The sequence below is a fragment of the Vidua macroura genome, chromosome 8, assembly GCF_024509145.1.
Source record: "Vidua macroura isolate BioBank_ID:100142 chromosome 8, ASM2450914v1, whole genome shotgun sequence".
Taxonomy (NCBI): Eukaryota; Metazoa; Chordata; class Aves; order Passeriformes; family Viduidae; genus Vidua; species Vidua macroura.
Window position 1 is genome coordinate 13,124,940 of NC_071578.1, and position 136,289 is coordinate 13,261,228.

The following is a 136,289-nucleotide window of genomic DNA, read 5'->3' on the forward strand; positions in this document are numbered from 1 at the left end:
TCCACTCGGGATGCCTTTTCTGGGGGAACTCCAGGCACAGACAGAACTTTGCGTAGCAGGCGGAGGACGGGCCAGGCACAGGGTTTAGTGGTGATTTTGAAGAAGTTACTCCCATTCCAACTTTTTAGCCTCCCCACCTTGTCTCGCGGCTCTGGAGATGGACGCGCAGCCTGGATCTCCTTCCCGACGCAGTGCCAGCCCGCAGCTCGCAGGACGCCTCCGCTCGGGGACGGGACCGGCCCGGCCCGCCCGGGGCACCGGGAGCGCCCCGCCAGCGCCGGGGGCGGGGCCTCGCGCGGGGGCGGGGCCCGCCGAGCGCACCAATCAGAGAGCGGCAGCGCGGGCGGGGGACCGGCACGAGACCAAGGCGCCAAAGAACCCTTCCTCCCTCGGACGCGGAACGGCGCTCCCGCCTTGCGCTCCCCAGCAGCCAATCACAGCCACGATCCGGCTGCCCGTCCCGCCCCCGGCGGAAAGGAACCAATGGGAGACGCAGCTGCTGCATCCGCTCAGCCAATCAGCGTCTGAACCCATTGGGGAAAAAAGGAAGAGCGGAGCCCGTTAGCTCCCGCCCGTGACCTGCGGCCGCGCTGGGCGTTCCGGCCGTGTTGGGCGTTCGAGCCGCGCTCCTGGCGATGCTGCCGGGGGCGGCCGCTCCCCTCCACCGCTCGGGCCCCGCTGTGCCGCCCGTGCCATGACCCGACCGCTCGGCGAGGGGCTGCCGTCTCCGGGCCCTCCCTTCGCCATGTCCCGCCGCCATGTTACGTCGGCGGCCGCGGGCAGAGAGGCGGCCCAGGACTGCAGGTACGGGCGGGGCGCGGGAGAGGAGCGGTCGCGGTCGTCGCCGGGCACCGAGCCCGCCTAGCGGGACGCCCCCGCTGCCGGCGTGCGCCGCGCTGCCCGGGGCGGGTGGCGGGGTCGGGTCGGCGGGCGTTGCCGGGAGCTGCCCGGGAGCCGAGGGGCCCGGCCGGGGCCTCCTCATCGGAAGCGGCACCGGGAGCCGCTGTGCGTTGGGACATCCGAGAGTCTGAAGGAGTGTCCGGCTAAGTTCTGGCCGGCACTTCCAGCACATCCTTCAGAATCCCGGGGTCGTCCCACGTGTGCCCTCCCAGCTCCTGCCCTGGCGTTTCCCAGCCCACCTGGAGAGCTGGGCGGCTTCAGCGGTTCGGCTCTAACCGGGAGCTTCGGCTGTCGGTTCAGCTCCCGAACCTGCTCTGGCCGGGACCTGCCTAACGGTGCTGGAGGACTCTGCCCGGGGCAAACACTGGCTCTCAGTGACAGTGGTTTTAGACTTGACAAACTTGTCTGCTAACTAGAAATTCAAATTCTGCCAGAGATTTGAGGTTTTTCAGAGGCTGCTGTGTTGTTTTTTTTTTGCAGAATGAGACAAGTCATAAATTTCTTATGCTATTAGGTGCACCTTACTTTGTTCAGATCCTCTGTTTTGATGGCACTGTCATTTAAATGAAGGGGACAGGGTGAAAATTCACTTTCTCAATCTTACTTTTCGCCCAAGAAAGTGAAACGAAACTGCAATTTCGGTTTTGTTGCAGTTGTCTGAAAGACTGAGGTTTTCCATGTGAGTTTCTGTTTTGGCTGCTTTTGTTGTGACTTTTTTTTTTTGGTCTTTTTACAGAGCTTTTCAAGGTGCTCTATGTCATCAAAGATGTAGTAGCTTTTTGTAGTTTATTCCTATGTTATGGGAATTTGCTATCTCGGAGCTATTGCTACTGTTTCCAATACAGCTTTTTAAAAGGATATTTTTTATCGAGCCAGGGATAACCACGAATGTGGCTGTAAACATTAATTGCTTTTACCAAATACTCAGGGGGTTGTTTTTTAAGACAAGCAAAAGTATTTCCTCCTTCCCTTTTCCATGCAGGCTGTGTCCTTAGTTTTGGAAGGTCTGTTAGGTTCATCACCTCGCTGCACAGCTTTTTTCTTTGGTCGGGTGTGATAATATATTAATGGGCTTTGCGTTTTCTTTTGGATTTTTAGTGGTCTCCTTGGTGTCTCAGTCGAGCAGATTTCACAAAATATGGTGTGATAATTTTTATTTGGGATAAAAGGTCTTGCTGAATTGAAATATATTGCTGAAAAGTGTTAACTGTATAGTGGTTCAGAAAGATACATTAAACAACTGTGATTTTCATGTTAGCAAAAGAGTGAAGCACAGTAACCTACTAAAGGGTGGAGATTCTCCTATAGAACGGTTTGTGAACAGTTATGGCCCCATTAACACAGAAAATCACATTTCTCTTTGTACTTTCATATGTGTGTGAAAAGCAAGTTGGATGGCCCAGTTCTTTTTTATGTTCTTCCTTGTACTGTATTGAATTATTTCTTTTTTTCTTTTCCTCACCCTTTGCTTTTGTCTGAAGTTTCTAGTACACTTCCTTGTCTGAGACACAATGCAGAACCTTGGCTGGACAGTTCCTAGCCCTTGCACTCCAAAAAGCAGACTTACAAATGCAAAGGAGAAAACATTGGTGGATAAGCACTTCCAAAGAAGCTGCCTAAGACAAATCACTTGCCATCTCTTCATTCAAATTAAACTTGAGGGAGAAGGGAAGTGCCTTCATTCCCTGTTGTTTTGTACAAGGCTTTGTATAATTATGGAATAAGCAGAAATTTTGTTGCAAAGCTCTTGGATTTATAATAAAAGACAGCAAAAAGAACAATATGGGAAGGACATAAGCAGTCATTTGGAATCAGTGGCTATGGAAACAAGGACAGAGATGACAGAAGGCCTTGGTTTTGGTTTTGTTACAAGCTGTCCATGAAGGCCAGAGTAACTGAGGTTCTTGTTAATCGGTCCCTTGGGGCAGGTTAGAGAGCAAGAATACTGAATACCTGGTGTTTATATATATGCACACATAGGGTTTATTTTAGGATAATTTGATTGCAATGGAAATGAGGTATGTAAGCATTTTGGTTATTATCTTTAGTAATGTGACAATATAAAAGTATAAAAATGCCACTTAAGGAAATATATAAGGAAAAGAAAGAAAAAGCAAGGATAGGAGTAGATTGCAGAGAAATATCACCAGCATGGATCCAGTGATAAGACTTGATTGTAGCAATTCCAATGTCTGCTGGTCAAAGTGATATTTGCGGTCTTGATCAGTCAGGGGTGTGGAAAGCCCCCAAAATGTAGAGTTCAGTGGGTTAATGGATGTTCTGGTGGGAATGCCCAGGTACCTCCCTTGGAGAGGGTGGATTTAACACTGTCTGTTGCAAGGCCCCAGAAATGAGTCTGGAGGCACTTTGGGGGTCTTTGATGGTTTATGACCCCATCTTAGACCGGTGTTTTGGTGTTTCTCACATCATGTTTTGTCACATTATGCCTTATCAGAGGGGATAAATAACTTCAGTCTAAGTGTGACTATCCCAGTACCTCCCCCTGGGTGGGGGGGTGTGTTCTTTTACACCTGAGCCAGTTGTGTAAGGGAGGACAATGGCGTGATAAAAAGCGATTTCCCACCTCTGCAGCAGCTGTGCCTTACCGGCCTTGTCCCTTATCTGGCTCAAGCCCCAGCTTGTTTTGTCGTGGTCATCCTCCAGTGGTGGGTGTACACACTCTCCTGTCTTAGGCAGATCAGAGGTTTCAACACCACACACAGAAACCCCCTTCTTCTCCCCTTCCATTGGGGGGTGCAAGCCTGGGCCTCAGCAATATTGCTTGTTTGAGTCAATGACCTTTAACATTTCTGTCCCTCACAGTTTGTCTTCGAGATTTAGGTGCAGAGAGGAATCTGGGTGGTAACTGAAGACAAGATGTGGCCTGCCAGCAGTGCTTCGTGTGCAGATGGGGTTTTAATGGGAAAGAAAGAAGTACAGTCGCTTAGTTAGGAAAATAGGAAGGGTTTGGAAGGATACACAGTGTGGAAAGCTCTGGCACCGGATGATTTCGCAGCTTGAGAGCAGTCCGAGCAAGCACCGGGTGTGTCCTGAGGAATGCGAGGTGGAGAGGGCTTTGCTGTGAGCAGGTGAGGTGGGGTGCATAGCACAGGGCAGACTCAGATATTCAGGTGTTCAAAAAACATTTTCTTATGTTGTCTTGTGCTTACATTTCTGTGTTACTGTTACTTCTGCTTTGCAGCCTTTCCCCAGGGCAGCCTAAGGTAGTGTGTGAGAAGTGGGGTGGATCACTCCTTTTCATTTGAGTCAGCTGTCTCCTGGTGTTTCTGAATCCAAGAAAAACATCAGGGAAACAGTGCCTTTGGTCATCTCCACTCTTAGGCAAAGTGCTAAACAAAAATCCCAATACATACGTATACGGAATATCTCCTATCTGTGCAGTGCCTGCTTTGAACTGCTAAAGCAGCTTTTTGATATTGCTAGTTTTTACAGACTAAATATGTGAATTTACACAGAATATTACACATAATATTATATACACAGAATATTACACTCCTTGAGGAGTGCAAGGAGGTCTAGGGCAGAAAAACAGATCAGTCAGCAGCAACAACAGTGAATGAACCTGCATTTAAATCTTTGGTTCTTCTGCTGAACTGAAATACGGGGATCCTGTGTGCTGAAATTTTTCTCTTATTTGGAAATAGCTGAGTGATATAAGTAAGAGTTGTTAGACCGTGAGTTGAACTTTACTTGAACTACAAGGTTCTGTTGAGTAAGTCAGAGATGGATTATAGCGAAACCTGGGGCTAACAACCTGAACATTAACAGTTGTTAGGCTAGACAATGTTAATGGCTTAAATATTACTTTAAAATTAATAGCTGGAATGGACAGCCCATAAATAGTGATACATTAACAGTAACAACTGTATTTGCAACATGGACCACAGAACCAACTGAAATTCCCCCTGAAACAGCCTAAGAGGGTGTGAATATGACCACAGAGCACCACTGGGTAGCAAAACAGTGAACCAATGAAGCCTGACAAAACCCCAGGCTCTAAAAATCACTATTGGTCTGGACTGCTGGGTAGTTCAGATTGCCCAGGGATTTCTGTTTGTGGTCCCTTTTTTGAGGCACCAGCTTAAGGTACCACCAGGTAATTGATTTGTGCCAATAAATTTGTCTAATGGAGTTGAGAGCCTGGTGTCAAAAATTTAACACTGTTGCTGTGGCACGTGGGAAGAACACACATATTTTGTCCTATGTCAGACTGAGCTGGGACAAGCTGGAGGCAGCCAGTCTCTCTGACAAGTAGTTCCTCTGCTTTCTTTGTTAAGCCAAACCCAGTTTTGTGCACTCACAGATTCTGATTACAGGTTACTTTTCACTGAGTTACAGTATCTTCAAATATCAGTGCTTGCCAGTATCCTGATTTAAGAAGCATCAGTGCATTATAAACAGCTTTTTGTATTTCTGTAGGTGCTAACAATGCAATATCTATGTCAGAAAATGCAGAAGTGATGGTTACAAGTTTAAAGAAAGATTCAAAATTAGATCCAAATTCATTTCATTTTGTACAAGTAAGCAGTGTGTTCTTCTGGCCTAAACTTCAAAAATGGTTACTGAGTCTTTGGAGACACAGTCATCTATGGATACTTGAATATGTTAGCGTAGTTTCCGGAGTAAGCAGGTTTTGCCTTGGTTATCACTGTTGCTCAGGCAATAATAATGTAACTTTGCCTTGGAAGGTACAGAAAGAGGACAAAACTTGTAACCAATCTCTGCTGTTCTTGCAACAATGTGAACATTTTTCTCATATCAGTACTTTGTTTGAACTTTGCGACACTTCCAAAGCCAGCACTCAGTATAGCCTTAAAGTCATTAGTGGAGAAAGAGGAGGATACCAAGCTCACAGATTCTGATGTAATTTGTTCAGCCAATCTGCCCATTTTTAGAAGCAATAATCTTCAGTGGAGAATGCCCTGGTGTTCTCATGTCCCACTTGTTCTTGCCAGAGGGAAAAAACCTCTGATTTAAAGCTAATAATTACTTTATAGGTAGCTGTAGGCTGCTGTCTCTGTTGGAAGCTGGGTGAGATGCTACCTTGAGTTAGCAGCTCAGAGTGATGGTGGACACGGGGAGGTTGTTAAATGACATAATATCATCACATAATGTGCTGGTGAGGTCTCACCTAGAATACTGGGTGCAGGTGAGGTCATTCCCATTCAGGAAAGTTTAATTTAAGGTGGAAGGGTGGTTAAGATTAACTGGGATTATAAAGGAAACAGTTTGAGTGAGGAAGCTGCCAGGTTTAACTTCATTAGCCAAGCAGAGTGAACACTAGAAGGTGAAAACTATGATGATGCTTTTTCTGATTTATCAGAAATAAGAGCTGCTGGCATTAAAGAAATTCTGTAGAAGTAATTTACAGTCTTTTAATTATATAACATTCACTGAATGGGCGTTTAGTTATTTCTCCTTTATAAAGTTATGTTTTCTCTTCAGAAACCAGTTGATTACGGAGTTCTTCAAGCCAGTTTTAAGTCCAGGTAAGTATGTTTTTTTTTTCTAAGTGGAAGACATTTATATCAATTTTAATTATGTAAGTGTGCAGAATGATAGTCCAATCTCATTCCATAGTGGAGCAGCGACATAATGAGTATATCTTACCAAATATGTTAAAATGAGCACATTTAATTTTCTTCTAATAAGGTAACTGAAAATATCAATTTCCTGTTTAAATTAATTTCTTTAAATAGTGATGGAATTATTATTTCAAGTTCTGTCTCATGCTTAAGCCAGATTGTTTATAACAACTGAAGCTGCATCATAGATTATGTGATTCTTTGCATGGCAGTAGCAAAACTGGATGGTTAAGTTAATTAATTTTGGATTACATGTGAGAGAGAGAGAAAATATCAAGTAATACACTATAATAACGTTTTTTGTTTTGCTTTTGTTTTTCTTTCCCCAATATAGTTTTTGTGAATAATTGGTCTTTTCTCTCCTAGAACATGTCCATAAAGACAGAACTGTGCTGTCCTCACCAGACAAAGGAAATGTAAAAGATGAAGGAATGGGATTGTCAGTCTTATGCACTGAAGGTTTTGAAAGGAATCCATCTTCTCCAAAGAAGGTCAGAAGAAAAAGATGCCAGACCAAACACCAAATAAGTCCTGTGGTAGGTGTCTTTTGGAAAAGAATTGAGGAAAAGGACAGTGCAAACATGTCAGAGAATGGCAGAGTGTGCAGGGTCCTGTGTTCCTTGTACCCAAAAGTTGTGATTGAGAAACTCCTCATTACTGCAGGGTCTCAGATGCATTCCTTGACCAAAAAGGAAAAGACTGCCCAGCCAGAGCAGGGAAAAAATGAGAAGCGTCTGGGTGTAAGGAGAGCACCATTGTCTTATGGAAATAGTTGGGAAGAGAAGAATGACTGGATGGAGCTCACAGACTCCAGCTCAGACTCTGACAAATGGGCTTCACCTCCAGAAGCTGATACTTGAAAAACCTGGGCTGGAAAAATGGCACTGTGAGCACCACATCTCTGATTCCCAGATTTCCCCACTCTCCTGCTCTCCTACTGACTCTGCATTTAGGTTGTCACTGGAAAATCTCTGCAGAGAAAGGGAATGGGAGAAGCAGAAATTGAAACAATCTAAGCCACATCCTGTTAAAGCCATTATAATGAATAAATGTTTTGTATCAGGTGTTTTTAAAAGAGTTATTAAAGGTGGAAATCACTGACTCATTGTGCATATGGATTTTAAAATTTTTAGATTTTTAAAATTTTACCAGATAGGATCAGATTCTTGGTGCTGCCTTTTTCAAATGTAACATAAGTTTATGTTCTTCTGCTATTCCTTTGTAGGTTTTAGGTCATGCTTGGGTAAGCTGGTTCTTAATCATTTTACAATCAGTGAAAAATCTTGTTTTAAAAGAAGGAGAGATAGTCTGGGCTAGATGCAAGCATGGAAATGCAATAGAAATTGTAAATTGAAATTGTATTTTGTAGAAAAAGATGCCTTTATCTTAACTGCCTTATCTTGTGTTTTCTTACAATGTAGCTTAGGGGGCAGAGTGGCAAATTTCTGCTATTTAGAATTTGCAGTTAAGAGCAGTTCAGATTTATGCATTTAAGCCACAGTATTTAGGTAGAGATGGGAGTGGTCCTATTACAAAAGTAGCATTTAATTACAGATCACTTTTAATCTGAAGTAAAAAATATATTATATGGGTTCTGGAGACATCTTTGCAGCTGTGTTTAAAATTTGTCTTGAAATGAGGTCCATAAATGTATTTCTGGGGGTGTGTGGAACTAAGTCTGTGCTAGGTTCAGCATTGGTTTTTAAAAGTATATGATTAATTTTTTTTCTCCCTCTGTCTTTATTTTTAGGGAAATGGATGCCCTGTAAGAAAAATAATGCATTTTGGTTCAAGGGAGATTGCTTCAGGTATGAGCATTGCTCATTATTAATTAATGAATTACCTTGCTCAGAATTAATTAATCAAATTCATCACTTCTTGTCTCTTTTTAATGGCTTTTTTTTTTCTTGAAATTATGTTTTCTATTTTCTTTTACTAAAACAATAATTGCTATTGAATAGTCAATATTATTTCTAATATATGGCGAGTTTGAAGAGTTTTTAAAGTAATTTAGGATTTTAGTGTAAAACACATTGATTGTAACTTAATTAGAATTAGTGATATTTCATTGTCTTAAAACCTTGATCCCAGATTTTTTTTTTAATGGTTTCCCTTGCGTTTTGGATAATCCACATTTTCTGTGGTGGCTAATAAATTGTGCCTTTCAGCTTAATCCAGAAAAAATATTCTTGTTGAACCAACCACTAAAGTTGAGCTGTTTTTTTTTTTTTTTTCTTTTTGACCTTTTAACCACATAATTTTGTTCTATGGGTGGTAGAATGGAATCTAAAAAGCTTGAGGTAGGTCAATAGGAAGATAAACTTTAAAAAGGAAAAAAAAAAAAAAGGGGGTCTATGGCTGTGGAAATTCATCAGACTCTTTTCTGCTCTAGTTCTTGTTGACTTAAAAACAGAAGTTAGTTTTTAAAATGGAAAGCTGTTACATGTTTGTTTTTTAAGACAATTATTGTTACTATTTTGATTTTTTTAAACATGATAATGGTGGTTTTTTTTTTTTCTCCAACATTTCATAGATGACCCATCTCAATCAAGGCTAACACAGATTTTAGAACATGGGGAGTCTTCTCCACATGCATTTAGAACATCATCTGAGATGGCCTCTGGTGCACCAAAGAGCCCAGCTGTTCCTTCACACTTCCTTAAGCTGTCCTTTGGGCTATCCAAACCAAGAGACTCTCCTGCGAAAAGAAAACGCGCTGCCATGAGTGTGGATGTAGATAGTTCAGATGAATCTGAAGTAAACGACCCTGCTTTTAGTAGATCACCAAAATGCAAAAATTGGAGGTGTGGCTTTGTAAAAAATATCTTTTTAAAGTCTCCTCATGATGATGTTCTGCAACTCAAGGATCCTGCTGTCCTGTCTAGACATGATTTGACTCTTTCAGAGGAATTCCTCGACTCGAGCAATGAAAAGGAGAAAAATAATTACTCCACTGTAGGTTTGTCATCTTCATATTCTGCACACAGTCCTGCTAAAAATAACCACATTTCTGTTGTGGATACCAAAGAGAATCAATTGCAGCTGGCTAACTCATGCTTTTTCTTGGAAAAGTCCCTTCCTTTTTCTCAGGAAAAAAGTACTGTGTCACCTTCTCCCCACCACTTAACACAAACAAAAGGCATGAAATCCCCTCTCCAGGTTGCTGGCTTATCTCAGGTGTTGGATGTTAGGAAAGAGCAAGATAAAAGACCAGAAAGAAATGAACGGAATAAAGGATACAGTATTCAACCCAGCAACAGTTTTTCAAATACAGTCCATGAGATTTCTGAAATTCCTCCTGATTCCTGTAGAATGGAGATCTCTGAGAAACTTGGTCTGTCCCCAGAGACTGGTAAAAGTGTTCCCCCTGCATTGCCTTTGAAAGAGTCTTTCGTGGACAGCAGCCATGAGTCTTCACAACCCTCAGGAGAACTGGAAGTTAAAAGGAACTTTACACACAAGTCAAAGATGAGCAGAAAATGGCAAAGCAGCTCTGAGAGTGAAGATGACCTGTTGGAATCCATTTTAGACGATGATGATGATGAAGAAGAAGTATTAATGCCACTGCAAAACATGCTTAGTTCAAGTCTCAAACCACAGGCAGGAACACTGGAAGACTCCTTTGACAGTCTTTCTCAGGACACTGTAACTCCATTACTGAAGCTTCATGTAAGTTGACTAAAAACCAGAAAAGCACATTCTTTCAAGTATCCTTTTACAGATGTTATTTGCAAGAAAAACAATATAGATTTTACCACAGTGCAAAGCCCAGTGGGTGCTAAGTTATTACCCCATATTTCAAATTTTAGGAGGATGAAATTTTATATTGTAGGTATATACCACCAAAACACAGACAGAGGCCCAGGTGAATGGAGACATTTTGTACTCAAAAATCAAATTGCCTCCAACCTCACCTGTTCCATCTGGCACATGCAGACAGCAACTTGTTCAGGTGTGCCACAGAACTAATTTCTGCTATTTAGTTCAGTTTTATAAATAAATGACAAGCTGCTCCAGCAGCTGAGATGTCCAATAGTCTTCTAGTACCTATTCAGTCAGGATGTGTGTGACTGATTGGTAGTAGTTACTTTACATTAATTTTAGTCAAAAATGTACCAACACTCAGCCACTTCTTGCTGATTCTCATTACACCCATTAAAGCTATAGCAGAGTATAATGAGATAGCATATAATCAGCTTCATGTTGTGTTTTTATATGATTTTCTCCCTTATTCATAATGCATGATAATTCAGAATTATTTTCCTGCAAAACTGCTTACTTTGCTTAAGGGTCCTGTGCTGCTGTACAGTTACAGTATAGGTGGAGCAGGGATTTGCTTGTTACTGTGCTTGTCCTGGGAATGGCTGAAAGATGGTTTGTGCAGCCAGATTGATTTGAGCTCTTTGCCTTCTGGTTGTTTTTAGGAGTTCTGTTTTTGCTTTTCCCCCCCCAAAGTTAGAAGGCTACGTTTAGAAAATGTGTGCAGTCCAATGTTTTTGTTTTCCTAGTCAGGTAAGATTTTTGAGCTGAAGCTAACTGGAGGAAATTGATGTAGACATTTAGAGATCTGTGTGCTGGACTCCAGTCATATATCCTTGACACAGTCTGTGATTGTCAGAGGTGTGAGTATGAGTAAGTGTGGTGTTTTCTTTGAGGTTGTATTTCATGGAAATTGAAGTATTTTAGGATTTCAAAAAGTTGAATGAATTCTGATCACAAGGGATAGATGATGTCTTTGAATCCCTGTGTACAGGATATTATGGTGATGAATTGGTCTTTGTTTTTAAAAATTAGCTCATTTGTTCAATAACAGCTTGTCAAATAGGTAGTGATTTTGAAGTTTTATTGTAAAATTATGTTTTAATAGGGAAGGTCCTGCAGTAGGTCTTAGTGTGGCGTTCCTGACAGTTGGTACAGGTTGGAAATGGCTGCATTTAAACAAAAAGATTTTGTACTGAGCCTGGCTGGGTTGGAATTAATTTTCTTTATAACAGCTGTATGGTGCTATGTGTTTCAGACAAAACCAGTGTTGATAACAGATCAACATATTCCATGCCACATGATGTCATGCTCAGCAATCAAAAAACCAAGTGAGGGGATTTGGTTTGGCATGTAGCCTTTACTCAGAGTGCCCATTGTTGGGCATCCTTCTGCTTGTCAGAGGTGCTGAGTGACTGCCTTTGAATAGCTTTTTCTTGTCTTGCTTATGCCTTTTCCCCTACTAAATTTATCTTAACCCATGAATTCTCTTGTCTTTGCTTTTCTTGCATTCTTTTCACTGCCCTGCACCACTGGCTGGGGAAATGACCAAGCTGTGTGGTGCTGGCTGGGGTCAGCCCATCACTAGTTTCTAGAGTGGAAAACAAACAGCAGAATGCCTGTATAAATTCTCTCTTCTGCCTTCCCCTCTTCTCATACTTTTCAGTCTCTGATAGGGTTTATTTGTTGACTGAGTTACCATCTCCACGGGCAGATGTTGAGCAGCCATGATTATTATAATCTGTTCTTATGATTCTGTAATCAAGAGTGTTACAGATCAGATTTGTGTGGTTTCATATGTATTTCACAATCTCAGCCAACATGACTACCTGATTAATGATTAAGCCTGATAAATGCATGCAGCAAATGCTTGTGGGACACGTGTGTGACCATAACATTTGGCTGGCCTGTTCCTGATATAATTAATGGCCAAGTAAGACAAAACAGTTAAGAACTGTCCCAACATTTCCATGACCATGGTTTTAGTGTATACCCACATTCTTCTCTTGTAAGAAAGGGCGTGTGTGTACATTGGAATAAAGTTTTGATTCCCTGTTTGTTCAACAGTTACTTGGCAGATATTAACCAAATATAAAATAAGCTAAGAAGTCTTGCAGATTTCCCACACAAAGACATGCTGCTTGTTACATTTAAGAGATGACTGAATACCAGGGTGGTGTCAGAAGAGCTATGCTTGTCCAAAGAATGGAATCATGGCCATAAAAGTTATCAAATCTGTTATCTGCTACAAGCTGAATAAGACTGGCTACTGAAAAACAAGCCACTAGCAAAATTTATTAAAACTTTTGTATGTTGTTCTGTTTATTAGCTCCTTAATTTGGTTTTGTACTGGGATTTTGATTGGAAGTTTTGTTTTGTTTGATTTATTTAGAGGTCATTTAGCAAATACTGGAATTTCGCCCTCTAGGGACTCTGAAAGTAAAAGAACTGAGTAATTTTTGGAGGTTCTTGTCTCATGCACAAGAATGGGAAGTCCCAGGGTCTCAGTGGATGATAATAATAGGAGAGTTGTGAGGTAAAAGGCTTCTGATGGTAGTGCTCTTTGTGAAGGTTAGCTGAAGGTCAGCCCCAGACATGCAGAGACTTGCTTCACTGCTCACATCCACTGTGAAGCAGTTATTTCTAAATTAGTCATTGAGAAAGATTTGACCATTATGTAAAATTGTCAAGGGACTGAGAAACCTAAACTGATAATCATCCTGTTTTGGAGGGTCTCCTTTAGGTTTATATCTGCATGCAAAATATCATTAGAATTGGAAGAACTTTCTGTTTTGATTATTGTCTAATAATGAATTGATGGCCTATGGTATTTTTATTTACTATTTATTACTATTTCATTTACAGCTTTCTAAAGCTCCTGTTATAAGCAAGGTGTCATATGTGAACAGCTTAGATCATCTCTTGAAGGAGAAAGAAGAATCTAGAAGGTTTGTTTCTTAAAGCTGGTTTGAAAAATGCGGGATGGTGTTGTAGGAGCTTGGATTTGCCTTGTCTCCCCAGAACTGATGGAGTTTGATTAGCAGCAAGCTAAGCTTTGCCTGCTGATGCCACCAACATACAACTGAACTGACAGGACCTACAAGTGTTGCTTAAATGGTAAAAGCTGAATGACAGGCTCCTTCCAGGCAACAAGGAATGATTTGTGATACATCTGTTTACCCCTGAAGAGCCAGGCTAAATTTACTGATGTCTTCGTTTTAGGTCACTAAGCCAGCTAGCAGCTGCTGGTCAGGCATGAAATAGAAATATTTATGTAGACTGACTGTACTAGTTTTTTCAAAGGCATTTGTAGCTCAGTATTGGTTGCCAAAATTTGCAGGCTATTGGTGTCTGAGTAGTTACACAGGTCAGTGGACAGAACTAATGAGTATTCTTACAAGAGATCTTTTGGGTAGGAAGTGAAATGTGGTTTATGTGTTAATGGCCAGTGGTGGTGATGAGTATGTGTGTTTAACTGCTTATGTGATTAACTGTTTTGATTAAAGAATTTGACCCTGGTAACTGTGGGCTGACTGCCCATGGAGTAGCAGATACTTCTGTAACTAACAGTGTTTAACAAATAAAATACTTGTTTGGTGCTTAGAAAAAAGTAAACATTCAGCCACAAGATTGAAAGTTTTGTGCAATTACAAAAACTTTATCAGAAGTCGGTTGAGTATTTGTGTCTGACAAACCAGTGCTGATTGTGCTGTTGGAAATTCATTAGGTTTTGGGAAACACTCACTTTGTGTCTTGGAATAGCACAATAGTGGGGTTTTACACAGATGCAATGTCTCACATGGTTTTGTCATGTGTAAATGGCTCCTGTCTCTAGGGTTCACATTCAGAGCTTGGATTTTGTTGATTTTGTTGTAAATATTAAATGGTGATGATATGCTCTGCTGCTGCTGTTGTTTCAGGTTAGAGGAAATAGTGAAACAGTTACAGGAAGACATAGAAAGAGAGGACAATGCTTCAGATGCAGAAAAAGAGGACAATGCCAGTGCAGATGATCTCTTGGAAGAACACAGGTCCTTGCAACTCCCAAACCAATGAAATCGTGATCTCTGCTTTTCTAGCCTTTTTTTTTCCCCTAACCTCTCTCCTTTTCCAGCAATTGTCAATATGTTTAATGAGAACCATATTAAAATCTTTTGGGGTTGGGTGGATTTCCTTGGGTGCAACTGTATTGTAACAATTCAGCATTCACATTTGTTACCTGCAAATAACTTTCTGAAGCAGCAAATAGCTTCTCAGTGTTTGAATTAATAAAAGAAATTTTGAATTTTACAGGGAGTTTATAAAGAGATTTTCAGTTGCAACTTATGTCATACCTGACAAACACCCTGGAGAAGATTTATTTGATTTATCAGCTGCTGGGAAAATCTTCACTCAACATAACCTTGACTTGAGGAATTTTCACTTAGTCCCTCAAAATCGTATAGAATATCTGCTTCTGAAGTAAGAATATACTCTTCACTTTACTGTGTTTACTTGAACAATTTTCTTGTTATTTTTAGCAGTTTTAAGGTACGGTTTAATCTTTGCATGCAAATGAGCTCTGTCTTAGTAACTAAGCAAAACTGGTTCCCTTTCCTTGGAATTTTCCTTTCTGGGTTAGCTTTACAGAACAGTAAATTGTAATTTGAAGCTTCCTTCTTTCCTCCTCTGGAATTCTTGAAAAACCTCTTAAATGAGACATGAGGAAAAACAGCTGTTCTGGACTCTTCCATATTTCTACCACACTGGGCTGTCGTTGATAACCTTACCAGTTTGTGGGAGACAAAAGCAGAAGTGAAATGTTATAATGAACACAAGCTTAATCATGTGCAGACTGAAAGACCTTTGTGGTTACCTATTTGTGACCTTCTAGTGTTACATTATGTCTGCTGAAAGACTTTTAGTGCTTCTGTCCTGGATGGGCCTGGCACTTGGGGCTCCATCTGATGAGGATTGCAGAGGATCAGGATCTCTGACATCTGTTAGATTCAGTCACTGAGCCCCCAGCGTGTCTGTGTGTACATAAACAACTGCTCTGTAACCCACAGGCATTTCTGCTCTGTATTTATGAAGCTGTCACACTACAAATAGCTGGACAAATACTTGCCTAATGCCACAAGTGTAAATCCTGAAAATTTCTGGTTGTTTAGTTTGGTATTTTATTCCAAACACGCATTGGAGGAACTGAGAGAATTCAGTTACTCTTAAAGGATTTTATACACATGTGTATGTGTGGTTGTGGGTGTGAAGAGGAGGAGAGTGACTTTTCATCTCTTGAGGATGTGGTATTTGTGATACACTCCTTTGGCTTCAGGCCTTTCTATTAATGTTTTGAAGATCACAAGGGTACGAGCTTCAAAAGCATCTTGTAAATCAGTGACTGGAGGAATGAGAATTAAACTGATCATCCCTTGCAGAATGCAATTATGATTTAATTGCTTATGCATTCAGCCCAGCTGGCACTGCTGTGGCATGGACTGGCTGCCCAGTTGGCACATGGAGGTCTTACCAGGCAGGCAGAGGGTATATGTAGGAGTTGGGACACAGATCTCTTGACAGAGTTACCTGATTTAGTAGACAGAGAGAACAGAGGAGACTAAAGAAGGGTATGTGGGAAATTGGATATCTTTAATTCAGCTGCTTATGACATCCCTAACTTTCTAAAGAAGAATCATAGAATATTCTGAGTTAGAAGGGACCCACAAGGATTATCAAGTCCAACTCTTAAGGGAGTGGCCCATGTGGGATTTGAACCCATGAAGTTGGTGTTACCAGCACCCTGCTCTGCCCAACTGAGCTCATCCTGGTGACTAAAGCTCCAATAATTCAGTAATAGCAACAGCACACTTTCTGTTACTCCAACAGCTACTGTTTGCACCCCACAAATTTGCACAGTGAGATTAGGCTGTGGGATTTTAGTTGCATTAATTTGCCCTCCAGAGCCTTTATTTAAAAGGGAAGTTTAAAAATTTTGAAAACAATATTTTTTCTCTCTTATTCTGAAAATGTTGGTAAAAGTCGTTGGACAGGTAAAAATCTTACTTAATAGTCTCATTGAGAATAGCAAGCTGTCTGTGTAGTGAGGCATAGTGGTTCATAGTACAATAGTGTAAATCAATACTTATTTGAAACTATTATTCCCTAATAATGCAGATGTTTCCAGACTGTATAGTATGGCTTTATAGAGAGAAAGATGTTTGTTCTAAAGGACATCTGTAAAGTTGATTGCTATTAAAAATCAAGGCTTGATTACTATGACATTTTATATAAGTAATAGCATAAGAATAACATCTGTTTTGCATATTCAGATCTTGCTTTGCTGTTGATCATCATATGAGGGGTGAGGAAGTTCTTATGTTTTTGTGAAAGTGACAATGCAACCACTAATCAATTTTCATTCTCTTTCCTTGCCCCCATTTTTCTCTTACAGTTCTAGTGTAACACAGCAGCTTTTCTTAGTTGTTAATGGCGTTCTAAGTTCTGCTTACTGTGATACATTGTGTCCCAAACCAATTCTGAAGTGGCTGTTCCAGGTAAGTCTGTGCTATTCATGCAGTTATCATAACTCTGTGCATGTGTAACATTTTTCTGGAAGCCGGTTGAAGAAGTTTGTGAATCTGTTCCATTACCAACTTTTAAATCGGATATTATTTTTTCCCCCTGGGTTCTGATTTGTTCTCCTGTCTGAAATACTTTGATTGTCACTAGGGGTAAAACAATTGAGAGCCTTTTCTCCACACTCTGAGTGAATGCAAGGCTGCATGACCATGTTCATATATGCTACTGCATTGAAAAAGGACACAGTAAGTAAGGAGAGGTGCTGTGGGCCAAATCATGAGCAAATGCTAATCTTATTTCCTTTCACTCTTAGAAAAACAATACATGCTGCATTATGTAAAAGTGCAAAAGTACCATTTTCTACACATATCATTGTCTAAATCATCAGTGATACCAGCATTATCAGATAATTTTCATTTGGAAAAGGTAGCTCATGGCTCAGGAAGAAGCCTGGAGTCATTCTCAAAGGAAGTGTGGTGACTCTCTCCTTTCAAGAGATCTGTCTCAGTGTCTGAATCACCAGGAATTTACACAGTGTTGTTACTCATAAAAATGCCTCCCTGCAGTCTCCATTCTGTTATTAATTGCCACATTCTAACTGTACCTGAAACAAAAAAGAAATGTGGACCACCTGGGAAATTGCAGCTTCAGTCTGTTGACTGGCTTTCTACATTTGCCAAAAGCAAAACATTTTACTCTTCCATGTCCTTCCCTCCAGCCAGTTAAAAAAGTGCGTTCCCCTTTTCTGTGAGCTCTGGTGTTCCACTAATAAGGAGGAAGTGTGAGCCAATTGAGATCACTTACAGGGCAGGAAACTGTCCAGCACTTGGGGGGAAAAAAAGAAGTTTGAGCCAGTAAAGTGCTCCAAGAAACCTGAACTGTACTTCATAGTCATGCTTTTGTAGTTAAGAGTTATGTGAAAAACTAAGAATTCATTGTTTGGGTTTAGTATTGTATATGTCCAACTTGTCTGTGACTGGAAAAGGGTGTAGTTAACTTTGTTGCCTTCACTCCTGCTCAGGGAGCTCAATTTGATCACAGATACAAATAGGTTCCAAAGGGGTATGTGATACTTTCTATTCTCTGAACCCTCAGAACTTGTTTATAATCCAACATGGGGTTACAGCATTCTGATACTGTAAATAATTAACTTTACAGTATTCATATCATTTTTGCACTGCTTGAAATAATCAATGTTCACAGTATTCTGTTCTTGTTGGTGTATCTTGCTTTAGAGGCTTTGGGGTTAGTTTTTTTTTTTTGTTTGTTTGTTTGTTTTTTAATCTGTTGCTGATTTTACTCTGGGAAATTTGGTGTTGGAAGCTTTGTGTTTGAAGTTTTGTTCTGGCTTGATGTGGGTTTTTTTTCTAATTAAAAGAAGACTGATGTTATTATGCAGCTTGGTTTTTGATGCATAGCTTCTTCTCTCTTCACAGATGATGTCTATTCATCCTGACTATTGTGTTTCCACCAAGATCTTAGACAGATTGATGAAGTTATCACTAAAAAGCTGTAAGTATTTGAAGGATGGAAAACTGACCACCTGAGTGAAAGCACTTCTCCTCTCTTCAGTTTAGAAAAGTGCTAGTGAGGAAGTAAAAGGCACTAGTTCTGTTGGGTGGTTTTGACTTGAATTTAGGCCCTGTTTTTACTAATGTAATGCAGAAATGCTGGGGGCTGACCTTCACCAAGTGTGTGCAGCCTGTATCACAGTATGTGATCCTGGCACATACCTCCAAAGTAGTGCATCCAGTACAGAGCCTTTTAAACTCACTCCTGGTATTTCACAAATAGATTTGTCCTGAGGAGAAGCTCAGTCTGCTCAAACGTTTGCCCTCCTTTCCATCTTTTACTTTGGATGATGCGGACATTTGTAGCTTAAGGATTATAAGATGTTTTTCACATTGTCATTCCCAGTATGTAGCACTTCATGATTTATTTTCCAGATAAAATGACAAAAACGAAGTGAATCATACACCTGCACAGAAACGCTTTGAAGGATCTGCTTCAGCCCACAGTGCTGCTAATGTCTTCTGTGTTTTGTCTTCTTCCTTTGTCTGTACTCAAATATTTCTCCACTACAAGTTCCTTTGTATGTTCCCCATGTCTTCATTCAGATCACAAGTGACATTCATTTAAGAACGTCAACAGTTAACATTGCTAAAGTAATGTGGTTCTATTGAAGTATTTGCTCAGGCCTGAGCATATTTTAATGCCCATATTTTAATTCTTGTTTGAAATCAGAGGGAATGTAGCCTCCTTTATTTTATGCCTTGATGGCATTAGGCTTGATTCTGAATGAGCAGTTCAAGATAATGAATGAGCATTTAAACAATTAAGGCTGGGAGTTCCTTGTTTACCACTTCTGTTCCAGAAACCTTGCCTGTTTTCAAATCTTACTTAGCTTCTCTTCTAGTGCCACTGTGATAATACCCTCTTACCTTTGCCTACACAGGCAGTAATTCAGGTGTTCTCTTGAACAAAAATATTGCCTTGTTGCTTGTTCTGCTGTTTGTGATGAAAGAGAACTATGACAGAAAATGGGTGGAACTTGAAAGTAATTGACCTGTTATGTAGGCAAGATGTTTCCCTAGTGTAAAATACTGTATTAGACATTTTTCCTCCCTCCTTGTTCTGAAAATAAGCTTACTGTTTAATGTACTGACTCCTCTGAGATGAGAGCTGGTAGAATTGATGCAAACCGCTAAGCTTGTTTCCTTTAAAAGGAATTAATGCTAAGAACTAAATTTAAACTAATCCATTCCATGTCTTTTATTTGTAGCTCCCATCAATGATGAACAATTTAAACCATGGATTCCTTCAATAGCTGATATATCAGTTGTTTTTGTCAATATGGGTGTTGGGTTCAGATCTCTCTTTCCATTGCAACATCTTCAACCCCCCTTCAATGAGCATGATATTTTGTAAGTGTTTTCCTTTTGATATTTTTTACCTAGATCCTGTGAAAGCAAGTTTTTTGCTTAGAATGTAGAATCAGAGGTTTTTTCTTTATTTCCTTTCCCATAATCTATAAGTTCTTGGCTCAGGTCTTAGTAAGAATAAATAAACCTGGGATTCAAACAATGCCTTCTAGGTAAGGATTCAGCAAATCAAAGCATTGTTCTTTGTCCTGCATCTTCCTAGTGAAGGTTTGCAGGAATCTTGGCAAAATAGCTGGGCAAAGTAATTGGCTACAAGTTGAGTTAGATGTGTGTGTTAGATGCTCTGGAACTGAGATTATTTTGATTTGAAGGCATTTTGATACATGCAGGATTTTTTTTCTTCAGTTTGATGTCAGTAAGCCTTTTTGGGCTTTTGAATTGTTCATTTTTTTCTCGGATTGTGTTTCTTCTATTAGAAGTCAGGTGCAAGAAACAGTGAGTCAACAACAGCCAAGAGGAGATGTAGCCATTGCCAGTCCAGCATTCCCCAGTCTACTTGAAAACAATTTAATTAATGTGATTAAGGTGAGAAAACCCCAAGGTTTTTGTGGGTTGGGTTTCTTTTTTTGTGAGTGTGTTTTCTTTTGGGAGGGAGGGGAGGGTTTGCAATCAAGTCCTGAGCATGTGTTTGAGTAGATGCTGTTCTGAGACTTCAGCTTCACATTGAGCAGAGTTTATTGCTTCCATTGGCTTCACTCACAACTGCAGAGTTTTTCTGCCTCCCTTTCACAGCTGTGGCACTTTATAGAACATCTTGGCTCCCTCACATAGAAGAAATTATCCACTGATTTCCATTTTCAGTATTACTGGAGTATTTATAAATATTTTATAAAATATTTTGGCCTTTCCTTTGGTTAAAGTAGGATTATCTATGTAGTAAAGAAAGGTCTTTCCTGCTCCAGTAGTGTCTGGGCAATATTGCCATTGCTCAAAAAAATGAGTCTCCAGCAGGTATTAAAATAAAAGTGTGGTGTTGCTGGGAGTTGGGGACATGTTAGTAGACAAGTGTTGCCAAAACAGTACATCATTTGAGGTAGATTTTAATGTGAGTATGGAAAACTTAAGTTCTCATCATGCTTCAAAATAAGCTAAAATAATTCTATATTTTAATGCTTTGTATTTCTTTTAAAGTTTCTAGTTTTCTGTACATCAGTAATTCACGATGGATATACTGACCAAGAAATATGGCTGCTGCTTATATTGCTATTTAAAATAAGCTTGGAGAAACAGTTAAAACCTTTTCTGATAGATTTTCAGTGCCTTTTTTTCAACCTTCTGATGAATATAAAAGACTGGGATACAAAGGTAATTTCATACACTTATTGTACTAGATTTGTGAAACTGCAACTTCTGTTTTGAAGTTTTCTTTTTTGGCCTACCAGAAAAGTACTGGCTGAAAATATAATGTAGAATATTCAATAATAGTACATATAATAATATGAAAAATTCAAAGCTTTGTGTTTGTGTGAGATTTAGAAAGTGGGTGGGTATACTGAGAGGGTTTTTGTAGCGTGACATTGAGTTGCCTGTCCTCTTCTACAAGAGTTTAACTTATGTGTGCTAAAATAGCTGTATGTTTAAAATGGCAATCTGAAAGAATGAAGAAATTATTGCACTATGCTGGTAAGCTGTCATTAAAAATATTCTGATCTCAACTACCCTACTTTAAATTGTATTTAGCAGACTCACCTCCTGGTGCAGCACAGAAATTTTTCATATACGTCATCTCTTCTTAGATCAGTTCCTTTTATCAATTATGCTGCCTGTGTTTCTAGGGAGTAGGTGTGTGCTCCTTTGCAAATAAAGCAAACAGCCCTTCTTCAGTTTCAGGATGTTTTGTTGTTCTTTTGAAGATGCCTGAGCTGTGCCTGTCAGTGAGTGAACTCTCCAGTAATCCCCACAACCTCCTGTGGCTCGTTCAGCTCGTGCCCAGCTGCATCGCGCGTGGACGGTAATGACGCTGTCATGTCAGAAACACATAGATCATTAACAGCTGGTTTATTTGTGTAAGCTCACAGTCTGAAAAAGGCAGTATTTGTTACATGACACTTAGAAAAAAGGGATTTGTTTTTCTCGTATGTTGCAGATGTATGTGCAATTCTTAGTGTGCATGTATAGCTTCCTGATCACCTCTGCTGTGAAAAAGGGTTGTTAAATCTTTTATGTAGTTTCTGGGCTGTGGATCCTTGGTGCCCTGTAGCAAAGGAAGGCTTAGCTTCAGGTTCTGACATCCATCACTCTAATTCTTGTCTGAGTGACCAACATTCAAATTTTCTTTGGCTGATTCATGTCTGCTTCTAAGCATTATTCTGAGTTCTGTATCATTTGAAAATAGTAAATTATGATGTAACTGAATGAGCAGAATTAGTTAGGGCATTAACATCAGGCTTGGAGACAAGTATCTAGCATTGTTTACTTGTGTAGAAGCTGAGCTGCAGTGAGATTAAGGATGCTTCTGTTTTACTAGCCTACTTAGTGGTATAGCACCTATATTCAGAAAATCCAGTTTAATAGTTGCAAGCAAGTTTATGTCTAGGGAAGATATGCATAGCCTCAAGTACTTTGTAGAAACTGTGGGTTTGAAAAATTCTAAGGGAAATAATTTTTTAATTGTTTTTCAGGGAAGTAAAAAGACGCCTTAGCCTAGTGATAATTGCAAAATTCCTTCATAAAAAGCATGTAGAAATACCTGATGACAGTGACAAGCAGGTACTGCTTACATGTGTTGTCTTTGTAGAATTTGGAAGTTTAGAAAACATAAATACTGTATGCTTGTGTTTTATGTTTTAATATTGTAAGCCTGTTTTCAAGAACCTTGCCAAATGACCAATTAATAATTTTCTGTTTAGATTAGTATTAAAGGTGTTTTTGCACATGTGTGTAATCTGCATGTTCTACAGCTTGTGCTTGTTTATATGCCTAAACATTAGTTTTGGACATTGGTAAGTGATCTTCACTTCTGTAAGTCTTCCTTATGTAATCATGTGGAGACACACTGTTTTCATTGATTTGATCTTTTATTGAGAAAGTGTACAAACACTGGAGTCTGTCAATAGTTAAAATTTACTCAAAGCATGAAAACTTCACTTTTAATTAAAAATCCCTTTTCTGTTCTTGTTCCAATGGATAAGTAATATTGTAGTGGCACTCAGTTTCCAATTTTCTGTTGTTAGTAAATCAGTCCAATTTGTTAATGCTCATTTCTGTAGATGGTTCTTCTGCATCACTTTCTGATGTGTATGAAACCTTCTTATCTACTGAAGAAGATGAGAGAGATGAGAAAAAGTCAGAAAGAGCACAAAGATGATGAAGCTCATGCAGAACTAGAACATGAGGTATATAACCAATAGTGCTTTTTTGCTTTTGTTTTTTATGCATATTTTTTATATTTTATATATAATACTATATATTTTATACAATTTGGGGAATGTTTCTTTTACTTTTTAACAGTTCTGTGTGTGGAACTGTAAATACACTGTTTTGTTACTGTTCATCTTTAAAATATTACTAGTTTTGCTTATAGTCATGGAGGAAAGAAAGGAGCATATTGTGGAGGAACCTGTATTGGGTTGTTTTACAAACAGGGAAGTGGTCAGATTTTCTGAAGCCACAGGGAAGTCTTGAGTCTCTACTTCTGTAATCAGAGGACAATCTTCCCTCCCTTCTGATGTAATCAGTGAAAACTGGTGGGTGCTGAGCCAAACCTTCACCTTCAGGCTTCAGAAAAAGATTTGTGAATCTTTTATCAATATTTTCTCTCAAACAAGTGTTAAAAAGATTTAGTATTTTCATCCATCCAAAAATTGAATATTGGTTTGGTTATTTGAGTGATTAACATGGAATTTCTCAGCAAGTGTTCTGACCTGGGGGTAGATGATGGGAAGATAAAGCCAACTGCTGAATTTAATTTTCAGTTAGTACAACCACATTTTTATGGATTATATAGTTTATTTAAACCAGTATGGTACTAGCTTAAAATGTTTCTAATATGTGAATATACTGTTTCAAATTAGTTACTTAGGCAGATATGTTGATATACTTGTCCATTGGCCTGACTGTTGGAGGATTCATTCCAGAAAGCAGAGATGGTTTCGTGTCTAGATGTGAAGAGCTGAAATCATGGTGCTTTCACTGCTAAAGCTCTTTTGATTTCTCTCCAGGTATACTACCTAATCTATGTCCTCCTTCATCTAGTCAGTGAAGCCAGTTGCCTTGATGTTGGAAATTCCAGTCAAAGGGTAAGTAACTTTAGCGGCTAGACCTGTAGATTTTAAAATGTTGTTTATCATGCACACTTAGTCTGTTTTGGTAAGAGCTATCATGTGATGGAGGATCACCAGTGCATAAGAGCACTGGGGGAAGCTTTTGTGCTGGGCAAGGTAAATGCAGAAGAACTTCTGTGTGTTTACTGCAGAGAAAACTCACTTCTGTGTTTCTGTGAACGGAGCTACCTCCAGACATAAGGCTGTGAAACACCAGGCATTTGTTGTGTTAATCTTTCTCAGAAAGTATCTGGAGATAAACTTAACATAGAAATTCTAAGTCAAATGATTTGCTCAACTTTGGAAGTAAGTTTGAAATTTTTCAGTCTGGGAGAAAACCACTTCAGAAATATCCAGTAAAATATTTTCAAGCATGTTTAAGTTTCCTGTGCTGGAGTGCAGCAAGTGAAAGCAGGACTGTAGCTCTTCTCTGTAGTGGCAGTTCCTTTTTGCCATATGATGTGAACATCTTGTAAGTAATTCTGTCTGCTTAGCCTTTCAGTATTTGTATTCAGATTTCTGTGATCATTTGCTGGGAGTTGCTTGCTGCAAGGTGTCTGTGTAAACCTTCTGCCCTGAGGAGTCATTCTTGGCTTTTAAGAAATCTGTCACAGGAACTGTTTGAGACACATAAACCAGTAATATTTGGATGCTTAGGTGTCTCAGTATATGACTTAAATTTGTGGAGAACTTGATATTTTCAATTGTTTTTTTAATGCCTCAATTTCTTAACTAAGAAAGATTTTATTATTCACTGACCTGTTAGCCAGTGGCAAGAGGGGTATGGCTGAATATTGTGTAGGCTAGACTTGTGCAAAATCAATCTTAGCTATTTCATTTCTGCCCCTCTTCCAGTTAGAGAGGATAAATTGTGGTGGCCTTGAGACACCAGCAGATGTTTATAAATAGAATTTCAGCATGTCTCACCTGTTCTGCAGAGCGGAGCCTCTTGGCAGCTGTTCAGTGAGAGATTGAAAACAGGAATTTTATGAAGAAATTAACAGAATATGAAAGAGCTTCGGAGTCATTATCGGGAGATCCTGAAGTGCAAAACTGCTTTATTAAAGTAATCAGAAATTTAGAGAAAATAAAAGATCAGTGCATTAAACCTTGGATATGTTTTACCTGCTCAGCCAATTCCTACAAAAGAAATTATGAGTCATCATTACTAAAAAAGGTTATTTTCAGCTATTGTAACTTCAGATTTTTTTTGCTGATAAAAGATGTGAATGGTACTGCACTGGGTTTGCTATTTTGGAGGCAGAAAGGATTTACAAATTAGTTAGTAGGAACTTTAGAATTTGTGTTGTATAGCTCTGCTATACTTTGAAGCTGCTTTTAAAAACACTTAGACCTGCTTTACCAGAAGCATGCCAGATAGAGGATCTTGCAATGTGATCTTTTCTTTCTTTTCCCTTTCTTAACCGTGGATTTCTGAGAGAAATTCTAACTGAAGCATGTAGTTTTTAAATTGATATAATATTTGAATAAAGCCTGTAGTTTTGACATAGAGGATTTAATAGCTGTACACTTCTGTCTTTATTTAGCAACACTTACTGAAGCTTTGTCGTGCCTTAGATAAGCACGTGAAAGGTGATATTAGGGAAGATGCAAGAATGTTTCATCAGTCTACGGTAAGATGCAAAACTTGATTTTTCTCTTTTGTTTTGGTTTTGGGGTGGTTTTTATTGTTTGTGATGCATGTTGTTCCCTCATCTCAGCCCTGGAAATTCTAGGAGCTCCTCATGGGCTTGGGGGTTTTTTCTTGTTTTTTTTTCTATCTGCATCATGTTTTTACATGGGGATAAATACATGCCCATTTTAATTCACTAAGAATACTCCTTATGCTAACAATGGGACTCTTAACAGCTCTGAAATGTGACTGATCATCCCTTTAGCCAGGCATCTCCACAGAGCTGCTCCGATTCTCTTTGTGGCAGTCACTGGTAGCTGACTCCAATTGTAAGAGCAGAGCCTACCTGCCAGGCATGATAGAGAGGACTGAAAAAGTTGCCTGTCTTGCACGAGTCTCCATTTTATTTTTCAAATTAATTAATTAATTAAAAATGCTTTGGATTTAAGCCAACTCTATGTGACTTAGCATCAAGCTTGGACAGCTGCCTTTTGTTTGCTTTGTTGCGTGAGCCTTACATCTGGTAGTCCTAATTCTGTGACCTTCATGCTTTGCATGCTGTTGTAACAAACCAAGTCAGCTCAGTGATAAAGTCATCAGCCCCAGCTTTGAAAAGCCTTGGCTTCTTCAGCTTCAAATCAGACATCTGCAGTTGTGCTTCCTTACCTCTCAAAAACATTGTTCTTTTCTTACTCAGATTAGTGGAAAATGGATCCTTTTAACAAGTTAATTGCTCTTGCCTTGATGTTGTATCTCTGGTTGCTTTCGCTTCTGTTTCTATTTGTCTTTGCACTGAGAGGGGAAAACTCTGGTTTCTCCATTGCTTCATTTGTGTAATACTGCAGTAACTTCTAGAGGATGCCACTGTACTGGGTTTTAACACAGCATATGAAGCAAATCTCAGTGTGAATGGCTTGGATTAAACACCTGCTTGTGGTTGGTTATGAAAAAGCACAGTTTTATGTACAAGGAATTTGTTTCAGAAGTAGCCACTGCTGCATTGTTGGCTTTTGTGGCCACAGTTGCCCCTGTTCTAGATACAATCAGACTTGTGTGACAAACCTCATTTCCCAGGGATGAGGTGGTGTTTGGAGGCCAGAGGTTTGCATGATAATTCCAGACATTCAACCTGAGGAGTCATGTGCCTCTAATGTTTGTGGAGTGCATGACTTTAAATTCAGTCATGAGTTACAGGGATCTGAAGTTGAGGTGATGATCCTTGGTGACAATAAAATTGTTCCTTTCCAGTAAACCTTGTATATTGGGTTATCTGTTTACTTTTGAGTTTGAAGCTATGAGGGGGAACACAGGGTATGGTTTTGTCTTTTTTAACAAAAATGGCTAAATTAATCAGTGTGAATTTGCAGGTAAAAGGCTTGGCTGCTAGGATATATGGGAAATGGCAGATCGTCATACAAACCACTCGGCTTACTCAGGTACTGTAATGAAACTTCTCTTTCCTCATTGTGGGGTGCATTTAACTCAGTTTTTAGCACTTGGAAAGGGCAAATTCTTTTCAAGAGATTTTGTATATAAATGGCATGTCTGTGGAATACATTAGCTGTATTAGAATGGATTTTAATTAAAATTCTTACTTTGCTGGCTTCAATAAAAGCAGCATCTCCTTTCCATCACTAAAAGCTCTGTTTTTGTAAAGGTGTGTATAATACACTGAAATCCCAGTCCTGAGTCGAATCACAGGGCCTGTCTTTGATTACAGCTATTAGCAGATGCTTCCAAAAGGAAATTGGGGCAGGAATGCAGTGAGGCACATCCTGCTGTGGTCTGGCACCATGTGGCTTTGAGACTTCTTGAGTCCAGGGCTTTATTCACATATGTTTAAGGGCTCTCAACAACTCCTCCCCCTTTGAATGTGTCAAATTTCATGCCATGATTAGGCAAAGCCTCTCATGTTTGTAAAAGTATGCAGTAGTAAATAATGCCATGATAAGTCTCAGAAATATTTGCCTTTGTGACACCTAGCTGGCCTTGGTAGGATAGGGGGATAATTTCTGCTGATACTCAAAGTTCAGAGCTCTTTGTTCCAGCCTTGGCTTGTAAGGTTTCTCTTGTAATGTAATCAGACCACCTGTGTGAGTCCTGTCTTGGAACATAAAGCTATCTCTCTTGGAAAAGCTTAGCTTTCCAGTAATGTAGGGTATTGTTCACATAAAATTTAAATTATACATTATGCCTAGTATTGATTGCAGTTAAAAACTGTGTTATTAACAATTTATAAAGACCATTAATTAATCCCAAAAAATGTGCAAAAAAAGCTGTGTGTATTGTGTGTGATATTTCATGTTCTAGAGCAAAGAGTGACACATGTAACACATGGCTACAGAATCTGCTTAGCAATTAATGAAAGTTGATAACAAGGTGGCTCTTTCAGTTTTTTTTTTTTTTTTTTTTTTTTTTTTGGAGATATTTGGAGTTGATTCACATATGGGAAAGTGGCAAGTGTTTCAGAATAAAATTCCAGGGATTTTTCTCCAGCACACTGTGGTACTCCCAAGCTAAGCACTTGCCTAGTCTACTCATTTCTTCTGACATTGGATTTCTGACTTGAATCCTAATTTGTTTTTACCCTTTAGGGAAAACTGCATGACTTCTGGGAGCCAGATTCATGAAATCTTGCCTAGGTGAGGGAAAACAGAAGAAACTGAAATCAAGAAGGATGTAGAATGAATGGAGCTTCACCTTGTTTGGAGCAGAAGAAATCAGTCACCTGAGTTAGAACTTGAGCTTGATTTGGACAAGCTCTAGACACATAAGAATCTGATTTGACTAACATTTGTTTTTTACTACAAGTGCTCTACTTCTGAAAAATTGAAGTGGATCAACTGAAAAAACCCAGCTGTTCCTATATCCCTATCAGAACTGGCTAGAAATATTTTATTGTATTGAAAGCTGAGGGAAGTTTTCTTGTTTCCCTTGTTAATCACAAGACATAACTGAAAACAGTAAGTATTTATTTTCTTGCCAGCACATACGTGCAAGCATTGTTTTATATTGGCTGGGAAAGAACTACCCTGTGATGTGAAATGTGAGTTCAGGAGGAGTGTTAGACCTCCCCTGTTGTGAGCAGGTGAGTAAGTGGTTCAGATGTGGGCTGAATCATGGTAATCTGCAAAGCAGAATTGGTATGAACATCCAGTGTCTCTTAAAATACAAAATACAGTTGCACCTTCTTTAATTGGAGAATAAATACCATCTCAGTGGAGATTAGAGAACAGCATTTGGCTCACCTTTGTAAAGACTGAAAGCCATATGATGACTGAATTCCTTGGTGTGAAGTCCTGCTGCACAGACAATATGTGCTCAAAGTTCCAGGAGCTGTCTGTGAAATAATCAGAGGAAGGTATGATCTCCTTTTGTGCTCTCTGTACAAATGCTATCACTTAAATCTTACACTGTGGTTTGTCTGTAGGATGGGTGTAATAGGAAGAAAAAGTTCAGTTATTGGGTAGAAGCACCAATGGGGATTCCCATAATAAGAGATTTTTAATAACATCAACGTGTGTGTTTTATAATACTATTTTGTTTTAATTCTTGTAGATTATCCTGTCTTGTATGAAATTCTCTATGATAAGAATGTAAAATAAGGCTTAAAAAACCTGCCAACTACAAAACCTTCAAATTTAATTATGTGTGTTACATATAAAAGAACTGCTATAGAATGGACACATCTTAGAGGAAATCTATTAGATTGCCAATTCATACTAAATGTTTTTTCTTTCAAGTGTTACATTGTTATGTCAGTGTCATCTTTTTCTCTTTGATAGCTGTCTGCCTTCCCACTCGTAACAGTTGCTTACTCTCTTGCATATATTGTATGTAATTTTATTAGTGTTTTTATTTTTTTTCACTAATATTGTATAAAGGTAAAAAATGTGGAATGTTTTCTGTATTTAATGTGTATATATTTTCTTACTGTGTAAAATTGACATTGCTGGCCTGTATATTTTGAAGAAGAAAAGGGGAGGAGTTTAGATGAACAGCTTTTATACTGCAGTTCAAAGCATGTTGGAACTGCTGAACGTTTTTCCACACAAAATAGCCACTTTAGTATTTACTTTCATTTAACAGAACAATGAAAAAATAAAACCAGACACTCCTTTCTAGTTAAATACCCCCAGACAAAATGGGCTCTATTTCACAAAAAACAAATGGCCACAGGTCCTATTTTATTCTTATGGCACATGTTACAATTCTTGGGTTCACAGCTGATTAGCTTACTATAGATGGAGACAGTCTTGAATTCATTCTCAGCTCAGCCAGTCCTGTGTTTTCATGCTTAATGCCTGTTCCAGCACTTTCCCTCTTCCCCCACTCCTGCTTGGTTTAAACTTCTCTTCCATCTGTTCTGTAGCTGAGAAGTAATTCCTCAAGTGCTGAAGTCTAGGTGTGGGTTAAATTGGTGCTCATCAGAATCCTTACAGAGATGATTCCCAAGCATCACTACAGGGTCTTTACAAGAGGATCCTGGCAGTGAAATAGCAAACCTGCTGCCCTTGTGTTTTGCCAACTCATTTGCTGTCCCTCAGCCAGGACTTGCATACACTGGAAAAGGTTGTTTCCTTTTCCTGCAAAAGGTTGTTGCACACTAAAGGTCTTAACTGCTTTGGATGTCTTCAGAGAAGCATTCTGCACTTGAGGTCTAACTTCTGATACTATATTAAGTATCAGAATTAAGAGCCCAGTTATCACATTTCATGTGGAAGTACATGCACTTTATTGCAGTAATAACAAAAAAAAAATAAAGTCTGGTTATAAAATATATGTTTGTAGCTCCTTGCCTTTTTTTTTTTTTTTTAATTTTCTAGTAAGCCTCTCTATGGCTTAAAATAACCTAAACACTTCTGGTTTTAAAGTTGAAGAAACCTGGCAGTGAAACTATTTGTGCATCTCATATTCTCACTGTTCCTGTTGTGGAACTTGGTAATGGATGGGGATTTCAGAAGTGATTAATGATGTGCAGGTAGGTCTGGCTGAAGGTCAGTAGGACGTGTCATTGATGCAGCGGCTGCAGGAACTCTCTGAAGTCCCCAAGATAATGATTTAGTTGAGAATGTCTTTGGGAAAAGCAGGTGACTGGCATACCTGAAGTGTGTTGTTGTTATTGGTGGAGGATTTGGTTAGATTGCTGCAAAGGCATTTTAGAGGTAGGATTTCAGTGTGGAAAAAGACTTAATACTGAGGGTTGATTCACATATGGGGAAACTGGCAAGTGTTTCAGAATAAAATTTCTGTGCTGGTTTTCTCCATTAGAGGTGTCTGTGCTCAGCACTGTCCAGCACCAGTCCTGGGGGCCAACATTTGGGCACGGGGGCTGCAACAGACTGTGCTGCTGTGGAGATTCAGGCAAGTACTTCCTGGTATCTGGGTTCCTCTGCTCATCCTGTTACTAGAAGGAGTACTTAGAGCCTACAATACTAATGCTGGTTTTCTGTTTGTTTTCTTTCCCAGGAGAATTGGATGTATAGCACAGTATCCCTGGCTTGGGGTTTGTGTTTTGGTTTTTTGTTGGTTTGTCTTTGTGGTGGTTGTGTGACTTTCTGTTTTATTGAGAAGGGCAAATCAGAAATGTTTCTGCTGGAGATGACCCTCCTAATTTTTCTGGGGTCCTATTCCTTGGGTTTGTGAGCTTTTGGAGAACTACTCCTTGCCCAAAGTTCCCCAGTGGGAAACACCGTCCCTGCCGGAGGGGCAGCTGGCATATTAGTGCTTCTTTTTGCATCCAGAAAAAGAGAAAAGGCTTTTGGCACCGGCTGACTTAGAGCAGTGAAGAGGTTTGATGAGCTTGTAGGAGCCTAAGGAGCTGCAGAGGAGCTCCAAAGGAGCCGCCCAGAGAGGTCAGACAATTATCAGTGGATTTAGCTTATTCCTTGTGGTTTAACTTATCAGAATTCCTTTAATTGCCGTTTTCCCCATATTCCCTCAGGCTGTGAAATACCTTCATGTTTTGCCTTGTGGATATTTTGCCAGCTTTACTGGCAGGGCCCCTTCTTATCACGTGTTGAAAAGGGCTTTCAGTGCTAGGGAATGGCGTGGGCTGCTGGTGGGAAGGATCCTAGGAAAAGTAAATTCCTCGAAGGGCTTCTCTGCAGAGAGGCTTTTAGTTTTGCCTGACTGATGCTTTTTTCAGCCAGCGCTTCCTTGCCTTTGCAGTCAGGAATTTGAAAGGGAGTATTTTATCTGGTATCAAAAGCAAGGCTGGGTGGTGAGAGAAGAAAAACATTTGCATCTTCCATCTTGATATTTTGATCCGTTTGGAGAATGCCAGTCCTATACTTTACGGCTGCTTTTAAGCGGCATTCGAGTATGTTGTACTTTTTTGAATGCCTCCCTTGTCTCTGCGTGGTGAGATGCTGCTAATGTTTCACCTCCTTCAGCTTTCCTGCCACCTCCTATTTCCCTGTAGGGAGGTCACAGGGGAGGGGATGGAAACTCCACTGGAATTGTTCCCTTCATTGTCATCAAAGCGCCTTTGCCATCAGCCTGGGGGGAAACCTAAAGCTTTTCAAGGCAGGTTTGGCCCACATGGTGTGTAGGGGTGGATAAAGGGGCCATTTTCACACACCCTTGTTCCAGTGCTTCCCTTTGGGTTTGCATTTGCGGCTCAAGCTGCCTGAAGCCGGGCGAGCGATGCTCCTTCCCTCTCGCAGAGAGAAGCAGAAAGGGTAAACGTTATTTGTGCTGCTTTTGTGCTACAGGGCGAGTCCTTCACCCGAGCAGTGAGTGCTGTGAGCTGGGGCTTGGCACGCAGGCTCCGGGGCTTTGCTCTGGGTTTCAGGCTCTCTTCTCCCGAGGCTTGGTGAAACTCCTGGCTCTCTGAACAGATGGAGGAGCAGAGGGCCCCCTTCCTCTCTGGACTGACCACCAGGCTGCAGCTGAAATAAAAACAATAGCTTCGAGCTGCCAGGGGCAGTGGTGGGGAGAGGGGAGCAAGGCATTCAGTTCCATGCTTTATTCACACTGCAGGCTTTTATAAAGGCAGCGTAAATCATGCAGAGCAGCCATGGGCTCCGCAGACAGCATCGCTCAGACACATTGATCTGCATGCTGGAAGCCGAGCGGTCCCCTTTGCCCTAACCAGGCTGTGGGGAGAGGCCTGCCAGGTGAGGATGCTGAGCTGCTGCACTGCATATCAGCTCTCCTTCACCTTTGTGAAGCACTGCCTGCCTCCCCTGCGTACTAACCCATTTTTGTTCCCCCCAGTATTTTTCTGCTCCAGCATTGTTATGGTAAGGTTTGCACAACGCAACGTGTTTTTCCCTCCAGTTGATTTTCTCTGATTAGCCCATTTTTCCACTTGCCCTCATTCTGTTTTTTCCCGCAGTATGCGAATGCCGTTTGCTGAGAAACTGTGTCAGCCTTCCTCTAATTAAGAGTCTGGCAGGAGCCAGCGCAACAGTAATTTTGGAGATGACGCTTCCAGTTTGGAGCTGACAGTAAGCTGAGGTGCTGCGGCAGGGGCTCGTGCTGGGGATGCGGGAATGTTCTCCGGCTGAGCAGGACAGGGGGACCCACAAGGAGCCTGGTGCAGGAGCAGTGAGTACCCTGGGTGCTTGGGTGTTTAAACTATGTCCTCTTGAAAAGCAGCTGCAGGAATGGTTAAATCCGTGGTTATGTCACAGGTTTAGCCCTTTGTGAGGGAGTCTGTGTGTGTGTGTGTGTGTGTGTGTAAAGGACAGGAATAAATTGCAGTGGCCCTAAGTCAGCTGCATCTCTCTGAAATAGTTGTAATGTTGGAAAGTAAGATGGAGAGCTCAACAATCAAATGGCCTGAAAAAGGGCAAATAAGGAGAAAGCCATTCAATGGCGCTCTCTAATACAGCTTCAGACTCCATAGTTCTTTTATTAGCAGGAAAGCTCAAAGCAAACAAAAGGAGACAGGAGCTGGGGATCTGCTTGCCTCAGGATGTTGTGGATGCTAAAAGCTTAGAGGTTCAAAGAGTGTTTTATGGCAGAAAAATGCAGCAGGGGTCTGTGAAATGAAAGCGGTTCTCCCTGGCTGAGAAAGCTTCAGGCTGCTGATCCCTGAAGGGTGGAGCATGTGCTGGGGAGATATCCCAGATGTCTGTCCTGCTCCTTCACCCCCTGCAAGGTGCTAGGATTTGGTCCACTGTGCTGTTAATGCCTGTATGCTTTACATGAACAGCTGAGGGATTTCATGTCATCTCTCAGTTTCCAAGCAGTCCATCGTGTCCACCATTGTGTGTCTCCATCCACTCCTGAGACAGAAGTTGCTGTTGAAGGTGGTGCCAGCCCTTGCTCTGAAGGAGCCTAGTGAGGTGTATGGGATCAAATGTTTCATTTGGCTGAAGAAAACTCAGTGACATTTTTTGATCTTTCTAATGACCCTGTGAGTGAGACTAGGAAAACGAGTTGTGTGGTTCAGGAACTCTAGCAGAACACAGCCAACCACATGCCAGAGTTGACCTCCTTCCTCTCCCCTCCCACTTCATCCATAGATGTTTGCAGCTAGGGAGAAGTATAAATAAGAGCAGATGAGGAGGTTTTTTGTTTTTTTTTTTTTTTTTTTTTTTTTAATCCTTCCTATGTCGTACCTCTAGAGCGCAATTCAGCATTTTCCCTTTCTACTTGCTGTGTCAGATTTGCCTCTTGGGGGCAACCTCACCCCACTCCGGCTGAGACCAAAGGGAGTTCAAGTGCTTGGGGGGCGATGACTCACTGTGCCTCTCTCTGCTTTTGCATTATCTGATCATTTTTAGCAATCGAGGTCATCATTTGCTGAAAGGATTTTAGGATTTAAGCCGTCGAGGCTGACTGTTGGTGACTTTTCAGAAACGATGTGAATGGCTCTTGAAGGTCCCTTTCCAGGCTTGGAGTCCTTCAGAGTTTTTTCCTGCCTTGGTCCTTCAGAGAGAGGAGGGTAGTATGGAAGGACATGTATTTTGTGGTTCTGGTTTAATGGGTAGAACATAAATCTCTGCGAGGAAGATTTACAGTGTTCTCCTGGCACTTTTGCCTGGGTTGGCTTGGACTATCAGTAAGTCTATCAGTGCTGCGGACACTCTGACATGTCAGGGGAGAGAGCAAAATTACTGCTCCAGCTCCATTTCAGCCCTGAGTCCCTGAGCATACGTCTTGTACAAACCTTGTCCACAAAAAACCATTTGCATTTATTTAAAGGGCGTTGAGGTATATGATGGAATAAAGGAAGTATTATTCATGCTTCGTGCTGTGGTTCCTAATGGTACTTTACACGCTGATATGACCTACAAAGCTTGTTGTTTTGTGCCTGCAGTGCTCTGATGTTCTTCCTCCCCTGAGGGTCAGAAATGACAAGAATTAATGATTGTGACGACTGTCTTGTAAATTCCTGCTCCCTCTCCTTGGAAGTGTCCTTGCCAGGGCACAGCTCAGTGACCTTGCTGGCACAGGCAGTGGGGGGCAGCATCCTTGTCCGGCCCATGGGACTGAACAGAGTGCTGCTCCTGTGAGATGTGAGAGCAAGTCCATTTATCCATATTCATGTTTCATCTTCTCCCAAAAGCACAGGGATGCAGCTTGGGCTGGGCAGAGGGCTTGGCCCAAGCTGAACACGTGCAGGGCCCCTCCTCTGGAAAATACCAGAGAGGAGGCTGGAGTAAGTGAGGTTAACCACGGACCCCAAAGCATAGGGACTACTCCAAAAGGGGGTGCAGGGCCCTGCAGCCTGTGTCTGCCCAGTGAAGGACTGAGTCAGCCTTGCTGGGGCAGCAGCTCCTGGCTCCAGCCAGCCTGGGCACTTGGACAGCAGCAACCACACAACTCATTAACCGAGCCCTCCGGCACTTGCTCTGCTGGCCTTGACACTGTCCTTCTTAATAGCTCCTCTTCTTTCCTTTTTTTTTTTTTTTTTTTTTTTTTTTTCTTTTAATAAAGGTAAATTAGCTATATGGATATGCAGGAACATGAATCAAAGGAATTCAGCTGACTCTCGAATTAACCGTTCGTACAGAGATGTGCTAAAGTACCAGGATGTGATGGATGCAGCCCGCTCAGAAAACACCTAAGGACAAAAACTGCTCGTAAGGCATCTCACTGCAGCCTCCAAAAATCTGATTATGTAGGGGGAGGGAAAAAAAATCAGGTTTTGGAATACATTAACTCGGTTGAACAGCACAGAGAGAAGGTACCAGCAAGAAGTAAATCAATTCCTGAAGGCTGCTGGGAAATTTCACTGAATTCAAGCTTCAGAGTAAGGCTGGCTGCACTTAGAAGAGTTATGTTTCACCTGAAATATTTAACACTGGGCATTTGAAATGCTCTGTGTATCCAAAGAGCCCACCAAAAGTACGCTTACTTAGATTTTAGAGGAACCCTGGGCTCATGCCATGATGCCATGCTGTTGATGGGTGAACCCAGATATACGCGTTGATGGGTTTGGTTCGGCTTTTGTTGTTCTTTTTTTTTTTTTTTTTTCCCTGGCCTCCATCACAGGGAAGCAAAAATTACCATGTAATGAATACTGGTCTGATTTTGGGACATGTGCTGACAGATCTGTTGTTAGGAGGAAGATGTTTCCATAGCAAAACCGTCATCATAAATGGCACTGTAATGCAGCAGAGATGCTGTGGTGGCCCCGGGAACCATCTTCCCGGACCATTCTGAGCATCCTTCCAGGGAATATGAGAGACTGATGGCAGGGGGGATCAGAGCAGCTCATGGTGATGCTCCCCACAGCACTGCCACAGCACCAGGGCTCTGCTGGCAAGGCTGTCAGCTCAGCGTTTTTCAGTCCTTTCCGACTTCAACAGAAAACTACAACAAAAAGCAAGCTTGAAATAGCTCATTTTATCTCCGCAGACAAACAACTTGCTTTGAGCATCATTGTCACTCAGGCTAAATTACTTTTAGATGTTTTTAATGACTAGGTAACGTTTTTCAGCTGTTCATTCTGCAGCACCCTGCTGAGGGACAGTCCATCTGTAAAGACCAAGGACTCCAATATTGTGGTTGCTTTTCCTGACATTCATTTGGCTTTATTATTTGATACGTGATTCCCTGTGGCAGAGATGTTTTCAGCTAAATTTACAGCTACAAGCTCTTCTCTTTGCATAAAGGGGATCTATTTCCAAAAGGACTGGAAGGCTGGCTATGCATGTACCAGTGGAAGGTCAGGGATGTAGAGGAGAAACTCTGGGAGATTGAAGGTGACAGTCCAAATCCTGTCTGCATTGAGGGTGACATTACCACTTGGGCTGGAGGGATTTTAACCATAATTTGTTACCTCTACCTTTCACTTTACTTGTAATGCATGGCACGGAGAGCTGTGACTTGCAAAATGATCCCACCAGGGACATGGTTTGTGACATCAGCCATGCAGGTCTCTCGAGTCCCTCTTTCCAAGGCAGGCACAGCTTTTGCATTCATTTCTAAAGGCAACTTCTAAGCCACTCGCCTTCACCATCTCTGGGTTTTGCAGTGCTTCTAGGAGACTGTATTTTTAAATCCTAGCTCATAAATTTTGGAAGCTACTTTCCTTCCCCACCCCCTCGCCCCTATCAAAGTGTCAGAGCTGAAGAAAAACTGTGAGAATGATGGATGTGCCCGGCTCTGCCTGCCAGTGCTCTGCTGTGTGTGGGGGGGTTATTTACTGCACTGCTGGGGTTGTTTCTTCTTTGGTGGCAGAGACAGCAGTGTAGAGGTTTGGTGCCTGGGAAGGAGGGGTAGGATGCCCACGGGTCATCCAAGCATTTGGCTGAAGGAGGCAGGGCTGGGAGAGAGGCTGCTTGTGCACAGTGACGCAGAGAGCAAAAAGGTGAAACCATGGGGACATGGATCCTGTTTGGTGGCTTGGCCTAGAGGGTGGGTGCTGGGGGCCATAAGATCTTCCTGGCTTCAGCTCTGGGGGGTGCAGGTTGGCTCACCCAAAAGGGCAGCTTTTAATAGCCACCAGTCTTATCCCATCCCTAAGGCAACCCCAGGTATTTGTGGTACTGCTCTAGATAGTGTGTGGCAGGGACCTGACCTGCCATGCAGGGGAAAACACAGGGGTCTGTGCCCCCCTGCAGAAACAGAGAGATTCACCCCTGGACTCCCTGGCCAGGAACCTGCCTACTTTTACTGGATGATGGGCAGAGGGCTTGTCAACATCCAGCCCAGCAAGTCAGTTCTCCTGGAGCTATGCCTCTGTCTCTTCCCTGCCTGCAGCCACCTTTGTGCTGCTCCTGCCCCAGAGCTGGGACAAGACCCCACCATTTTCAAAAACTCCATTTTCTGATGGAACTCCCAATGCCTGCTGGTGTTTCCCCCCCATGCTGCAGGAGCATCCCAAAGTAGCTCTGCCTGGTTGAAAGGCAGGTCAGGACCCTGCCCTCCCGCAGTCTCACCAGCCCTTGCCTGAGGGCACGCTGCTGACAGATCCGGAGCCAGGGAGATGCTTTCCGCTGGCTTAGAGAGGTTTGCAGACAAGCAAACCAAACCTGCCAGCTCGCTGTGTGAGCGCCTGTCCTCCGTGAACTCCCGTGCGTCTCTTGCAGCCGGGCTTGTGGGAACGGATCGGAGGCTGCTGTGACTCAGCTGCTTCTCCCTTGAGAAAATCTGCCCTGGCACGGTGCTTGGCTCTGCGGCTGGGGCTGCTGGCACCTGGCAGCCTTCATCAACAAATGGCCTTGGGCTGAACATCCCAATTTCCACTGCCAAGCATTTATGGGAGGAGAAATGCAGCATGTGATCTTGCAGGAAGTGGAGGCAGCAACTCTGTGCTATGCTGAGCTGGGGGAAAGGTCCCATCCCTCCCTGAAGCTGAGCCTTGGGCTGGAGGGGCTGCAGCACAGGCTGGCTCTTCTGGTCTGGCCCTGCCTTTTTCCATCTCCTTATGACTTTCTCAGACAAATTCTTCTGCAATTGTAATTTTCCCTGCTGGCTCTCAGCCTGAAGAAACAGTGGTTTGGAAAGTTTGCTCAATGATTTGAAGGGAAGAGGTTCCCAAGCTTTTCATGCTCTGTGCCCACTGGAATATTTTTTTTCCCGGGGCTAATCTGTGGAGCATCACGCTTGGCTTGATGAGTTCGTGACGCTCTCAAGAAACAAAGCCAAGCCTGGTGAGTGTGTACTCAGCTGCTGGGAAGTCCCAAGTGCTGCCGTCGGAGTCCAGGCAACACCATGTGGTCTTTTCTGTTCCTCTGCTTCACAGAGCTCTCCCAGCCTGGATCTGGGCAGGCTGCTCCTGTGGGGGGCAAAGGAGACTGATGAGGTGGTGGGTGCTGGAGCAGTGAGACTCCCCTGTGGCGTGGGGCTGGTGTGCTCCCCACTGGGCTTTTTTTCCATGGAGGCAAGTAAAGCAGCAGTGCAGGTCTCACAGCGTACCTGAGGGATGGAGGGGCCTGGAGAAAGGCTGTTTTGCTTGTTACTTTCTCATGTCAAAAGGGGAAAGTACCCGTTTTTCCGCTGGTGGTTTTGACTTTGTAACAAGCCTCTCGCTGTGGTGTGGGCTGGCATGGCCTTAGCCTGAGTTTCACAACTCCTTTGTGGGTTTCATAAAGCCCCAGCGGCTGGAGCACCGTGATTTTGTAACTCCCAGCTGGCTTTTAAACCAGTCTGGAGAGGAGCTTGAAATGGTTGGATGCCTGCTGCCTCTTGGACTACAGAGGCTGGCAAGCCAAATCCCAGATCTGGAGTTTTATCTCAGTTTTCTTACCTGGGGCAAAGGAAAGACAGGCTGCAGGTACTGCTGAGCAGAAGCCAAGCCTGCCTTAGGAAGCAGTTTCCTACCAAAGGCTGGGGATCCTGGTCAACACCATGGGTTTGATAAGCACTAATGCCCTGTTAGTGCTGCAATCCAAAACGGAACCCTTTGTGACATGCTGCTCCCATGGTGTGCACCCTGCCAGTGTATTTCTAATTTAATCCTGGCTGCCATTTGATCCTGCTAAGTTGTTTGTATTTACACCTCTATGATCCATAATGAAATCCTCTGTCTGACCAAACCTGATTTCTAGTAGTGGGAGAGGGGACATAGAGCAGTGGGGAGTTTGGGGGTCTTCTGATAGTCACCCTGGACACCCCTGTGCATGGGACATCCACTAAGGCCTTGGCTGTGCAGGATAAGCCTGAGAGGGGGCAAAAGGGCTGGGGGCTGGCATCTTTTGGGACTGCAAGCAGGGTGAGGGTCCCTTGGGGCCCAAGGTGACTGTTGGTGCCGAGCTACAACCAAGCCAGACAATGGTTCATCCCCAGCAGGCCTTGAGGCACTTGAGGCAGAGCAGTGTTATGCATTAAGCACCCAAAATCACGTCATTGTGTGCTTTGAGGGGGTCTGCATGTCCCTCCAGGAAGGCTGAAGGCTGGCGGTGGCTGGGGAAGTGTCTCTGGCGGGGAGCACCACTCCAGGTGCTGAGCTGCAACCTGAGTGCATGCAGGTCGCCGCCTCCCAGGCTCAGGGCGAGCGCAGCATGTGTGCTGGGAGAGCTGATCCGCGCTAATCCCATCAATATTTCACGGTGTCGTGGCCCTGTTATAATTCCTCGCATCATTTGGGATGCTGGCTGGGATGGGGGTGTGATGCCAAGTGAAACATGAGAGCTGCCATAGCTTTGCCCTGGCTCCCTGGGCATCTGAGGGGTGAAAGGGGCTGTCTGTGAGATTTTCTACGGGCTGCCATGGGTAGAGTAGTGTGGCAGAAACAGGCGAACTCAAAAATGCCGGCTGTTGGCATCTGCCTGGCTTTGCCATGTGCCGGAGCGGTGGGGCTGTGCTGTGCTGGGCAGCTGGCCCATGTACGGGTGGGGCTGTGACATGGCAGAGCCTGCTCTACTCAGTCCTCTCTCTGTGGGACACAGTGTTTAAGTGACAACAAGAAGAAATTAAACAGTAACCAATCTCTGGGCTGGTGATGAGGGCACGAAAGCATTTCCTTTTCCTAAAGGCTATTTTGAGTAACAGGGAGAGAGCACTACAGATAAAATTTGGCATGGTTTTGAGGAGGGGGATTTCCCAAGGCACCATGTTATCACTCAAAGGGTCCCCTGCTTTGGGCTGGCCCCTGAGCTGGGATAGAAGTCGTACGGCTGTAAATCCAGTGAGGAGCAGATGATGGAGCTGGGGTTGTTTAACCTGGAGAAAAAGATGTTCTGGAGAGACCGTGTCACTCTCTATAATTGCCTGTAAGGAGGTTGTAGCAAGGTGAGGGTCAGTATCTTCTCCCAGGTAACAAGTGAAAGCACAAGTGGAAATGGCCTCAAGCTGCACCAGCAGAGGTTCTAGTTGGACATCATGAAGAATTTATTCTCTGTAAGTGTTGTTAAGGATTGGAATGGACTGCACAGGGAAGTGGTGTGGTCACAATCCCTGAAGATCTTCAAGAATCGACTGGACATGGCACTTAGTGCTGTGGTTTTGTTGACCAGGTGTTTTTTGGTCAAAGGTTGGACTCAATGATCTTGGAGATCACTTCCAACCATAATGATTCTACAGTTCTAGAGCTGCCCCAATAGGAAATTCCCCTTCCAGCACCTTCCTGGCTCTGAGCTAGGGTTGAAGCAGGAGCCAAGCCTCTCTGCTTGGCAGAATGAATCCATGGATATGAGGGATGCAAGTACAGGACAGGGTTGGGTCTGTTTGGGCTCCTGCTGCCTGGAACCCACTCTGCCTCTTGGGAAAGCCATGCAAGGAAGAGGAAGGCCCTGGCCTTCAACCTCTTGAAACCCTAAATTCCTTCAGTTAATCTCATGGGGGCAGCAGAGCAGGCAAAGCTCTGAAAATAGATCTGTTTCCAGCTGCCAATGACTCGTGTTAATTAATTAAAGCCTTGCAAGCTCGGGCCTGTAAAAGCCCAGTGCTGGTCGCACCAGGCTCGGCTTGCTCTGCACTCACGCACTAATTATCCTACTGCAAGGCCAGCATCTAACGAAGCTCCAATTTGTGCTGGGTTCAGCTTCCAGCCATGTGGGAGGCAGGGAGTGCTGTTGCAGGGTGGGATGTGTACAGTGCCCTGGATAAGGGGGAGCTTTGGGCAGTGCTGTCCCAGCCCTGGCACCCCCTTCCCCAGCGCCCATGGACCAGCTCTCCCCATAACTGGCCCCACAGCCACCAGCTGTGCCTCTGCTAAGGTAGAGAATGGGATTTGGAGAGGATGTGGAGGAGCAGCTGCCTTGCAGCACCTAAACACACCATACCTAGGTAAGACAGGCTGGCCAAGAACATCCCTGCCTGGCTCCTGGTGCGTGGGCCTCCCACTTCCGCAGGGTGGGCAGAGGGGCGAGGCAAAGCGAGGCGTGGAGGAGACGCTGGGGTTTTGCCCAAGGACAGGAGGAAATTCCTTGGAGGAAATGGTAATTAGCCTCTGGAGCACAGAGGAGGCGAGGGCGGGAAGGCAGGGAGTGCTCAAGGAGGTGGGTAGCATCTGCTCTGAGAGTGGGGACAAGGAATGGGTCTTGGGATATGCTGGGAGAGGGGGTGGTGGCTGCTTGGGGAGTGTGTGCAAGGGGAACCACCTGTCATCAAGAGCACTTGGATGAGTTCCTCCTCAGCTGAGACCCATTGGTGGGTGAGGGCTGGGGGGATTCAAACCTCTGTTACCCTCCCTCCCACCTACAGTGTTTGTAGGAGGTAGGATTCTGGCAGTCAGAGGCCCTGAGAATGGCATGTTAGTCAGGCTCCCCACAGGAGCACCCTGGCCCTGCTATCTTTACTGACCCTTAAGGTACAGAAGGTGGTGGAATCTCAAATAGGGCTGACCCTCATCCCCAGACAATGCTCAGCAACTGTAGCACAATCTGCTCAGCCCTATGCCCTGCTGTGGGTCTGGCTCCAGGTCTCCAGGGTGTGAGGTTGGGGTGGCCTTTGTCCTCTTCCTGGAGACCTCACCCCTGGGACGGGTTGGTGTGGAGTGGAGGGGATGAACTTGTATCCAGAGGTGATGGTGCTGGGGCTGGGCACCACATGGCTTTGTAACCATGGGCTGGCATCACCTGGCCACCCTGCCAGCTCTGAGAGAGCTGTAATTCAGTGTACACAGGTACAGCATTTCCCCACCTCCTACCTCAGCTGATTTCCAGCTGCCCTAGATCCAACCTGCTGATTACACACAATGTTGGCTCAGAGTTTTGCTTTCGGGAGGCCTGCTGCTGCTGTGAGGGTTGGCCAGGTGCTGGAAGCTTACGAAAGGAAAGCAAACACAGGCCTGGACCTGGCAGCTCCTCCACATGGGGAGGAGCTGCAGAAGCCACCCAGGATAAAAAGGCTCCAGGGCCCCAGAGAAACCATTACCTGTCTGTGTTTCCAAACAACCTTCCGCCATGCATGAATGGTGAGATGTGCTAGGAGCAGAGAGAAGATGGGGCACGGTGCCTGACTCAGGCGTGCAGTGCAGGATGCTGGGGTGACTTTGAGGAGCAAGACACCTTAGTGAGCACCATGGCATGGCAGGGGGCTGTGTTGTGCTGACACTGGTGGCTCTGACTGGGGACATTGGCATGATGGTACAGGTAGCATGTACTTGCTGTGCTGGCAGAGTAGGATGACACTTAACCCGTGTTCAGTAACGCTCTTTCATAATCCTAAATCCACAATACCAGCCCTTTGCCTCTCTGACTTTGCAAAGGGAATTCACACGGGCTTTTGGGGGCTGCATCACCCATACCACCTCTGCTGAGTGAGCCCCCGGCCCACCCTACGTGTTGGGGGCCGACCGGGGGCTGCACGGTGCACGGTAGCATCCCGTCCCTGCCTGCCGCGACCCTGCCGAGGGACATGCTGCCACCTGCTTCCACGCAACGCAGGCAGGGGCGGCCCTGCTCCGCTCCCCTCCTCCTCCTCCTCCTCCTCCTCCTCCTCGCGGCCCCACGGCGGCGGCCGCTGGCTGCGGGCTGGCGGCCCCCGCGCACGGCGCTGCCGGCAGGGGGCGGTGCGGGGCGCGGCTCGGTCCGGCGCGGCGGGGCCGCGCACAGCCGGGCTGCGCTGCCGAGCCGAGCCGAGCCGAGCCCTGCCGTGCCCTCGCCTGCCGTGCCGCCCGCGCTGCCCGCACCTGCTGCGCCACCGCACCAGGCAAGTACCGAGGGGGACGCGAGCAGCGCCGGCCGGGGCGGGTGCGGGTCCGCAGGCCAGGGGGGGTGCTGGGTTTGGGCGCCGCGTCCGCAGGCAGGATCCGGGAAGCTGGGTCGTGCGGCTGGGTGCGGGTACTGCGTGCACACGGCTGGGGCCGGGTGCTCAGCCCACGGGAAGGATCTGGAGTGCTGGGTGCGGGTGTTGAATCGCTTGGTGGGTCCTGGGGTGATGGCTCAGGGTCGGGTCTGGGTCTGCAGGTAGGGTTTGGGATGCTGGATCCCAGCTGCTGAGTCCGCAGGCAGGATTAGGGGTGCTGGGTCCGGGTGCTGAATCCACAGGCAGGGTTGGGTTCTCGGAGTGCCGGGTCTTGGTTCGGGTCCACAAGTGGGGCTTGAAATGCTGTTTCTGTCTGTTCGGGTGCTGGATCTGGGTGCTGAGTCCACAGGCAGGGTCTGGGGTGCTGGGCGTGGGTGCTGCTCACAGGAAGGGTCCAGAGAAAGAGGAGCAGGGCTCTGACCTGCTGTGGTTGAAATCCGGGGAACTTGTTTGGGGAAACAAGAGGGCAGAACCTTAGAAGCAGCAGGGAAAGGGGTTCAGGGTAGGTCTGATGCAGGTGAGGATTTGGGGATGATGAGCAAAAGGGGAGGTGGGATATGCAGTGGCAGTACAGGAACTTTCTTTGGGGACAGGTTTGGGGTGTGGGGTGAGGTGGGTCTGGGGGACCTGGGTAGGAGTGACGGGGGAACATGCTGGGGGTGTGAGGGAACATGATGCTAGGAGTTGCGGACAGACAGGGCACCAGCTCTGGCCAGGGAGGGCTGGATGCTGCTCTTTCCTTCCCCAGAAGGCTGGGGGGACCAGGGTTGTGTAGGGATGAGAACTGCTAGGGTGTTTGGGAAGGCTGAGCGTTACCTGGGGTCGGCTGGTGTTTCAGGTAGCTGGGATGAGGTACTAAACCGATAGAGGTGGTGCAGTGCAATCCCTGCCCCCCTCTCCTTCCCTTTGGAAACCAGGAGGTGGTCATGGAATGTGGCTTGTCTGAGCCTTGGCTCGTCGAGATTCATCTCCCTGGGATGCATTGCTGTGGGGGCTGCAGATGGCCCCCAGGCAAAGCAGACCAGCCTGCACTGGGGGCTTGTCTGCATCTTCTTGCCAATCCAAAGGTAGAAAGTACCTGCAGCACTGAAATTTGGGGCTCTCTTTGCTCTCTCGGTTTGTGCCTGGCCTTTAAACCAAGACCGTGAAGTGGGAGGGGGAACCATGAAAAGGTTCTTCGGTTGCCAAAAAATACCCAGTCTCCTAAGACAAAGAGGCTTCCCAAAATGGATGAGGAGTGCAGTTCTGCTCAGATGCAGGGAAATTATTAATAACAGCAGCGGCATTTTTGGTACTAGTTGGCCTCCAGTGCGGGCTCTGGCTGCTTTGCTTCCCTCTGCGGCAGGCGCTGGTTGGGGCCCTCCCACCTGAACCCCAAACCTGGGCAGGGTGACCATGGCAGCCGCAGATGCTGCGTGTGTGCCCTGCAGGACAGGTCTGTGCTTCATCTCGGTTTGGCCAGGCTTGCTCTGCCCAGAGGGATGAGGGGCAGGGAGCTGCCCCCCAGCAGGAGAGATCCCTATCAGGACTTTGTTTTTGTGTTGCAACCTGAGGGGAAAAAAAAAAAAACCAAACCAAATCCGAACCACCCTTTCAGCTCCTGCAGATGAGGCTTTGTTCTCCCCCCTCTGCCTTTTCCAACATCTATTTGAACATTTCACCACTTTACCCACCAGGAATGCAGCGGGTTTGCTGAAGCTGGGAGGTTTATTCAGCAAATCTGGCAGGTCATGTGCCGGGAAAAAGCATCCAGGTGTGCTTAGCAAGACTGGTGAGGGGGCCTCTGCCGGCCCCCCGTGCAGGAGGGCAGCGGTGCCAGCCTCTCGCCTGGCCGGCTATGGGGAATTTCCTGCTCTTGCCCGCCGGCTCTGCTTGGCATCTTGATGAGACTTGTTGGGAAGCAGTTCATGTGATGGGTGGTTTTGTGAGAGGGGGCCTGTCCTGGGGACCTGCTGCTTCTCAGAGGGGAGAGGTGATGCCCCCAGACATTTTTATGTACCCCCGCCCCCGACTGTGGTGCTGGGTGGATGCCTGTTCCTGTTCAAAGGTGAGAGCTCCCTGCCTGGCTGGTGCTTCAGGAAGAAATGCTGCCATCTCCATTCCTTCCTGGCAGGCTGTGCCACCAGCTCCTCGTGATTTACAAGCATGAGGGCTCTGCCATAGCAAGGTCACCACCAAAACCACCCCCTCCTTCCTCCTGGGGCCTGAGCTCTGCTTTTCAGAGACAAAGGAGTCCCAGGGTTTCAGGCACCAGGTAACTGACTGGTGTGGGGGCCGGGATGCAGCTTTGTGATTCAGGGTGTGCTCTGGGTTCTGCTTTTCTTGTTGCTTAAAAGATCTCTCCAGGTACAATCCCACCTCCGTTACCTGATGGAGGGCGACTGTTCGCCTGTTGCAAAGCCCAGCCCATGTAAATAATGCGGGGATCTGATTTTGGGGCAGCAAAGCTGTGGTATGCAAACAACTGTGGGAAAGGCCAGATGTTACTGCTTTGTGCTGTGCAGTTTTGAATGCGAAGTTCACTGCAGACAAGTTGGGTTTGACCCCGAATTGAAGCTTTGTTGGAGGGAAAGCAAAGGAAACAAGAAGATGTTGTTGAAACTGGGAGCCCTAAAACTGCTCCTGTCATCTGGTTTTGCTGAACTTTGGAAAAGAAAACAATTTATCTTTGGAATAAATAAAAGGGAGAACAGGCTTGCAGCAGAAAGCCCCATGTTCACTGCAGACAAGTTGGGTTGTGCTACACCTCTTGCCCCTGCCAAGGGGACCCCAGGTTGTGTGTGATTTCTGAGCCTCTGTTTCCCCTTGGGAAAGCCCCACAGCGTCCCGACGGCGGGAACCCCAGGCATTGCCAAGAAACATCTTTGAAACTCGAACCTGGCTTTGGAAAATAACTGGAAGACAAACCAGCTCTAAACAAACACCCAAGTTAATTCTGTGTCTTGCATTGTATGAACCCAGTGAAATGAAACACAGTGCAGCCACAGGGACGGGCAAATGGATTCAGATGCTTTAAAAAGCCCTGAAATCTGCTGGCTTTGAGATGTCCTTTTACATTTAGGATTGGGATGATTTTTTTTTTCTTGTTTTCTTTCTAATTGTTCCTGGGAATTTAATTCTACAATTATTTTGCTGCTTCTGCTGAGGAGACAATGTGCTTCAGCCACAAAGCTTTTGAAGGCTGAATTGCAGATTGCATCCAGTGCTGAGCCACTTGGATGCAGACGCCCCCTTGCTGGGAGAATTTGCTGTGATGTGGAGGGCTGTCTGTCTGTTCGTTTGTCCAGGCTGCCGAGGGGCTGCCGGCCAGCGGTGAAGCTTGTCATGCTGCAAATGAAAAAAGGATGGAGCATGTTGGGGTTTGGAGGTGATGTTGCTAGCACCAAGCATGCCTCTTCCTAATGATGGAGGTGGTGGGAGCCCCAGGGATCTGCATCCCATATCTGAGGGCTCTATGGCTGCACTCTGCCTCCCCCATGTCCTGGATTGGAGGCGTGAGAGTGAAGTCAGAGCGGGGCCACGAAGTCTCGGCACCATCCGGTTTCACTTCCCGGCTGTTGCACGACTCCCTGCTGTACTCTCAGGTGCTCCCAGGCTGTGGGGTCAACCCAGGGCTGCTGCTGTGGTGTTTACAAAGGGGAGAGATATGCTGTGTGAGAGGGAAGAGCTATAGGGACTGTGTCCTCTCTGCTGTCCTGCAAGAGCTAGTGGTCTCCAGCATGTGAGGAATTGTTCCTGTGAGGGGAGTTTTGCTGCTCTTTTGTCCAGGGATTCTGGGTCTGGGCTGGCTGTAGCATCCCTTGGTGCTCTTGGTCCAACCACTGAGCTGCAAAGGTTTGCCCTTCAGCCTCCCCTTCTTGCACCTTTCCAGGCCATCTCCTGGCAAGGCCTCTGGATCCAGGCAAGGAACTGTTTCAACTAACAGACAGTGTTGGTGAGTTTTCCATTGGGATGGGCAGTGGAGGAGTGATCTGTTCTGCTCTTGTGGGCACTGTGCTCTTGCTGTCTGCTTGTGTCGTGTCATGAGCAGCTGGAGCAGAGCTGTCCCTGTGCCTGGCAGCCATGACACGGGGCAGAGCAGCTTTCCTTATTTTCTCAGTGAGACTTTTTTGGGTGGGTTTGGATGGGAATGGCTGGTGAGCTCTCATGTGAACTTGGCACTGAGCTATGTTGCTGCCTGGCAGCCCCTTTGAATCTCCTGCTGCACATCAGACCCGACCTGATGGAGGAGAGGAACGAGTTCTTGTGAGATTAGTGAAAACAGGGAGCTTGGGAGAAGCTAACACACCCTGATCCCCGCAGCCCTGCAGGGAAGACACCATGTATCCCTGCCCCCTGTGGGGTGGGCAACATTCCCCGCAGGAATGCAGCAGGGGGATGGCGATAAAGGCGTGGTGCTGGGGTTGGGGGGTAAATCTGTGGGAAACTGGGCTGTTGTTAGTTTTATTGCTGACTGCTCAGCTTGTCTTTCCAGGGATGTTTGGCTCCCTCCAGCACTGGAGCCCCTTAAACTGGCCCACATCCCCGACTGTCCCTACTCTCTCTCCCATCCATCACTTTGCTACTTCACATGTCTCTTCCCTGCCGTGACATTTCTGGGATCAGAGCTGGGTGCTCTCTGCTGGTGGCTGGTGGGGACTGTGCTATGGGAATTCAGAGCCTGTTCCCATGGCCTGCAGGAGCCTCCCACTCGCCTCCCTGGCTCCATGATGGCTGTGCTCTGCGTGGGGGCTTTGCATCGGGAGCAGGGCAGGATACTCTGTGAGAGGAGCTGATGTTGCAGCTCTTCCTCCCCTTCTCTGTGCCCAAATCCCAAATTTGGGTAAAGGAGAAGTACATCTGCTTCCTGAATGGCGGAAGCTCTAGTGTGTGTCTGCTGAAGCACCTCAGGGTCAAGCATGGTTTTGTTTAAAGAAAGCAACTAAAATAAACCCAGGGAGGGGCTCCCAGGAGGTCACTGTGCTCCTTCTCTCCCTGACCCAGCACGGGTCCCCTCTTCCTGGAGGGCATTTGGCAAGTTTGCATTTTTTTTCTTGTGTTGTTGACAAAAATCCCATCTGGTTGAGAAATATCTGTGCAGCAGCGCCAACCCAGTCCCACGGGTCAAATCCTGCCCCTGCAAATCTGTGCCGGGAACAGTGGCTTGTTTTGGGCAGGCCTTTGGGGGTGCTGCCATGGGGGACCCATGTCCTTGCAGGGCAATCTGGGCATGAGGCCAGGAGCAAACTCCTCGAACAAACGGATGGACAGATGGACACTATGGGCTTGGGGTGGATCTGATGTTTTATCATTTGCTGGTTGGGCTCTGCAGCAGAAGCAAAGTGCTGGAAGTTCGTCAAGGGCTGAATTAAAGTTGCCTGGCAACCTCCATCCCGGCTCCTCTTCCCACATCTCGCAGGATTTCCCACCCAAGGTCTGCCGCCTCCAGGGAAGGGGGGCCCAAAATGCATTGCGCTCACATCCAGGCTGGGGCTAGGCTTGTCTCCCTTCCCGTAACTTACTGGCTGTTCCCACGCCTGGCAGCTGGGAGGTCTCCCCACCTCATCCCCTGGGGCAGGTGCCTTTTTCAGGAACAGGTCGGGCTGTTTCAGCTGAACCTGAGAGCAGCTTGAGCGGGTCTCCTGGAGGGTAGAACAGTTCAGTGACAGTGGGAATGCGAGTGGCTGCAGGGGGATGTGCCAGGCTTGGCCCCAGTGGGTAGAGTGGAATCGGCTGCATGGGGTTTGGAGTGCCATAAAAAAGCAAAGTGCAATTGGTGTCTTCTGGTGCAGTCCCTGACGGGGATTTTGTTAAGGCTGTTTTGCAGCTCCATAACCCAGAAAAGGCCCACTGGAAATCCCTGTCTCCCACTGGGAAACTGGCAGTGCTTGCTTCTAGTAGTCTGTGATGCCAAGGGGAACAGCCCATGAGAGTGAAGGAATGTCCATCAGCCACTCTGGGAGCCTGCTTGGGATTTACTAGATCTTGGTGGAACAACTACAAGCTGTCTAGGGAGAAGGGTGGGGTGGAAAAATGTCTTATCCCACTCTGCAAATCTGTCCTCCCATCCAGAATGGATGCTGACGGTAAGCTGGAGAAGTGCTGCTCCCATGCACCACTTCCATTCTTTCTTCTGAGTTCCTTTGAAATTAAAAAGCTAGCATAATTTTTAGCTGTGCTGATGAGGAAACATCTACGGGGGCCTGTAAGACCCTGTCTGTGGTCTCTCCATGTTTGGCAGCCCCACAGACAGCACAGTTTCCTTGCACTGCAGCTTGCAAAGACCTTGTGCTCCCAGGTTTTGCTTCCTTGTGACTTTGAGGACTATGGGGCAGTGGGAAGGGGCTCCTATGCCCACAGAATGTCCTGCTGCAGTGGCTGTTGAGGTGTGTGGCAGCTTTGGCTCGTTTCTTTGGCCAGTTTCTTTGGCCAGATCCAGGCTGGTGAGAATGTGAAATTCACTCATCAAAAGCATTTTGCTTCTCCAGAGACACTGGTCATGGGGATTTTAAGGAGGTGCCGACTGGGCCAGCCCGTTTAGGTGTGCTGTGCCACCTGGCAGCCGGTGGGAGGCTGAGGCTGGCACAGTCATGCTCACACAGCTTCCGTCATGACCCAGTAAACCCAGTCAGACCTGACCGGGGCCGCTCGCTCCCCTGCGCGCTCACTCACGCCTGCACGCCTCTGCCGCCCCACTGCTTTCCTGCATTCCCCAGGGACCAGCAAACACATCCCACTGGTGAGAGACGGTACCTGCGTCTGGCTCCATGCTGGGAGCTGTGGCTGAAGCCCGTAGGAGCACTGATAGCCAGTGGTAGGAGGGTGGGCTTTTGCCTCTGTGGATGTTACACATTGTGAGTAGAGCAGCTGGTTCCTGGTTTCGCCCCTCTCAGGGTGTCTGTCAGTCCTGTGGCTGGGTCCTGCATCCACCGTTCGCTTCTTCAGCGTCGCCAGCCAGTGACGTGAGTCTCAGTGGGAGCTGAGGCTGGACTATCACGTCCTATGTCGGACCCCCTGTGCTGGGAAGTAGGTGAGGTGCCCAGAGACTTGGGAGCTCATTCCTGGGGGTGGGGTGGACTTTTCTGGGCAATTTTTCTCTTAAACTCCTAGTTTCATTGGAGCTGCTGCTGCTTTTCAGCCTCTTAATCTCTCCTTTTTGTTTCCCTCCCCCAGAGAAAACTCTGTGGCATTTCCATTCCCAGCTTTTTTCTATTTCTCATTGAAGTGCTGGACTTGTGTAATCTATCTGTTCCCAGTCCTAGTGGTGGGTCCCACAGATCAAGACCTCTTCTGCTTCCTGCCTGAGCCCTCGGCTTCACCCTGAGCTTAGAACTTGCACCCTGACAAGAGGGAAGTGATGGGTTTGGGGGTGTTTGGTGTGGCTGCAGATCAGGGTATTGACCTGAGGGGAGCCAAGGATTGTTTCAGTTCCTTCTTGCTTTTTCTCCCCCACCCTAGGTATGAAAAATAAAAACTAGGAAAAAAAAAAAAAAAAAAGGCAATCTTGGAAGAGCCCTTCTCTTTGAGTAAAATATTAACTGGCTCTTACAACGTAACTGATTAAATGTTCTTTAGGACAAAGTTACATCTGATCTCGGTCAAAGGAGCCTTTGGAAATGGGTGTAACTGCTTCCCTCCAAAAAGCAGAAGAGCCCAGCCCTGACAGCATAGGAGGCTGCTCCCCCTTGCCCAGCCAGGAGCCCTGCACAACCTCCCAGTTTAATTTATTTTTGTTTTGCCCCTGTACTGGCTCGGTGTCTATGATGGTTAAATGTTAGCTGGGGCTGGCTCGCAGCACCAGGCCGGCTCTGTGATAAACACCATCCCTGCCACCCTGGCCGGCCGCACTCCCGGCTCCGGTCCCGGCACATTGGGAGCCAAGCAGCAGGCAAAGTTCAGGGATTGTTTGTGCAGGGGAGATAAGGTGAGGACGCCCAGCAGCATGCAGGGCTGTTACTCATTTATGAGAGATCATTGTTTGCCTTGTCGTAAGGAGGTTTCTCCTCCACTCTGCTTTCCCATCCCCAGTGGAGCAGCTCTTGTGGTTTGTGCATGATTCCACACTTGTGTCCCCATGTGGACGCTTGGGGAAGGGTCCCTGTAATTTCCAGAGTGGCCTCACTCCCACTGGTGGGATGGAGCTCTGTCAGCATAGGGCTGGCTGGGGTGCTTTGGTGCTCCAGGTGTGACCCCACCACTTGCTTTGCCCAAAGCTCGGTGGCTTTGGCTTGTGCTAGACATGGTGCCACCAAAGCAAATTGTTTCTTCTCGATGTCCATCTGCACTCACCTGCCTTGCATTGCTGTGCATCATTCATGGGCAGACCCTCTGTCTGTACAGGGCTTGTCCTGGAAACAGGAGTAACATGGAGTGAGCCTGCTCTGGGATCTGCTCCCCAAGGAGCTTAGCCCTGCTTGCAGCATGCTGCCTGCACCCAGGGTTGGATGCTCTTGGGTGCTCTGTGCTAGTCTGGAGCCTGGGGCCAGTGGGCAGCAGGGAGAAATATTTCCCCTCTGCCTCATTCCCGGAATGCTCTGGGGCAGCAGCCAGAGCAGATGTGAGGTTTGTCTGAAACCCCTTGAAGGAACCAGCACTTTGATGCAAGCTCCAGAACTATGCCTGAATCCACATCCGGCCCCTCACTTCTCCTTTGCAGCCCCAAAGCCCTTTTTACCTTGGTTTTACCTCCCTTCTTCTTGGGACTCAGCAAAGTATTTGCTTCAGGGAAATTGTTTGCAGTGAGCGTGTTTGAGCAGCTTCTCTACAGGGTCAGGTATTTGGTTTTATATATATATATATGTGGGTGTATATATATATATTTATAAACCTCTAAGCAAATACTTAGGTGCTGGTTGCTTACCAGGAGCTCTCCAGCTCAGAGATACCCAGTCATCTTTTTTCTCCTTAATGCCTGCAAGATGAGCTGGTGGCTTTGCTCAGTGCAGCTGGGAGAGGTGGGGGTTATTTGTGAGGGATCGAATGCATGAAAGTGAGAGCTGAAGTAGATGTGAAGCTTCAAGGCAGCTTGAGATGAAAGAGAAACTGAAATCCTGTGGAAAAACACTGGGGGGAAAATTTGTTTCCGCTTGAAAAGACTTGCTGAAGATTCCAAGCAGTTCCTGTATGGATTTTCCTTCACCTTACATCCCTGCATGCCTGAAGCATCCTTTCCAATGCCTCAGTCCTCTGGAGTCTCATCACTTCAGGAGGGGCAAAGCTGAGGCCAAGGACCATGTCCTTGCACAGCAGGACATGGTCAGCTGGGCTTTTGGGAAGGAGAGGAGACCTTGGGCTCCCCAGGACCCTCAGTGTTGCCATTCCTGCTGCAGCCACTCTGGGGGTGCAGTGGGTCTTGGGGTACCCCAGTGTGCCAAGAGACCCACAGAGGGGCTTGGCCCTGAGCCCCTTTCCCTGCTTTTGAGGGAAAAATGTGTCTGCTTTTTGGGTGTGATATGCAATGGGGGGTCAGCTGCCTCTGCTGAAACATATCCTTTCGTCAGGGGGATCTGCAGGAGCAAAGGGCTGGGAGTGAATGCGGGATGAACGCAGAGAAGACTTGGAGGAAAATGTACCTCCAAGCAGCTGACCCAAGTGCTCGGCAAGCAAGTCCCTGCTGTCACAGAATGGTTGCTGACCCAGGGGATGCTGCAGAAGGTCACTGTGCTCAAACTCCCCTCCATGCTCGTGATGGCTGCAGTCTCCGTGCCTTGTGCTATGCCTTGATTTCCCCTTGAGCAAATGAGGGTTTGTTTTTCCCTGAAGCCATCCCTGGTCTGAGGCCGTTCTGGGTCAAGCATCCATGTGTGTATGCAGCTGGCTCCTTCCCAAGTCTGCTTGCTTGTGGGGTGCTGGGACAGCAGGAGTGTCTGACCCAGTGCTCTGTGTTTCAGGAAGATTTGGTGGCCAGCCCTGTCCCAGAGAGCTGGAGAGCCCGTGCTGAGGATTGGCTGTGCCGGCCCGGCGGCAGCGGCTGAGGCAGCTGCCCTTGCCGAGAGAGCGGGAAGATGAGCGCAGGGCCGGCACATCTCCTGACAACTCTCTTCATGGCAGCGGCAGCCATGGGCTACCCATCACGGCGCTCTGCCACCGACCTGGATGCCACCCCCAGGACAACAGTCACCTTTGATGGTAAGGGGATGTGGGTCCTTGTTGTGGCAGTGAGGTTTGGGATTTTGCTGGCATTGGCCTTGGTGCATTGTGACTGCTTCTAGTCTTTGCCACCCTCTGGAGCAGGGGGCTCAGCACGGGAGGGTGGCTACATGGGGGCCTCTGATCCCCTGGGCTCCAGAAATCAGAGCCCACATGGCTGTCTGGTATTGCGTGCCCCAAAGAAGCAAGCATGGCAAAATCATCTCCCCAAAAACCAGAGGGGACAAGGATGTACAGGGAGTAAGCCCTGACCAACCCCTGGCCCTGCCCAGCAGCCCTTGGAGAGTGTCCTGAGCTGGGCATCACACCTGGGCTGGGATCTCATGGCCCAAATAGTCAGCAGAAAACTTTCTTCCATGATTTTCTCTAATTGCCACTGAGCTCTTGACCTCCAGCCTTTGTGGTATCAGTGAACTCAGCAGTGTCATCATCCCTTGGGGATCCACATGGCATCATTGACCTCATTAGTGAGGCTCAACTCCGCAATCAATGGTGGGAGTTTCATTAGTAGCTGGGGTGCCCTTTTCTCTCCAGGCAATGCCTCTTTTCTGCAAAAGATGGGGAATCTTTCCTTTTCCAGCTGCCTACAGGGTCCCAAGCCTCATAGAATTTTCACTTCCTGCTGGTCCCTCTGTCCAGGGCTGAGTCCTACCTCACACTTCTCAGTACCCCCGATTGGATGGTTTCATTTACTTGGTGGAGAGGAGCACTCAGCCGCACAGCAGAATCACTCCCCTTGTATGACAGTTTTGGTTCAGGTTTTTTAATCCTTCCCTGGGCTGGCTGGGCTCAGTTCAGAGCCAGGGTCACTGCCAGCATGTTTCTGCTTTCTTCAGCAGTTTCCCAAACAACATGGCAGGTCAGTGCACAGACATTGCAGCTCCCACCCCTGAGCTGTGCTTTAATTCGTGGAGAGAAATTTTCTCTGTGAGCCTGAGCCCAATTAGTGCCTTTTGCCTTTTACCAAATTTTCTCCCTTCCTTTCTCCCTGCTGTAACTGCTGTCACCCAGCACTGCCTGCCTGATAACCTCAGTAAGTGCCATCCCACCCACTTCCAGCTCCATTCTCTTGTCTTTTCCCAGTGGCTTGTGCTGTGCCTGCCCCAGGGTCCCCCTCAGCCCCCTGTTCCCTTTGCAGAGCTGTCGGGAGTCCGGCGCTTCAACGCACACACCCTCAACTACAGCACCCTGCTGCTGGAGGACGACCGGGGCATCCTCTACGTGGGTGCCAGGGGAGCCATCTTCGCCCTCAACTCCAGCGATGTGGCCGACGGCTCCCACCACACGGTGAGCCCGACCTCTGACATGCTGCCCAATCCCCGTCCAAATCGTGGCCACTCTATCCCTGCTCAACCTCCCCCGTCTCAGGTCTTGCCTGGAGGTGACGTCTCCAAGTCTGTCCCCAGGTCCCCTGTGGACACCTGGTTCTTCTCCCCAGCCAGGCAGAATGGGGACAGTGGTGGGAGACATCCCCAAGCTCAGAGCTGCCTGCTTCAGGGACACCCCAGCAGAATGAAGGGCAGGGAGAGAATCACACTCTTTTGCTCCCCCAGGGAAGGATATCCCAAAATCCTCCAGGCTCCTGGATCCTCTTGGATGTCTGCCCACTAACTGGGGGCTGGGACCACTCTTGCCCCACGCTGGTGGGATGTGTGCAGGGCGCCATCTTGTGCTCTGAGCAACCATCCCTCCCTAAATAAATAAATAAGGATTTTATCATCTCTGATGGCTCTGATGAAAGCTGGAAGTTGCAGAGACAGGGGGACCATGCAGTGATGGGGGTCATGCAGTAGCAGTCTCTCTTCCCCTTGCAGATCCACTGGGAAGCCTCCCCAGAGAAACGGATGGACTGCCTGCAGAAGGGCAAAAATAACAAGGTAGAGCCGCTGGCTGGGTGCCAGGGAGGGGCTGCCCCCGCTTTTCCTGGCTTGTAACGCCTGCGCTCCCCTCCGCAGACCGAGTGCTTCAACCACGTGCGGTTCCTGCAGCGGCTGAACAGCACCCACCTCTACGCCTGTGGGACCTACGCCTTCCACCCGCTCTGCGCCGCCATCGTGAGTACAGCCCACCCTCAGCTGCCACCTGTCCCCTGCCACTATGCCACCCTGGAGAGGTGCAGCCCCTGTCCTCTCCCACACCTCAATCCACAGTCCCATTCCGTTTCTACCACTGTCCCTGCCCCTGCCTGGCTCACGGTGTGGGTGAGTGACTCCCAGGCTGGGGTGAGTAGGTTTGAGGATGTGGCCACCACGATGCAGATGCCGTAAGTCCCCACCCCAGCACTGCAGTTGGACTCTGACCCCAAGCGAGAGGGCTGGGGATGGATCAGTGCCATGGGAGACACATATGGGCTCAGCAAGATGGGATGCACCAGCCCTGAACCTGGTCTCCACTGCCTGCTGTTGCAGAATACCCTCCCAGAGGAAGGGCTACAGAGTGGCTGATGGCAGGTGGTATGCATGCCCAGGGAAAGGTGACAGGGGCAGGACTGACTCAGCAGCCCCTCCCCAGGGATTTCCTGTGCTAGTCTGAGAGTCCCCACATGGCTGTGACTCATGGCAGTGTCCAAGAGCAACCTTGTTTTATTGGCAGTGGGACTTTGACCCCCTTTCAGTAGCTCCTTGAGTCAATGGAGACTCAGTTGCCATTTGCCCACCTCTTTTCCTGAGCTGGGGGGCAAAGGGGCCCCACGACCATGTCTGCAGTGTGGCCAGGGAGCCCAGGAGAGGCTGTTCCTGTTCCCATGGCTGTGCTGCTGGTCCGGTTTGGCCCTCGCACACACTGGAAATTGGGCGGAGGAGCTGCCAAGCTGGAAGGGCCCCGTCATTATTTAACATGCTTTGAACTACAAACGCCAAAGAAAGTAACTCCTGCCATGACATGGACAGCACCTGGGGGGACTCCAGGCTGGCTGAGCAACATCTGCCAACCAGGCACTGTCTGGGAATACTGGCTGCACTGGCTGGCTCCTGCCCAGTGCCCATGCAAAGCCCAGCTGAGGTTCCTCTTCCTCCCAGAGCCCTCTACCCACTCTTGGCTGGGGGCTGTGGCTGGCTGTGTGGTTTCTGACAGCTGGAGGGTGCCGGGGGGGGGTTTGTCTTACTTGGACAAGGGCATGGCTGTGGGCATCACTTTGTCCCTGCTAGCCTCTGCAGAGAGCCTGAGGCTGGCAGGTGAGGTGGGTCTGTCCCCTCCTGTCTAACCTGATTCCCTGTTCCCCTCAAGGATGCCAACAGGTTCACGTTGCCATCCCACTTTGAAGAAGGCAAGGAGAAGTGCCCATATGACCCTGCCCGTGGCTACACCGGCCTCATTGTGGGTAAGCAGCACTTTTCTGGGGCTGGTGGGGACATGTAGGATGCCACTGACCATGGCCCCATCCCCAACACCTCTCCAGGGGGTGCCAGCTGGGTGGATTCCATGTGCAGAGGCTTTAGCAAATAAGGACTTGGTGCTCCCCCTACTCATCTGCCTGGGGCTTGGGGATGCTGGTGGCCTGTGGGGCTGTCCTCAGGCTGCAGGGCCATGCTGATGGGCACCTGCCCTGCACAGATGGAGGCTTGTACACAGCAACACGCTACGAGTTTCGGAGCCTCCCTGACATTCGGAGGAACCTGTACCAGCGGCCACTGAAAACAGAGGAGTCCCCACTGCACTGGCTGAATGGTGAGATGTCCCCGTCCCTCCCATCTCGTGGGCCGTGGGACACTGTGCATTGCCCTGAAGAGTGTGGGGGATGGCTCTGGAGTCCTGTGTGGTTTGCTATGAAAAGAAACTGAGGCAGGGAGGGATTCCCCATTCTGTGTTGGTCTCCAATCACCACCTCTTGCTCCGTGTCCCCAGATGCTGAGTTTGTGACCTCTGTGCTGGTCCGGGAGAGCAAGGACAGCCCTGTGGGTGACGATGACAAAATCTACTACTTCTTTATGGAGCGGGCAGGAGAAGAGACCACATCCTTCTTTGACAAAAGTCAGGTGGCCCGAGTGGCCCGGGTGGCCCGTGTCTGCAAGGTAGGCATGTTCCCAGCCACAGGGAGCCAAGCACTGCTCCTGTTGGTGCAGGGGCAGCATGCCTCCGCCTGTGGGAAGACTGAGGCACAGGCAGAGGGGAATGAACAACCGTCCAGCCTGTGCAGAAATGCTCTCTGCACCCTCCCAGAGCGATGTGGGGGGGAAGAAGATTCTGCAGCGCAAGTGGACGTCCTTCATGAAGGCACGCCTGGTCTGCTACATCCCCTACTATGAGGTGCTGCGCAGTGTCTGCAGCCTGGATGGGGGCAGCTGGGCCAGCACTGTCTTCTATGCTGCCTTCACACTCTCAGCACAGTGGTGAGTGGGGCAACGGCCAAAATGATTGGGACTAAAAGTCTGCAGCACCAGGGGAGCCAGAGATGCATGAGGAGATGCGCAGGTGCTGAGCACCTGGGGGTGCATTGGTTGGGAGCACCCATGTATCTGCCCAGGCTTATGTGAGGTTCTGCTCCTCAGGAGGACCATGGAGGCCTCGGCTGTGTGCCGCTACAACATCTCGGCAGTGCAGCGTGCCTTTGAGGGCCCCTACATGGAGTACCAGGACTGGGCTCGCAAATGGTCCCGCTATGACGGTGCAGTGCCCGAGCCCCGGCCCGGCTCCGTGAGTGCCTAGGAGTGCAGAGCAGGGGGGGCATGGGGCAGGTGCCTTCCTCTCTGACCCCTGTTTCCCCTGGGCAGTGCATCACGGACCTCTCCCGCAGGAAGGGCTACAACTCCTCGCAGGACCTGCCCAACAGTGTCCTGGACTTTGTCAAGCTGCACCCACTCATGTTTGAGGAGGTGAAGCCAGCTGGCGGGGAGCCGCTCCTGGTGAAGAAGAACGTGGCGTACAGCCAGCTGGCTGTAGACAGGGTGCAGGCCCTGGATGGCCGCTCCTACGATGTGCTCTTCATGGGGACAGGTGAGTGTGAGATGAATTTGACAGGCTTCTGCTGGGCAACGGGCACAGCTCACATTCCCTCCTGAATCCCCTGCTCTGCTCTCCAGGGGATGGCTGGATCCACAAGGCTGTGGTGGTGAACTCTGGCATCCACATTGTGGAGGAGGTGCAGGTGTTCAGAGACCTGCAGCCTGTGGAGAGCCTCGTGATCTCCCACATCCAGGTGAGGGCTGGAAGAAGTAGGGGAGACCGCACATGGGGCATGCTTGTGCTTTAAAGCTGCCACTGCCCTGTTTGGGCCACTGGGGGGACATGACTCCTGGGTCACCCCAGCTCGGGATATGTGCTGGACCCCAGGAGGGTGGCCTGCAGAAACGAACCAGCCTGGCCATCAGCACTGACTGGGAGGTGGGGGCCCTTCTCGTGCACACCCATGAAGGGAGAGCTGTGCTGTAGGGCTGGGAGGGATCTCTGGGCACCATGGGGCACTCCACAGTCCAGCAGCACCATGCCGGATCCATACTGAGCCAGCCCTTTCCCCCTCAGAGGAGCCTGTACGTGGGGGCAGCCAGTGGGATTGTGCAGGTGCCCCTGGCCTCCTGCACCAAGTACACCTCCTGCTATGACTGCATCCTCGCCCGAGACCCCTACTGTGCCTGGGATGGCAGGGCATGCCGCACCATCGCCACCACAGACAGGTAGGGAAGGGTTGCCCATCCGCAGATGGGTCCCCATGAGCCTTCCACTTGCCCCATCCCATGCTGTTTCACATCACCCCAGAGCCAACCCCAAAGGTCTGGCATCTGACAGTGGGTCTCCTGGTGGCCGTGACCCCCATAAGGGTGGGCTCAGCTGAGGCTGTATGGCTGAGTCCCCCATGCCTTGCAGCACAGGGCTGGTGCAGGACATTCAAAGTGGCAACAAGGGATGCCGGAGCAGCTCTGGACGGGGTGAGTCTCTCCTGCCCTTCGGAACTATGGGGATGCTGGTGTCCAGCATCCCTTAGAATAGCTGGGAGAGGTGCAAGGCAGTGCGTGTCCCCACAGGCTCCCTGCTGTGGAAGAACCGGACGGTGCTGCAGGGGGACGATGTGCTGCTGCCCTGTGACCAGCGCTCCAACCTGGCCCGAGCCGTGTGGCTGCTGAATGGCAGCGAAGTGCTGGGCACGGGGCAGGACCGGCTGCGCGTGGGGGTGGATGGGCTGCTGGTGACGGATACGCTGCCCCAGCACAGTGGCGAGTACCGCTGCTACGGTGAGGAGCAGGGTCTCCGGACACTGTTGGCTGCCTACAGCCTCACCGTGCTGCCCGAGCTGCTCCGCAGCCCTACAGCTGCCCCATCACCCCATGCTGCCAGCCAGGCAACCAACGACATGAAGGTCGCTTACATTTCTGCCATCATCACCTTGGTGGTGCTCTGCACCGTGCTCAGCATCATCCTCCTGTACATGTCCTGCCTGGAGAAGCGCAAGGGCAAGTATGTGCTAGCGGAGCCACGGCCAGCCAGCGTGGAGCTGCAGACTGTCTCGGCCAACTGCCTGCGCAAGGGCCACCGGGAGGAGGAGGAGGAAGAGCTCACCTACCCCCATGGCTGCCTGCGGATCATCCCTGGCGAGGCGCCCACAGCTGCCACCTCCCCAGTCAAGGAGCTGCCGGCTGCCGTGCCCCCCCTGCCACCCCCGCTGCCAGCCGAGCTCACCAACGGCGTGGGGGCTCTGCCCAATGTCCTCCGCAAGATGAACGGCAACAGCTACATGTTGCTGCAGCAGCAGGAGGAGCCATTGGCCTCCCCACTCTACAATGCATCCTTCACCGAGGAGCTCAGCAAAATTCTGGAGAAGCGAAAACACACGCAACTGGTGGAAAAGCTGGATGAGAGCTCTGTGTAGGGGCTGGGGAGGGGGGTCCTGCCAATGGGACCCTCCTCCCCTCCAGCCCCTTCTCCCACCCTTTGCCAGCAGTATTACAAGACTCAGGCAAAACTACCTCCTTGATAGCAGAGCTGGGCCGGGCCCAGGCTCGGCCATTCCTTTGGCTTTTCACTCACTTTTGAGACTTGCTGTACAGAAAAAAGGAAAAAGTATCTATTTAAATTTGGAGATTTATTTATGTATAAAAACTCACTGACGGTGGCCATGAGCTGGAGACAGGAGCTGGCACCTGGCTGAAGGTGGGCACCAAGGGGAGGGAGAGCTTTTGTCTGTTCATCCAGGCGTGAGAGAGACGCTGTTGTGGATGTGTGGACTTGGCCAGCCCTGCTGGGCGTCCCTTGGCACACAGGAGCTGGATAGCTGCTGAGAGGTGGGTGAAGAGCATGGAGGGGGGCTGAGGGCTGACATACTGTGCCTGTGCACAAGGTACAGGATCCCTTGCTGATGTAGGGCTGGCGGGTTTTCCCCAGCTGCTAGCCCTCAGGCAGGAGAGGGGCCCTGGACACATCTCACATTGTGAGGGGTAGTCTCAGTGGCTTCCAGCCCCTGCCCGCTGTTCCGCATCTGCCCCCTCAGGGTTTCCTCTCTGGGAGAGGATGGTTTGGCGAGGGACAAGAGAGAGGGCGAGGAGCTGATGTCCAGAATACCCTGGAGCAGCTGGTGAAGGGGCATGTGCCCACTGCAAAGAGGCCACAGGTGAAATACCGGGCTGGGTGCACCGGGGAGGTGGCACCCCCAGGGCCTCCAACCTTGACAGGGTTTGCTCCCTTTCCCCAGGGCACTGGATGCAGCAGCAAGCAGCAAGATGCACTAGCAGCAGGACTGGCAGCCACCACTGTGCCCTACAGTGTGACAAGGGACCAGCGCATCATCCACATGCCCCTGATGTCTGCAGTGCCCCTGTGGCTCCAAACACAGCCCTGCCATCAATGGGAAATGTCCTCACACAGTGAGGAAGAACCTTGGACAAGGGCCTGCCTCTCTCTGAAGCCTTCTCTTCATGGCAGTTTCCAGAAGCAGCCACAGTCCCTAAATCCTCCAAACTGTTTCTGCAAGTGCCACCTCCTGGGGAACCTGAGAAAAGGGGGGTGACAAAAGCATCTCATCCTCCAGGGACAGTGTGGTGACACTGGAGAATATGGGAAGGGCCAGACCTGTGGGGGTCCATATTCCTCCCCCATGTTCCTTGCTCGTACCTCCATGATCAGGACATTGTCAAGGGCTCAGCCCTGCAGGGGAAAAAGGAGATGGGTGACAACCCCCAGGTTCCCTCACAAGCTACAGCTCAGGCCTCCTATTCCAGGAGAATGAGGCTTAGCAGCAAAAGGCAAAAACTGCAAACTCTGCCACCCTGCCCCAGCCCTTGTTTTTGCTGCAAGAATGGGGTGTGAGCCACCCCCAAGGACTACCCCAAGGACCACCCCAACCCCCCAAGGAGGGGCATCACTCTGTGTCTGGCACTTCTCATGCCCAGCTCCACATTCCCCCCCAGCAATAAAAATGGCTCTGTCTGGACATGGTGTAGCAGTGTCCCTAGAAAGGCAGGAGAAATGGATGCAGAAACGTGGGGGTGGAGAAGGTTTTATTGGGGCTGCAGACGTGGGCCCTGCACGGTGAGGATGGAGGGTTTGTTGGTGAGGGGGTGCCACTGGCCCTGGACACTGGGGTTGTCAGTGTGGAAGGGCTTGCGGATGCGGATGATGTCCAGGCCGGATTGGTTGGCCAGCTTGGTGGCCAGCTGCACGATCTCCTCACTCGTCTTGCTGGCAATGAGCTCGTCCCGCACGGTCCCGTTCACTGCAGCAGAGTGAGGGGGTCAGGCCGCGATCCCCCCCACTCCACAGCCTCCGGGAGGCAGCTGCTGCTCCCCCATCCCACAGCAGCTGCCCCGGCACCATCTGCGCCGGGCAGAGGTAGTACAAAGCCGGGGCAGGGCAGGGAGACCCCCGTCCCCACCCCCTCCCCAAACCCCCCAGCACTCACAGTACTCAGCCCGCAGCACCGGGGCTGGGCCCGGGCCCGAGTGGGGGCTCACGTAGAGGACGACATCGGGGTGCCGCCGGGCGAAGTCCTGTGCCGCCTCCTCCACGAACTGCCTGGGGGCCGGAGGGGACACTCAGCCCCAGCCGGGCCAGAGAAGGGACGAATCGCCATAGCCGCCAGACATGGGTCACCGTCCGCCCGTGCCGGGCCCACGGGAGGGGTCACAGCGCAGAATTTGGGGTGATGCCCCCGGTGCCGCCTTCCAGATCCTGCCCCGTCTCGCAGGAGTTGGGGGTCCCACCCCGCCGCTGCCGTGTGATCAGCGGCAGCAGCACTGTCCCTTCCCCACGCTGACAGGCCCAGGGGAAGACCCGTCCTGCCACTTAAGGGGCCACCAGGCTCCCCCCGCCCCATCCCCGGCTGTCGGGTGGTGCCTCCGGCGGTACCTGGCGCCGCGGGCGTCGGCCGCGGTGGGGCTGAAGAGGAGCTGCAGGCGCTGGAGCTGCCGCACGTACCGGCCCACGCCGTTGTGCAGCACGGCGGTCAGGAACCGGCTGGGCGACCCTCGGCCCGTCATGGCTCCGCGCTCACCCGGAGCCGGAACCCGCGGGAGGGGCGGGACGGGGCACCCCGACCCCCGCCGGGAAGTGACGCGCCGGGAGCGGGACCAGCAATGGCGGTGTCCGTGCGGACCCACGTGGGGGCTGCGGCGTGAGCGGCTCTGCGGGGCCGGGGCCGCGGGGCAGCCGCCCATGCGGAGCGGCGGCGGCGCGGGCGGGTGCCAGGGCGGTCAGGATGGCGCTGGTGCCCCTGCGGCCCGGCAGAGCCGCCAGCCGCCTCCTGCCGCTGCTGTGCGGGGGGGCCAGGAGCAAGGGAGCCTCGCTGAGCCCCGGGGCGCCGGGCCGCCTTAGCCAGCGGCGCTACAAGAAGGACGTGCTGCCCTCCCCCGACAGGCCCGCGCCCTCCGTCTCCATCACCGAGATCCGCCAGTACCTGCGGGCACAGGACATCCCTTTCCACGATGGGTACAGCTGCCTGCACACCCCCAGCCTTTTCACTGGCGACCGCGGGGACCAGCCGCTGTCCGCCAATGCCCCGTTCACGCTTTTCATTGACAAGACCACGGGCAGCTTCCTATGCACAGCCACCCTGGCCGAGGGCACCTGGCAGGACTTCCAGGCTAACGTGGAAATGCGGCTCCGTGGCGTTACCCCCATTCCCCCTGCCAGCTCGGAGGAGACGGAGGAGGAAATGCGACAGGCTCGCGAGGATGCCCGCTGCATCTGGGAACGGGCTCTGCCGCTCTGGGAGCTGCTGGATGAGAAGGAGACCAAGGAGACCAAGGCTTTGTTTGGTATCTCCCAGGTGACAGATGCCACCTTGAAACGCTTCGGTGTCCGTTATCTGAGGACTGCCAGGTCTCTCGTCTTCCCCTGGTTCAGCCCTCAAGATGCGACCCTGAAAGGCCTGAAGCTCCTGAGGGTGGAGAAAAAGGGAGGCACGATAACTTACGTGGAAGAGACTTTACCTCGCTTCGATTCCTATCGCAATCTTTTTGGGCTGCCCCTGATTGGCCGCCGAGACACAGAGCTGGTCTTAACTGGCTGGGAGCTGGATGCCCTGGCCCTGCACCAAGCTGCAGGAGTGGCCAGCCTGGCCCTGCCACGGGGGGCCAGCTGCCTGCCTCCCACCCTTCTTCCCTACCTGGAGCAGTTCAAGCGCATCACGCTGTGGCTCGGCGAGGACTTGCGCTCCTGGGAAGCTGCCAAGCTCTTTGCTCGCAAGCTGAGCCTCAAGCGCTGCTCTCTGGTGCGCCCTGGCAACCTGCAGCCCCGGCCCTTGGAGGCTCTGAACCAGGGCCTGAACGTCACCAAAATCCTGCGTTCTGCCCTGCTTGCCAGCCACAAATCCATCGTCTCCTTCCGGCAGCTGCGCGAGGAGGTGTTTGGGGAGCTGGTTAACACCGAGCAGGTGTCTGGCGTCAAGTGGGCACGTTTCCCCGAGCTCAACAAGCTCCTCAAAGGGCACCGGAGAGGGGAGCTCACCATCTTCACAGGTAACTGGCACAACGACTGGTGGACAGGGTGAACAGAGGGGTCTTTGGTGGCTTCACCCTCCTGGGGGTGGAGCTTCACGAGTCTTCCCGGTCTCTTTCTGCTCAAGGCTTTCGCTGAGCCTGTCTTGCGGTTGTGTGAGAGGCTGGGGTGCATTCCTCAGTTCGGTGGGACCGTGCATGCCAATGTGGTGAAGGGCTCCCTGCCTGGGGCAGTGTAGGAAGTCCTGGGCTGTCCCTTACCCCTGCTTCCACCTGCCACCCTGAGCCCTCCCTATGCTCAGCCCTTCACAAGGACCTGTGGGGACCCATAAGCTGTGGGAGGCCATGCCCAAGCACCCAGGTGTGTAGTGTGGCACGAGAAGTTTGTTTATGGTGTGAGTGCTGCAGTTGGGCTTCTCTTACCCCGCTCCCTGGTGCTTCCACCTCTAAACAACCCCCAAACACGGTCAGGATGGGTCAGATCATCTCCCCCAGCTAATTCTCCTGTTGTTGTCCTTGTACCAGGCCCAACAGGCAGTGGGAAGACCACGTTTATCAGTGAGTATGCCCTGGACCTGTGCATGCAGGGCGTGTGCACGCTGTGGGGCAGCTTTGAGATCAACAATGTTCGTCTGGCCAAAATCATGCTGACGCAGTTTGCTGGCCGGCGCCTGGAAGACCAGCTGGAACTGTACGATGAGTGGGCTGATCGCTTCGAGGAGCTCCCGCTCTACTTCATGACCTTCCATGGCCAGCAGAACATCAAGTATGGTCCTGCACCTCCATTCCCAGTGGCATTTACCCCTCACGGCATGTGCTGCAGGGCCTTGGGGAGCTGGGGCTCTTCCCCCGCAGTGAGTCACAGATTTGGGGCTGGCAGGAGTCACTTTGGGACTATTTAAGTCCCAGGGTTGGTGTGTGGGGATTGTGTGGCCAACCACCTGTGTTCCTCCTATCACGGGGACTCTCACAGACTCTCTCTGGGGTGGTGGTGAAGGAGGGGACTTGACCCTGTGCTGCTCTGAAGCCAGCCTGTGTCTATGGCAGGACATGTCCCCTCACACCCTGCTTACCTGCAGTGCTATTGTTTGCTGAAGAGGGAGGACAGGCACCTCTAATCCCTTTTATTCATCAGGCACTGTGGCACCTGCATGCATCCCTGTGTGCCAATGCCCCGTGGGCTGGGGCATTGCAGGGCAGTAGGCAGGGACTGTGTGGGCAGTGCTAGGTCCTTCTGATCCCAACTACCTTTACTTGGGGGATGGGGCTATACCTGCTATATAGTGGGGAAGGTGTAGAGGTGGGATGTGCCCAGGTCCCCTCAGGACCCAGCCCAGCTCTTTCTCTATGTCCCTTTGCCTGGCTCAGCATTTCCATCCCTACCTCCACTAATCGCTGGGGCTGATCTGATCTCCCCTGCCCAGGACAGTGATTGACACCATGCAGCACGCAGTCTACATGTATGACATCACCCACGTGGTCGTTGACAATCTCCAGTTCATGATGGGACATGAGCACCTCTCTGTGGACAGGTAGTCCTTCTCCAGTCTGACCCTTCCTTCCTCTGCCACCCTCACTGCTGGAGCTCTCCCTGTCAGGTGTCACACCAGGGCCTGGGGATCTGCACAGGGTGTTGCCTTTACTCCTTTCTGGCCACCCTGTTTCATTAAAAGGCAACCAGTGCCCTAGGGAGGAAGAGGTGGGAAGGGGTGAGCAGGTTACCAGCCATCCCTGCCATACCACATCCCTCTTCCCATGTGAGCTTGTTTGCGTCACGTTCCCTGGTGGTTTCTGCTGTGGGGATCAGCCCCTCGCCGCCCCCTGCCACTGGGCAGTGCCAGCTCCTGACCCCATTCTTGCTGCTGTGCCAGGCTCGCTGCCCAGGACTTCATCATTGGTGCCTTCCGCAAGTTTGCCACGGACAACACGTGCCACATCACCCTGATCATCCATCCTCGCAAGGAGGATGATGAGAAGGAACTGCAGACAGCCTCCATTTTTGGCTCTGCCAAGGTGAGCTGGGCCAGGGTGGCTGTTCCTGTCCCTTGTGTGCTGTGTATTCCCAGGAAGGGGCTAGGATATGTTGGGCAGTTACCCTCAGCTGTCATCAGCGTGCTGGATCATCACTGGGGACTTAAAAGGTGTGGGATGTCTCCCAGAGTCCTGATGCAGGCAGAGAGCAAACCCATTGTCAGCTAAAGCTCTGTTGGGGCTTTAGGTGCAGTTAATTAATACTGACTGTGGGTGGAATGTAGTAGGAGATAATTAAAGAGGGAGGCAAGGAGAGTGCAGGGATGGGCTCTGAGTATTCTGGTCTCTTCTGTGATGCTGACCAGCCCTGCAGTAGTGGGCAGGAGGTGCTCTCTGTGCACAACCCTCCAGGGTAGGTCCCATTTCCCCAGGGTGGGCTGTGGCCAGGATGTGCTTGGTGGGTCCCTGGATGTTCCAGGGAAACACAAGGGGTTGGTGTTGGGGAAATGCTGGAGTTGCTGTGGCTTGCAGTACCCTGTAAAAGGGTTTAAAGGAGCTGGGCAAGTGTTCGTGAACATCTCTGAGGCTTGTCACTCTGGCAGCATTCCTAGCACCGTCCTGGAGATGTTTTCCTCTCCCCAGGCCAGCCAGGAGGCTGACAACGTCCTCATCCTGCAAGACCGTAAGCTGGTGACGGGGCCAGGGAAGCGCTACCTGCAGGTGTCCAAGAATCGCTTTGATGGGGACGTGGGTATCTTCCCACTGGAGTTCAGCAAGGCCTCGCTCTCCTTCTCATCTTCCAAAAACAAGGTCAGGCTGAAGAAGATGAAGGAGGAGAAGGAGATTTTAGCCAACAAAACCGTGGAGGGAGGCTCAGGAGTCTCCAAGAAGCCATGAGCCCAGCAGGGCTCTTCCTCAGTTCGTCTAGAGGAACAAATACTAGTTCTGGCAGCCCGAGGCTGGAACATGCCAGCTCCTCTTTCCTGGGAGCATCTGCCATGGGGCTCTGTGGCCCTTTCTCCTGCATGAACAAGCCTCTTGACCACCAGCCCAGTGTCTCTGAAGTAGGGAACCACCATGAGAAGAGGAGTGGTCTCATCCTAGCCGAGAGTGGCTGGGGAAGGTGGTTTGACAAACACTGGCTGCTCCGTGTTGGTGCAGAGTGCTGGGAGCATGGGGGGAGTGCAGGCAGAGTAAGCTGGATGATAGTGGGGATGATCTGCAGGTCCAGGACTTGAGTATCTCTGGACTTGGGGCAGGTTGTTAAATTGTGTCTAAAATAGAGCTGAAATCCTGAGCTGTCACTAAGTGGGAGGGATTGTGGGGGGCAACTATGCAGAGGGACACATAGTAGAAACCTCCCTGTCACCAATGGGGTCTGTGGGCTCAATCCTGCGTGGGATGGAGCCAGCAAGGGAAAGATGGTGAAGGAAAGTGGGGGAGATTGTGGCTCATGCTCCAGGGTGGGAGCAGGTGTTAAATGGAACTTGCCAGTTCTACCTGCTGGGCTGGTGCCTGACCTGGCCCCCTTTGCTCAGGGTCTCCCAAGCCCCTTTCTCTGGGGTGGCATCACCAGCAATAAAATCACGTGGGAAACAGTCCTGCCTTGCTCTGCTGGGTTTGGGGGCGCTGCCATCCCCCCTGTCCTCAGGGCTGCAGACAGCAAATACTGTGACCTGACTAGTCCTTGCCATGGTAGGGAGTGTCCATGGATGGATCTTGGTCTAATCCCTTTGATTTTTTTTCCTCTTTCTAGTTTTATTAAAGCATAACTATGAGTGCTTTTTTGTCTCTGTGACTGGAGTATCCTGGGTCTGGGGAGGAAGAGGTGGTCCCCTGACAATGTCCATGCTGCGCTGGGCATCCTGTCCCAGTCCTGGCACATGGGATTATTACCAACCTCCATGCTGGGAATAGTTTTAACCTGAGCCATAATGAGGGCCCAGAGCAGGCGGGTGGTACACACCCAGCCCTGGGTTTCCGCGGTGCACCAGCTCACCTGGAGAGCACGCTTGGGTGCTGTCACTGCGGGTGGGAGCACCCACAGGCAGGACAGGGGTGGTGGCAGAGGAGGGTCCTGGGGAAGCAGAGGTAAGGCAGGGGGGAGTGGAGCTGGGTCAGGGTTCACATGGCGGTGTGGGTGGGGGCTTATGGGATTCCCCTCTCAGCCCAAGGGTCCCTTCCATCTCACTGGCTTCCATTTGACCCAGTATAGTTCAGGTGAGGTGCTGTCATGGGGGACTAGGGTGGAAGTAAGGCAATGGGATAGCCCAGGGCCCCATCTCCTACCTATCCCTCCATGGGCCCCAGAGGGGGTGAAGAAGCTGAGCCTGTGGGGGGATGCTGGCTGATCCCAGACCCTGGGGGGCAGGTAGTTTCTTGAGGGTTTATTTTATTGTCCTTTTGCCCCCAGTTTGGGTCTCCAAGAAAGGCTAGAGGGCTAGCTGTAACAACTCATGGGGAGAGACAGTGTGATGTCAAGCGGGGTAAAGGCCCTCGGGCCCCATAGCAGAGTGCTGGGCTCACCAAATAATTGCGGAGGGGGCATAATCTAGAGGGTTTTTCACCGCGGAGACCCGGGGATATTTTGGAGATGCAGAACCCTGAGACGGGGGGCTTGGCTGGGGGAGAGAAGGGGATGAGCGCCGGGAATCCCCCGGAACAGCCGTGACTGGGAATGTCCCGGGCGGGGCGCCCCACCGTGTGCCCCACGCACCCCCCGCGCCCCGTGCCCCGGCCCCTGCCCGCGGGGGCGTGGCCCTGAGCGGGGGCGGAGCCGCGCTGGGGGCGTGGCCGTGGGCGGGGCCTGCTCGGGGCGGGGCCGGGGCGCGGCGCGGAGCGGGAGGCGGCGGCGGGGCCGCGGTGAGTGCGGGGGCCGGGCCGGGGGCGCCCGGGGGTCCCGCGGGGCCGGCGGGGCGCGGGGGCGCTCCGGGGAGTTGGGTGGCAGGGTGCTTCGGGGGGAGCTGCCGGTGTTTGGGGTGTTGTGGGGCCGGGCCCCCCGGGGCCGATTTGGGGGGGTCCGGGGGCTGGGGGCGCAGCGGCGGCCCTGGAGCTCCGTGCGGTGCTTTGGGGATGTTTCGGGGCACTTCGGGACGGTCCTGCGAATGCAGAGGCCCAGGGGCTCAATGGGATAGTTCAGGGAGTCGCGGGGCACTTTTGGGGTGCTTCAGGGGCGAGCTATTGGGCAGTGCAGGCCTAGGCGCGCCGTGGGACATTTTGGGGGTGTTTTGGAGCACTTTGGGGGTGGTTTAGGAGCACTTTAGGGGCGGTGTGGTGCAGCAGAGGCCCAAGAGCGCCGTGAAGCATTTTAGGGGTATCATGGGGAACTTTGGGGATGGTTTAGGGCAGCGTGGGAGAGCTGTAGTGCAGTGGGGCCCACGGACACCATGGGGCATTTCAGGGTGCCGTGGGGTTGGGATGGGTGGCAGCACCGTGGGTCAGACTTGGCGCTCTGGGGCTCAATGGGGCAGCGGAAGGTGGGTGGGAGGGCGGGAGGGGGGCGCTGGGTGAGCAAGGGGGGCAGCAGCATCACTGAGGGAACCTCAGGATGCCGGGGGCCTGGAGAGGGACACAGCCGGGCATGGGTGGTGTCCGTCCCACATGTGCTGGCTATGTGGGGAGGGATAGGGGCTGACTCTCGTTCCCCCTTCTCGGGGGTGGCCCTGAGATGCCGTCGAGGCACGGGGGTCCCCGGGGGCCCAGAATCCCCACAGCAGCTCAGGATGTGGGTCTGGCCGAGCAGGGACCGAGTGTTCCCTTGCCATTTAGGGGTCGGAACGGTGGGATCCCGCAGCGCTGTGCTCCGGCCGGAGTGGCTGGAGGTGACGCCACCCCAGTTGGTGACTGGTTTTACTGGTGGCTGGAGGTCGGGCTGGGCACTCCCTCCCTCCGCGGGCGGCGGTGGGACCCTCTCGGCAGGCCGGGGGGCTGGGGGGACGGAGAAGATAAAGTCTGTTCCCACCGCCTGCCTGGCGGGGCCCCAGAAGTGGCCGTGTCCCCTCCAAGCTGTGCAGGGACCCGCTGTTCCCAGGGCTGTCCGTCCCCTTGACCTGCGCATCCTGGGGGAGTTTCGCTGGGGTGGGGTACTGTGCCTTGGCTGGCTGGGCTGGGGGGCCATTAGATGTCCCTTTGGTGTTCCTGATCCCTGATTCCTGTTCCTCTGGCAGCAGCAGGTCCCCAATGGCGGGCTCTTGTCCTCACCACACTTCCCGGGTTGACCGCAGCCCACCCTGGGTGCCAGGAGCAGCGCACCCGCCGCCGGGCTCCCCTGCCACCCTCAGTGCCACGCTGGCACCACCTGCCTTGGCTCTGCCGGCTAGGGGACTTGGGGGGGAGGGGGCAGCGGGGAGCACGAGGGACCTTGCTGCCGTTCAGCCCCCTGACCCCCTCCTCTTCCTCCTCCCCGCTTCAGGGGCCGGCGGAGCCCTATTCACGGTGCGGGGGCCCGAGAGGACCGGACGGATGGGCAGCGGCTGGCGAGGTGAGCGGAGCTGTTGAGGGGGGTCACCCACCTGCCCACCCAAGGCTGTCACGAGCACGGTGTGAGGTCACGGTGCCTGGGGACGGCACGTGCCGGTGGGGGTGACGGTGGCGGGGGGGGGGGGGGTTGGCTCGCCGGCATCTCTGCCCTGCTCGCCCCTCCCCGGGCGCTGGCAGGCGGATTGATTTCAGGTGACAGCTCGGCGGGCGAGACCGTGCGGGCAGCGCCCCCCCCACCCCCGCCCGCGCCCTGTGCCAGCCGCAGCCATGTGCGAGATGCGATGAGGCAGCAGGGGATGGATCCGGCCCGTCGGCCGGCTCCCGTCACGCGGGCGTATGGCGTGGGTTGGGGCAGGGGGAGTCACAGCAGAGACCGGCAGAGCCCCCCCAGCTGGAGGGGGCGGGAACAAGCCTCCGTGTGTTGGGGCTGGGAAAGAGCCTGGTGCCCACCTGGCAGCTTCCCCGTTGGTGGCCCTCTCCAGGGAACCTTGTGCCCCAGTATGGATGGTTGGAAGTGGAAAGCAGGCTCTGTGGGGTCACTGCTGAGAGGTGGGGGCTGTGGGGCAGAAGAGGTGGCTGACCCTGGTGTGTGGGGCTGTCCCCTGCCCTCCATGATGTCCGTGGGGCAGACAGGCGGGCAGGCTGCCTGTGAGCCAGCTCTCTGCAGACCTCTCGGGATTCGCCTCCAGTCCTGGCACATTTCCCGTGGCAGGGTCACGCCAGGGCACGGCAGAGGCAGGACTGCATCGCCACTGCCCTACTGTGCCACCAGCACCCCACAGCCTCTGGCAGCCCCAGGCTGCTCCACTGGGGTGCTGAGGCCAGCTTGGGGGTTGCTAATACTGCTTCCCCCAACTAATCCTGGTTTTATTCTGGTTCATTTGGCATCTCCTGCCCTTGGGCCAACCTTCACTTTTAAGACTGGGGATGGTGTTTTGGTGGAGGCCTGGGGATGCCCCCATGCCCACCTGGGTGGGTGGTGGGGAACTGTAGTCAGTGCCCATGGCTCTGATGTCCTGTCTCCCTTGCCTGCAGGCTGCCCACGTGCCCCTGCCCGCCGGGGGCCCCCCCGCCATGGCCATTGTGCAGACACTGCCAGTGCCCCTTGAGGCTGTTGCTGAGGGGGCTGCACAGCTCCGCACCACCGCCCGCTCACCCCCTGCTGCCATGGGCAGCGTGGGCAGCCTCCTGCCCGTCCGGCCTCGCCACGACTGCGCAAGTGATGAGGACCCCTCCACTGCCTCCTTCTGCAAGCAGGAGGGGCTACTCCGAGCCACTCCTGAGGAGCCCCGTGTGTCTGTGCCCGGTGTCACCCACTCCTATGCCAATGGGGGCTTCTGTGGCGACTGGCTTGATGCCTCCTCTCCTGCCAGCCCCTGTAGCGACTCAGATGATCTCCGTGATGACCAAGCACCAAGTGATCACCTTCGGGGGCCGCCCCCCAAGCTTGTACCAGTGTCTGGCAAGCTGGAAGAGGTGAGGGGGGCAGCAGCAGGGTGGGTGGGTGTGTGCTATAGTCTTGACTTTTCACCCTGTGCCACACTGGGACTGTTGGCTCAGATGTGTGAAATGAGGTGTCCCTTATGGTGTCCCTGGGGAAGTGGCAATCCCTATGCTCTTAATGTCCCCTCCATCATGCCAAGGGTGTCTGGGGAGCTCACCTGGACACCCATGGAAAGGCGATGAAGTGGGTGGTGACTGGCCTCTGTCTCCTTTGGGGTGTGAAGAGCTGGGGGCACCCACTGTAACGTTCCTAGGCAGCCCTTTTTGGGGCTAATGGGACCTCCCCATCCCCTCCCTCTTCCCTCTTTTCCTGGCAGAATGTGGAGAAGACCCTGATACGCCCCATGGCCTTCAAGCCAGTGGTATCCAAGCTTCGGAATGCCCAGCCAGGCACACGTCTAGGGCTCTCAGAGAGCCAGGTGAGCCTCACCCACTTGCTGGGTGCTGAGAAGCCTGGCTCTCTGAGCTGCCGTGCCAGCACCCTCTCGGACTCGGGGCGCAACTCCCTCTCCAGCCTGCCCACTTACAGCACGGGCTGCAGCCAGCACCCAGAGATGGGTGCCCTGCCGACCACCCCCCATGGACCCCTTGACCCTCCGGGGGGCTGCCGCCCCTCCAACTCGGACAGCGGGCGCTCCTCCTCCAGCAAGAGCACGGGCTCGCTGAGTGGCCGGGGCCGGCCCTCCTCAGAGAGTGGCTCCTGCGGGCGCTCTCCGCTGCCTTGTGAAGAAGCCATGCTGGTGCGGGAGCTGGAGGACAAGCTGCGAGAGAGGGAGGCTGAGCTGCGGCTCCTGCGTGGCAGCCTGGATGAGAATGAGGTGGCCATCTGCCAGGTATGTCCCTGGTGTCCTCGTGTCTTGTACCCATCCCCCTCCCTGGAGACAGGTGTCGACATAACCCCTGGTTGGGACTAGGGACCCACTTTGAGTGCCCATTACAGACCCTTGCAGAGGGATACATTTTCCTGTGGGTTTGGGTATGTGGGTTTTTCCCACCAGCTGGGTAGTCCTATGTAGTCCATGGCGGAGCCTTGTATGGCCCATGGGACCATACAGACTGGAGTGCCTTATCTTGGGATGCCCTTTTTTGAATGAACCTGGGACCTGTGGCTTCTTCCTGCTTGTGATGGAGCTGGAGGAGCCCTATAGGCTATGGGGGTGCTAATGTGGGGGCCCATCATGCAGAAGGATAGGGGAGAAACATGGAGGTGTGTATCGCCACATTTCACACTTCCTGGACCCTTCCTCCGTTTTGGGGAGATGCGCTGCCCCCTCCCTGTGATGCTGATCTTGGAGATGGCAGGTGAAGTGGGAGGGTACCGTGCTGTCCTCCCAGCACCTGTGCATCCCCTGGCCCAGGTGTTTGAGGAGAAGCAGCGTCGGTGTGAGCAGGAGCTGGAGGGGCTGCGGCAGCGCTGTGCGGCCCAGGCGCGGCAGGCGGCCCATGCAGCACATCGGGGGCAGCAGGTCCTGCAGCTCCAGGTGCTGCAGTTGCAGCAGGAGAAGAAGCAGCTGCAGGAGGACTTGACCCAGCTGCTGCAGGAGCATGAACTGCTGGAGCGTCGCTGTGCCTCCTTCCAGCGGGAGCGCACTGAGTTGGCACCCCGGCTGGAGGAGACCAAGTGGGAGGTGAGTCACCCAGCAGCACCAAGCAGGGGGCGCAGGCTGTTGGCTGGAGGGTCCTGACCGCCGCCTGAACCCCATCATCCCCATAGGTGTGCCAGAAGTCAGGGGAGATCTCTCTGCTGAAGCAGCAGCTGAAAGAAGCACAGGCAGAGCTGGCGCAGCGGGGTGCCGAGCTGCTGGGGCTGCGCGCTCAGCTGCGGGAGGCACGGGCGCAGCTGCAGGCGGGCGAGCGGCGGGCGCAGGGGCTGCAGGAGGCCGCCCGCCTCAAGGCGCTGGAGCTGGAGGTCTGTGCCAATGAACTGCAGCGCCGTAAGAGCGAGGCCGACCTCTTCCGCGCCAAGGCCGGCCGGCTCGAGCAGGAGGTGGTGGGGCTGCGGGAAGCTGCCCGTGGGCGATGCCCACCGGGCACTGGTGAAGGGTGCCCCCCACCTGGTGAAGGATGCCCCCCAGGCAGCGAGGAGCCCCGGGGCAGTGTGGGGCTGCGGCGGCAGCTGGAGCGGCTGCGGGCGGAGGTGGCCCTGGAGCGGCGGCGTGGGCAGGAGCAGCGGGATGCCTTCGAGCAGGAACGCGGCACGTGGCAGGGCGAGAAGGAGCGGGTCATCCGCTACCAGAAGCAGCTGCAATACAGCTACATCCAGATGTACCGGCGCAACCGGCGGCTCGAGCAGCGGCTCCAGCATCTCCGGCTTCAGGGCGAGGACCCCCTGCCCGAGCCCTGTGACCCACCTGACCCGCCCTTTGAGGAGATAACAGCCACCGAGATCTGAGATGCTGCCTGCCCTTGCCCCATGCTTGGAGGGCTGAAGGGGCCTCCAGCCCCTGTGATTTTGGGAGCTGTGGGGCTGTGGGGGGGGCCCTGCTCTCCCCCAGCTCTGCAAACTGCAGCGACTGTGAAGGGGCAGGGGAGAACACAGGCACTGCCCGCTCCCCAGCATTGCGGTCTTGGGGCGAGGATGTATCGGTGCCCACAGTGGGAGGTGCCTGTGAGATGTGGGGTCAGGTGGGTGCTGAATCCTGGCCTTGGGGCCGTCCGGAACTGGTTTCTGCTGATCCTCTTAGCTCCTGGGGATTAGCAGCACTGGCTTCAGCCAGGGTCACCTTGGGCAGGAGGAGGGCTGACTTGTCTCCTCCCTCTCATCCCTGCTGGCACTGTCACCCAGTCACTTGGCGTGTGTCCTGTCTCTGCCCATGCCAGCCTCCCTCATGCCCCTTTGTGTGTTTGTCAGGGAATTAATTTCTGTGCCATTTTAAATAACTCTATTTTTATAGGACCTACCAAAACATATCACCCTCTCCCAGCTCACACCTCACCAGTCCATGCCACCTCACCCCTGCCACAGGGCAGCTTGCCTTCAGTGCCTTTCCCATGCTCTCGCCCCCCAGCATCCCTCTGTCTCCCCCCCAGAAAAGCCCATGCCTCTGTGATGCCCAGCCTGCCAGGGGAGAGGGGCGTGGTGCTCCATGTGCCAGCTGGGGAAACCCTGGGGACACCCCAGGGGATGGGCAGAGGTGAGGGGCCCCACTGGGCACCCGGGGGGGGTCAAACCAAAGGAAAAATCTGGATGTGCCCAGCTGTGGCTTGGTCACCCCTGGCTCCAGGGGGGGATTTTTGTACTTTATTTCAGTCATGTCTCGTTCCCAGAGCCTGGCTCATCAATGTACCACCCAGAAACAGCAATTAAAAACAAGCCCCTGGCTGTTGTTTTTTCAGGACTCTGTCTGCATGTCCAGAATAGGGTCAGGGACCACCTGTCCTTCCCCTGTGCTGCCAGTGCTGCCCTCCCTTGGGTCCTGCAGCAGGCAGCTACTCCATGCCCTTGGGGCAGGTCTGGCTCTCACCCTCTGGCTGCACTGAGACCAACCACAGCTCAGTGCAGGAATGAGCCATCTGGCTCCTCTGGAACACAGCATGGCTCCTCGAATAGGGGCTGCAGCATCACTCCGGTGGTGGTCCAGGCACCCGCACCACCAGCTCCATGGGCTCCTTGGCTTTGTTGCGGTAGGCCTGGCGGATGATGTCCACAGCCCTCTGGTGCGTGACATTCTGCAGGCTCTCCCCGTCCACCGACACCAGCTCCTGCCCAGCCTGAGTCCAGAAGGGAAGGCCGCAGGGTGAAGTGCAGCTACTTTTGGACTGCCAGGGGACTGCCAGCAACCCAGTGGCAGCAGGGGATGGGAGTGTCTGGATGTGTGCCCACCCCCTGGCATGTGCTGGGACCCCCATACCTTGAGGATGCCACTGAGGAAGGCAGCTCCACCAGGGAAGATCTTCTCAATTTTCACCATTGGCTGCGCCCTTGACTCAATACCACCAGAGATGCTGATCCCTGCAAGGGAGCCATGAGACCCTTACACCTGGGTAGGCTGGGACCCCCACCCACTCCCAAGCATGGCACCACCTTTCCCTGGCGAACTATTTTTGGTAGGTCCTACAGAGATGAGGGACTGGGGCAGGGACAGCTCTTCCCCCCCATTCTCATTTTGGAGGAATGTTGTGGGGTTTCCCCCTTGCCAAGGGGGTGCCACCCATCCCACTGATGCTGGTGCCAGAAGGGTCCTCACCCCACCCTTAGAGTCCCACCCATGTGCCACCCACCCATGTGCCACCCACCCAGCGAGTGCTTCAGCTTGGAGAGGGTGACGGTGAGCAGATGATACTCTTCCTCCTCCTCTTCCTCCCTGCCAGCATCTTCAGGGCCATTGGCTGCCCCAGCCCTTGCCTCATGCCCTGGCCCCCCAAAGAGAGGGGCAAGAGGAGGCCGTGCCCGCTGGGGCTTCCCCAGCACTTCGGCTTCTCTGTTGGGCGCTGTCCTGGGGGGTTCCTTGCGCCAGGTGGCCCGAGGGCTGCGAGAGTGCCCATGGCCCTTGCCAGGGGGTGGCTCAGCCAGCAGCCAGTTTGGGGGCTGAGGGCCAAGGGTGGGCAGGGGCCGGCTGGCGGAGGCATAGGCATCCACTGGCACGTCAGGGAGTGGGGTGTAGGTGCGGGGGTGAGGCCGGCGGGGGCTCGGGGAGGCTCTTGGACGGGCTGGGCTCGCCTGCTGCTCCCCCGCTTCCTCCGGCTCTGGGGTCCCTGCTGGCTTCAGCAGGAATCCGCCCCGATAGTCTGCAATGAGAGGGGCTCAGGGATCTTCCCAGGGACCCACATGAGTACCCCACAGCCCTGGTCTAGGGCTTCCAGATCTTCCTCATCTAGAGACCCCTAGAAACCCCAGTTGTCTGCAATCACTCCATGTCCTCCTCCCCAAGAACCCCAGCACTCAAGATCCACAGATTGTGCTGCTCCCAGTCTTCCCAACAGCCAGGGATGCCAGATGCCTTCTTCCATGGGAGCCCCTGCACTCAGGTATCCCGTCTCCCTTTCTCCTCCCCCGAACTCCCTCCCCCCTGTCCTCACTGTGCAGCCCGGTGTCCAGGCAGACCCTACAGGTGGCACTTACCAGGCACTGGTGTGATGAGGTGTCTCTTGGGGGGGACGTCATGGTGGGCCGGGCGGAGGGCAGGTGAGCGCACTGCAGTCAGGGAGAACCCCCAGTCACCTCCTGAGCTGCAACCACCCTTGACCACTACCTGCCCCCAGTCAAGGTCTCTGGGGGGCTGGGATCTACCTGAGCGGCTCTTTAGGGCATCAAAGGCTTCCAGCTCCAGTGGCATCACCATGCTATCAAACCTGCCCAGGTCTGTGGGGGCCACCACGCTCCTGCCAAGGCAAAAACGTGAGGACAGGTTGTAGACCCGATTTGTCTGCGGTGGAGTGTGATCAGGGCTGAGGTTCATGTGTGAAGCTCCACTTCAATCACATCAGGATGGGTAATATTGGGGTTCCCAGATATTTCCTAGCAGCACTTGCCTCACGTCCCGTAGCAGCAGGACCTTCTCGGGCCGGTCCAGGATGGCCAGCAGTGGCCGCACCAAATCCTCCACACTGCCCTCGTGCAGGTACTGCGGGCACAGGAGGGGGATCAGTGGACTGACGCCCCCTCACCCGTTTCTTGGTTTACCTCCCAGAGTTAAGCATGGGCACAGAGTGCTCACCATGCCCCTAGGATGCAGGAGCTTTCCAGGGACGAGCCCAGGGTGGCAGCGCTGCCCTGCCTGTGCCCTGCCTGCATCCTGCCTGTGGTGCGTACCCGGGAGCAGTGGCGGAGCACGGCCGTCACCTCATCGGGGCTGAGGAGGCGTGCGGCAGTGTCCTGGATGTGCGGGAGCCGGGCCTCAGGGTCGCTGCCGTTGGGCTGCAGGGTGGCGATGCCCATGGGGCCCAGGATGCTGGCACGCCGGCTTTTCTCTGGAGAGGCACAACAAGGAGGGGTGGCCAGCGGGGCAAGGACTGCCTCAGCCTGCCCAGAGAGTTCCCCATCCCCCCTACCCCAGCAGCTCACTCCACAGCAGAGCGGGACAGACACAAGCAGCGCAGGGCCAGGCGCATGCAGAGCCTGCCCCCCTCCCCCCAGGCACACGGGCACCCCCGTTACCCCGCCTCAGGCTCCGGATGACAAACTTCTGCACAGCGCCTACTGCAAGGGAGATGGAGAGCGGTGAGTGCCCAGGGCAGACAGCAGCATTGCCACCCACTGTCGAAACTGCATGCTTGGGGAACCCCTCCCTCTGCTCCCTTCATGCCAGGGATGCCACAACAGGCCCATAGAAGGGGGAACAGTCCCAGGTCGAGTTGACTCCCTCTCTGCCCTGTCACCCAGGCTGATACCTCTGTCCCCGTCAGAGCGCCCTGGGGATTTGGAGCGTGCCCAGTGATCAGAGCCAGGGGTCTCCTGGCTTGGGGGGGCCCAGCTCTGGCTGGTGGCACGGCCCCCCTTGAAAAAGAGGTTGACAAGGGTCTTGGAGCGGTGCAATCCTGGGGTAGCCCCACGTGCCCCTTGTCCCTCTGGCTTTTCCTTCTTCCGCTTCTCCTCTGTGGACAGAGAGAAGGGGCTGTTGGAGTGGAGAGGTGAGGGGATGCCACCCCAAATCTTGTCTGGGGGCAAGGAACTTCGGGGGCTTGGAGGGGCTACTGGGAGACACTGACTGGAAGAGTTCTTCTGTGAGGTGCAGTGGATCACTAGGGGCCATGGGGCTGGGCTTTGGGGTGCCTGGCAAGGCCCAGGGACAGAGTTGGGGCTATAGGATGTCCAGGACAGGTGGCCAGGGGGCCATATGGGCTATAGGGTGCCAGGGTAGGGACCTAGATGTTTGCTGTAGGAAGCCCAGGAGTGGGGGCCAGGTATCCATGTGTGTCAGGGACTATAGGATGCTTGAGTGGGGGACAGGCCCCAGTGCCTACCGGCGACAGTGAGGTCACTCTGGGAGCGTGTAATGGGCTGCCGTGGCCGGCTCAGCGCCAGCAGAAGCGCCGTCTTGGGTGAGTGGGTGAAGGTGCGGCGTGGGTGGGTGCCGGGGGCCTCGCGGGTGCCCTGGCCTCGGATGGCCGTGTCCCGCAGCAGCTCGGGGGGCCGCACTGTGCGCCGTGTCTCTGGCAGCCCCTCAGTGGCTGGCTCGGTCTGCATGGCCCGCTCAGCACGTTCCCGCACCCAGCCCCGCCGTGGCCCATCCTCCGTGGAGATGGCCACATCCACGGTGCGGGCTGGGGGCACTGAGGCAGCTGCCCCCAGCCCATTCACCGCCCCTGGTGCTGGTCCTGAGGAGTAGGAGGAGATGGAGGAGCTGGTTTCCGAGGTCTGAGCCAGCTGTTGCAGCTGCCCGTTGGTCACTGCAAAGGCACAGCAGGGACACACTGTGACACACTGTGGGCCACCTAGAGGTCCATGTCCCTCCCAAAGACAGCAGACATGGGGAACCCGCAGGGCCATGAGGACCTGTGGACTACTGGCCATTGCATAGGGATCATGTCCTCTCCAAGAAAGTGGACATGTAGGATGCTGTGGTATCACAAGGACCACAAGACTGCTGGCCATGGCAGGGGGCTCTTCATGATTCCTCCAAGGATGGGGGACAGCTGGGACCTTGCAAGTCCATCAGGCCTGTGGGTATGCTAACAGTGGCACAGGGAGTTCCCTGCTCCCTCCAAGGCCTTAGGACCCAATGGTATGCAGACTTTCTCCCTCCCTACAGTGGTCAGACATCACACACATGGGAGTCTTAGCCCCACCGTGCCCCAGCCCAGCACCCCTGCCAGTACCCGCGCGGCACTGCCCTTACAGCGACTGAGCCAGCAGTACTCGGCCACCAACTCCTTGTAGGCAGGGAACCGGCCTGTCTCCTAGGCACAGGGGGAGAGGACAAGGGGGTCAGTGAGTGTTGGCTGCCCCGGCGAACTCGATCTGGTGCCAGCCATGAATAATGCATCCCCCCCTCCCACCCGCCTGAAACCCAACCAGCCAGCAGCTGCACCAGCCCCCGACACTGAGCTGAGCAGGGGCAGTGCCAATGAAGGGACATGCCAACCCCTGCCTCACTCGAGGGTCCATGGGGCAGAGCGTGGGTACCTTGATTGTGAGCATTATGTGGGTCTGCCCCTTGAGCACCTCCACTGCCTTGCTATGGCTTATGTCTTCAAACTTGACTCCATTGGCTGCAAGGACTTGGTCTCCCACCCGAATGCCGTTTTGCTCTGCCAGCCCTCCAGGGTCCACCCTAGGAAAGTAGGGGAGCAGGATGGGGCCAAGCCCTCGCTGGAGTCCTGCTCCTGCCCCACACCTCCACTTGGCTGGCCCCGTGGCTCAGCACCCATGGTGGTAATGCCCACAGTCTTCTGAGAGTGGGGGTGCTCAGCCAGAGAGGAGGGGCTGAGCCCCAGCATGGGCACAGCTGAGTTTGGGGTGTCAAAACCCCTTCATGCCCCAGGGGAGGCGTACTTGGAGACGTAGATGCCAAGGCCAAACTCTCTGCCACCGCGGATGTTGAAGCCCAGGCAGTAGTCATCAGAGGTGGTGTAGAGGTGGACGATGCGCCGCAGCCCGTCCTCGGAGCCACTCTCCGATGGTGTCGAGCCGCTTTTCTCTACTACCAGGCGCCTGTTCACCACATCCACCCTGGAGCATGAGTACAGTGTAAGTAGTCTCAGGGATTTGGCTCTTGTCCTCCAGCAGGATGGGACCATTGGTGGCACCCAGTGGAAGAGAGTGATGGGGATGGGGGATGTTTAGGATGGGGCTTGCACCCACCCTACCTGCTCCAGACCTTGCTATCCCATCCTGTATCCCACCTTGGTCTCTCCCCACCTTTGCCAGAGACTTCTGATGCCACTCCATCATGGGGGTCCCCCAGGGATCCTTCCTGTTGCCCAGAATCCCTCACCAACCTCCCCCAGCATGCCCTCCATGGGGTTGGGTTTTGGGGTGCTGGCACGGAAGATGCCCTGCTCACCACGCTGTCTTCTCCTTGGAGAACTTGATTCCTGGCACACGGCCCATCCGTCGGACCACCATGCGGAGGCGGTTGTTGCCAGTGAGGACCTTGACAGCGCTGCTCATCGTGATGTTCTCCAGACTCACACTGTTCACCTCTGTGATCTTGTCCCCAACACACAGCCCGGCCTGCTCTACAGGGGATACATAGCTCATCTGGGCGCCTGACCTGGTACTGATGCCCTTGTTTGCCATCCCCTCCCTCAATGTCTCCTCAACCTGATCTGAACCCCTTGGGAACAGAGGCAAGGGTGCTTGACAACTGCAGTGAGTGGCTTGTCACCTTGCTGCAGCTTGGGGATGGAGCTCAGAGTCATTGGCACAGGGCTGTCTGCTCCTGTGTCCTGCCATTCACCTTGGGCAGCCTGGAAATCTCATGGCCAAAAGCAGCAGGGAGCAAATGGTGGCCTTCCACCATGAAGGGTGGCATTGTTGCTGTGATCCCATGTCACTGGGAGCTCCTTGAGAGGGTCTTGCTGGCATGTGCCTCTTGTCCCTCACCCTGACCCTCTTACCGGCAGTGCTCCCCTCCTCCACTTTGCTGACAAAGATGCCCAACCCATGCTCGGAGCCACCACGGACGCTGAAGCCCAGTTTGCCGTCCACGCTCTTCTCCACTGTGATGGCATTGATGACATCACTCTCATTGCTGCTGGCTGTGGGGACAGGGGAGGAGATGAGTCACACACGCTGCATGTGTGCAATGGCAAGGGATGTCTCTCTCGCTGGGAACATCCCCAGGCCCAGGACAGCCCTCTCAGCCCCTAGACCCAGGGAATTCAGCCACTGGGGCCTCCTGGCCATGGGGGTGGGCAGGGGGCTGGGACACCCCACACACCTTCGATGGGGGCATTGATGAGGATGACGCGGCCCATGGGGGAGGCGGCACGGCTGCTCCGGGTGGTCCCATTGAGCAGGCGGCTCTGCTTGCTGAGGAGGTAGCGGGGAGCCAGGCTGGCTTCGCTGCTGGAGCTCCGTGACCGGCTGCCTGTCGTCATCCCCGACAGCACTGCGTCCCAGTCCTGGGCCATGGTGGTGCTGGACACGCTGGCGTCCTGGCGTCTGGCTCAGGGCTGGCTGCGTCCTCACAGGGCCAGGGCTGCCCGTCAGCCAGCGGGGGACATGGCATAGTCCAGAAGCTCATGCCCGGGCTTGGGCACCACTCTTTTTTAGCAGTGCAATGCTGGGGGCAGCTGGCCTGGGTACTCGCTGCTGGCAAGACAGGTCCCAGGCGCAGCAGCACAGCCTGGAGGGACAAGGAGCTTTGTGACCCCTCCTCCAGCTTGATCCCTTCCTGTCCTATACTGTCCCAAGGATCAAATTGTCACATTGCTCCTGGGTACTACCATGGGGTGTGGGCACAGGCTGCTCTGCCCTGGGGTAAGGATGCTGGGGTGAAAAGGAGCTCTCCCTCCCAGTGTAAATCTGGAACAAGGAATGTAAAGGGGCTTTACTTGACAGCACAAATCCGGAAAGGCTCCAAAGAGAGGACATGGGGACATCAGCTTTACGCTACAGAGCAGGACCTGATCCCTCTGGCTATTTCCCATCCTCCCTGGAGCTCCTCTGAATTCCCAACACCATGCGGCTAAAGATGGGTGCACCAGTCCCCAAGGCAGTTCCTGCGGGGATTTTCCAGGCGTGGGTGAAACGCCACCACAGTGCCCCCCCCACTTCATTCCCCGCTCGCCCCAGCCTGACCTCGATAAATAAGTGATGGCCCCGGCTCCGGGGACACGCCGGTATCCCCGCTGCTGCCAGCCCCCCACAGCGCCCACCCATTACTCCCCGCCAGCATCAGACGCGGGTGCCCCCTCCCCGAAGAGGCGTAGGGGACCCCCTACCGCCATCCCTCCCTTCCCCCCGCCCCGTGCCCTCCTCACCTGTCCCCATGGTGCCACCTGCGAAAGAGACACCTGGCAGCAGCGCGGGGGGGAAGGCGAGGCCGGGGGGCAGCACCGCCTCCTGCCCCCCCGGCCGCGGGGATTGGCTTTCCCTGTGGGACCGGAGAGGCCATCGGGCGCGGGAGCTGTCAATCGAGAGCGGCCGGGGCTGGCCTTGCAGCTGGCGGGGGGGGGGCAGTCTCCCGTGGGTGTCCCCCGCGAGGGGGCCCGGGGGCGCGACCCCCGGCGAGGCTGCGTGTGGCAAGGGATGTGGTGTCCCCCCTGACCTCGTCCCTTAGCGCAGAGCATCCCGGGAGCACACAGGGGAAACTGAGGCACGGTCAGGGGAGGAGGGGAGTCGCATCCCCCCGCTTCGCTCACTCCGGCGATGCGAGCCGGTATCCCCCCGTGTCCTCCTTCCCGGGGGGCATCGCCTCCAGCCCGGGCCGGCCGTGACCCCCCGGCGGGGCCCGGCGCCGCCAGCGCGAACCCGACACCGCGGCGGTTTCAGGTGATGCGCGGCGGCCGCGGAGACTGCGGGGGGGCTGCGGGCGGGCGGCGGGGGCGGGGGCCGCCGCGGGGGGGGCGCCCCGACAACGCCGGGGTGAGGGGCTGGGGGGGCACGGCCGGGGTGGGGACACGCACCCACATGCACACACACCCCATGCACCCACACGTCCACGGCATGCGTGTCCGTGCCCTTGCGCGCACTCACAGACACCCACGGAGCGCCGCACACGCGTGGACGCGGCCCCGCTCACACACGCGTGTCCCGGCACGCACCGCCCTACGCACGAGCCGGCGCCCACTCCCGCGGAGGCGCGGTCCCCGCGCGCTCCGGCGCAACAACCGCGACACGCGTGGACGCCAACGCGGCGCGTGCCAGCGCGGCGCTACGGACACGCGCGCGCGCGTGGCGCGGGCATCGAGACCGCGGGGACACGCGCGCGGCTGACACGGGGACGCGCGGAAACGCGCACGTGAACACCCACGTGCAAACACACGCGCACACGAGCACCCGAGCGAGCGGAAGCGCCGACGCGCGAGCACACGCGCGCGGTCACGGGCAGGCGCGTGCACGCCCACGGGCACGCCCACACGCGCGCGGGAGGGCCACGGGCGCCGCGTGTGGCTCGGCACGTACCGCTCCCCCCGCCGCCGGCCCCGGTCACGCGTGGTCCCCGCCGCCCCCCGCGCGCCGCCCTCCCCGGCCCGTCCCGCCCCGCCCGGCGCGGGGCCGCCCACCCGTGACGAGGCCGCACGTCAGCGCGCGCAGGGGCGGGAGTGGGGCGGTGGCGGCGGTGACGGCGGCGCGGGCGCGGCGGGCGCTGTCGCGGGAGCCGTGAGTGCGGGGGGTGCCCCGAGTCCCTATGCAGGGGGGGTCACGCGCGGCGGGAGGGATGCTGGGCGCGGGAAGGAAGGGAGCAGAGCCTCGCTTCTTGCGGGGCAGGGCGGGTGTGGAAATAGAGCCGTGCCGGGTGTGTCGGTGCCTTGCCGGGAGGGACATTCCTCCTTCCAGTGCCCTTCCTCACTCCGCTCTCCCGGTGCTGGCAGCAGCTGTGGCCCCTAAGTGGTGGGTCCCTGTCTCCTCTGTGACCGGGGTGCTCTGCGAGGGTGGGGGGTCCCCGATTTCTGGCGGCTGGTGTGGGCAAGGTCGGGGGTTTCTCTTTGGCGCATTGCAAGGTTCAGTCCCATTACAGGTCGCAGCACCCACAAACTGCCTCATGTGCTGGGCTCAGGAGTCGCTGCTGAGCTCCTTTACAAAGGAGCTGCTGTTCACCCCTTGTCCCCCAGGCTGGGGAAGCAGCAAAGCTGCTGCAGCAGGGATGTCGGGGGGGACACACAGGCACCACATCCCATATAACCCTTTCATCCCCTGCCCTGCCAGAAGATGCCACCGTCCTTGCCTGCCACCATCAACATCCGGGAGCCCCGATGGGACCAGAGCACCTTTCAGGGCCGGGCCAAGCACTTCTTCATGGTGACCGACCCCCGAAACCTTCTGCTCTCAGGGGCTACACTGGAGGAAGCCCGACGGGTGGTGGAGGACTACAGGTACCCACTGGGAGGATGGATGTACCCTTAGCACTGCTCCCAGGCAGGAGCCATTCCCGGGAGTGGGAATAGAAGTGATGCTGGCACCCCTGGCCAAAGCCCCCAAAACTGCCTGGCTGGTCCCTAAGGCATCTCCCAGCTGCTGCAAATGGTGTAGGGGACCAGTATGGCCACGTGTGCTGGCAGAGAGTCTTTCAACAGGTGTTACCCTTACCTGGCAGGGCAGGCACTGTGCACCCTGGGCTGACAGAGGACCAGCTTTGGCGGGCGAAGTACATCTATGACTCGGCTTTCCACCCTGACACGGGCGAGAAGATGATCCTTGTGGGACGCATGTCCGCTCAGGTCCCCATGAACATGACCATCACTGGTTGCATGTTGACCTTCTACAGGTACCTGTCCTCTCCTCACCTCAGGACCAAGAGGATGCCTGGAGGATCCTCCTGGCTCTGGGGTGAGGAGGGGACACGTGTCCCGTACCCCACTCATAATCGTGCTGTAGGAGCACGGGTGACATCCCCCAGTGTCTCCAGCACCCTCCTCTCTCTGGCAGGACCACACCAGCCGTGCTGTTCTGGCAGTGGGTCAACCAGTCCTTTAATGCTATTGTCAACTACACCAACCGCAGCGGAGATGCACCCATCACCCCCAGGTAAGCATCTCTCTGACCAGGTCATTGAGGCACCCCAAAACAGCAGGGGTGTGCCTTGAATAGCAGGGAACTGTGAGATGGGACAGTGGACACCTGGTGAAGGCAGAGATGGATGCCATTGGGGCTGTCAGGGTTAGTGGTAGAGCTGAGAGAGGAACTCAGATGTCCTGATGCTCTTGAAGGGCGTGTTCTTCCTTCCTTTGGAAGGGCATCTGGGATGGGGAGAGCCTGGCTTACTGGTGTCACTTCCTGCACTTTCAGCCAGCTGGGGACAGCTTATGTGAGTGCAACCACGGGGGCAGTTGTCACAGCACTGGGACTCAAATCTCTCACCAAGGTAAGCTGATCCTTGGCCATCACCACTGGGGGATGTGGACCCTCCCCATGGGATCTTCCTGAGCTCTGAGCTGAGCAGGGGATTCACCTGGAGTGGAGGAGAAAATGAAGAAAAGGGGTTTGCTGAGGTTGCAACAAGGCAGCTGCTCTCCCCAGTGATGGCTGTGGAGGTGGCCTGTCCCTCCAGCCTTGCTCTGGATGTCTCTCCAGACTTCTTCACCCCTCAGCCTCTGTCCAGGCCTGGCAGGGGACCTGGGTCCCCCCAGGCCCTTTGGTCTGTGCGGCTTTTACCAGCTGAGAGTTGCAGGGGAGGAAGGAACACTTTTCCCCCAGTGGGGCAGGGACACCCCAAGGTCTTGCAGGAAGATGGAGGCAGACCTGGGGACAGCCAGCTCTGCCCCCAGACCCTTTATGTGATGTTCTGCTTTTCCCCCCAGCACTTGCCAGCCATCATCGGCCGGTACGTGCCTTTTGCGGCCGTGGCAGCTGCCAACTGCATCAACATCCCGCTGATGAGGCAGAGGTGAGTCCCTGAAGTGGGACAGGCTTGCCTCAGGGTTTGTAGGCACTGGTTGGGAATGCAGGGACTTCCTTGCTGATCCTTAGCGTGGGGGGTTGGCTTGAAGGTACAAGCACCTGGTTGCAACCCAGGGGGTTATTGGTCCCTGTACAGCCCTGTTGAGCACTGCTGCCAAATGTGAATGTGGGTCCAGCTGACACTTCCTCTGATTTATTGTGTACCTAGTTGATGGGGTACAGAAGATGGCAGCTTCCCTTGGAGACGTGTCCCTGTCCTGTGTCCTGATCCCCTCACCATTGTGCCCTGTGGCCCCCTGACCCCCTCTGTCCCTGCAGAGAGCTCAAGCTGGGGATCCCTGTCACGGATGAGAATGGGAACCGCCTGGGCGAGTCCACAGCAGCAGCCCAGAAGGCCATTTTCCAGGTGGTGGTGTCCCGCATTGGCATGGCAGCGCCAGCCATGGGTGAGTGTCCCTTCCTCCACATGTGTTAGGAGATTGCAGCTGATCCCTGGCAGCCTGGGATGAGGTCCCACTGCTGGCAGGGTACTGTGAGCACTGGGAGCTCATCTCCTTCTTTCCTGTCTCAGCCATTCCGCCGGTGATCATGAACATGCTGGAGAAGAGAGCTTTCCTGAAGGTACCAGTGAACCTGGGATGGGCAGGTGGGCGTAGGGACACCCACCAAGCTTGGCACATTGTTGGCACCCCTCAGGGCTGGCATCCTGTTGGGGAATAGACATCTTCCTGCCCTGTCTACTGCACTAACACATCCTCTCCCTGTCCCTGGCAGCGGTACCCGTTCCTGAATGCTCCCCTGCAGGTCAGCCTGGTGGGACTCTGGTAAGTCCTCCTCCACCGATGGGCATCACTGCCCTGGGCAGATACCAAGCCCAAGTGTATGGGACAGTGCTGCTGGGAACTCTGGCAGTGGGGGGAGAGAACTGCCCCAAAGTTTCCTGGGGGGATGCCAGAGCTTGGCCAGGCTAGTTGCACCCCAGGCAGTTGGGATGGGATATGAGGTTCTGGGGCCAGGAGTTGTTTTGCTCCATCTTGGTGTCTCTCAAGCCTGCCATGGGCTCCTACTCAGCATTGCTGTTCCCCCACATCATCGTGGGACAGACTTTGCCCCTCCTCAGGAGCCAAATGCAGAGTCTGGAGCTTGGAGAGGGCATCTCCGTAGCCCTTTCCTGGCTGAGCACCCAGCTGCCTCATTGCTGCTCTGGGATCAGGCCATGGTGGGTGTGGGTGATTTATGCAGCCCAGCTTCACCTTTCCATATCTTTCCTTTGCAGTTTGGTGTTCGCCACCCCGTTGTGCTGCGCACTCTTCCCACAGAAAAGGTACAGACAGGGACTTTGCCTGCATGTGTGGCTCCTGTGTGGGATGGGGGTGCTCTCTGACTCCCAAGAGATTATTTTGCTTCTTTGAGCAGTCGGGGCTTAAACCTGTGCACACACATCTCTGTGCACAGGCAGCAGACCCAAAGGTCTCTGCTGGGCCATAGGGACAGCATCCATGGGGTGCAGCAGATAGTTTCCAACCTGAGGCCACTGGTGGGTGTACCCCTCCATTCTCTGTACCCATGTTTCCTCTACAGCTCAATGCCTGTGAGCAGCCTGGAGCCTGAAGTCCAAGATCAGATCCGGAAGAAAGATCCATGGCTGGAGACAGTCTACTTCAACAAAGGGCTCTGAGCAGGTCCTGGGGTGGCTGAGATGTGCCCCACGGAGCTGCTGGGCCAGCGCATTGCTGAGCTTCGCCCTGTGCATCCCCTTGGGGCTGCCGCCGCTTTCCCTTGGCCGTTGTGTGTCCATAGGTCCCAGGTGCTCAGCCCTGCTTCCCAGGGTGCCTGCAGCCACGCAGCACCATACCAAACCCTGTCCCTGTGCCCAGCTCAGCCCTGCTCTGGGGACCTCCTGGCTGGCACCCTGGTGCACTACTCCTCTCTGTGTGTGCCTGTAGCTCTGTGCATAGCACAGGGAAGTGCAGGCAGCAGCACCAGGGACCTTGTGAGCTGTGGTGGAGAGAAAAATAAAAGTGAGATGAGGAAGAAAATGGTGCTCCCCAGCTTTAGGAGGCAGCAAAGAATCAGCAATTGAAGGTAGAGTACCTCTGCAGGCACTTTACAGTGCCCAGCGGTTCAGCAGCTGGTACCTGGGGATGGCAGAGCAGCTTTTGGAGAGGAAAACTCCCCATACCCAAAATAGCTGGGGGTGAGCGATCAATTGCATGTAGTGGCTTGAACTCAGAGTGGGGAGCTCTCCCAGCCCAGGCCTGTGCTCTGCTCCCAGCTCACCTTCTGCTCTCCTCCAGGCTGCTCTGGGGATTTAATCTGGCTTTCTGCTGCTTCCATCCCCAGAGCAAATGGCACATTTTAATCCCAGTAGAGTCTTGGTTTTTATTCTCATTTTAATGTCATCTGCGTTCAGGGCTGGGCTTCCCCTGAGGGCTTACTGTACCCCCTCCTGGAGTGCTTGCTTTCAGGTGGACCTTCTCAAATAGCTTTAAGTGCACTGTGGTTTCCTCTAGATATTTTTGATATACATATAATGTACCTATATATACCAAACAATAAAGGCAGATTGTTTATACAAAACCAACAGCAAAGAGAAGTGTGCTGCTTGCTAATTTGTATATGGTGGAAAGGGACTGCTATTTGGGTGAGGATGGGAGCAGGAGAGAGGGGCAGGCTGGCTTTTGGGATGCCTCTGCACCCCCTGGGGCTGGGTTCTGCTCCCTGCTTTCCAGCCCACTGCCTTTGCAGCAGCTCTGGCTGGCCTGGCATGTGTTTAAGCTTATCCAGCTGTCAGGAGGGCTTTTTTTAGTACAGTCGGCTTTGGACCTTGCTGCTGTGCAGAGAGCTTTGCTAAGCTGCTGCCCTGGATGCTGCTGGTTTGGAGACACCAGAGCATCACCCTGGCTCTGCCCACACTCACACCCCCTCTTGCAGCCCGCTCACGGGACAATCCCAACCCTGCTCCTGTGCCTTCCCTGCAGGAATATTTATCCACAACTATCGGAGAGCACATTGGAGAGCACATCACTGCTGTTACAGGACCCTGGCAAGCCTGCAGGCAGCAGCTGCCTCCCCGTCAGCTTTCTGCCTGACAGGGCAGTCAGAAGGAGCAATGGATGTCCAGCCAGGGAGAGGAGGGATGGAGGCAGCCGTGCTCTGCAGTGCCCCATGCTGAAGGACGGAGGAGCAAGACCACTGCAAAGGCCAAGATGGGCAGATACAGCAGTGACGAGATAAGGGCCAGGCAGCCCAAAGCCACCCTGTGCCACAGCTTCCACAGCTGGCAGGGGCTGGCAGAGGCCAGGCTCGAGCTGCTTCCCTCAAGGGGCAGCCAGGAGAACACCTGCACCCAGCACCTGCCCAGGGTGGGGAAGTGAGTGGATTGGGACAGGCACATCAGGGATCTGTCCCCCTCCTTCTCCCGGCCCTGGAATATTGCAAATATCTCCCCTGAGCCAGCCATTGGCAGCTTATAAATAATGCAGCCCCTTGCCGTGCAATAAGGGCTTGTCAGTAGCTATTCTGCTCTCATAAATTAAAGATGAAAAGGTACAAGGCTCTTGCCAGAAAAATGAAGACAAATTTTTAATAGCTTGCCAAGACACAGGGAGATGGAGTGCTCAGGAAAAATGAATTACGTTTTTATTATGTGTTTTATTGTGGTATAATTGAACGGGATTATCTGAGAATACAATATATTTCCAGAGCAGTGTAAAGAAAACAAAAATAATGATGACACCTGCCTCCTCCCACACACACCACCCGGCTTTGCAGGGACACCCTCCTTGTGTAGTGGCTGGGAGCTGGCCCTGAGCTGCTGGAGGCCATGAGAGGCAGAGATGGAAATAGGAGGGACATGGGATCAGAGACACAGATGCTTGGGGTGGCTGGGTCTGGCTGCATGGGTCTGGCAGGGCTGAGTCTGGGCTCACCTCAAGAGCCCCCCAAGAGCTATGAGGCTGGGATACAGGGCAGTGTGGTGTGGCAGTACTCGGCCACACAGAGCCACTGAGTGTCTTTCATCTGTCACCTGCTTTCATTCCATCTCTGAGATCCCCTTTGGTCTGTCCCATACCTGCACAAGCTGGTACCACTAGGCAGAGCCATGAAAAACTTAGTACTGGAGTGTTGCAAGTCTGGGGTGCTCAGCTGCAGTGTCTGTTCTCTGGAGCCAGCAGTGGTGCAGATTCAGCCACTTCACTGCGCTAGGGGGAACCTGTCCCCGTGGATTCCCCTGACTAGGGAAGAGAAAATTCCCTTGGCCAGTGACTTTTGGGGGTTGACAAGCCCAAAAGGGACACTGCTGCCTCTGCAGGGGAGCCCAGAATGCAGCAGTGAATGCAGGGAGCAAGGATGCCCAGTCCCTTCCCGAGCTGGCTCATCACAGAGGTCAAGGGCCAGTCCAAGAAAAAGAGCAGCTGGATGTCCCCAGGGGTTCTGTGGGTGCTGGGCGGCGCTGGGCTGGGGACATCGATTGGTCCCTGGCATTTTTAATGAGCTGCCCGACCACATGCTTTAACCTTGCCCCATAATGAGGGCGAGCAGCAGCAATCCCTACCGCCTCAGCCGGCTCCCCCAGCCTTAATGAGCTAATCAATACTTGTTCTCAGCTTAATTTCCAGCTAATTGCTCTTTAATGACGCCTGGAAATGGGCAGCCTCTTGCAGGGGGGGAGCGGGCAGGCTCCCCCTCCCCAGTGCCCGTCCCCGGTGGCAGCGGGTGCCGGGGTGCTGGCAGCGGGTCACCTTCCCTGTCTGCGTCCCAGCCCTGCTGGCGCTTCTGGAGGCTGGGGAAAGGGTGGGTGGCAAAGGCGACAGCGGGCGCGGTGCTACTGAGCTGGCAGCACCCTCTGAAGCACCCACCCCGGGGCGGGGGGGCATGCAGCCCCGAGCACCAGGGCAGGCTGGACAGAGGATCCCACCATCACAGGAGGATGTGCCCAAGCCCCTCAGGACATTACACTGAGGTGGGGGCTCCCAGGCTCGGCTGATTGTGGGGCTTTTAGACTGCAGGAAGATAAGGGTGGTGGGCCTGAGGTGTCCATACATTACTCCAGGTTCTGCAGCCCCCAGGTACAGGGTCAGGGTCAGAGTCACCGCAAGGGGCCGGGGACAAGGCCAGCAGTGCCCTGGAGGTGGCAGCAGAGGCCCCGCAGCCGCCTGCCCGCACCGCCACCCGCAGCCCTGGGCCGGGGCAGCCCTGCGGGCCGGGCGGGGACACGCCGGGGCCCCTGTGGGCTCCGGGCTCGGGCTGTGGGAGGAGCCGGGCGGGTCACGGGGCGGTGGAACCCGTTCTCACCCGGCACCGCAGTGACAAATTTGGCACGATCGTGCCAGTGCGGGGACATCCCAGGAATGCATCCCCCGCCGTCTTCTCTGTTCCTGCCCCCGGGTTATTAGACTTGCGCTCGGATGGGGCTGGTGGAATCCTTGGCTCAGGATTCCTGCTGGGGTGGAGCTGAGCCGCGGCTCTTGCCGGGAACCCCGGGCAGTCTGGACACCGCGGTGTCCCTTACCGTTCGGCCGTCGCGCCTCGGGGCCGGGTGACCCGGTACACAGCTGCAACCACTTCCCGAAGAATTTGCTGACGGGTTGGTTCTTCAGAGGAATTTGGTCTGGAAAAGCCTGGAGAAACCTGAGCCTGGCTGCTTCCTAGAGCAGGTCCGGCCTGGCACGCAGGCGGGGGTGATCTGCCTGCTGCCCATGCCTTGTCCCCACAGTGGAGCCCTAGGTTGTGGCTGGGATCCCTCGAGAACCACTCAGCCTTAGTGTGGGCTGGCCGGAACCGGGCTGCTTCAGGCTGTCAGACAGCAGGAAGCAGAGAGTGTATCTGATGTGAAATGAGAGAGATTTGGTTTATTACCAGAAGGAGACTCCCATGCCCCAGGCAGTGTGCCGGCAGCATTCTGTTCCAGGATCTCTGGTGACACGTGCTTCTGCTGTGACATAACCCACATTCTCAACCCCACCAGCCCAGCCCCAGTGCTGCTCGCCAGCCCTGCCTGACATGATGTACGTTGAGTCACTTGGCCTAGGACTATTTTTCCCTTGGCTTCGTCTGCCATAAACCCCAGATTGCTGTGGGGTGTCTGGGGGATCAGCCCAAAGCTGCGGTGGGTCAGTGGGGCCAGGAGCAGTGTGGTACCCCTGATTGGATGTGATGTGTTTCATTCTGATGATAGAGTTTTGGAGGGATGCCAAGGATGTGGGCCTGCCAGGAGCACCCACGGACTCCTGGCTTCTATGGGACCATCACAAGATGAGAAAACAGTGATGGGGAGCAACCAACCAGGAAGAAAGGAGGGGATTTTGGTGCTTTAGGCTCAGCCTTCAAAGCCCGGTTCCAGGAGCTTCACTTGGCTCACAAAAAGTGAGGAAAAAGGAGAGATAACTAGCTAGCACTGGTAGGGAGCCAGGAGTGCAATTTACCCAAGTGCCAGGCCATGCAGGGCTGTGATCACCCTTTTCCCTGCAAAGCTGTCAAGCAATGTAAGCCACAAACCACATTTGCAGCCATGGCTGTGTTGATTGACTTCAGGTGTGATTGAGCAGAACTCCTTGTTAAGCACAGGTTACATCTTCCAGCCCTCATTCATAGCTGCTACTGTCTATTAACACATTCAATAGTCTCATTAAGCAGGAGGTTTAATTAACTGCCACATTTGAGCTCCGTCTTGTTGAGCTGAGCTAAGCTGCCCTTGGCTTTCTGAGGCTGGGTTGTATTCCTCCACAACTGGAGCTGCTCCTACTCAGACCTGTGTTTGGATTTCACCTTTGGCCAGGGGTTCTCCCCAGTTAGTGGCTGATGCTGCCGTGATGCTCAGGTGAATTCAGCCACTCAGAGGCCATGATAATCCCATGAAGATAAGACACATCAAGTGTTTGGGCCATGGCACATGGGAGAAGGAACCATGTGTGGGAAAGGACAGCAGCAATGGGGCCAGTTCCCAAATAACCCAAAACACTGATGGGCCATTTTCAGCTGCGCCTGGGATTTAAGTGCTGGCTCTGCTCCTGTGCTGGCCAGGAGCTTTGAGAGCAGGAGGTGGCAATTTGGGCCAGGCTTGCTTCACTGCTTTGCCACCTGTATGGAGCAGAGGCAAGTGAGGGTGTGCAGGATTGCCTGAATATGCAGGCAGTCCATCCTAAAGTGGAAAGGGTGGTATGGCACGGATAGCTCAGGAAGCTCAGCACTACAGTCTGTCTCCTCTCTACTCAGTCTCTGACCCAGCTCTGGGGCTGCATGTAGGAAAACCTCAGCCCTTCCTGACTTTTTCCCTGCTCCCAAAACAGCTGCAGCCCCAGCTGCTCAGCAACTTATAGATGCTGGACCTGAAAACTTGTGACATGTGGGGACCGAACTCAATAGGCTGGACAAGGGGAGCCAGGGAGGGAGGCAGCCCTGAGCCAAGGGGCTGGGGGCCACAGAGGGGGAGTGGGACGTGAGGCTGAAGGCAGAGCTGGCAGGAAACTGCACTCTGCAGCAGGGGGCTGGGGAGGGGAGTTTGGCTGGCAGAGACAGATTTAAGGGGGCTGAAGCCTGCTGCATTTTCCGTTCGTTAGACATGGCTGGACTCACAATGTGACTGAGCAAAAGCCCTGGAACCCAGAACAAATTTGCAGGAGGGTGTTGGAAAGCAAAAGCAAATTTTTGCAGCGTGGTGAAGGAAACCAGATCCTTAGAGGGGTCCTGATTTGCTTGAGCTTCATGGGGGAACTAAATCCCACAAATTCCTTGCCGGGAGAGGAGTGGGCTGTGTGATCCCACCCCGGCATGGCATTCGGAGCAAGATGCAAATGCACGGTGTGTGTTTGTGCTGCAAAAGCATGCTGGCTCCCCCACTCCTCAGGGCCAATTCCAGAGGGAAACTGAGGCAGGGAGCAGCAAGGCAGCTTGCTGGGGTGGTCTAGAGCCCCAGCCCTGTGCACATGGGTTTTGCACTGCTGTGGCATGGAGCAGCCCCACCATTGCTCCCAATAGCTCCACTCCAGCCAAGGGAGCACCATGGTTTACACTCCAATACCCCCTTCACATGTGGCTCCTGGTGTGAGGCAAATGCAGACATTCCCCGGGAGTTGTGCCCCCATTTACTTACAGCAGCTGTTCAACTTTTCAGTCTATGTTTCCTAACTAAATTACAGGCTGAGAGACGCTTTTGACCACTTCCTCAGCCATGCCCACCTCTCCCATTCACTTGTCCCCAAGGACTGCTGCCAAGTTGGACTGCAAAGGAGGGGATCCCAGTCCCCTCCTGCCCCATGGATGGGGCGGAGCATCAGCCCAGGTCCCGCGCACGACTGGGGGTGATTCCAGCGGGGAGGTGCCGGTGCCAGGGAGCCGGAGCGGCAGAGCCCCGGGGCCAGGGTGCGGTGCGTGGCGGGACCCCGGCAGGGAAGGGGTGCCAGCCAGCCCGTGTCCCGGTCCAGGGACGGGCCGCGGGCCCGGAGAGGGGCGGGGGGATTCACGTTTCTCTGACATCACGGCGGTGCTGGAGCGGCCGGGGGCCAGCAGCCTTGGGGGCCAGCAGCCCCGCCGCCACGGCCACTGCGCACCCGCGGCCCCCGGCACCGGCGCCTCCGGTAAGTGGCGGCTTATGGAGGGGTGGCTTCTGGGGGACCCCAAGGGACGTCGTGCCCCTTTCCAACACTCTTCCAGCACCCCCAGCGCCTGCACCCCAGACATGCAGAGCCAGGGACTAACTTTGCAATTCCCCCGTACCCTTTCTCTGGCCCCCCACATCCATCGGGGGATAGAGCCTTACTCCGTACAGACTGGGGTAGGGTGGGCAGGGGGAGGCCTCCGGCAGGGAGACCCTCTGCCCCTTTCCACCCCGGGGGCGCCTGGTGGTCTCTGGTAAAGGGGTCAAATCTTCACGGTTTTTTATCTGGGGGATGCATATGTGTAACCCAATATCCGGGCCATCCCCACCCCAGCTCTGGGCTGTGTTAGCCCCGAGAGTGGGGGGTGTAGCTGGAGGGGCTGCAGCTTGCCCTCCGGTGCTGTTCCCAGCGGGAGGGGACAGCCTGTCTGCCTAGGTCCCCTCCCCAGCCCCGCTCGCTTATGCTGAGTCGCCCTGGGGCGGGGTACCATAATTTCACCCCATCTCAGGGAAGGCAAAGTATAACGGGGGCTAGGGAGGGATGTTCACAAAGGGATTTGGTTCATTGTCACCCTCTCTGGGGACAGGCTCTGAGATGCCACATCTCCCCCCCAGGGAGAGATGGGAAGCTCAGAGTAGATCAGCTTCTTCTTTCCCTGAGTTAGTAATGCAGGCTTGGGGTTTGAGGGCAGGGACCCCGCTGTGCTGGTACAGGTTGACCACACTGGGTCTGCTGTGAGTCCAGTGGCTGCTCACCTGTGCACTGAGCTCCTCCATGCTCAGCTTCAGTTGCCTGTGTGATAACTGAGGGGCTTACAAAACCTTCTGTGGAGTGGGCATTTTTCCCCTGCTCGAGTAGGTGGTGCCTAAAAAGAGGGGTTACAGCACAGGGAGGGAAGAAGAACAAAAGCCAGACATGATTGGGAGCATCCTTCTGGCTTGGCTGCCTCCAGCACAGAAAGAGAACCTTGTCTGAGCTCCATTGAGCTACTCCATTGAGCTTGTATGGATGGGGAGAGAGGAAAAAAAGAGTTTGTGACTCTTGCAAAGCAGTGGGGAAAGGAAAGGGGCTTGAGAGCAGCTTTCTGACAGGAGACCAGGAGCAGGGTATGGACGAGCTGAACCATATTGTAGAACAGCCTGTCCAGTGCCCTGCCAGCCCTGTGGCTTCCCAGGCTATGCTGGGCTCAGAGGAGGCTGGACTTTGCATGATGGGCTGGGGCCATCAGCACTATCTCTCCAGAAGATGCTCAGTGTCTCAGGGTAGGAACTGATTGGGTGCAAAGGCCATGACTGCAGGGCTGTGGGTGAGAGGGGCTGGAACCAACCCTCCCCTGCACATCATGCAGTGCTGCTGCTCAGAGCAAGCCAGCCAGGAGACAAAGGAGTGGGAGACACCTCCTGCACCAGTAACACACTTTCTCCCTCCTCACAGGCCAGGATGGCTCCCCAGATCTAGACAGGGAGACCAGAGCAGTGGCAGAAATCCCCATCCAAGTGACAGTGGGATTGGGATAGAGGAGCTGCCGTGAAGATGTCTGAAGCCAAGCCCCTCAGCATCTCTTGCCTCGTGCTTTCCTTGCTTTCCTTGCACTGGGCTTTGCTCCAGCTGGGCCAGGCTTTTCCCAGCACCTCTGACTACCTCCAGCGGGGCTGGCAACGGCTGCTGGAGGAAGGGGAGGGCTGCACTGAGTGCCAGCCCGAGGAGTGCCCAATGCCACGCGGGTGCCTGGCAGGCACAGTGCGGGATGCCTGTGACTGTTGCTGGGAATGTGCCAACCTGGAGGGACAGATCTGTGACCTGGACAACACCAACCACTTCTACGGCAAGTGTGGGGAGCACCTGGAGTGCCGGTTGGATGCTGGGGACTTGCGTCACGGAGAGGTGCCCGAGCCCCAGTGTGCCTGCCTCTCCCACCTGGCTCTCTGTGGCTCTGACGGCAAAACCTACGCCCAAATCTGCAGGTTCCTGGAGGCTGCCCATGCTCACCCTGATGCCAACCTCACTGTGGCCCATGAAGGTCCCTGCGAGGCAGGTAGTGGCCCTGGAGTTGTGGGAAGAGACAAACAAGGGGGTCTGGCTTAACTGTTTCACCTGGCAGCAAAGACACAAGGACAGGACTGTACTGGGGACTGCTCCATGCATGTCAGGTTCCCACTAGTCTCCCCAACTCTGCTGCTCTGTGGGAGCCCCTTGCAGAACCAGTACTTGGAGAAATCTGGGAGCAGCTTTGCCAAGAGGGAGTGGAGTTTATGGGAAGCAACAAATCCTGCTGGAGCAGATGGGGAAGTTCCAGGGAATTGTTAGCGAATTCTTGGCGGCAGGGCTGGGTTCACACTGTCATGTTGCTCCCGAGAAATGTGCCTGCCTCCTGCAAATAGAAACCAGGGTTGGTTTGGCTTGGCTGTGTGATTTCCATCTCCCATTTAAAACTCAGGTGGGGGCTGAGAGGGGAGAGTCTAGCAGGAAGGCCATGCCCCATCCTGCCCAGTCTGGCACAGGTCACCCAAGTGATTTCACTGCAGCATGAGGGGTGTCAAGGTTGACCTGTGCTCTGTAGATCATCATGTTCTTGACTGTTTCCCAGGTATATTTGGAGGTGGAAACCTTCCCTTGAACTCTGGCTCATGCTATGGGCCAGATCATGGAGCAGGTGTGCCAGATCATGGACCATCTGAGAAGGGTGGTCCCCAGTCTATCCCTCCAGGGAAGGGATGTGGAACCTGGAGCTGTTTGCTCCATCCAGGAGATGGGGACCTGCTGACTCCCTTCATTGCTGGCACGAGCTCTGTGTCAGAGCAGAGGCCTCATTTGGCTGGAAGCTCAGCTACCTCATCCATCCTCACCAGCCCCAGGCTGGATGAGCGCCCCTTGGCCTTTCTCCCACAGGAGGAGCATGCTCTGATCGCTCAGGAGAGCTTTGTTCTGTAACATTTCTGTCATTGCACTCTTCCTGCTGTGTGTGTTGCTTGAGCATCATTGCACAGGTGGGGAAACTGAGGCCAGCAGGGATGGATGGCAACTCTCCATGGATGGGGGGGAGGGGTTGGGGAGGGAGCTCCCAGTCCCAGCTGTGAGGAGGGACCATGTCCTTGGGAAAGGGGAGGGTCTGCCATGGGAGGGAGAGGAGACAGACATGGGAAGGGTCCCAGCATCCCTATGTGAACCAAGTGCTGCTGCTCCAGAGACCAGCCCAAGAGAGTCCATGGGACCTGCCAAGGGCGGGACCTCTTCTGAGCCCACCCTGCTCTCCTCTACCCCCCTCCCCAGAGCCTCAGATCACCTCTCCTCCCTATGACACATGGAACGTCACCGGGCAGGATGTCATCTTCGGCTGCGAGGTCTTCGCCTACCCCATGGCATCCATTGAGTGGAGGAAGGATGGCACAGAGATGCTGCTGCCTGGAGATGACCCCCACATCTCTGTCCAGGTGAGCAGTGTGCCCAGGGCATTGAAGATAACCCCAGGGTCACCCAGTGCTCCTCAGAGATCATGGACAACCAGACCTGAGAGTGGTCATATTCTGGGAACGGCCAAGCCTGGCTGCTTGGGGATGAGAAGGGATGACTGGGGGCTGTATAACATGAGGACTGACTGAGCCAGGGCTGGTGTCTCAGTGGTAGGAGCCATCAGCATAGCTCTTTTCTGTGATTTCCTCTAGTAATTTTTGAAGTTATTCATAGAGTCCTGCAGCAGGGAGTTTCCCATTTGCCTGCCTTCAGTTTGCTGTGTGTGCTGGCTTCTCTTGCAGTCTCACTGGCAGGGCTGGAAAGAGGACCTCTGAGTGCCTTACAGACTGGATTGTCCTCTGGTCCTACCAACACATTCAGGCAGTTCCTGCCCTTTTTTCCCATCAGCAGGGCTTCCTTCCCAGAGCTGGCAGGCCCAGGGGTCAGCATCCTGCCTGCGGCCAGCCCCAAATATAGCACCCAGCTGGGTGTACCTAGCTATTAGAGGGTGTGGGCAGAGGTAAAGGGGCCATGCACCTCAGCTAGGCACCAACAGGGAAGAAACTGTGGTGAAATGAATGGAGGGAGCCAGAGGAGCAGGTGGAACCTGCCACCATGGCCCCCTTCCATCTTTCTGTCCTTCAAGCCTCCCCACACCTTGTCGCAGGGTCCGACTGAGGATCTTCACCCCAGGCAGGACTACCCTGCCTGGTTGCAGGAAACTCTACTGTCCTCCACCCCTGGCCACCACACCATAATAGTAGCCTGCAAACACAGCTGCAGCCCAGCTGGGTCAGGAAAAGCTTATTTATTCCTGGGGATAAACAGAAAATAGCATGGCTGCTGCCAGAGCAATCCTGGGACCTCACTGCCTGCTGAAAGGGGACCTGGGGCTCTGTGGCACAGACTCCCTCTTGCTTCTGCCACAAGTGCTGACAGAAATCCTCCCTTCCCGCAGTTCAGAGGCGGCCCCCAGAAATATGAAGTGACAGGCTGGCTCCAGATCCAGGGTGTGCGGGTGACGGATGAGGGCACGTACCGCTGCTTCGCCAGGAACAGGGTCGGGGAGGTGGTGGCACTGGCCAGCCTGACCGTCTTCACTCCGGGTGAGCACCACGTCCTTATCCCCGTGCTCTCATGGGGACATGGGAAGCGATGTTTGGGCACAGTGCACCAGTATGGCAGGAGCTGCTGGAGCATGGGGCTGTGCTGGGGATGCCCCAGAAAACTGCTGGGCATGGTTTGGCTTTGGTCCTGGTGGGGAAGGGGACAGGCACAGCAGGGTGGAAATGTCACATTGTCCCCATGCTGCCATTTCAGACCAACTCAACCTGACAGACTTCTCTGTGCTGAAGTCCCGCATGACACCTGAGGACTACAGGGAGAGTGAGGAGGACTACTACTAGCCCAGAGATGGCATGTTTGGCTGCAGAGATCACCTTGCCCAGAGCGACCCTTCCCTGGGGCTTGGGGACATCTCCTGCATCCTCTGGCCCAAAACTCCTTTTCTGAACAATCCTGGCATAGCAGCCTGTTTTTTGGGGTGGGGGACAGGGTGACACAACCTTTTGGGGTACTGAGGGATGGGATACTGGCTGGTTGGCAAGGGCTGGGACCAGGGACAGCTCTGCCTGGAGCAGGGTGGATCTGTGCTCTGGCACTGAGCGGAGACACAACGGCAGGTAGGACACTGAGGGGACAGCTGTGTTGTGTGTGATAAGGACTTGGTGCAGGGGATGGAGACAGCCCCCTTTGGGAGAGTGAGGCCAGGGCATCCTGTATGAATAATTTTTGGGGAAGCTGGAGCAGTGAGCTGGGACCTGACTGTGATACCCAGTGTGTCACCCCTCCATCTGCTCTGTATCCCCCAAGCACAAGGCATCCCAGCTTATCCCCAGAACCTGAGGAACCTGCTGCCAAAACACCCTTCTCTTCTGTTTTGTTTTTAACCAGAAAAGTAGTGATTTGAGGAAACCAGGCTCTTGTGGCTTTCAGAGCTGTCCTTCCTCCAGCTGAACCACCCTTGTGGTCAGAAATACTTTGGCCTTTTTTAGACTGACTTCATTTTTCCCTTCCATGCCTTTGACTGACTTCATGCTTTCCTTTGTCATTTCAGTTGATGTTATTTAAAATATGCATGTAGGTCAAAGCCAAGGCTGGCTGACTGTCCTGCACCCACAAGGATGATTATGGGGGTGAGGGAGAGTGCAAACACTGTGGATGCTACCTAGTCCATTGTGGGGTGCTTGAGCTGGGGAGCCCTCCTGCCCATCCCAGTGCTCACAGCTGGTCCTGGTGTGGGTCCTGCCCTTCCCACCCCACCTGGGAATGGGGGTGCCCAGCAGACAATCTCCTGTGCAGGGGTGATGCATCAACTCCAGTCACTGTACTCCCACGTGTTTGGATCCCATCCCACTGCTGCCTGTTTTCATCTTGGGTTCCTAAATTCTGTGACACTGGGGTCTCCACCCAGGTGACCACAGCTCTGTCAAGTGTGGAGCAGCTCTGTGCCTAGTTGGTGAAGTAAAGGGATGTCCCAGTTTCCACTGGAAATATATTAAAAAAAAAAAACAAACAAAAAAACAAACAAACAAACAAAACAAAAAAAACCCCCAAAAAAACCAAAAAAAAAAACCCCCAAAAAAAACTCCCACAAAACCACAGCCTACCTTCCAGAGCTGGTGCTTTAGAGCAAACTTTCATTCGGGGAGCAGGAAGGAAGCTCAGAACTGCACTGTGCTGCTCACTGCCCAGACAGGGCTGTCAGGACCCTTCCTCTGGGCATTCTGGGGCTGAGCTCACATTCAAGGGGTGCTTCATCCCCCAAGGCAGCAGCATTTACAGGACTTCTGGTGCTCAAAAGCTCTATATGGACCAAACCACTCCAAGTTACTCAGTCCCAGCTCCAGGGAGGTCCAGAGCTGCGGCAGAGAGCCAGACCCCATGAGAAAGGAATTGGCCAGACCCCAGGCAGGAGCAGGCAGGATGCAATAAGGCTGGTGCCTTGAGTCCCGTGCTACTCTCCTTCACATGTTTTTTCTTTTCTTTTCTTCCTTTTTCACTTGAGAGCTGGCTCAGATGACACAATTACGGCACTGAAACCTGAACAAGCAAATAAAAGGGATTTGTCCGGAACTGGCAGCAGAGCAAAATTCCTGCAGATGGTGAGACTGGGCCAGTTCTGGCCCCCTGCACCACAGCTTGATGGGGCACTGCTGCCTTGCCTGCTGGAGTGCCTACCCTTTCTGGCAGAAAACCCCTTCTCAGCCAGAGAAATGCAAAAGCCATTGATGCCTCAGCTTCTTCTTCAATCTAAGAGCATAACAGAATCCTCCTGGGCTGCTCCATCAGATTTGGAGGGTGTTCAGGAGGGACCAGGGACAGATGTGTACCATTGGCTTTTATTTTGCTTTTTTTGGGTGTAAAACATTCTTTCAGAGAAGCTGGGCTTTTTTTTTAATCCATTCTGATCCCCTTCCTGTTTTGCACACAAATGAGCTGGTGTAACTGGGCCACACTCAAGCTGAGGCTGCCACGGGGAAATTCGAGAGCGTCCTGGAGCTTCAGCAGTCAAGAGCTGCTTGCTGGGCTCCCTGCCGGTGCCCGGGGCTGGCCCCCAGCCAGGGCTGCCATGCCAACCCTCCTCAGGGCCAGGCTTGCCCTGCCTGTGTTGGCACAAATCCAGGTCGTGCCGGGTGTGGGTGCAGCTTTGGTCTGGCTGGAGAGCGTCGGATGCGGCACACGCTCCATCCCTGGCTCTCCGTGTGCTCTGCAGGACAATGCCCTGCCTGGGCCACTGCATTTGGGTCTCAGTCCTTGCCCCCCTCTGCTTCACACCCAGTGCCTTCATACCCTGTAGGGAGCTGGCAGGGAATGCTGGTGGTTCCTGCCTGGCAGGAAGAGCAGTGGGGATGTGGTGACTGAGAGAGGGGGGAATTTGAGCAAAAGCTCTTGGCCAAAATTAACCAAACCAAGGGCTGTGTGTCCCAGACTCCTCAGATCCCACTGTCTGACTGGCAGGCTGGAGCTCAGCCAGTAGTTCAGCTCCACTCCCCCTAAGATGAAGGGCAGCAGAGTGGCTCCAGGGGCACAGAGAGGGCTGCTGTCTCTTCATCCCAGCTCCCAGTCTTGCCATTTCCAGTCGCTTAAAAATTAAAGAAGCCAATATTGCTGCACGGCTGGAATTGGTCACTGCCACAGAGCTTAATTGAGGTTATTTGTTGGCTCTAAAAACGTTTGGTCACTTCTGCTGCTGGCTGCTCAGATGTTTCCTGCAGCCCCTGCCCCAAGGAGGGGACACCCCAGGTTCTGCAAAGCCTGTTCTCAGCTCCAAGCACCCAGAGGGTCCCAGGGACCTGACCAAACCTGGTGTCCCTGTGGGTCCAGAGGGCGTGCCCCAATGCATGCAGCACCAAATTCCTTTGCTGGCCCATCTTTGGTGCAGGTGCTTTCTGGGGGCAGAGGGAGCTGAGCAGCTCCTGCCAGCCCAGCTGACTGCACTCAGAGCACCTGATCAGGTGAGCCCAGAGGTCAGGCTGATGTCAGGGATGGGGACAACTGGACTGGGAAGTGTTGACATGGCCACTGGCCCAGGCACAGCACCCACACCTCCAGGCCACCTGGGATGAGAAGGGTGCGGGTACTTCCCAGGGCACCAGAGGTCACTGCGACCCTGGGTACGAAGAAGGGGCCGCTTGTCCTGCCAGGACCTGAAAGTCCCTGGAGATGCACCCTCTGACCAGCTACCAACCGCAGGGTTTTGCAGTCTGCAGGGAAAACCCACCAAATCTGGCAAGTAAATACACTCCTGTAACAAAAACATTCTGCACCTTCCCTGCCCTTGGGGGTGCTGGGACCTGCCCCTGTCCGGGCCTGGGCAGGAGGCACATGGAATCATAGAGTAGTTTGGATTGGAAGGGACCTTAGAAGTCATTTAGTTTCAACGCCCCTGCCATGGGCAGGGACACCTTCCACTAGACCAGGTTGCTGAGGGCCCCACCCAGCCTGGTCTTGAGCACTTTCAGGGCTGAGGAGTCCACAGCTTCTCTGGGCAACCTATGCTGGTTCCTCACCACCTTCACAAAAAATAATTTCTTTCTAATATCTGACCTAAACTTACTCTCTTTCAGTTTAAAGCCATTCACCCTTTTTCTATCAGTATGTGCCCTTATCAAAAGTCGTTCTCCAGCTCTCTTTATAGACCCTTTAGGTTCTGGAACGTGCTTTAAGGTGCTCCTGGAGCCTTCTCTTCTTCAGACCCAACTCTCTCAACCTGTCTCCAGCCCTCTGAGCATCTTCATGGCCCTCCTCAGGACTCGGTCCAACAGGTCCCCATCCTTCTAATGCTGGGAGCCCCAGAGCTGGACACAGCACACAGGGTCTCACAAAAGCAGAGCAGAGGGACAAAATCGCCTCCCTCACCCTGCTGGCCGTGATTAGCCGTTAAACAGTGCCACCTCCCGGCAAAGCCACCGGCCGTGCCGGGCCCCGCCGCTGGGCCGGGCATTGCCACTGTGCAGGCATTGTCACTGTGCTGGGCATTGCCACTGTGCTGGGCATTGCCACTGTGCAGGCATTGCCACTGTGCTGGGCATTGCCACTGTGCAGGCACTGCCACTGTGCCGGGCTGTGCCACTGTGCTGGGCACTGCCACTGTGCCGGGCGTTGTCACTGTGTGGGCGTTGTCACTGTGCGGGGCCCTGCCACTGTGCTGGCCAGCTTGTGAAGGCACATGGGGCCTTGGGCACCCCTGGAGCACCCCAACCCGCAAATCCATCCATGCCTGCTCCGTGCCCTTTCCCTGCCCCTGGCAGAACCTCTGCCTTGCTGGGAGGGGTGATCACAAGGGACATGAGTATGAACTGTCCCTCGGGATGATCCCAGAGCCAGAGCATCCTCTGACACTGGCTTTGGATGGCTGCTGCAGGCAGAGCTGGGATGAGGCAGAGCCTGGAGATGTTCAGCTGCAATCCTTGGATGTCTGCATTGAACTAGTGCTGTAAAAGGGTAAACACCCTTCATGGCCACCCTGACAATCCCTGCACCCCATGGGCATCTCCCATGGGAGACAATGGCTTCTGGCAGAGGCTCATTGAGCCTGAGCTGATCACTGGTCATGCCTGGATGGAAGCAGCACTGTAACTTCTGCAAACAAGTAAACTGAGGCACAAAGCAACTATGTGTGGAGAACTCAACCAGAGCCAGAGAGACCTTCGCAGCAGAGTGACCAGCTACCCCCCAGGACTTCTGTCCCCAGCCTGTCCCCACCCCTGTTGGGAGTGGCATTTTCCCCCCTGTCTTCTGCACAGCACCTCTTCACCCTGCTGCAGTGGCTCAGAGAGAAAATAAAACAGCAAGACGGCTTCCCTGCCTCCACCCAGCATTTATACTGCCTGATAAACAAAATGGAAATAAATCCTCCTGCGTTTGCAGCAAATAGGTCTCCATGGGGGGTTGCTTTCAATAATTCAAATGCTGTTGCAGAGCAGAGCCCACGCCAATGGGTTTTAATAAACACAGCCGTAATGTGACATGCAATTTATTATTAAGCTTAAAACAGGAAGCAAAGAGTTTAATAAAAGCACCAGGTTCCCTGTATCAGTCACAGCAAGTGGCGGGGTGCTGGCTGTGGGGGGAGGCTGGGCAAGCTGACTGCAGGGACACGCAGAGCTGAGTTTGCTTTGCTGTGTGCCCCTCAATCTGGCACTGCAGGAAATCCTGGGCAGTGCATGGAGATGTGAGCCAGACCGGGGGGAAATGGGGATTATTGCAAGGACGGGGCAAAGTGTGGAATGCTGCACCCTGTATGGCTGCCCAGCCATCCAGGGAAGAGCTTTGCCCTGGCATCATAGCTTGCTTGCAAGGTCAGATTGAAGCCTTGGGCTCAATCCCTCTCTGCAAAACTTTCTCACCCACATCCCTTCCTAAGTCAGCTCCACCTGGGTAGCCCTTTTCTGCTCCACCCTTACCACCCCTGGGCTGCCTTTAAAAGGAGGCAGAGGGGAAAGCTGAGCCTCCTGGAGACGGAGAGGCTGTGCAAGGTGAGATGATGTGAGGCATGGGGAAGAGCTGATGCCTGGTGCTGCAGCAAGTATGTGTGCTGTCCATTGGGCTGCATGGGTGGCTCCTCCAGACATGGATTTGTTCAAGGGCTGGTGAAAAGCAAGAGCTTGTCAGGGAGGTGGCTCAGCTGGGGTGGCTCGACAGGTCCAGCTATGTCTGGAGGCACCTCTGTGTACAGGTAAGGGCTGAAGGATGTTGCACCATCCCATATTCATCACCTAGCAGGATCCAGATGCTGCTTTCTCCCTGTCCTTGCTGTAGGCCTACCTGGACACTTGAATTATGGCACTTCCCCCCTGTGGCTTTTTTGCCTCCTCTCCTTGGTCTTGCATCCTAACTGTGCCCTTTCTGTTTGGGAACAATCCTGCCAACCCCAGTACTCACTCCTGCAGAGAACAGCACAGCAGGTGGAAGAGGTGTGAGAAGTGGTGCAGGGACTGCCCATACTGTTTCCCCATGAAAATGGGGTTTGGATGACTGCCCTGTGGTCTGGTTTGAGGAGTGGTCTCAAGGAGAAGCAGTTCCCCTGATGCAAGCTTTGCTTGTGTTGTATTAGACAGCAGATAGTCCCTTCTCTACCAAGGCTGTGGGAGATGGGGAGCTTTGTCCCAGTCCAGCCAAATGACAGTCTGGGGCTAAACCAGCTCCAGGCACCTGCAGCTCTTCCAGCAGAGCAAGCAGCCTCCTATCTTAAGGGGGCTTTCCAGCCAGATAAAGCCATAGAAGCAGCCTCTGTCCTCCAGCCTGGCTGAAATGCTGGCAGGGCTGTGCGTGGGGCAGCTTTTGTGGACTCTTTAGTTGGTGTTGACAGCAGAGGTTTTATGCTGGGATTGATGCAGGGTAACACCCTCTGCTTCTGCCAGCACCGGTGCCTCCTGGAGCCTGTAAAAGGTTTTAACTTGAGACTGTTTTTTTTTTTCTCAGCTGTGTCTGTTGAAAGCTCCACTTCCTCTGGCTTGAAAAGCCCAAGAGCTGCTGATGTGACTGTAATCCATGACCGTTATTGAGGCTGTGAGTGGGATGTTGAATCTGGATCCAGTGAAGGGACATAGTATCTTGCCTGTCCCATTGAGGGGATGATCCCTGTGCAGATTCATCAGGAGCAGCACCAGCCCAGGGACGCTGGAGGTTTCCTACACACTCCTTGCATCATAGGTGACTTTTTGACCTTCATCTGTGATCAGCTGGGGGAAAGACATATCCTTAGTAGTGTGTGGGGATGGTCCTGGTTGTATCTCTGCTTGTGTGCTCATCTGATGTCCTGGGTTTGCTCCCTATGGTCTGGGCTTTCCCCTCTTCATGGGCATGGAATCTGGGGCTGGGGTCTGACTCCATGGAGAGAGGGGGATGAGCTGGAGCAGGCAATAATCCATGTGAGGGCACAACCTGCAGGGAGCACAGGTACCCTTCAGGGAGTGCCTGGGGTGCGTTATCTCAAAGGCAAGGAGGTGCTCAGCAGGGACCTGCCTTATCAGAGTGCTGGTTGCTGTCTCTCCTCGCAGCCCTTTCTGCCCCGGGGCTGCTCTCTGTCACTTCTCTGCTCCATAACAGCTGGAGGCAGGCGGAAATGGGAGCCCCTGTGCCTGGTCCCTGCCAGAGCACACCGCTTCGGAAGTGGGGGGGTATCTGGCTTGCAATTACTGTGCCTTTGGCTTGGCAGGCCTGAAAGTGTGAGTGATGGGGTCTCTGCAGAGCAGCCCCTGAGCCCTGGTGACTTGGGAAGTGCTCATACCCATCAGCAGCTTTCCCCAGCTGCCTGTGCTCTGCTGGTTTGAGAATGTGGGAGGGGAGCAGGGGACAGCAACATTGGGCTACTTGTAAGAACCCCAAATATTCACCTGGCTGGATGTTAATATTCAAAACCCAGCCTGAGTCCTCCCATTTAATAACCTCCCTCTCCCAGCTATGGCTGTGAGGAGAGGCAGAAGCTGCAACTTGCATATCCCACTCCCCCCATCCACCTTTCCCACTTTGCTGCCGCATGTGGACGTATGTGGTGAAGGGCTGGGGTGGCTGTTCAGTGTCTCTCCAGGACACCTGCTGGAGCCAGTCCTTCCCTCACAGAAGAGTTCAGGTGGGAAGAATAAAACAGAAACATTCTGGGTTTGCATCTTAGCTGGTGTCAGGGGGACTAGGAAGGTCCAGGGAAGCCTGGTCTGGCATGTCCTGCAAGTACAGCTGCAGACAGTGGATTGAAAGCCTCCATGCCTGCAGATAACAAACCATCAGCCACCAGGCTGCTGTGCTGCAGGATGGGAGTGGCAGTTCCCCTGCAAGCATTTTGGGAGGGAAGATGCTGCCTTCCCTGCCCAAGGATGGAGGAGCCAGAAACTAGTGATGCCAGCTCAACAGGGAGCTTTAAACATGGAGAAGGTCCAAAAGCACTGAGCCCATGAGGATGGTATTATCAGAACTTATCCAAAGATCCACCTCTCTCCCACTGCCAGCTTCCCCTGGCCTTGGGGAAGGAAGGGTTAAGCCGCAGGGCTCAGCAAAACAAGTGCTCTCTGAAAAGTCAGCCAAGCTACCCAAATGCTGGCCTCCCCTCTGCCCCCACCCTTATCCATCTCTCTTATCTGCCCTGGGCAAGAGCAGGGCATTTCCCCTCCTCCGCTGATGAGGACCAGAGCTGGCGACAGGCGGAAGCTGGCTAAGAGCACAGGGCTCAGGGGAGGCCATGGCCGTGGTGTCCCAGCTGTGGGGTGGCCTGTGTGGCTGCAGGGCAGAGATGTGGAAGGGTGGTATGGTCCACCATGGGGCTGGATCCACTGGTGGATTCCCTATCCCTGGCTGTCTCACACCCTGGGTACTCCAGCAGCACCTCACTTCTGTAGCACGCACTCAGTGGGCCGCTGCGTCTCAGCCCCCCTGGAGAGCCTGGCTCACATCAAGGGGGTTATCAGCTCTGCAAGGGTTAATTCCCCCTGGGCACTGCCATCTGAGGGCACAGCAGTTTGGGGTGACTCATGCAGTCCAGGCAAGCTGGGGCACAGCTCTGTCCGTGCTGGGGGTGAAGGCGGAAGGAGGCAGGGGTGTTTCACCCAGTGAGGGCTGCAGTGGGAGCAAGGTGCCAGGGCATCTCTGGCAGCGTGAGCCCTGCCGACACGAGGCAGGCTTGGATGGGCTGTTTAATTAAATGTGAAGAGCTCTCACACTTCACAAGCTGCAGCCCTCGCTGCAGCCCTCGCGATCCTGGGGAAGAGTCCTTTTATTAAAAGAGAGGCTGTGGCTCTGCCAGGCAGCCATCAAACGGCACATTTAATTGTCTCGGCTCCTTTAGTTGTCGCGCAGGGAGGGATGTGCTCTGAGCCCTGCAGCCTTCACTATCCAACCTCCCCGGCAGGCTCACGTGCTGCCTGCATCCTGGGTGCTCCTGCTGCCCTCCAGGAGGGCTGGTGAGGAGTACGTGGGAGATGAGCCTCCATCCAAGGTCAGCACTGGGGGCTTGTTTGGTGCTCTGATGGCCCAGCTACTCAGGGTTGAGCTCTGGGGTTCAAAAGGGCTCGGGAGAATGCCTGGAGAGAAGGAAGCCTTCTGGGGCCGTGGGAGCTGCCTGATAGTTACAGGGTAACTAAATGACAGATTTAAAGTATCTTCTTGCTTATTCCCATGGCAGAACACTTCTGGCTCTGAACCTACCCTGGTTTCAATGTGACAACCTCAGTGTAAAGTCATGGGACAGGCTGGCAATGGGTGAGGATAGCTATGCTGTACCTTTCCTCCAGGAACTGAAGTCCTTGGAAATATCTTCTGGGCTCTGCAGCATCCCAGCAGCAGGGAACTGGCCTGTTCAGGGTGCACATGGAGGGAGGACGGACCTCTGGGTGGTTTTGCTTTGAATCTGCTGGGTGATATGGAGAGGCTGAACTTGGGTTCAGCTGCTGGCACTGAGTCCATCATCCTGGAGGAGAGGCTGTTTGGCTGAGTGATGGAAGATGCCCCTGGAGGGGGAGTCACAGCCTTTCCCGTGTCTGTGCAGGAGCAGCCATGCCAAAACTCACCATTTGGAGAGGAGAGGGGGAAGAAAGAAAGATCAAGAGGGGGAGGAAATACATTCTTTTATCAAAGCCTCCTACTTCAAAGCTGTCCAGCTGAAGTGCTCCCCTTTGGTTTAATTTGAAGTGATGTTTCCTTCAGCATCTGCAGCTAAATAGTATCAAGCCATGCTGAAATGGCTGGAAAGCCTGGAAAGGAAAGGCACTGTTTGGGAATGGCTTGAGGCAGACTTTCCAATTAGGGTCAGCCTTGAAGGCCTTTCCATAGGGATGAAAACTGCCAATGATGGCATTTCTCATCCCCCAGCTCCTAGCATGGAATAAAATCTAAACCCTTTTGGGAACAGGAAAATTTCTCATCCTGGGTGCCTGGGGTGGCTCCATCCCTCTCAAGTGGCTGCAGTGTCTGTGCCCTTGAGCAAGGGGAAGGCAGAAGATGGAGACGTGGGTGCTGCTCTGCCCTGAGGAACCAGTGCATCCCCCAGGTTTGTTGCTTCCAGCCTGCAGCCTCCCTGAAGAAGTTTTGGCAGCCCCTGAACACAGGTGAGAGCTAAACCAGATTGCAGGGGTTAGCAGGGGAAGGGGCATGAATCCATCTTCCTGATGAATACCTTCAAACCCTCTTGGAGTGGAAGAGGAAGGCCACTGCTCCCAGTGCCTGGAGAATTTCTGTGTGGGGGCAGTGGGCAAAAACAGCAACAGTAGGGCATGTGCTACACTGTCACAGCATCCCTTCACTACAAAAAACCAAAAACAAACAAACAAACAAACAAAAAACCCCCCCCCAAAAAAAACCCACCACTGATTGGGAGGCAAAGCAGCTGGCTTTTCCTGGGAAAGACCAATGTTCTCCTGTCTGCTGCATAGGAACTGATTTTCCCCAGCTGGCTGGAAAGAAGCTACTTTGAAAGCAGCTGTGCCCTGTCCATGCAGGGGGCAGCAGGGCTGGGTACCCCCTGGGCAGTATGTCTGGTCACTGGGAGGACAGAGGTGATCAAAACAGGCCAGCTGCTCTGTAGAGAGGAAGAGGGGCATGTCCTGGGAAACAGAAAGGTCATGGTCATCTCTTTAACCTCCAGAGGCCAAACCAAGGTTTTAATGGCAATGCCTGTGCTAGCACTACAGTCACTGACCGGGAAGGACAAGTCACCTCTTGTTGCACATGGAGAAGGGATGCTCAGAGATACCTGTCTGCTGGGGGCTGCTCGTAACAGCATCTGCAATGCTTCTTCCACCCAAAAGACTTGAGTGTTGTTCCAGCCAGAGGCTGCTTTAGGGAACAGGACTTCAGAGACTCATGATTGTGGCCGAGCTGGGACCCTGATCCCAGATTTTCTTAAATTAACTCTCAAAGGGGAGATGCTCAAATACATGCTTGTGTTTGCAGTGATGGGAGCTCTGTGGAGCAGAAAGCAGCTGACCATGTGCTCTTTCTCATGCTTTCCTTGATATTTGGGAAAAGGTCTCTGCCAATCTGGAGTGAAGTTTTGAAGCTGCATGAAGAGGTGAGCAGGAAAATAAATTCCTTCCACAAGAGTGGGGTGGAAGAAGCTGTAATTTCTCTTCTCCCAGTCCAGCAATCCCACGTCCCCCACTGCAAATCCATTCCAGCACTGGTATGGCTGCTGCTTTCTCGACTCTCCCTCCTCCTCACCCCCTCCTCTCCTTCCCCGCAGCTCCACTCCACGTGCTCCCAGCTGCTCTAGGATGATACAGGCAGGCGCAGAGTTCACGGGAGCCGTACCTGTGCTTTGTCTTCATCTGTCACCCCTCCTGACAGTCAGATCCATCTTAAACTGGGAGCGAGAGGGGAAGAGAGGGAAGCAATAATTAACCTCTGTGCAGGCCGTTCCCAAAATGCTGCAGTCTGGTGATGCACGAGGAGACATCCCTGACACTTTTATTGCTACTCCAGCGTCGTTCTGTGTCTGTAGGAGGTGATTTGGCTGGGCTGGGATACCTGAGACTTTCATTATGGTTGAAGAGCTGCTGGCACCCGCAGCCAGTCTTTATGGGTGCATTAGTGAGGGCTCCCCACCACCCTTGCTGGCAAAGCTGGAGGGCAAAACTCTTTTGAGGGGTTTGCAGGCTGAGCAGGGGTTTTCATAGCTCAGTCCTTGGGATGGGCACAAGGTGTGTGTTGGATCTGGGAGTCGAAGCTGTTTCTCATGTGAGTGCAATACAAGTGTGCAGAAGCAGAGCTGGTGTGTCATTCCAGCCCCAGGGTGAGCTGCCAGGATGTGCCTGACATCTATAGCAGGACCCCAGGTGTTGTGGAGACTGTGACAGCCTTGTCCCACACCTGAAAGTTTCCTTGATGGGGGTATGAAGTGGGGAAGGGGTTAGGTATTTTTGGACCCCGTTTTCATGCTGTGCTGGACCATAATGTCATCTTGGCAAGGGATAATGCTGAACATCCCCCTGGTCCCTGCAGCCTCCTGCCATGGGTGTTTGTGCCTGTCCTGGCACTCTTGGAGTCAAGTGGCCTCACAGCCACCTCCCAGCAATGCTGGGATGGCAGGGACACTGCACAGCTGACAAATGTCAGCCACTCACCTGCCTGATTAGGGCCTGGTAGCAAAGGAGCCCAGCAATTAAAGCAGCATCAGTGCCCAAGCTCCATGAGATTCAAAGGCAACAGTTGTTCTTGTAAATCCAATGGAGCTCATGGACAAAACCAGCCTAACCCTTCATGGAAATCAGGAAAAGTCATCCAAGCATTGGTGTTTGGCTTGGTTCTTCTGCAGGATTGCTGTGCTGTCAGCTGGAGCAGTGACTGTGTTTCATAACATGCTGATACCTGTTCAGCAGATGTTGCACCCTCACCATATATGAGAGCAAGTTAAAAATTAGTGCCAAAAGCACTTGCAGTCAGACCTTGAGTTGTGCTGATCCAAAGTGGCTCATGGTCAGGCTGGTGGTGTATAAAACTCCTGGTCATTCATGTGGATGTGCAGAGGCTGGGGAAGGATGGGACAGCACTGACCAGAGCTGGGAGCTGGGTATAGATCCAGATCCTGGTGTGGGATGTGCTGTTGTGCAGTGTCTTGCCATGTCCTGGACATGAAAGGTCCTGTGTGTGGGGAGGAGACCTGAAAGGGCTCCTTGGGATGTGTCTTTAGACTAGAACTGGCATGTCCTATTTGCCCATAAGATGGGTTGCAGCTGCTGTTTCTCCCCAGAAACACTCCCAAGCTATCCCAGGACTTTGAGCAGTGGGAACCTATTATCAGGTCCCACTACTGTTCCCAGGGTCTGCAGAAAGGTGCAGCCATCCAAGGGCTTGAGCCTGCTGGATTGAAGGGTCAATGGGACCCAAACGAAGATAAAAACACTTAAAAATAAGATTCACTTGTTTCAGCAGTGAGAGGGGCTGAAATAAACCTTTCCACTAAAGTTAGAGGTGGTTTAGCCAGCTCTTGGGATCTGCAGAGCAAACTGGGATCCTTTGCCATGTGCTTTTATCATAGGGATTCTTTAGGCAAACCCAGCTTAGAGCTGTCAGTGTTTGTAGACAGGTTGATATGACCCATCCTGAATATTTCTGAGACAACTACAGAGGATCCTGGCATCTCTTCCAGCCTTGAATTTTCTAGTTGCAGTCTTGGTCCTGGCAGATTGCATACTCTGAGTCCTGGCACCGATGTCTTAGAAACTGTCAGCCCCATCAGCGTCCCCAGACTATTTCTAAGGGGTCTATGCAAAGTCATAAAGAAAGACAGAGGTGGCTTCTGCCATTTGGGCCAAATTCCTAGAGGAAGACACTCTGCTCTAAAGAAAATGTAGTATTTGCATGTAGGAAGTTGTTGTTTGTATCAGTTGGAAACAGGAAAATTGAGGCAAGGAGGATGAGGCTGACTTACCCAGCTGAGGGAAGGACCTGGTAGCAAGCCCAGAGACAACTCAGAAGTTTTATAAGTCTTCCAGCTGCAAAAGCATCCATTGGGAACAGGTCAGCACACTGAAGAAAATCAGCCCCAAAGTTTCCATCTCAACCTTCAGGGTCTAGTTTGCCAGTGGTGGGGGGGGGAAATGCTTCTGAGCCCCTGAAATGTCCCAACAGGCTGCAGATGAGACCATGCCCAGTGCTGCCAGCTCCCTGGCTTTTGAGAAGCAGGAAGTCTCAGCCTTTCCCTGCACAGATGGGGGTTTAATCAGGCGCAGTTCAAGCACATGGGTGTTCAGCACTAATCCAATTTCCCTCCATTCATTAGGGTGGTTATTCATCACTTGGGAATCATGAAAGGCTGTGAGTCCATGTGGATGCTGGAGAGTGGCAGCGCTGCTCGATGCGGGCGTGTGACCATGAGCTCCTTCCTTGCTGCTGAGCCTGACTGTGGGTGGGGATGGCAAGAGCTTCAATCCCTTCAATCCCTTCACAACAAATTGCAGGGCAGGCTTGCTACACCAGGCTCTGGGGATCAAGTCATCTCAGGATTGCCTAGCAGTCATATGGGAAAATGGCTCACACACAGGTTAATGCGTGCAGACAAGGAGCTGCTGAGCTGGGAGAGGATCTGAAGTGACAGAAACTTGTGGCCCTGCTGTGCTCCACCAGACCCATCTCCCAGTCTCGGTGATCCCACAAAACAGAAGGTTTAACAAAATGCTCCCAACCCAAGCTGGAGGAAGGCCACGGTCTCTGAGAGCAGAGCTGTGGGGAGTGTGTGAAGGAATGGCCATCCCTCCAGGCTGGTCACAAACCAGGTACAGCACCACCTGGAACGGCCTCTGGTGAGGCTGCACAGGGAAGGCACCTGCCTTGGGTGCACATTTGCTTCTTACAAGGGTCTGGCAGGTGCACTTCCACCTCTGCCAGTGGTGCCTGGGTAGACAGGGTAGGAGGCTGCCAGAGCATGTCATGGTTGTGCTCTGGGACCCTGGCATCCAGGAAGATAAGACATGCATTTCCCTCTGTTTCTTTCCCCCATATGTGAAGCTCAACACCTTTGCTTTCCAGACAAACAGCAAAGTTTGCAGAAATATCTAATATCCCATTCAATTCCTAACTCCTGTCATCAGTGTGAATATTCTGGCCATTAAAGGCAAAAAAAGTAAATTATCCTCCATGGTTAGTGTAAATTTTGGTGTGGTGTGAATGAAAGGGGCTGAAAACATGGAGGAATCAAAGGCTGTTGAGTGAATGCAAGCGTGGGTGTTTTCCTGGAGCCTTTAATCCCCAGTGAGAGTAGATGGTCCTTGAACCATGGCTCACAGGGATGAGAGTTACTGCCCTGCCCCAGGGAACTAAAGACTAACTACCACTAACTACTAATTAGTGGCTGGAGAGATATTTGGTAATTCTGATTATCATGAGGTATCTGGGGACCTCTGGGTCATTGCCATAGGGCATCTGGGCTGTGAGCAGGTATTTGATCATGTTCTGGGTGAACCAAACTGGCTCTCACATCCTGGTCCTGCAGACACACTTGAGGGTCTCAGCACAGACTGCTGGAGGGGCAAAGGGCAAAAGCTGCTTACCACCCATGGAGCTGATCTCCCATGCCTCTGGCCATTCTGTTTGTCCATCCTGTGCCCTCTTTGGCTGGGAGCTGGGTATTAATGCATCTGAGATGCTGTGCTCCTCTCAGCCTAGAAGGTGAACCAAGATTTGGGGACCTGAAATCACCCCCAGGCTGCTTATTGGCATCGGGGCTCCTTGGCCTTTTTCTTTCCTTTCTTCTGCAGGATTTCTCCTCCAAAGCACTGACCCTCAGTCCCACCACCTAAACCCCTCATTCATTCAGTCTCCAGCTCACGGCATTTTCCAAAACCTCGCTGGCATCTCTGCAGTCCCCTGCCCTCCTTGAGTCCATCTCCCCTCCCTGTGCATCACCCCACTTCCCAAACCCTGGCTGAGCAGCAAGGCACTAACGCCGGCACCCTTCTACCTTCCAAAAGAGGCTGGTGGTGGTTTGATGGGAGTAATCCATCTCCATCATTGTAATGACCGTTCCCATTAATCGGCCATAAACTAATAAAGTAAGCACTTTCCCCTCCACACCCCCCCCCCCAACTTCATTAAGTCTTTAGTACATTAATATGTCTTACTTAGTGTCTGCTTTGGCCTCTGGTTTTGTGGTTGGTTTTGGTTTTTTTAGTTTGTTTTGGGGTTTGGGGTTTTTGTTTTGTTGGGGGGGGGTTTGGTTTTTGTTTTGGGGTTTTTTTTTTTGCTTGTTTGTTTTTCTCTTTTTTGTTTTTTTAATTTTTTTTTCCCTGTGAGTAGCATGGGTTACTTGCTGATGTTATTCCCTGCAGCACTGAGGAAGCTTTGACAGCCTAGGTCATCCTTACATCAGCAGGAACATCATGCGTGCTGATGAGCTGAGAAGAAAGGGACATGGACAGGGATTGGGGCGGGGGAAGGAGGGAGGGAGGAATAAAAGATCCCGTACACCTCCAAATTAAATTTGTGATGCCTGGCATCAGATGGGCCCGCAGCCAGAGATTAATTCGACTGATCAAGTTATAAAGAGCGCTGAGGCAGGTAATCAATCTTGGAGCTGTCAGGCGAATAGGCAGCAGTATTAACCTGGCAGGACTCACACACACACACACACGCTGAAGCCTTTTTAATTCCTTTCACATTGACTATTATTTCCCAGACCTGTTTATTTGGAAGGGCTGGGGGGTGGGGGGTGGTGGTGCTTTGCTCTCTCCTCCTCCCTCCCTGGCAGAAATAGCCCCATTCAAGCAGAGCATCGCTCTCTCCCTCATGCATCCACCACCTCTACGTGCAAAGGGGAAGTCCTTGGACACGAACTTAGAAGGCTTTAGCATCAGTTTTCCAATTGCATTTTCTGCTGGATACTGAGAAGACTCAGGCTAGGTTTCCTTCTCTTTCCAGACTGTGGTGGTGGTGCTACTCTTCCACACCAGCCCTCTGGCTGTGACTGATCCCAGGCTTGTGGTGCTCTGCTCAGGACACCCCCCAGTCACTCAGAGTCCCCGTGTGACTCTGGAGGCTCACAGAACAACGGTTCCACTCTGGGCCAGCTGCAAACTGGAGCTCTTTGGGGCTGAGTCAGCAGAGCCCATAGTGGATGAAGGCCAGGAGCTCTCTTTGGAGGTCTTCCTTAGGAATGGGGTGTAAGCAGATTAGCTGTGGTGGGAGCTGGGCAACTCCCTGCTTGGCCTGAGGCCTGGGACTAACAGCCCTGCTGGCAGCAGAGGGGAGTTCCATCCGTATGGGCTGGAGATTCCTGTGCTGGCCAGGTGCTGGGCAGAGACCTTATCTGGTCCAACTTCACGGGTGGGTGGGGCAGGTCAGCACTGGGAGTCTAAAGAGCCTTGGATCAGCTCCATGGAAGGGAGACTTGCAGGCAAGAGCAGGGACAAAGCCAGTCAGGGACACAGGAATGGGTTTCAGGAGAGAGCTAAACTTGGGGCAATTGGAAAGATGACAGAAGAGAGTTTGGGGTGCTCAGCCAGCAGAGAGCACTGTGGTGTGTCTGTGGAACCACCTGTGCTCCCATGGAGATTGTTGGCCATAAACATGGGCTCAGCTGCTGGCTGTTCATAGCAAACCAGCCATGGCATTAGGAGACCGTGGGACCTCCTTCCATGAGGAGAGCAGGATGTAATCCCCTGCTAACTCCTCTCTGGCTGGGGACATCTTCTTAGGTGATGCAGTCAAGCAGCAACGTCTCCATGCACAAGTCAACTGCTGACAGCCACCAACAGCTGTCGTCAATACAAACTTGTTCACCTGGTCAAATACACAATGCCCCATCTGGCATCCTCCTGGATCTGGGAGGGTATCTGGGCAGGTGAACAGGTTTGTATTGATGCTGAATGCTGAGCATGGCTCAAATGGATGGGACTGGGAGCTGGCTCTGCAGGGACCTACACCTGGTGGCTGGTGGCCCTGCAGACCCTGTATGAGTGCTTGTTTACTGAAAATACTCAGGTAAAAGTTGTCCCCATACTGCAGCTCTGCTGGTTAACCCAGCTGGCAAAGGGAGGAGCGGCCTCGCTGAGCCCCTGTCCTTTGGCTCAGGGCCATGCTGTCCCATGTCTAGGCAGGCTGGAATTTTGCAGTGGTCTTACAGTACTTTCTAAGTGCCAAAGCTGCAAGCTGTCAGCATGACACAAGCAGGACATGTGACTCGGGGTGCTGGGAATGCTGTGTCCTTTCTGGGATGTTCAAGTGGGTCCTTTCAGGCTGGAACAAACTGCGTGGGCAGCTGAGGGGTATGAGAAATTATTTGTGGTGGGAGCTGGTGTCATTGCGAGAGGAGTTTCTTTACATGCAAGGTGCCCTGGTTAAATATTTCAAAATCCTTTTGCTCCCACAGTTTTCCTGTGCATTTCCTTCAGGGCCTGTCAGTCAGGCTGCAATGGCCCTGCTGAGAGCCTGCAGCTTGCAGCCAGCTCCTGCATCTCTGCATCCAGCACTCACGTTTGTGCAAGGGCTGTGCCAAGGGCTGAGGGGGAGCACTCACCTCCGAGGTGCTTGGAGTAGGTCCCCAAAAGGGACAGAGTTTGGGGAAGGATTGCTTCCCCAAAGCACTGATGATGCACCTAGCACCCATCCTCTGTGCCCTTCCCCCTCTAAAGGGGATGTGGGGATGGATGCTGTGTGCCCCAGGGGTGTCCCCACTCTCCCTCATGTCCTCCATAAAGCAGAACTGGGGTGCTGGTGCTGTCCTCTCTCTGTGCTGAGAAGTTGTGCTCTTTCCTCTGTTCAGAGAAAGTGATTGCAGCCATTCCCTCATCTCCTGTCCCAGTGACCCCATTCCTGCCATCCTGTGGTGCTCTGATTGATGCCACAGCTCCTTCCACCAGATCCACCAACAAACACCTGTATCCTCTGCTGCCTGTGCCAACCCCACCAGCTCACAGGGCTGCAGGCAAGAGGACTTCCTTCTTGTGCCAAACCTCTCCTGCTCAGCTCATGCCAGCAGATTTTGGAGCTGCTTGGTGCCAATGTCTTCTCCAATTAATCTTCCTCCTCCCTGGCTCCCCTCCTCACTGGACTACATCTTGGGGAGGATCCATCAATCTCGGAAGTGCCCAGGAAAGCATCTGGAGCTCAGACTAGACTCTGTTCCCCAGCACCTTCTCTGGGTTGCTGGGTAGCAGCGTGGATGTTGTCTTCATATTTGATGGTATTATTAACACGAGGGGGGCGAGGGGGAAGTAAGCACTAATTGATCTGGTAATAAAGTTAATAGAAGCTCTTATGAGCTTGCCCATTAAGAATAATTAAGGAAGGGTGAATGAGGGGAGGAGGTTGAAGATAAATCCACCAAGGCTGGGATGGGCTCACTTGGTGAGGATTTACAGCTCTTCCACCTCACACCCTCTGCCCTTGGCCTCCACCCCTAAACCCTCTTCTGTCCTTGCTCCCAAAGTCTCAGGCAGGTCTAAGGTCTCCACCTGGAACTGGGGCAGCTGAAAGCACAAGTCACACAAGCCTTGGGAGGTGTGAGGGTGAGACCTTCCCTGTCAGTACCCAGACAAGACAGGGGCCCCACGGAAATTTAGCAGGGACTACTGGAGAGGGTGGCGGACTTCTTCCAAGGATCTCCCAGCAGAAGGTGAGCATCTCTTCTTACCAGGCTTTTCAGGAAGGCTGGGACTGCTCTGGATCAGAGGTTGGCTTGGCAAGAGCAGTATCCCTGTGCCAAGCTGCAAACACTGCAGACTCTCCAAGTCAGGAAGGACCATGGGGCATCCTGGGCTGGAGACAGGACGGCTGAGCTCTGGCATGGAGAAAAACCTCAGCCTCCAAGCCCCTGGTGAATGCTATTGCCAAAAGAATCTCAGTGGGGTCAGAGGTTAACATAGACAGGGCTGCTCCTACAAATGGCAGGGAGAACAGGTGGGATTTCAGTGGCTGATAACAGGAGGCAGCAGGAACAGGTTGGGCTGTGAGTTGGCAGAGGTAGGATCAGCCTGGCTGTGGGACAAGGGGCTGCAAGGTACCTGGGGGCAATGGAGAGTAAGTCTCCTGCACCTTCCCTACTCGTGGGACTGCAGGCAGTGTGGCACAGTTCCTGAACCCTTGGAGACATTGTTCCCTGCTTTCCCCACCCTGTGGAGCTCATTGTGTGTGCTTGGCTTGGTTGAAGCTGCCAGCTACCAGCACTGAGCAGGATTCCAGGGAGCTGGGCAGCATATGCCAAATAAACAAGGAGTTCAGAGGGTGAGTGTGATGCTGCAGCTCAGTCTGCAGCAGACAGCCAGGTATCCCAGGTTTGCTTTGCCTGTGAGCTACCCCAAAATGGGACAAAGTATCCCTGGCTCCCAGTAACACAGTTTATTCGTGGCCTGCTCCCAGCCTATCCATCTGCAACCAGCTGGGAAATGCAAGCAGAGCGGGGCTGTGGGGCAGGCGGATGTGGGGTTGCTTTGAGTGGCAGGTGGATTTTGCTGCAGGCACTGAAAAGCAGACACCAGTCAATGGGGCCGGCCTGGCTCCCCCCCCCACCACTGTACACCACCTCTCCCCAGCCCTCTCTCCCTGCCCAGACTCTTACACTTCCCCCGACCTTGGCTTTGCAGCTTGGCTCTGTCCCTCTCTGCCCATCCCTTGAGCACTCTGTGGGTGCAGAGCCATGCCCATGGGCAACCAAACCCACACATGGCATTTATTTCTGTCCTGCCTGTATCACATAAAGGGTGGCTTCACCCTCATGTGGGCAATGTGGAAGCCCTGAGACCCCTTTCCACAGGGGTGGATGGGCTGGCTTCTCCCACCACTGGGATGCAAGGTGCCCAGCTGAGTATGGGGGACATGGCAGGAGCAGCGTGGATCACCCAAGCCAGCTCAGGGCTGGCTGCATGCCGTGTCCATGGGAGGATGACATCTGCCTGCCATGGTGCCCCCCAGGCTGACACAGAAGGCGATGCTGTCTGTGTTTGTTTGCTCTGAGGAAAGGAGTGAAACCAGACCCAGCCGTGCTGCTGTTTGTGGCAGGGCCCCAGTGCAGACACAGGACATGGTAAAGAGAGGCAGAATGCCAGTGGTCATTGGAGAGACATGGCCATCCTGTGAGTGCCTGGGCCACAGGGAAGCATCTCCATACCACTTCTCAGGGCACCCATCTCTGTCCATCCTCCCCCCACCTGCAGCCATTCAATGTCCTGGCTGGAGCAGAAAATCCCATTTTTTTGTGGTTTTGTAGCATTGCCAAGTGATGTGTTGGGTACCAACATGGGAATGGGGACCAGGCTGGTGATGTGACCCTGCAGAGCTCCTTGGACTCCCCTGCCACTTCAGCCTCCGTGACTGGCAGACGGTCCCTGTGAGGAGATCAGTGACATCTTAAAAGCTGCTGCAACACTAGCTGGGTGGAAACACCCATATGCTCTGCCAAGCCCTGGGGAGGGCAGCCAGGGCCAGCAGGCTCCAAATATTGATCATGGCTAGCATGTTCATAGAACATCTTTCAAGCCCTGCCACTGTGGAGAGCCATGGCCAGATGTCCCTGGTTCAAATATCCTGTGGGTAGAAGGAAGTGGTACCTGTTCCTTGGAACCCAAATAACTTGAAGCACCCCCTTGTGTCACCCATGGGTGACAGAGCCACTCATTGACACAGCAGGCCTGGCATGTCCCTTGTGACCATGTCCCTTGTGACCTCTGCACAGGGGTGACACCCTTTCTCCCCTGTGAATACAGGCTGACTTATGGGGCTTGGGACCCTTAGCGGTAATCCAGAGCAGTGACTTATGTTTAATTAGCCAAATGAATATGAAAATAGACACTGCCCAAGAGCCTACAAATAACTTTCTGTGTTCATGGCTTGGGCTAATCAAAGTCCTCCCTGGAAGATCACTGGGCTGTGAAACAAGGGCCCAGCCAGGCTGCAGGGGGAAGTGGGGTTGACCATACCAAAGGGCAGGGGAAAGTTTTTCCTGCTAGGCAGTCTGTGACCATGGACTCTCCCCTTCTTTGCAATGGGTGCCACAGGCCTGATGCTATCAAGGCTCTAAAACACGTAGTTAAAGCCTCACCACATGGATACAACTCAGTGGTGGATTTCCTGAATTTTGTGTTGCACTGATTATTAAACCTAGATCTGAATAAAGAGGCATTTTGTTGTTGAAGGCCATGATACAAGAGAAAGGAGTCTGGCACAGCAAGAGCAGAGAGATCAAACAGCAAAAAATAGTCAGTGTGCAGAGCCAGCTCAGGACTTGGATTCAAACCCCATCATATTGGACACCTGTGATCTTGGCTACAAACCCCAGAGCTCTCCCTCTTTGCACCCTCCAGCAGATGCAGAAGCATCTCTGTCAGGCTGCTGTTGTTGGAAATAAATCAGGTGGTGTTCATGGGGCATAGGGGGAGCTTACCTGGAAATAAGTGCAGCCCTGGACAGGGTGAAAAAGAGCATTTGGAGTCAGCAGTTATCAAAGAAGTAAAATAACACTCAGCTTGTAATTAATTAATGTTAATTAATTGTTAGTTATCTAATAATTGTTAATCAAGTCAGATGTTGCACTTTTAAAAATTTTATTTCTAGAGTAACATCTGCCACAAAGCTAGTCCACTCCCATGGCACCAGAGAGCTGGTCTGACAAACCTGCAGACTTGTGTGTTGGATGTGACCTAAGAACCAACTTTGATGGCTTTGCAACAAATCACAAATCACAAATGCACTGGGGTGTCAGAGTGTGCCTGATCTGTCTGTGTTTGGTTTCTTAACCTGTCTGAATCCCATTAAACCTGATTAAGGCTAATATGAGGTGGATTCACTCAGAATGTCTTACAGTGGCTTGGGGTCTCCATTCAGTCTTGTCTCTGATTTCTTGCTTTCCAGGAGCCCCCCCAATCTGTAATTGAATGTGAGGGCTTCTGTCTGGGGCTGCATGCTGCATTAATCACCTCAACCTGATAGAGCCAGGCCAATAGATCTTCCCAGCATGTGAAATAACTCATGTTAAACATTGCTTGTGATTTATCCTTTTCTCTGTCTTGTACATGATTTATTCAGGATGATGCTGTGGGAAACTGAGGCAAGGAAAGCCATGAGAGAGTCCTGTGGCTGGTGCAGGTGGTCTCAGTCCCCCAGCTGGGAAGGCAGGGTGGGATGCAGTGGGGTTCTGCCTCTGGGCCCAGGCACATCCAGCCTGCAGGAGCTGCTTGGCTGGGGTCTTCACTCTCACAGGGGCCACTGGAAATTAATGGAACAGGTGACAGCCGTGTGTTGAACTCTCTGGGCATCTCCTGGGCTTCTCAGGACAGGCTCTCTCCTCCCATCTGTCTCTGTGCTGGCTGCAGGGCTGTGTCCATCATTGGCGCCACATTTGTTTTGCTGTGGGTATTTTTCTTTAGCCCCAATTACACTCAGGCTTACACCAAAACAAACAAGCCCTGGGATGTGGAGGTACCTGGCTGGCTCAGACAGGCTGGTGCCACGGCTGGCCCCGGGGCTGATAAAGGACCTGTGGTGTCGCTGCGCTGGAGTCTGGGCTTGCAAAATGTGACATGGTTTTTCTTGTCAATTAATCACTGGGGAGTGAGCAGCATCAATTAATGGGTAATTGGTCTGATTTTGGATCAGGGTTTCCAGGCTGGCCTTCTTTTGGCCCTCTCTCCACTAAAAAAATGAGCATCTGCATCATGGCACCTGGATGCAAAGCCCTGAGGGACAGAGCGAACGGAGGTGTGGGTTGATCCACCAGTGGTGGCAGCCAAGGGAGTATCCTTGGGCAGATGGGAATATTAACAATAAACCCCAAGATAGGGAAAATGAACACAGCTGGGATGAGGACATGACTGGCCTTGCACTCACCACTGCTGTCTGTGCCCCCGCCTGGCTGGCAGCACGTGTCCAGTCTGAGCCATGGAGTGTTTCAGGACCTGGATGCTTTGAGGTGTTCAGTTCCCTGTTTGTCCCTGTGTGGGGGTCAGAAGCGAGAGCTGCTGACTTTGTATTTAGGGGTGAATTGAGATGCCTCTAATGCCAGGAAATGCAAATATTTCTGGTTTACACTTGCTTTAGGAAGGACTGCAGTGACGTGTCTGCTTGAAACACTTAGTGGGGAAACTGAGGCATCTAAGCAGCTTTCATAAGACTGAAAACTCCTGATGAAACAGAAAACTTGTAGCCACTTGGGTGGCACAGGGGACAGCTCCTGGGACACCCCTAGTCCTCTCCAGTGAAGCAGACGCTTTGGAGAATGGAGTCTGCCAGTGGTGAGAGCCCCTCCCTTCAGCCAGGGAACACATCCCGCTGCAGCGCCCGGAGCCTGCGGTGATCAGCCTGGGAGCTCTGACACAGGTCAGTGGAGGAGTACGGGATAGGAGAGTAATTTGATGCTCTGAGTGTCCAGGAGAGATCCTGCTAGAAATACCCATCTGACACTGCTTGAGATAAAGCAGGGGAGGTGGGTTCACTTTAGCTTATCGGACACATTTCCTCTAGAGAGATCTCCATCAGCTTAGGGAGGAAACTACCAAATCTTTTGTCTTTTGGTGACTTTTTTCCTCCTGAAATTTTTCAAGGGGAACAAAGATGGTCAGGAAAAAAATGTTTCACTTGGTCCTATTTTGTTGGTGAAAAAGTTTCTGGTTTGAAAGTTTCTGTCTCTGTTTTGGTTTATTACCAGGAAATCAATTTTTTTTCCCCACAATTAAGATGAACTAAAAAATACTGCCTGGAGAACGAGGTGGAAAAGAAATTTTTAAGCTGAAGAAGAGCAAGTGACACACTTGGAAAGCTGTATTTTTCATAATTATCCAATGGAGACAAAGTGAAGCACAAACACAACATGGGAATTTCACATGCTACTTCAAAGCTAATTTAATGGAATATCATTTTTCAGGGACAGAAGCAGCTCATCAGAAATCATTTGCAGACACCCCCATCCTCAAGACCTGATCTTCTTCCTCTTGCTGCGACTCTGCACATGCTAGGGCGGTACAAAAGGACATTTTGGATGCCCTCATCCTGTGAAAACCCATAGGGCCTTTGCTTGGCCTCACCCACTGTGCAAAGTGCTTCATTCATTGTATCTGCTGTCATCAGTCCTTGCTGGGCAGGTTTTGGGCTCTCAGAGCTGCCCTGCACTCCCAGTCTGCAGGAGAGAAATGGCTCCCAGCCTGATCCTCTTCCCCAGGGCCATCCCCAGGCACTGGGGCTCCTCAGCAGGAACCTCTCCCCCAGGCCATCTTCTCTGGGGACCGGACACCCTCATCCTCCCCACTTCCAGCAGCAGCTGTGCAGGTAGTGGGGCACGTGAGCAGGATGCTGCGGTGCCAGGCAGGATTTCTGCTCACCTGGCACAAGCCCAGGGAGCTGTCGTCTCGCCACTGCCGTGCTGCTAAGCATCAGGCATCCAGCATCACTGCCCCAAAACCCAGCAGCAGCTTCAGAGGATCCACCTGGCAAGCTGCAAGTGTGAGCAAATGCGCCATGGTGCACCAGTGCCTCATAAAAACTCCTGCAAGGCTGTGAGCACATTCAATACCAGTTCTGGTACGGCATTGTGCAGGGACCAGACCCTGGGGAACACAGCCTCCAGGAGCTGGAAGTGCCTTCATCCATTTGATTTTCCAGCTCCTTTTATCATGGATTTTGAAAACATGCTGCTTGCTAGTGTTTTGCAAGTGCCCTTTTGTGCCTTTTCTCTGCAAAATAAAGCCCTGGGACAATGCTCTCCCCACTGTTATATGATAAACTACTTTAATTCATTCTCCTTTGAATTTTTCACCAATTTGCTGATCTGATTCAGTGAAGAGACACTTCTCAGCCAACCGAGTTTTCTGTTCTTATTTTCAGCTCTGTGTTAACTTGCTCCAATCATTGCTAAATATGATGTTTGTGTTTTCTGGTAGTCAGGGCATTTCCCCATGGCCCTGGTACTGAGGACCAAGGTGGCATCAGGGATTCCTATGGGCAATGGGCAGGGAAAACAGGCATTGGTCAGACAGAACAGCCTGGAGGGAGGTGTCAGCACCGCAGCCATTGCTGGGGTGTGAGTAGAGCTGGGATGTGCTGGCCTGATGGTGGCCTGGGCCCTTTGCCATCCTGGGAGCAACCTTAGGTCCTTGGGAAGTGAAGTTTCCAGGATCTCAGTGACCAGCAGTGCTGGCTGTGTGGCCGGGGTGGGCAGTGTGTTAAGTAGCTGATTGGGGTGTTGATGGATGAGCAAGGTGTTTGGGGCTCATTAATTTCCTGGCAGGGATCAGCTTGTCACATCCTGTAATGCAATCAAAGTGGGAACACATCTCACTCAGGGAACACCAGGAGCACTCAGTCCAGAGGCAGATCATTGCCTTGCAGCATCCTCCAGCTGATAAAAAATGCTGTGAGAGTTTAGCCCTGCTAAATGCTGGGCATGGCTCAGCCTTGGCTCAGTAACCCTCAGCAGGGGTACTGCTCCCATCTGGCTGATTTCTCCTGGCGGCCGAGCAAAGGTGGCTGTGCAGGGGATGTTAGAGCTTAGCTTAGTGCTGCCTTGAAACCCCACCATCCCTGGGTTGCAGGTGTCCTGGGAAGCCTCTGCCCTCTGGAAGTCTGGATTGGCTGAAGCACAGACCACAGCACTGGCTGCGGTCATTCTTCTCTTCCTTCTTGTCACCCTACTTGGGGCTTGCTGGGATCCCAAGAGCAGGGTCTCAGTTGTTGGACAGGGGCAATTTCCCTGCTCCAGAGGTACTCTGGTGTGGCCGGCTCGCAGGAGCCTGTGACAGGTTATAGCCAGCACTCCTGCTGCCAGAGGATGCTGTGGGACAGGGCTGCAGTGGGAGGCTGGGACAGATGAGCCTGTGTTCCCTCCCAGCCAAAACTCCCCAAATCCCCGACCTGCTCTCCAAGAAGCTCTGCTTCCGGTCATCCAAAGCACCAGGAGAGCACGGAAACCAAAAGATTTAAAAAAATTAAAAGGCCCCTGTGGTGACAAACATGATCAGCATGGCTGTGAGCCAAGGCACCGCTCATCCACCCAGGGGAGAAGCTCGGGGGGACACACACAGCCCCTCCAGCCAGGCCTCGGGAAGGGGGGAGGTTGTTTTTCCAGCTGCAGCATTGTTCTGCAGGATCTGAATAAACACCCAGCCTGGCGCACCCAGGCAAAGGGCACACTTCCCTCCCGGTGCCTGGAGTCCTCAAGGAAACCCCTTTTGTCTCTGCTTTTGGCTGAACCTTGGAAAACACCTCCACTCCTTGCAGTCAGCAGGGCCTGCACCAGCATCACGGGTCCCTTGCTGTTGGAGAGGGTGGGACCCAAGGCTGTATTCCAGCTCCTGTGCAGAGATCTGGTCTCCTCTGAGAGAGTCAAGCTCTCTCATCTGCTTCCTCAGAGCCTAAACCCAGCACACGTGTGGGTGGGCTTTAGAAATACTTTGATTTACCTTTTTAATATGACTGATATTCAATAGTGATGATTTAATAACCATTTCGTTATTCATACAGCTTGTTTGCTACTATTGATTACTTTGGTTTGTTGTTACTTGCAGACAGCAGGGAGCTGAGGTCAGGATCAGCTGCACCACAGTGAGCTGCAGCATCCCAAATAAGGGCAGAGATGCTCAGTGGTGGCTGTCCCCAGGTGGGACAGGACTGGGAAAATGTCACTCTCTGGGCTCATGCAGGCAGACAAGGTTTGAAAGCTACTGGGTTTGTGGCCAGCTGCAGCTGGGGAACAGTAGCTGGCCTACTGATCTGTACCTCTGCTTCTGGGGAATTTTCTGTCTCTGAGCCCACCCATTAGCCATCGTGGGGTGTCCAGGACATGGCTGGGATTCATCAGGCTCTCTTGTCCTGGGCATGCTCTAACAGCAGAGAGGGTGGTGGCAGCAGGAAGCTGGCTGCTTGTGCTGGGCATGGAGCCTGGAGCTGGCACATTCCCCAGCTCAGCACCGGACACTGGCTTTGCCTGATGAAGCTCTCGCAAGTGCAGCAGCATCTGGTGGGCTCAGGACCTGAGTCACTTCAAGAGGGCAATGGCACCAGGATACTGCAGTGTCCAGGAACAATGCTGTTCTACAGGGCAGCAAAGACCAGCTCTAGAGACACCACCACGCAGGAACTACCAGGACGGGTGTGATGTCAGGGATATAATTGTCCTGTGCATTCATGACCTTCAGCCTAGGCATGTCAGAGCTTGGAAGCATGTATGCCCCTCATTTCATCCTGTGCTGAATCAGATCTCGGCCCTTTGTAGGAAAGAGCTGCTGCCTGCCTAGCCTGCTTTGCTGTGTGGTACTGGTATCACCCAGAGAAGGCAACACACTTCTCCAAGGCACAGGAGTTGAGGAGTGCAGACTCTTGGCCAGAGAGCAGCTTAGCAGCCCATTTTGTGCCTATTATCCAAGGCGCTGAGAGGGCTGCAGATGAACTAAGTGAGGGACTAAGTAAATAAAGGATTGACCTTCCACCCCAGGGGCCAGAGGGCAGCTGCAAACTAGTGCTAATGTGAAATAGAGAGCCCAAACTTTGCAGACTCTGGAGGAATTTACCCTGGAAGCATCAAAGAAGGCAAAGGACTCATGTATCACCCTGTCTGCATCAACATGGGGATGATGGCCCTGCCACCCAGAGGACCAAGCTCTGGCCAGTGACTCTGGGAGGGACTCTGTGTCAGTTCAAGGGCTGAAGCAGAAAAGATCTACAGGGAAATCCCTGACTTGGATGCCTGGGGCTGCCCACACTTTCAGCGTGATGCCCCGCGGGCAGCTCAGCACAGGCGATTTGCTGTGTTCCCCAGTGTCGCACAGTGTGCTGTGTCCCAAAGGCACTGTGGGGCTGCTGGGTGCTGTGCAGGTGATGGACCTGGCAGCTGGTTTTATGTTAACCTGTGGGTGCTGGGACCGGGGACCACTGAGAAAGCTTGGGCTTTGCAGTACAGAGTTTTCAAAGGACTTCCTAAATAGGGGTCACATCTAAATGTCTCAGGGTGGGCAGCCGGCATCCCCAGTTACTTTTGACCATATGCAAAGGGACACACAGAGAGTCATATGAGAGAGGCAGAAGACCACAAGGGATGGATGGGTCAATAGGAGTTGGCAGATGGACACGGCCACTGGAGAAAAGGAAAAACAATCAGATACAGGTGAGAGCTGGAGATCACCACAGGAGAGCTTTGATTGGGATATTTTAACTGAGTTATTCCAGCTGAGGGAAGTTGAACCAAGGAGTGTATTTGTTATTGCTTTTCTTGCTCTTGTCTTGTCTCAGGGAGAGGTGAGGCCTGTAATTAATAATTTGAGATGCGTGGGTTGGCACAGAGCACTTCTGATAAACCTACAGGACCCCCAAACACTCCTAGTCAGGCACTAATTCATTCACAGGACCGTGACAATGTGCACAAACCTCTTTAAGGCCTGTTGCATTATGAAAGTCTGTGAGAGATTTAGCAGGACGCCTAACCAGTCCATGTGCTATCTACAGAACAACTGGACCTTCCAGGCTGCTTTCAGCTCCACTTGCTATTTTAATTGGTGCCCGGAATTGCGCTTCCTCCTTTATCAACTGATGCTATGGTACTGTACTTGCCTTTCTCATGGTGCAACAACAACAACAACAAATCCCCCAAAGCACCCTGTTAAGAACTTCCACATCTCATTGAGTTGTTATTAATAGGGGGGATTGTCTGGTGTCACAGCACAGGCATAAAATACATTATCACATAATCTTATTTAGCAAACACTTGTGTTGCTTCGCCCTTGGTAATTGCATTTGGGAGATGCAATATTTATGAAAGGGGAGAAGGAAATGTCTTGACTCATCTCCTAGGAGCAGTAAAAGTCCTGGGAAAAAGGGGGGAAATACTCTGCGAGGATGAAGGGGATGTCACAACTGCTGTTTCCTTTGCAGCAGGTTCAGTGCCGTGTCAAAACTTCGGCTTTGCCGCAGAGCTACTCCTGGAACTGAGCGAGGCTGGGGAATGGATGTGGGTTTTGCACTCGGCTGTGTTGGACCCCAGAGCTCCCCCAGCATCTCTCTGCAAACCCTGCTGTGAGCTCACTTGCTGCCTTGCCTTAGCTCTAATTTCTGGTTGCACCTGCGAGGCTCTTCAGTGAGACTGCACTCGGGGCTCGGCTCCGAGGATGCTCCCCTCTTAACGGGAAGATGGATCAGGATTTCTCCTAGGACAGAAATCCCCAAAACCAGCCCCGCATTTCTGTGTCGGACCTCACAGTCTGAGAGCAGGAGCTGAGAAGAGGAGTTTTGTCTGGGGTACAGCATCTTGACTCTGGGAGCTCAGATCTGGGTGGGCACCTTTCCCTCCGTCTCTGAAGCCTCAGCTCCTGCCACATGCAGATTTGGGGAAAATTTGCAGCAGAGGATGAGCTGCTGGAAATTGTCCCTATTTCGCAGGGCATGCTTTAGAGAAAGGAGAAAGCTGTCTTGCAAGATTATAGAATGCCTCGGATAGCTCCATTCCATCCGAGTGCTGAAGTATTTGTCCCCAGAAAGCTCATTTCTCCACCTACAAAAACCCACGTTGCTTCGTACCCCCGGTGTCCGTGGGGGACCTTGATCAGTCAGCGAGGCACTGTGGGCTCTTCTGGGGTCCCGGAAGCTCCCGCTCCGGAAATTCGTGGAAGGAGCAATGACACAAAACAGAGAGCCTTTGCAAGCCCCGATCCTGTCGGCGCTGGCAATTCAAAACTATCGGTAATGTGCACGGAACTGGGAAACTGGTGTCACCGACTCTCCTTCCCGATTTATGTTTACACACCGTGTTTAATGTTTGTTTTCTGTCATGCACTCTCTAAGCTGATTTTCGGCATTCCACTTGGGCATTAGGAACATCCGCAAAACCTTTGGGGTGGAGTCGGCTGACTTCTCCCCGTCGTCGCTAGGTGAATAGAGAGTCTGCAGCACAACGAATTACAAGTGGAAAATACACTTAATGCGAAAATGAAAACTGGAAATAATAGATTAAATTTACAAGTGTGCAGATGACTCTTTGCGTCAGTGGCCAATCGTGTTTAAATCCAGATAATCCTTTGCGCTCCCATCCCCGGCATCGGTCTCGGGGCGGAACTCGCTGGGCGTTTTACCCGCGGGGAGCAGGTGGTGCCACGAGGGGAGACGTGGGTTTTGGAAACCCCCATGATTTCCTATTTCTAGATCTCTTCCCCGATTTTATCCCATGGCTAATACCTGTGCTGCAAATGACAAGCGCTGCGGCAAATTTTTAAGTGCCCTGACAGAATTTGAATGTGTTCTTAAACGTCAGCAATGAGTACAGGTGCAAAAATTAGTTAGACGGTGAGCAGGGTAGTCCTTTGCTAGGAGACTTTCCTCTGCCGACTGTTAATTACAAAAATCACGTTTCAAAATGTCATAAAATAAAAGGTATAAAAACTTCACAAAACTTCGATTACATACAGTATGTAGATGTCAAGAAAAAATCCTTAGGTCAAAAATTACTATAAGTCATAATCTGTGGTGTTGGAGTTTGTCGGTACTTTTCTTAGGTACAAAAATATTTTCTGTTTATTTACAGATCAGCTATTTCAGCCCATATACGAATCACTTGTAAAAAGACAAGTGTAAATAAGGAAAAGCGCCTGAACCCATGGGAGTCTCTTGACTTCGGGGACAGAAGGGACTCGCGGGCAGGGCAAGGACTCGTCACCGCAGCCACCCACCTGTACGGCAGCTGCCTGGGGGGAACGGGGCAGCCCCCCTGCCCGGCCCTCCTCTCCAAAGGCTAATGCAAACAGCAGCAAATTAGATTTAAGTTTACCCATTGGTTCTGCCATAATTTGTATTTGCTTTTTGCGTACTAATTGACCTTAGGGAGGGGAAAAGAGGGAGGAAATAAACAAACAAACGCGAGGATTTACCAGGAGGGTTTTGAGGTTTTTAGAGCTAAGCCCGTAACAATGTTTGCAATAATTAAGACCATTATTATCGGATCTTCTCATTCATTAGTGAAAGCTACTCTGTTAGCGGAGCCGGCAGGGCGGGCCGCTTCCCGCCTGCCCGGCGTTGGGAGCTGCCTGCGCCCCTGCCCCCGAGGGCGGCTTTTAAGATGGGGGGACCGGGGAGGGGAGAGACAAAAGTCTGTTGGCAAAACAGGACTTTGTCTGATGGGGAAAAGGCCTAAGGCTCGGGGAGAGGGGGAGACAAAGAGGCCGCCGCTTCCCCGGCGAGCGAGCAAACAGGGCAGCTGCCGGCAGCCGGGGCCGGCGGCGGTGAGCAGCCCCCGTGGGTGAGGGGCAACCGCAGGATCGGGCCATATCTCGATTGCCATCCTCTATGTCGCGAAGGGCCTGGCTGTCGCCGTGGCCAGAGTTTCTCAGAGCGGAGGAGACCCAGGGGGAGGCGGCGGAGGGACGCGGGTGACCAGCCCACGTATGCTCCCTTGCTGCCACGGAGAGTGTAATTAAACTGTGAGTTAATAACGGGGCAGAGGCCCCGGTGTCCCCCACTGCCGTCGATGCCCTCGGGGGTGGCGGCCAGACGCCGTTCATTACAGAGGGGCTGATGCGGGGCGGGTGGCTAAGGGGACGGGGCTAATGGGATTACACGCATTTCTGCACGGTGGAGAGAGGGGCTGGTGCCGCAGGACCAATAATTTATTGGCAGATGCTCCTTCGGCAACCGGCGACACTGAATATTCATGGAGCGCCGCCGGGCGCGGCGGGTCCCATCGGCCACCACCCCATTTCCTCCCCTCCGCGGGTACCCCCGTCTGGGGAGGATCCGCAAGGACGAGAGACCCCCGGCCTGTTGCACGGAGCTGGTCAGTCCCAGGGCAGCGAGAGGCGGGAGGCAGAGGGAAGGTGCGGGTCCTTTCTGCTTGCGCCCACGGGTGCGATGAGTCGCGACCCTGCACTTGCCGCTGCTGAGCCCGTTTTCTTCAAGAAGCCAGGGACTACAGGAGGGTGAAGGGGCAGTTTGCGGACTGCTCTAAATATTTATTTTTGGTAGATAACCACTGCCCCGGGAGATGTCGTTGACAGAGCAGGGAGCCGGCCCCGCCGCTCATTCCCCGCCGTATTAACTCGTAGCCCCTCGGTCGTTTGTAACCATAAAGAGGAGAAATATCGTTGCGGGCGAAGTTCGTGCGATGCTGCGGCTCCCGCTGCGCCGGGCACTTTATACTCATTAAGTGCAGCGGCGCTAAGTCATTACTGTAATAAGGAGTTATGCTGAATGCACGGGACCACGTTACCAAAGCCATAAATTACAACTGTCAGTGCGTATTCGAGGGATCAACAGAGCTGGGAGTAATTATTTACAGCGTGCTTTATAGAGCAATTAAAAATTCCCCAAACGGTGTTAATTGCTTTTAACGTTCAGGAAGCGCAGGCCGCCCTTCCCGCGGACCGTGAGCCCGGGAAAAGGCGCCGCCGTCCGTGCGGGCTCGGGCACGGTGGGAGTTGGGGAAAACGAGATTTCCCGTTGGGAAGCCCACGCACCCGCGGGAACCCGGCTGGTTGGTGCGGGGGTCGTCCTGCTTCGCTATCGGCGTCTGTCGCGACACTTGGGGTATAACTTAGTGCGGGCGGCAGTGCTGAGGGATAGAGCCCCGACGGCAGCGGAGACCGCGCCTTTCGGGCCAGGGAGAGGCGAGGGACGCCCGACGGGGCCGTCTTGGCTCCGGAGCTCTCCCGCCAGCCTCTGTGCACAGCCCGAGCCCTCACCGGAGCCTTCGCCATAATGGATTTCACAAGGGCCGCGACGGGAGAGAAAGAGCTGCGGGAGGAGATGGACGTGCAGAAAGCTGATAATACCCGAGCTGGGGAGGCCCCGGCGCAATGAAGCGAGAAAGGGATGGAGTCGGGGTGCACCCTTCTGCTGGGGGGGTGTTTGTCGCCGCGCACCCGCCCGCGGCAGAGTTGCTCACTCTCCTTTCAGCAATATAGAGGATTTTATAGGTTCCGGAAAGCACTGCTCGAAGTGCAGTTTTCGGACCGAGCCCGATGGGCTTTGCTGGGATCTTGCCAAGGTCCCAGACACACCACTTTTGTCCCCGGTCCCCTCAGGAGGGCTTGTATTTCGCAGCGGTGTCCCGGCCAGCAGCTGCGAGGCAGAGAGGCAGCTTGCGATGCCAAACTCTCGGGAGCCCCGAGCTGCAAAGGAGCTCAGGGGCCAAGAGGAGCCCCGGCAAGCCGGCAAGCCAGAAGAAAAGGGGAGTGGAGGGTGGAGGTCAGGCCCTGGCTGGGCTGCTCCTCTCTGCTAGCAGGAGGCAGATGCACACGATCAATGAGAGAACCTGAGAAAGGATCCCTGGGCACTTCGTGGGGAGGGAGAGCCTTATGCATAAGGAAGAACCCTCATCTCAATTGTTATTTCCTAGCATGAATAAACTGGGCCCTCAATCCTCATCTGATGCAGGATTAAAACACTATTTTGGAAATGAACTTGTCCCAACAGCTGTTTGGGGTAGATCAAGTAGGACAAAAGTTTCAAGGCTTGCAGGAATATGTATAGTGGCTGTGGATACCTGAAGGAGGTGAGATGATCCAGAGAAGTGGAGACCAAGGACACTGGGCTTCCTTAATGTATGAATTTTGCAGCAACTTTGTGCACATGTCAGCTCCTGCATTGGAGGCTTTTGTCTACCTCCAAGGAAGTCTGACCCACCTTATTGGTGTTTTCCACAAAACAGGATTTCTCTGTATAGAAGAACTAAGAACTAAAGCAGCAGTTTGGGCAAACATCTGGGAATGTCTGTCTCCCCGGGCTCTGCCTGGAGTGTGATATCTGAATTATTTTTTGCAAGTCCTGGCATTTAAAGTCCTAGCAACGAGTGACAAATCCAGCCCTCAGCAAATGGAAGCATACTGACTGCAGATCCAGGCAGAGACAGCTGGGCTGGGTTACCTCTGGCCCCCACCCCAGGGATCCATTTGTAGGCTCATTGGATGCATCTCAGAGTGGGTGCTGGTCCTAGTAGACTCCCATTGGGATGTGAACCTGAAAGCATCAAGACTGACCCTGACATGTCTTAGTGTGTGAGCTTGCAGCACAGCCTCTTCAGCCTCAGAATTAGGGAGGCAAAACCCGTGTATTAATTGACAGGACATTTCCAGAGCCTTGTGCTCTACAGTACTGCTCAAGCCACAGCCCTGGAGAGTCTAAGGGGAAACTGAGGCCAGGAGCAATTTGAACTGGAACATCTCAACTGGGTGTTGTCCTGGAGCTTAGATGTGCAGTGCCCAAACTTCCAATGCCAGGAGCTGTGTGGCTTTCTCAAGGATGCAAATGAAGTCTGGCTTGTGCAGAGAATAAATCCTAGGGCTTCACATCATCCTCAAACTCATCAATAATTCCCATTGATTTCCAGAAATTTTGAGTCCCTGTCAGGACCTAGCCCTGCCTGCTCTTCTCCTTTGTCCTCACTGAGTGCTGGACAGAAGAAATTCTGACTTACCTGTTATCTGTCTCCTGGCAAGTTTTATTGCCCCAAAGCCTCTACCTTGGGCTCAGCAGCTGGGGGCTGTAACCCTCAGTAGCAAGGCTGGATCACTGGTGGTGACCTTGTGATTTCTCGAGGCCAGACCCTCTGGGGCCTTTGGCATCTGCTCAGCCTGGAGGATCCCTGCCACAGGGGAGGCCAAGGCTTTTCCTGGCATCAACTGGGGCCTTTGGGAAGTGCAAGCGGCATCAGGCAGCTGTGTTATTTACTGGAGGGGGGGCATCTCCTGGGTCTCAGGATTTGGCAGCAGATCTGCATCCCTCTGGATGTCAGAGCTTACTGCCAGAGGACTTTGTGGCACTGTACAGGACCGGCATGGCATTTTTATTGCTTCCCTGTGGAGACAGCCTAATATGCTCAGGGCAGGTGAGCAGGTGCTGCCCCGCATCTCCTGTGTGACAAGGGGCAGGAGAAGAAGCTCAGGCACATCCTGAAGAAGGAGAAAGACAGCTGCAGTCCTGTTGGACAAGAAGGCCCCCTGCCCGAGGGCAGCCTCCTGGCCCCGGCTGGCCCCAGCCCTCACTCCCTCCCTCCTCTCCCAGCTCCTCCTAACCACAAGGACTTTGGTTGATGGAGCTGGCGCCAGCGAGTTCCCTGAAGAGTTCAGAAGTCAAGAACTGAGGCAGGTACTGGGAGGAGGGGGAAATCCGACCCCAGCGGGAAGGCAGGGCTGGGTGGTGGGGGCAGGCTGGCT

The 136,289-nt window shown here is 52.6% G+C and overlaps 7 protein-coding genes across 16 annotated transcripts; 5 read left to right on the plus strand and 2 right to left on the minus strand.

The window, feature by feature from the left end:
- Positions 1-560: 560 nt before the first annotated feature.
- SLF2 (SMC5-SMC6 complex localization factor 2) lies at positions 561-30,442 on the plus strand. 2 transcript variants are annotated; one of them, XM_053984257.1, is made up of 20 exons: positions 561-804; positions 6,367-6,410; positions 6,873-7,042; positions 8,257-8,314; positions 9,040-10,175; positions 13,131-13,213; positions 14,186-14,296; positions 14,559-14,726; positions 16,696-16,798; positions 18,260-18,335; positions 19,606-19,747; positions 20,182-20,290; positions 20,897-21,070; positions 21,619-21,716; positions 22,387-22,474; positions 22,975-23,100; positions 23,926-24,003; positions 25,575-25,661; positions 27,028-27,096; positions 28,255-30,442. In XM_053984257.1, the coding sequence occupies exons 1-20, from the start codon at positions 695-697 to the stop codon at positions 28,288-28,290; spliced, it is 3,066 nt and encodes a 1,021-aa protein (XP_053840232.1). In that variant the 5' UTR covers positions 561-694; the 3' UTR covers positions 28,291-30,442. The 2 variants fall into 2 exon arrangements, with proteins under 2 accessions (XP_053840232.1, XP_053840233.1); XM_053984258.1 differs by lacking the exon at positions 561-804 and adding an exon at positions 3,929-3,989.
- A 19,926-nt stretch (positions 30,443-50,368) lies between these two features.
- SEMA4G (semaphorin 4G) lies at positions 50,369-62,240 on the plus strand. Its single transcript, XM_053983660.1, has 17 exons — positions 50,369-50,474; positions 53,626-53,863; positions 55,023-55,171; positions 55,699-55,761; positions 55,840-55,938; positions 57,110-57,203; positions 57,437-57,550; positions 57,728-57,894; positions 58,043-58,212; positions 58,372-58,516; positions 58,594-58,816; positions 58,903-59,018; positions 59,342-59,493; positions 59,684-59,745; positions 59,827-61,095; positions 61,302-61,421; positions 61,503-62,240. The coding sequence occupies exons 2-15, from the start codon at positions 53,740-53,742 to the stop codon at positions 60,681-60,683; spliced, it is 2,535 nt and encodes an 844-aa protein (XP_053839635.1). The 5' UTR covers positions 50,369-50,474; positions 53,626-53,739; the 3' UTR covers positions 60,684-61,095; positions 61,302-61,421; positions 61,503-62,240.
- A 50-nt stretch (positions 62,241-62,290) lies between these two features.
- Positions 62,291-63,333, minus strand: MRPL43 (mitochondrial ribosomal protein L43). Its single transcript, XM_053983663.1, has 3 exons — positions 63,155-63,333; positions 62,709-62,821; positions 62,291-62,522 (listed from the first exon to the last, which is right to left on the minus strand). The coding sequence occupies exons 1-3, from the start codon at positions 63,283-63,285 to the stop codon at positions 62,308-62,310; spliced, it is 459 nt and encodes a 152-aa protein (XP_053839638.1). The 5' UTR covers positions 63,286-63,333; the 3' UTR covers positions 62,291-62,307.
- A 71-nt stretch (positions 63,334-63,404) lies between these two features.
- Positions 63,405-68,497, plus strand: TWNK (twinkle mtDNA helicase). Its single transcript, XM_053983662.1, has 5 exons — positions 63,405-64,764; positions 65,269-65,509; positions 66,168-66,275; positions 66,615-66,756; positions 67,357-68,497. Exons 1-5 carry the CDS (start codon positions 63,504-63,506, stop codon positions 67,609-67,611), a joined length of 2,007 nt encoding a protein of 668 aa, XP_053839637.1. The 5' UTR covers positions 63,405-63,503; the 3' UTR covers positions 67,612-68,497.
- A 1,042-nt stretch (positions 68,498-69,539) lies between these two features.
- LOC128810617 (sideroflexin-1-like) lies at positions 69,540-89,725 on the plus strand. 7 transcript variants are annotated; one of them, XM_053983630.1, is made up of 14 exons: positions 69,540-69,576; positions 71,126-71,194; positions 72,229-72,669; positions 73,014-73,529; positions 85,454-85,620; positions 85,842-86,012; positions 86,174-86,272; positions 86,534-86,609; positions 87,046-87,131; positions 87,464-87,591; positions 87,717-87,766; positions 87,920-87,969; positions 88,422-88,469; positions 88,727-89,725. In XM_053983630.1, exons 3-14 carry the CDS (start codon positions 72,268-72,270, stop codon positions 88,821-88,823), a joined length of 1,890 nt encoding a protein of 629 aa, XP_053839605.1. In that variant the 5' UTR covers positions 69,540-69,576; positions 71,126-71,194; positions 72,229-72,267; the 3' UTR covers positions 88,824-89,725. The 7 variants fall into 7 exon arrangements, with proteins under 7 accessions (XP_053839605.1, XP_053839606.1, XP_053839607.1 ...); XM_053983632.1 differs by lacking the exons at positions 69,540-69,576; positions 71,126-71,194; positions 72,229-72,669; positions 73,014-73,529 and adding an exon at positions 83,841-84,076; XM_053983633.1 differs by lacking the exons at positions 69,540-69,576; positions 71,126-71,194; positions 72,229-72,669; positions 73,014-73,529 and adding an exon at positions 83,841-84,076 and having other exon boundaries at positions 85,457-85,620.
- On the minus strand, positions 76,012-83,910 carry PDZD7 (PDZ domain containing 7). 3 transcript variants are annotated; one of them, XM_053983627.1, is made up of 17 exons: positions 83,566-83,707; positions 82,521-82,928; positions 82,198-82,338; positions 81,642-81,816; positions 81,131-81,307; positions 80,762-80,909; positions 80,475-80,535; positions 79,600-80,025; positions 79,027-79,230; positions 78,794-78,835; positions 78,449-78,606; positions 78,169-78,260; positions 77,927-78,018; positions 77,759-77,830; positions 76,933-77,424; positions 76,548-76,648; positions 76,012-76,407 (listed from the first exon to the last, which is right to left on the minus strand). In XM_053983627.1, exons 2-17 carry the CDS (start codon positions 82,711-82,713, stop codon positions 76,258-76,260), a joined length of 2,724 nt encoding a protein of 907 aa, XP_053839602.1. In that variant the 5' UTR covers positions 82,714-82,928; positions 83,566-83,707; the 3' UTR covers positions 76,012-76,257. The 3 variants fall into 3 exon arrangements, with proteins under 3 accessions (XP_053839602.1, XP_053839603.1, XP_053839604.1); XM_053983628.1 differs by lacking the exon at positions 78,794-78,835 and having other exon boundaries at positions 83,566-83,910; XM_053983629.1 differs by lacking the exons at positions 82,521-82,928; positions 83,566-83,707 and having other exon boundaries at positions 81,642-81,811; positions 82,198-82,334.
- A 5,913-nt stretch (positions 89,726-95,638) lies between the features above and the next one.
- Positions 95,639-101,775, plus strand: KAZALD1 (Kazal type serine peptidase inhibitor domain 1). The gene is made up of 5 exons (XM_053983788.1): positions 95,639-95,724; positions 97,180-97,780; positions 99,016-99,176; positions 100,154-100,301; positions 100,516-101,775. The coding sequence occupies exons 2-5, from the start codon at positions 97,279-97,281 to the stop codon at positions 100,599-100,601; spliced, it is 897 nt and encodes a 298-aa protein (XP_053839763.1). The 5' UTR covers positions 95,639-95,724; positions 97,180-97,278; the 3' UTR covers positions 100,602-101,775.
- The last annotated feature ends 34,514 nt before the right edge of the window (positions 101,776-136,289 follow it).

Bases quoted from the DNA above. Each gene is read 5' to 3' on its own strand.
- SLF2 (XM_053984257.1), top strand. From the start codon at position 695: ATGACCCGACCGCTCGGCGAGGGGCTGCCGTCTCCGGGCCCTCCCTTC. The intron at 6,411-6,872 runs GTAAGTATGTTT...TTTCTCTCCTAG, and splicing joins CAAGCCAGTTTTAAGTCCAG to AACATGTCCATAAAGACAGA. The intron at 20,291-20,896 runs GTGAGAAAACCC...TTTCTTTTAAAG, and splicing joins ATTTAATTAATGTGATTAAG to TTTCTAGTTTTCTGTACATC.
- SEMA4G (XM_053983660.1), top strand. From the start codon at position 53,740: ATGAGCGCAGGGCCGGCACATCTCCTGACAACTCTCTTCATGGCAGCG. The intron at 57,895-58,042 runs GTAGGCATGTTC...GCACCCTCCCAG, and splicing joins GGGTGGCCCGTGTCTGCAAG to AGCGATGTGGGGGGGAAGAA. The intron at 59,746-59,826 runs GTGAGTCTCTCC...GGTGCAAGGCAG, and splicing joins CCGGAGCAGCTCTGGACGGG to TGCGTGTCCCCACAGGCTCC.
- MRPL43 (XM_053983663.1), bottom strand. From the start codon at position 63,285: ATGACGGGCCGAGGGTCGCCCAGCCGGTTCCTGACCGCCGTGCTGCAC. The intron at 62,822-63,154 runs GTACCGCCGGAG...TCCGGCCCCCAG, and splicing joins GCCGACGCCCGCGGCGCCAG to GCAGTTCGTGGAGGAGGCGG. The intron at 62,523-62,708 runs GTGAGTGCTGGG...ACTCTGCTGCAG, and splicing joins GGTGCTGCGGGCTGAGTACT to TGAACGGGACCGTGCGGGAC.
- TWNK (XM_053983662.1), top strand. From the start codon at position 63,504: ATGGCGCTGGTGCCCCTGCGGCCCGGCAGAGCCGCCAGCCGCCTCCTG. The intron at 66,276-66,614 runs GTAGTCCTTCTC...CTGCTGTGCCAG, and splicing joins GAGCACCTCTCTGTGGACAG to GCTCGCTGCCCAGGACTTCA. The intron at 66,757-67,356 runs GTGAGCTGGGCC...TCCTCTCCCCAG, and splicing joins CCATTTTTGGCTCTGCCAAG to GCCAGCCAGGAGGCTGACAA.
- LOC128810617 (XM_053983630.1), top strand. From the start codon at position 72,268: ATGGCCATTGTGCAGACACTGCCAGTGCCCCTTGAGGCTGTTGCTGAG. The intron at 87,592-87,716 runs GTGAGTGTCCCT...TTCCTGTCTCAG, and splicing joins CATGGCAGCGCCAGCCATGG to CCATTCCGCCGGTGATCATG. The intron at 87,970-88,421 runs GTAAGTCCTCCT...TTTCCTTTGCAG, and splicing joins GTCAGCCTGGTGGGACTCTG to TTTGGTGTTCGCCACCCCGT.
- PDZD7 (XM_053983627.1), bottom strand. From the start codon at position 82,713: ATGGCCCAGGACTGGGACGCAGTGCTGTCGGGGATGACGACAGGCAGC. The intron at 80,910-81,130 runs GTACGCCTCCCC...CTACTTTCCTAG, and splicing joins CTTGGCATCTACGTCTCCAA to GGTGGACCCTGGAGGGCTGG. The intron at 78,261-78,448 runs GTACGCACCACA...CTGTGCCCGCAG, and splicing joins TGCTCCGCCACTGCTCCCGG to TACCTGCACGAGGGCAGTGT.
- KAZALD1 (XM_053983788.1), top strand. From the start codon at position 97,279: ATGTCTGAAGCCAAGCCCCTCAGCATCTCTTGCCTCGTGCTTTCCTTG. The intron at 99,177-100,153 runs GTGAGCAGTGTG...CCCTTCCCGCAG, and splicing joins ACCCCCACATCTCTGTCCAG to TTCAGAGGCGGCCCCCAGAA. The intron at 100,302-100,515 runs GTGAGCACCACG...CTGCCATTTCAG, and splicing joins CCTGACCGTCTTCACTCCGG to ACCAACTCAACCTGACAGAC.